This window comes from Hordeum vulgare, chromosome 7H (genome assembly GCF_904849725.1).
Source record: "Hordeum vulgare subsp. vulgare chromosome 7H, MorexV3_pseudomolecules_assembly, whole genome shotgun sequence".
Classification (NCBI taxonomy): domain Eukaryota; kingdom Viridiplantae; phylum Streptophyta; class Magnoliopsida; order Poales; family Poaceae; genus Hordeum; species Hordeum vulgare.
Genome location: NC_058524.1, coordinates 360854842 through 360999020, shown reverse-complemented (window position 1 = coordinate 360999020; position 144179 = coordinate 360854842).

Below are 144179 nucleotides of genomic sequence, written 5' to 3'. Positions count from 1 at the left end.
TCTCAGATGGACCTGCCCATCATCGGAGCATCACCGGCGATGAGATCCAGCGACGGATCTCGTCGGGCTCCGGTGGAACCGGGCGCTAGGGCATGGGATCAAGCGGAAAACAGGGGGAAACCATCCTGAGCTCACAGATATTACAAAGACGACGAGAGCGGGGTCGAGGACGGCCTGGAGAGGGAGAACGACGACGGCGAGCTTCGGGGATCCGAGGAGGAAGACGATGGCGTTAGGGCGATGCAGTGCTCGAGGGCTTGCTTCCTTTTGCAGAGACGATGTGCTCGACGAGGCGGAGCGAACGACGTGCTCAGGGAGGCTAGAAGTGGCCAGGAACGACGGCGAGCTCGAGCTTAGGCTCGACTCTAATGGAGGCCGAGGGAAGAGAGACATGAGAGGGAATGGGGAGATCGAGAGAGCTGGAATGGATCACGGGAGGTTATCCCTTCGCGGCCAGCGCGACGGGGAGGCCAGGCAGGCACACAGGTTCGTGGCCGCGCTGTAGAGAGCGGCGGCCACCTCCTGCTACCTACAGGCACGAGGAAGACGACAGCGAGGGACATGGGCTGGACCAAGGTAAGCGCTAGATAACCCTTTTCTCTTTTCTTTCTTTTCTGATTTCTGGTTTAATCTTTCTGACATTTGTTTCATTTTATTTTTGGTCCAAACTATTTCTAAAATAGGGAAAATAATGTTGGGGTGTTATTTGGAATATTTCCAACCCCACATAAAAGATTCAACATTTTTAATAACCAAATATATTTAAAACCACTTAATTAAATATTATCAGTGGCTTTTGTGGTTTAAATAAAATGCCAAAAGTTTTTTAAAAATAAATCCACCCCAGAATTGTTGTTTCCAATATTTATCAAAAATAATGGACTTTTATGAGGGCCAAATTTGAGTTCATTGATTTATCACAATTTTGAATTGGGTTGAATATGGAGTTGCTAGGGTTTTTCTCTTTCATTTCCGTTTTTACTTTTAAATGCAAGAATAAAGCATGAGCACAATTTTTACTTCGTTTGTGTTGTGTTTTCCCCCGCCCAAGTTTCAAATTTCACAGCAAAAAATTCATTAGGCGCGTTATTTCAATATTTATTCCTCCCACCATATCCCCACCCATCACATTTTCGCGCTATCTACCCCCGCTTCCCGGTAGCTCAAACTACCGCTATCGCCTCAGCCGTGTGGGCACCACAACACATAAGTCGTGATCACCGAATGTACATGTAGACTGATCTCACAGATCAATGCTCAGTGAACACACAAAAACTGAATAGCAAGATTCTTACATCCATTATGTATTGTTTTGCTCAAATATGGCCTTCACGGAAAACCATCATCGATAGCATGAACCCATCCCATCTTCCTTAAACCTAGACACATTTTGACTAGGAAGCATCATATCGTGTTCTCTCATGTCTGGCGAACAAAATAATTGGTGGCAAGCCAATGGGTACTTTGAGTGTACTCGCAAGCAACCCATGTTTCGAGCAAGGTTTAACAATGCATGAAATAGCACTAAATAGGTAAGTTGCAGAAAGCTAGTTTTAAGTGCAATGACATGATCAATAGAACTTGTAAAAGTGTGCATCATGGGGTTGCAGATATCCATCGGAACAAGTCACAGGTATCATTGTAAGCAGGGGTTAAACTTCTCATGCTCAATACTCATGTTATGTCATCTGACTTAGCTCGGGTATAATCTTTTACACACACATACAATTTTGTAATAGTGGACATAGTTTAAGAAGAAGCAACCAACTGTGCTTGACTGTGGACACAACTATATGCATAGTTTTACACTCTATAGATGTTGCACCATTTGCCCACAAGACTCGGGAAACTTCTGTGTCAATCCACAACTCACGGTATTTTCTATCCCCGGGGTAAGTACCCAATCAATGCCTTTCCCATGCCAATACTAACCAAGAGTCCACTCATTGGTGCCATCCCTCGTGATACACATCAGAACTATCATCCACAAGGGCATGCAATAGTGTGCCCGGTGTGTGTGAAAACAGCCCATGGTTGTCCTTTCCGGCAAGACTCCTTATCGAGAGTAACCACGTTACTCCCGCCACTAGTAATGAAGGCTCTTAGCTAGTACCGACCATAGTAATCAACAAATACCCGTCTCATAAGGGTTATCATGATTGTACATGTAAGGTTGCTAACGGTCGAGAAATCTTAAATCTAATCCGTTTTCGAAACCATACACTCACTTGCCTCCGTACACCACTTATTTGTCAAGTGGTTACTGATACGTCTCCAACTTATCTATAAATTTTTATGGTTTCATGCTATTATCTTATCAAACTTTGGACGTTTTGTATGCCTTTTATATCTTTTTTGGGACTAACTTATTAACTCAGTGCCAAGTGCCAGTTCCTGTTTTTTCCATGTTTTTGGCCCTTTTCAGAGGAGGATTTTAAACGGAGTCCAAATGGAATAAAATCTGCGGAATGATTTTTTCCATAACATAAGACACGCGGGAGACTTGAGAACCAAGGCACGGGACCTCGGAGGAGGTCACAAGCCCACCAGGCCCAACCTAGGGGGGCCGGGCCTAGCAGGCTTGTGAGCTCCCCGTGGCTCCCCTGCCCTAGGTCTTTCGCCTATATATTCCCTAAAATCCCTGAAAAAAAATCAGGAGATCATCGAAAATACGCTTCCGCCGCCGCAAGCTTCTGTCTCTGCAAGATCCCATCTAGGGCACGTTCTGGTGCCCTGCCAGAGGGGGATCCGAATACGGAGGGATTCTTCATCAACACCATGACCTCTCTGATGATGCGTGAGTAGTTCACCATTGACCTACGGGTCCATAGCTAGTAGTTAGATGGCTTCTTCTCTCTCCTGGATCTTCAATACAAAGTTCTCCATGATCTTCATGGAGATCTATCCGATGTAATCTTCTTTTGCGGTGTGTTTGTCGAGATCCGATGAATTGTGGATTTATGATCAGATTATCTATGAATCTTATTTGACTTTCTTCTGATCTCTTATATGCATGATTTCATATCCTTGTAATTCTCTTCGAGTTGTGGGTTTTGTTTGGCCAGCTTGATCTATGATTCTTGCAATGGGAGAAGTGCTTGGTTTTGGGTTCATACCATGCGGTGACCTCACCCAGTGACAGAAGGGGTAGCGAGGCACGTATCGTGTTGTTGCCATCAAGGGTAAAAAGATGGGGTTTTCATCATTGATTTGAGATTATCCCTCTACATCATGTCATCTTTCTTAAGGCGTTATTCTGTTCGTCATGACCTCAATACACTAGATGCATGCTGGATAGCGGTCGATGTATGGAGTAATAGTATTAGATGAAGGAAGTATCGGTCTACTTGTCTCGGACGTGATGCCTATATGTATAATCATTGCCTTAGATATTGTCATGACTTTGCGCGGTTCTATCAATTGCTCGACAGTAATTTGTTTACCCACCGTAATATTTGCTACTTTGAGAGAAGCCTCTAGTGAACACTATGGCCCCCGGGTCTACTCCACACTATATTTTCAGCCTTACACTTTTACTTTGTTGCACTTTCCGCCTTCAGATCTCACTTTGCAATCAATCTTGAAGGGATTGACAACCCCTTTATAGCGTTGGGTGCAAGCTCTTTTGTGTTCGCGCAGGTACTCTAGACTTGATGAGATTCTCCTACTGGATTGATACCTTGGTTCTCAAACTGAGGGTAATACTTACTGCTCCTGTGCTGCATCGCCCTTTCCTCTTCAAGGGAAAAACCAACGCAAGCTCAAGAGACGACAGAAGATTTCTGTCACCGTAGCAGTTACCTACCTCAACATCATCTCCCTCGGGAAATACTGGCACTCGATGGGGTTTTCAAAAAGTCTTTGGAAACACCAATGTTGACAACAGCTTGCATAATCCCATCCCATTTGTGTAGCACTACATAGCATCCTCACTACTTCCCATCCGCACAACCCTCATAGGAAGGTAGGATCATGCTTAGTGCAAGTATGAACAAGGAGTTATCGACGACAACCCACCAAGCTGGTCACTGATTTAACATGATAAAAATGCATTGAAGTAAAGTGGCATATGACATGCATTAAAATGGTTTCAAGTCATGGTCAAGGGGCTACTTGCCTAGTTCAGCAAATTCTTCAAGGTCTTCACAAGCTTCTGATCCAACTCCAAGCACTCCATCTACTTCATCAAGTACCGTCGGAAACAACCATAATAATCCACACAACAAGACATCAAGCAAAAGCATTCAAAAATACAAACTTTAGTATTTTAGGATGACAAACGTGATCATAATAAAAACACCTAAAGTTTCTCTAATGGATTTGAATGGTGGAAATGGTGGAACTATTGATCCCACAAGAAGTCAATAGAAAATATTTTCCTAAAAATGGGTGGAGGTACTAACTAAATAGTCCATGATTTTAGAAGTATCTAGAAATTTGTTTCACTGGAATTGGAGTTGTGAGGAATTTCCTATGAATTTTGTAAGATGTCTTTAATGGAAAAAGGAGTTATTTATATGATCCACTAAAATCAATGTATGGTAAAAATGATAACCATGGCTAGGTCAGTAGGTATTGATTTTTAGAGCATGTAGAAATTAGAATCACGCTATTTGGAGTTCATATGTATCCTATACAGATTTTGCAAGTTGGGCATTTCATAGTTTAATTTTTATTATGCATTTGAACAATACTAAAAGGTGTGATGGAAATATGTTGAAGTTGCACTATTAAATAGCTTGGGTTTTGAGAAAAAAATAGGAATTTGAATCACTGAATTCGGATTAATATTCAGTTTTGTGGAATTATTGCAAGGTTCTGATAATTTGAAAAAGAAAAGGAACATTGTTCCATTGGGCCCAAATATCAATAGCACAACTGGCCCAGAGTGGATCCAACCTAGTGCAAGGGGGAACGCCAACCAGTTGGGGTTCAAACCGGCTAGGGAGGCCCCAGCAGTTAGTGAGGGAGAGAGGGGTGGGAGTATGACACTTGACCCTCCTATCATCTCCTTCCTCGAGGCAGAGATCAAAGGGGATCACCGGCGACCTTGTGCTCGACGGCGGTCCAAGCTAGGGATACAGGCGAGCTCCTGAAGGTTCCGCTGTTTCGGTGGTGCAGGAGCTGGTTGCTGGGCTGCTCTCGTTCGCCATCAACGAGCGAGCGCGGTAGAGGGGGTTCGCGAGTGGTGCACCTCGATCATCTCCGGCTGCAAACAATGAGGACTTGGAGGGCAATCACATCATGGTGGCTAGGGGGATCCATTGGAAGGAGAAGGATGATGAGAGAGGGCATGCACATCGAGATTGATGGCCGTCCACGGTGGTCGAGCTCGTGTCCAATCCAAGCGCAGAGGCTCGTGGGGCTGTTGTGGGATTAGCGGGAGCTCAGTTGGGTAATAGAGGAGGTGATCAGAGGGGAGATAGGGTTTCGGGAGTGGTTTTTATAGCAAATCGATGGAACATCATGAGGGGAGCTCACAAGTGCTTGTGGCAATGGCTGTAGTGTCTAAGGGAGGGGTCGGGGCTGCTCTGCGGCGCTCGTGGGGCTTGTCCATGATGCAGGTAAGCGATAAAGAGAGCAGGGCGAGTCCAGAGGCGTCACACGTGTGAAGCCCTGGTTGGCCAAGCCCGCAGTGCTCGAGCACATGTCGGAGGGGGGAGAGAGGAAGAGAGAGGAGGTTCACAGGGCCATGGCATGCTTCGGACATCGAGGGGCCTCGACTAGCGCGAGGGGAGAGCCCGAGGTAGTCACGGAATGGGTAGGCCGCAAAGTAAAACATCTACAACGTGGCTGAGCGCTCCAGTTCTACTTTGGCTGGCATGCCACGGTTTTTGACGCGCTCTAGCATGTCCACTAGTGCCCAGATGGTGCAGATCGCTAGGAGAGAGGGGGAGCTGAGATGGCTAGGAATCATTCTTGTCCAGGGGGTGCAAGTGGGGGTTTCACACTCTCAATGATGGAGCTATCCATTGGGATTGCTAGTGGAGGTGTTGTGGGTCCTTGTGAAGTTGTGGTAAACAATTCGGGGCAACGAAAATAGTATAGGAGGTCAAAAAAATAACTTCTAGATCATGTGTTAAGATGTTTGATAGAGTCTTGACTTAGGTAAATAGCGCTACTTGATATGAAATCTAACATGAGTGAATCATAGATAGGAATGAGGTTTATCACCAATTTTGGGAGTAAATGATGAAAGTTTCAAATGTAAACTTGATAACCCCTAGAAATGGGCAGAAATGGCTTTGTTTATATCTGATCATGCAAATATATTCTTCCTTATGCACCACTTCGTGTTGTGGCATTATTTCCCAAGTGTAGCATGCCCAAAAAGTTTGGCATCAAATTAGGAAACTTAATACTGCAAAATTTCCAAATATTCTAGAAATCAGCAAAGTTGGGTTTGAGTGGATTTTGACAAGTGGATCTGTTCTCCATGATGCACCACTTGGTGTGGATGCATTTTTAGAGTGTTAGAAATTGTCCACAAAGTTTGAGCACAATTTCACATACTGAGCAATGTAGAGTTGCTCAAGTTTGGACCTAGACAAATAGAGTTTTGGAATATTTTGGTGAATCAAATCAATTTGTACGGAGATGAAACTTCTCATGATTATCATGTGTGACTTTCTATAATTTTAATGTAATTATTTGAGAATATTTATTATACGAATATTTCAAATACTTGAAATACACAGAACATGTTTTGAAGGGTTTTGTCCAATCATTTGAACATGTCCATGTGTTGAAACTCTTATACATGGAACATACATGTCCATTGAGTTTCCCTAGATTTTCTCAAATATTTTGGAAGCTTAAAAATAATTTTCCCATATAAAAGACGATTTCTAGCCTCAAAAAAGGTATCTAAATAAACTAGGAAAATAACTTATAAAAACATAATTTTGGGCTTTTGGGAAGTCCTTTTGAGAATAGGATCCAAACAAAATATTTGGCGCAAAATATCTCTACCAATTTGATGACTTCTAGTGCAAACCTCAATTGAGAGGTTTTTGAAAGCTTATATTAAATAAAAGCTTTTTTGCCAAAATAATAATTTGTAAAAATAGTTTTAGGTCCTATACACATGGTATGGTCATTGAAAATGATTTGGATCAAGTATATGAGTCTAGAGAGTAGAAGGGATTTGTGATTTAAAACACAACCAAGCAAACAAGCGAGCAACATTTAATTAAAGCATCACAAGCACACACAACAGTTTTTGTTGGCACTAATTTTTGAGCTATGTTATCTTAGTTAGGAAAGGCAAAACATAGGGTGTGACAGACCTACCCCCCTTACAATAATCTTGTCCTCGAGATTCCGAGGCTAGGTATTAAAAAGATAAAGAGATTTGGGTCTATGGTAGTCTTGACGTTCCCATGTTGCTTCTCCTTCAATGTGAATGCTATAGTGGATCTTGAAGTGCTTGATGATACAGGCTCGTACTTCACATGGATTTGTCTAAGGGTGAACGCGGTCGTCAAAATATGCTAGGCTTGAGTAAAAGTCGAGGCCTTGGTGAACAAGGTTGTAGCAAGGATATGGCTTGCGTGTGTATCTCAAAGTGGGAATACGTGGCAAGTAGTGTTTTTTCGTGCTGGTCCTAGGGTTTCTCAAGTCCTAGGGTTTCTCAAGTTGCCATAGTGGATCTTTATGTCTCGTGTTAGAATAGAAGGGTCAAGTTTTGGTGTGGCTTCCCGTCGAAGGGGAATCCTTGACTTTCATAAAGAGGATGATCTGCAATCACAGGTTCCCTTCAACCTTGAGAGTGTTGAAGCGCGTCAACATAGGCTTCTCGCCGATATCTTCTGCTCGAGTAAGTTTCCCAGGTGTGTTCTTCATTCATCTTTGGCCATCTGTCTTTGTCGTCACAGCCTCACGTTTTCGGCATGTCTTCGAGCATTTGGTCTTGTAGCCACTTCGTCGCTACTTGCGAAAAGGTATGGGTTGAGTCTCGTCCCTAAGAATAAGCTTAGCGACTCAGTGTTTACAATGGGTTCTACCACCTAGAAAAGTTTTTGACTGGGTCCTGGTTAAGCAGACTATCGAATATATAGATCAGCCGTCCAGTACCCATGGTCTCAGGCATGGCAAGTGGGTCGATCCACCTTTGATAGGTGTTTCACCGTGATCTAGTCAAGATCACATTCTTCATGGACCAAAAGGGGGATCTTTAATTTCTCTCGATGTCCAAACGCTTCATCGTTGTTGAACATCAATGCTTCTTTACATAGTCATGCTGATGTAGCCGACTAAGGAGTGGTAGTTGGCATTCCATGCTTCTTCTTCTTTGTCGTGGTTTCCCAACTATAGTGGTTCTTCATATTGATTGGGTAAGAGTGTCCTGTTGTACAGGGAGAGTGCTTCGAGGAGTCCAACTTCCTCAAGGTAAAACCCTATACTTGAGAAGAATGGCAGCTGTTGCTTCTAGGTCTTATCCAAATAGGATTAACATGTTTCTTACTCTCCTTGGGTAAATAGGTATGTCATCAATGAGGACAACAACATATTTCACTAAGCATCACATAAGCACATTGCTCATGGGATATCTGACAGAAGCGGATATTTTCTCCACAATGTCACTTGTCGAGGAGTTTTTGTCCAACATAATCGAGTGCTTCATGTGCACCTTCCTCATGGACATGGTTGGTGGTGCTCTAGGTGGAGTATCGTCCATAGTCTAATGACTTATATCCAAGACCTATGGTCATGATCCGACCATGCTATGGCTCAATAAAGCTTCGAGGTTTTGAGGAACTTACGAAGTGAGTGAATTTCTATCATCTTATGCTTGAGCACAGTCCTTAGATGCCAATAGTCCTACCTATTTCTCCAAAAGAAATCATCCTATATCATTGGAAGTACCATTTTATTTAACTCAACTCCAACATCACTCATGCTATTCAAATCCAAGGTTAGAAGAGAAGGACTAAACCAAAATCTCATAAATATATCATATCCAACTCACATGTATCCCTATGTATAAATCTTCGGGAAGCATACAAACGGATAAATTTCATTATGACACTACAAATCCAAGTGCTCGGCTTAATTATCCAAGGTCTAAGGTACTGCATTTCTATGCTAAAGAAACACGTAGTATGTCAATCCAAGATATTATATCCTTCCTACGAATCCAATCAAGTGGTCCTTAAATGCCATCAATAATTAAAATGTTCATTATTCCTTGGCGGATGATCTTTAATCGCAGGTGCCCTTCAACCTTAAGAGTTTTGGAGCCCGTCAACATAGGCTTCTTGCTGAGATCTTCTGCTTGAGTAAGTTTCCCCGGTATGTTCTTCATACATCTTCGAACATTTATCTTCGTCGTCATGGTCGCACTTCTCCGGCATGTCTTCGATCATTTGGTCTTCTATCATCTTCGTAACTACTTGCGGAAAAGTCCGAGTTTAGTCTCGTCCCTAAAACTAAGCTTAGATACTCAGTGTTTACAACCGGTTCTACCACTTAGGAATGTTTTTGAGGGAGTTCACGATAAGCTGACTATCCAATATATAGATAAGCCGTCCAGTACCCAAGGTCTGAGGCTTGGCAAGTGGGGAGATCCACCTTTGATAGGAGTTTCACCATGATCCAGTCAAGATCACGTCCTTGATTAGACCAAAAATGGGCTCATTAATTTCTCTTGATGTCCAAAGGCTTCATCGTGCCTGAATATCGGTGCTTCTTGACATAGTCTTGCTGATGTAGCCGACTTAGGAGTGGTAGTTGGCATTTCCTTCTTCTTCTTCTTCTTCTTCTTCTTCGTCGCCATTTCCCAACTTTATTGGTTCTTCATCCTGCTTGGGTAAAAGTTTCCTCTTCTAGAGGGAGAGCGATTCGAGGAGTCCAACTTCCTCGAGGTAAAACCCTATACTCGACAAGAATGGCAACTGGTACTTCTGGGTCTTATCCAAATAGGATTAACATGTTTCTTACTCTCCTTGGGGAAATAGGTATGTCATCCATGAGGACAACAACATATTTCTCCAAGCATCACATAAGCACATTGCTCATGGGATATGTGACAGAAGCGGATATTTGCTCCACAATGTCACTTGTCGAGTAGTTTTTGGTCTAACATAATCTAGTGCTTCATGTCCACCTTCCTCATGGACATGGTTGGTGGTGGTCGAGGTGGAGTATTGGCCATAGTCTAATGACTTAGAGCCAAGACCTATGCTCATAATCCGACCATGTTATGGCTCGATAAAGCTTCGAGGTTTTGAGGAGCTTAGGAAGTGAGTGAATGTCTATCATCTTATCTTTGAGCATAGTCCATAGATGCCAATAGTACAACCTATTTCTCCAAAAGTAAATCATCCTATATCATTGGAAGTACCATTTTATTTAAGTCAACTCCAACATCAGTCATGCCATTCAAATTGAAGATTTTGAGAGAAGGACTAAACCAAAATCTCTAAGTATACCATATGCAACTCACATATATCCCAATGTATAAATCCTTAGGAAGCATACAAGCCGCTAAACTTTATTATGACACTAGGAATCCAAGTGCTCGGCTAAATTATCCGAGGTCTCAGGAACTGTATTTCTACGCTAAGGAAACATGTAATATACCAATCCAAGATTTTGTTTCCTTCCTACGAATCTAATCAAGTGGTTCTTAGATGCCATCAATTATTACAATGTTCGTTACTCCTAATAATCCAATGTTGATGGAGTTCTACATCGTTTCCTAGAGTTCCTATAATCCAGAAATCAATGCAAGGACTGTTATCATAGTATATCCACCAGCTCCAAATATCATGAGCAACTAAACTCCAAGGTGAAGCTTATATAGATTCTTAAATCATCCCTCACATCATCCAATTACTTCTACTAACTATCCACCGAGAAACATGGTATCATGATCAAAACCATTGGACTAGATCCAAATTACCCTGAACCGTGTGGTCTCATTTATCATGGACACTCTATTAGGATTATCTATCGAAATCTCAGGCCCAACGAGAATTCCTACTCGTTCCTTAAAGCACTGTTATAGCATCCTCCACTCATGACCACTACTTGTCAGAATCAAGTTATCATATCACCAAGAATTTACAACGTGTGATGCAAAGTTGTCCTACTAAATCAAATTTACTCAAGGGAGAAGTAAGGCATGCTACTTTATCAACCTTGGTCCACCAAGTTCATCTACCAACATAAGGCTCTTATGATCCAGCAAGGGAGCTTAGCTACATCCCCAAGAAACATATTATAGTCACAACAAATTTTTGTCTACAAATCGTATACCCTTAGGAGGATCCTTCCCATGGCATCAAGGTTCTGATGAGGAATTAAGAATGAAATATGTTTGTTTGCTCCGATCACTAGTTCGATAATGAACCCAGTGCTAAACAATGGTGATTATAGCTCAACCGGTTCTTTTGCAAATCCGTGTATTAAAAATGTGGTCAGAGGTTTGAGATGGGGTAACTGGTGAGGTCTATGTTAAATATAGGGATGGGTTTCCAATCATGATGGAAAATCATAACTCTACGTGGTTGCGTTTGGTCGAGTATGTTGTAGTCCAAGTCTTCATAACTGGTTGTGTGTCTAGGAGGAATCCGTGGTGTATCTGGTCTTGCTGGTCTTCAGTTGACGAGATGGGGGAGAGGGGAAAGTATCATAAGGGGGTCTGTCTACGGGGTGGTATAGTGCAAGTGCAATAAAGAAGTGTAGAAAATGCCAAACGCAACATTAAGACTAGATAGGTGATATAGTCGCGTACTTCTTGCTTTGGGAAAAAGTGTGACTTCTATCAATGTACAAACAAGTAAATACAAGCAACACACAACATGGTTCTATTCAAACCATCACGAGGACTCGACTTCGCATAGGGGCTACCTGAATTATCCTACCCTAGGGGTTCTCGGACTAAATAGTCATGCTTGTTTCGTGTCTTGGAAGGATTCTGCTCAGTCTTTTGGGTCTTCTTCAGGTGTCGCTACGAGTCCTGTCGTTGTTCGTCGAAATGATCCGGGTTGTGCGTGAAGAGTCATTGACAACTTCATTTGTGGTGAGTGGACGTCAAAGGTGATTCCTCATGGCTGTCGTCGACAAGGACTCCTATTGCCTTCATAATCCCGTCAATGTCTACTTGTCTTCCAAGGCATCGAGAGTTCCAAGTGGACAATCCTTTATGCAATGTCATCAACAAGGAATGATAGAGTTCCAACGTGTCGGTTATGTTGATGACAATATCGACACCAAGAGCGGGGGATGAAGAGAACCATTTTGCTGCTCACTATGGTGAGGCAGAGAAAATGGCGAGGTTCTTATCCACCCGTGGTTGTCGACACATAATGATGAGGATAGGGTCACTCTATTAGCGATGCATATCATGACCTAGCATATCTTACTCCCTGATCATCGTAGTCTAAGGTTGCATCACTCTGGGACATTGTTGAGGGTGCCACCATCTTTTGAGTCTTGATGTCCTCATTCCTCAAGAAGGTAGCTTCTGTTGGTGTCCTCTTGTCGTGGTGTCATCAAACTTGTATTCAAGAGATGTGGGTGATCGTTTGCCAAGGTCGGTTCCTTTCAAGTTACACCAGGATTTCATGGAATCCAGTGACTGGGGGCATAAGGGTGCTCTCGATTGTTTGCAAGTTTTGGAAAAGCCGATGAGGAAAATTAAGAGAATAAGGTTGGAAGTGCTAAGCCGAAAACCATCACTTCCTTTGAAAACTTAGAAGAGGTGAGAAATATATAGGTTTTGTAAGTGGTTTAAATGGTTTGGAAAAATAGTTCACCCTAACTAATGTCCATGATAACTAAGGGCTTCCTGTAGTCAGGAAGGCTCTCATTCCAACTCTATGGGGACCCCGACTCATAAGTCATGATCACCGAATGTATGTGCACAGTGATCCCAGAGATCAATGATCATTGAACACATAGAAACTGAATAAGAAGTGTGTTACATCCATTACGTATCGTTTTAATAAAATATGACCTTTCTGGCCAAGTATTCATATATTTGTAGCAAAAGATATTAACCGATAGAGTGAACCAATGCCATCTTCTTTAACGCTACTCGCATTCTGACTGGGAAACATCTTAGCTCGCACATATGTCACAAAGGTAATCTTCATAATATCTTCTTCTCTCATGCCTGGCCAATAAAATAACCAGAGGCAAGCCAATGAGTACTTTGAATGTACTCGTAAGAACCCCATGTTTGGAACAAGGTTTAATAGTGCATGAACTAGCATTAAGTAGGTAAGTTGCAGAAAGCTAGTTTTAAGTGCAATGACATGATCAATAGAAGTTATAAAAGCATGCATCATGGGGTTGCAGATATCCATAGGAACATGTCAGACATACCAATATAAGCACGGGTTGAATATCTGATGCTCAATCATCATGTTAAGTCATCTGACTTAGCTCAGGTATCTTATTTTACACACACAAAGTTTTGTCACGGTGGACATAGTTTAAGCAGAACCACCCAAATGTCTTTGACCATGGACACGACTATTTGAATAGTTTTACACTCTGCAGAGGTTGCACACTTCCCACAAGACTCGGTAAACTTCCGTGTCAATCCAAGACTCGTGGTATTTTCCGTACCCAACGAAAGTACCCGAACAGTGCCTTTCACATGATGATAATAACCAAGAATCCACTCATTGGTTCAATCCCTCGTGATGCACGTCACAAGTATCATCCACGAGGGCACGCAACGATCTGCCTGGTGTCTGTGAAAACAGGCCATGGTCGTTCTTTCTGGCACGACCCCGTATCGAGAGTGGCCATGTCACTCCCGCCACTAGTAATGCGGGCTCTCATCTACTATCGACCCAAATAATGAACAAAGCCCCGTACCATAAGGGGTATCGTGGTTGTACATGTAAGATTAGAAACGATCGACAAATCTTATATCTAATCCGTTATCGAAACCACACACTCACTTCCCACGTTACACCACTTCTTCCACAAGTGGTTACCTAGGACAATATCATCTCCCTCGGGTATTTGTGTCACCCGACGGGGTTTTCGAGAAGTGTTTGGAAACACTATTGTTGCCAACACGCTACATAATCCCATCCCATTTGCGTAGCACTACGTAGAAGCCTAACTACTTCCCACCCGCATAACCCTCGTAGGAAGGTAGGCTCACGCTCAGTGCAATTATCAACAAGGGGTTGTCGAAGGCATCCCACCAAGGTGATCACTGACTCGACATGATTCAAATTTAACGAAGTAAAGTGGCATATGATATGCATAAAAATTGTTTCAAGTCATGGTCAAGGGACTACTTGCCTGGTTCAACAAAGTATTCGTGGTCTTCACAAGCTTCTGGTCCAACTCCAAGTACTCTGTCTACTTCCTCAACTACTGTCGGAAACAACCATAATAAGCTACAAAAAAATACATCAACCAAAATTGTTCAAAAATATAAAGTTTAGTTTTCTAGGGTGACAATGGTCATAAGAAATGTACCTAAAGTTGCTCTAATAGATTTGGATCACCACATAATTTTGAAAGTTGGAAATGGAGGTATTATTTATCCCACAAGAAGTCTCCAAAAAATATTTTCCTAAAAAAGAGTGGAGGCCTCATTAAATAAGGCATTATTTTAGAAGTATCTAGGAATTTGATTCACTGGATTTAGAGTTGTGAGGAATTTCCTATGAGATTTATGAGATGTCTTAAATGGAAAAGGGAGCTATTTATTTGCTCTAGAAGAATCAACGTATGGTAAAAGACTTAACCATGGCTTGGTCATTAGTGATTTATTTTTAGAGAATCTACAAATTATAATCACTCCATTTGGAGTTGATTTGACTCCTCCAATGATTTTGCAAGTTGGCCATTTCAAAGTTTAAATTTGATTACGCATTTGAAGAGTACTAAAAGGTGTGATCGAAAAATTTGAAAGTTGCACCATTAAATAGTTGGGTTTTTAGAAAAAATGGGAATTTGAATCATTGAATTTTGATTAGTATTCAATTTTGTGGAATTATTTCAAGGTTCTGATAATTTGCAAAAGAAAACAAACACTATTCCTTTTGGCCCAAATAGTCATAGCTCAGCCGACCTAGAGTGGATCCAACCGAGCGCGAGGGGGCACGTGCGTTTGTTGGGGTTCAAAACTGACAGGGCAATGATAGGTGGACCCCCTGACATCTATTTCCTCGAGGCAGAGAGCAGAGGGGCTCACCGGCGGTGTTATGGTCGACGACGGATCAAGTTGGGGCCAGAGACGACCTCCATAAGGTTCTATCGTTATGTTTGTGTAGGTGTTGGTCAGTGGTTGCTCCGGTTCTCCGTCGACGAGCGAGCACGATAGAGGGGTTTTGGGAGAGGTTAACCTTGGTCATCTCCGGCTGCAATCAACAAGGAGAAGTAGGGGAATCACAATAGGGTGGTGAGGGGGGTCCATTGGATGGAGAAGGAGGGGAATCACAACAGGGTGGTGAGGGGGGGGGGTCCATTGGAAGGAGAAGGAGGATCAGAGAGGGCATGCACCACGAGATTGATGGCCATCCATGGCGACCGAGCTCGGTTCGACCTGAGCTCAAAGGCTCATGGGGCTGGTGTGGGAGCAGCGGGAGCTCGATTGGAGAACATAGGAGATAGTCAAAGGGGAGAGAGGACCGCGGGAGTGGCTTTTATAGTCGACCGATCGTGCACCATGACTGGAGCTCACGAGTGTCCATGGCAATCGCTGCAGTTGGTAAGGGAGGGGTAGGGGCTGCTCCATGTGGCTCATGGGGCTTGTCCATGATGCGGGTAAGCTAGAGAGAGAAAGAGAGAGAGAGCGGGGCGAGTCTAGGGGTGTCGCGCGTGTGAAGCCCTTGGTTGGCCTAGCAGGCGGCGGTTTGGCACGTGCAGGAGGGAGAGAGAGAGAGGAAGATAGAGGAGGGGTCAAGGCCTTGGTGTGCTACGAACGTCGAGGTGGCTCAATTGGCATGAGGGGAGATCCCGAGTTTGTCATGATATGGGAAGGGCACAAAGGCAAACCTTTGGAACCTGGCTGCGTGCTCCACAACGCGACTTTGAGCGGCATGCCAGGGTTTTTGACGCGCTCTGGTGTGTCCACTAGTGCCCACACGATGTTGAGGGAGTAAACAGTGTGGGGTGAGGCATTGGATGCCCTAGGTGCTGGCTAGGAGAGAGGGGGAGCTGAGAGAGAGAGAGAGAGGAATCTTTGTTGTCCACGGGATGCAAGGAGAATAGTGTAGGAGGTCAAAACAGTGGCTTCTAGATCCTGCGTGAAGGTGTTTGCTGGAGATTTGAGTTAGGTAAATATCTCTCCTCGATATGAAATTTAGTAGGAGTGAATTATAGGTAGGAATGACGTTTATCACCAATTTTGGGGTAGATGATGAAAGTTTACAATGTAAACTTGATAAACCTTAGAAATGGGTAGAAATGACAATGTTTAGATCTGATCATGCAAACCTATTCCTTCTAATGCACCACTTGGGGTGGTGGCATTATTTGGCAATTATAGCATGCCCCAAAAGTTTGCTACCAATTGAAGAAACTTGATAATGCAATATTTCCCGATCCAGAAATCGATAGAGATGGGTATGAGGGGAATTGGACTAGTGGATCTATTCTCCTTGATGCACCAATTGTTGTGGATGCATTATTATGGTATTAGAACTTTTTTGGAGGAATACTAGAAGGGAAACCCCCACAGCGAGATTTTTTTCAAATAATAAGAATCCAAATTCGTGCCCATGGGGATTGAACCTCGCTGGCTTGGTTGTACATCCACTCCCTCACCAAGTGATCTAGGCTCACTTCCTATGGTATTAGAAATTGTCCACAAAGTTTGAGCATAGTTGGAGATACTTGGCAATGTAGAGCTGCTCAAGTTTGATTTGTACAGAGAGGGTTTTGGAATTTTTATGTGAACCAAATCAATTTGGATTGAGATGAAACTTAGCAAGATCATCACATATATCATATGTGACTTGCTAGAATTTTATCGAAATTATTTAAGAATATTTCTTATAGAAATATTTCAAATACTTCAAATACACAAAAAATGTTTGGAAGGGTTTTGTGCAGTCTTTTAAACATGACCATGTGATGAAACTCTTATATACGGAAAATACATTTCCATTGACTTTCCCTAAATTTTGTCAAATATTTCTGAAGCATAAAAATAATTTTCCAATATAAAAGACCATTTCTTGACTCAAAAAATATTTTAAAATCAATTAGGAAAGAACTTATAAAATAATAATTTTCTGGTTTTGGGAAGTCCTTTTGATTATAGGATCCAAATATAATATTTGGGGAAAACAACTCTCCCAATTTGAGGACATGTAGTGCAAACCACGATTCATGGAGTTTTGAAAGCTTAAATTAAATAAAATATTTTTGGCCAAAATAATATTTTGTAAAAATAGTTTTAGGTCCCATACACATGATATGGTCATTGGGCAAGGATTTGGATCAAGGAGATGAGTCTAGAGAGTAGGACGGTTTTTGTGATTTAAAACACAAGCAAGCAACATTTAAATCAACCATCAAAACAAGCACATATAAAAGTTTTTGTTGGCCCTAAGTTTTTAGCTATTTTAGCTTAGTCAAGAAACGGAAAACATAGGGTGTGACAAAACACAACTTCAACCACATCCACATTCTGCCCGAGCATCATCGATCCAGACAAGTAACCCACCGATCTCTATTACAGCTACAGGCTAATTGCTTAAATGGAGCGTGCAAAAATTCCTCATGCCTTCAAATCCCCACCGCCCTACCTCTAGAGCATCTCTGCACAAGCCCAACCACATATCACATGGAGCTCGAGGAGCTAATAGCGGTCGATGGCGCGATGGTCGATGTGCATGTCAACCCGGAGGAACACATCACGTACACCACCGCCAACTTAGTGTAGGCACTAGCCCAGATGAAGTGCCCCATGGAGTACTCCCACGACTTACTAAGTATGATCTGACCAGATCAATCTTACCAATAATAGTTGCAATGGCTATGTTTTGTATAGTTCATGTATTAAGCATGTCCGTGTCTTGGTCCTTTCAGTACCGCACACTGTGCGATGTTCAACTATTAACTGTCCAACTCAATCTAACCAATACCATCAACAAACTTACAATACATGACGCGGGATGCTGTTAATCCTGCTTTAGTTAAGAGTTGTATCCATTATTAAATTTGTCCCTTTGCTACGGTGCCACTCTTCGCAATGAAGATGTCACTAGAGATGTTGTTGTTTTATTTCCATTTGCTTTTTGTGGTGGGTGTTAACCCTATTGTACTGAACATGCCTTTCCATGTACTTACACGGGGACATAACAGGTGGTGCCATTGTTAGCCGTCGAGGTTAGCTGCACCCCATGTCTTATAGTATTTCACATCCTTTGTGCAATTGCAGTTTAACTTCTAACATTTACTGGTTGCATACAGTTACACATGTCAGCGGCTCTGATCAAGCTTCGACTTGGAGGAACACTTCATCTCCACCGCCACTGACTTGGGGCGCTCTTTGTCCAACTTGAAGTGCCCCAGCTACTACCCCTCATGACTTACCAAGTATGAACTGTCTAGTTCAATCTTACCAATACCAATTGCAATGGCTATGTTTGTACGTTTGACGTATTTAGCATGTGGTAGTAAATAGTAATAACACGTCTTAGCTATTTTCCCTACCTTTTTATAGAAAAAAGGGCCATTCTCTGCTATGGAATCACTTTCCTTGCGATGTTTAACCCTGTCAATTGCATTTTTATCGGTACGAGTTTCATTGGCTATACTAGGTTGTCTGTAGTTAAATGTGCTGTCAATTCGGTACGAGTTTCATTGGCTATACTAGGTTGCCTGTAGTTAAATGTGCCTTATTATTTTCAGTACTACACACTGTGTGATGCTCAAGTATGAATTGTCCAGCTCAATTTCACCAATAGCAGCTAGAAACTTACAAACAATGACTTAGGATATTCTTAAGCCTGTTCCAATTAAAAGTTGTGTGCATTTTTTAATATGCACCTTTGCTAGCGTTCTACTATGTGCAATGATGATATACCAGAGATGCTGTCGTTTTATTTCCATTTTCTATTTTTGATGTATGCTAACCCTATTTTAGTTAACATACCTTTCCATGTACTTACGTTGGGCCATAATAGGTGATGTTGTTGTTTTCCATCGAGGTTAGCAGCATCCCATGCCTTACAGTATTTTACATCATTTGTCAATAGCAGTTTAGCTTCTAACATTTACCGCCTTCTTGTAGGTACACATGTCAGCGGCATGATCGATGCTTCGACCCAGAGGAACACCTCCCCTACGATGCATCCGACTTGGGTCAGGCTCTTCCCCATATGAAGTTCCCCAGCAGCTACCCCTCGGGACTTACCAAGTATGATCTAACCAGTTGAATCTTACCAATACCAGTTGCAATGGCCATGTTTTGTATGGTTGATGTATTAAGCATGTTATAGTAAACATGCCTAACCCATCTTATCTATTTTTCTTACCTTTTTTATAGATAACAAGGACATTATCTGCTCTAGCAGGACCTGCCTCGTGATGTTTAACTCTGTCATTTTTATTTCTACCAGTAATTTAGTAGCAATTTCAATGGCTATACTAGGTTGTATCTAGTGATACGTTCTTGTTATTGTAAGCAATTATATCCATTTTTTAATCCATCCCTTTGCTACCGTGCTACTCTTTCACAATGAAGACATCATACAGATGTTGTCATTTTATTACCATTTTCTATTTTTGCTGGATGATAACCCTGTTGTACTTAACATTGCCTTTCCATATACTTACGCATGGCTACAATGGGCAAAGTTCTTGTTTGCCGTCGAGGTTAGCTGCATCACATGTCTTATACACCATATGTTCCTAAATGTAAGTATTTTTAGAGTTAAACATATGGAGCACAATGTAAATATAAACTATGTCTATACATTCCTAAATGTAAATATAGACTACATATGGAGAAAAATGAGTGATTTACATTCTAATCATAACTATGTCTATATACATCCGTATGTAGTTCATATTGAAATATCTGAAAATACTTTTCCTTAGGAATATATGTAGTTGTATTTTATACCATTTGTGCAATTGCAAGTTAGCTTCTAACATTTACTTGTTTCCTATAGGTACATATATCATCGGTACCGATCCACGCTTTGATCCCTTTTGTGCATGGGGCAATGAGATATTCATGAACATGCATCAAGTGAGGAAACTAAGAAATATTATTAGGCAACGAAGAGAAGTGATGGGAATTAAGCTCTTTATTTACACTTTCTTCAACACAAGAGTGAAATTTAGGATGGTAAGTAATGTGATTCTTTTTCCCCCTGCCAACAACGAGTCACTCTATTCGACATGAGTATCAAAAAGTTTTCTCTTTTCAGTGGTTTCTGAAGGAGTTTACTGATGATTGCCTTGAAAACTACATGACCGGAGTGGCAGGAACTAAGGTTAAAGTATATAATCCATACTACCATGATAATGGTCAAGAAGTATCCCTTAAGGCGGGCTATAGTCATAAGGGGATGGACAAAAGTTGTTTGTGCATGTGGCATGCAGGAGGGCACATTATGGGCATTCTGCTTATTCGAAACCGTCGGTAGCCAAAATGATTTACATTTGCCTCTTCACCTTTACCACATCTAAATATCATGGTTCATCATAGTTCATTGTTGCCTAAGCCTGTAATTACTGAATATATTGTAGAGAGAATTTTATTTATGGATTGGTTGTTGAGTCATTATGCTGAGAATTTGAATTTCATGTTTCATATTTCAAAATTTCCAATTCTAATAATAAATTTTAGGGAAAAAAAAATTAAACAAGAGCAAATTAAATAATGTACACACTGTTAGAAAGAAAACAATGTGTGTGATGGAAAAGTTGAGAGCAGATGGTTCTTTGATGTGGTCGACGGACGCACACACGGTTTCTTCTCAAATGCGTGTGCGGTTCATAGTCATACAACAAATGTTTCAAACCTATATGCATGTGTAATTTTGTAAAAAAGGAAGGCGGTGCATGTATGGAGCCCATGTGTGATAGGAACACCTATCGCACAAAGTTATGGAAATGGACACGTTGGCGATAGTAGAGACACCGCACAAATTGTACATTTTTTAACTGTGTGCGATAACTTACCTATCGCAAACACATCACTAGATTAAATATTTTTTATATCCACCTTTTCCATAGGACTATAGCTGTGTAATCATTACGGATGTCTCTTAGATCAGAAACGTAAAGTCGAGATGTAACATGTGGGACAAGCGTGACTTCTCATATGTTTATTCTATGGCAATCATCCACACTGAGGAGCGAATGGTTTAATACTCCATCGCGGAAAGGACGTAAAAACCATTTTTATAACACATAATGGCATCAGCGGTGAGTACTCTCTCTAGATACATATTTTCACATATGGTATTTATTTCAAACAGCAAAGAAAACAAGGGACACCCAACGATAACACATATCATGTGAACAAATAGAAACTTAGGATCAACATAGCCTAACGTGGCATCCCAAAGAGTAGATGCTTGAGACTTCTTGTAATATTAACTTGGGGTTCCTTAAGCACCCCAAGCTTGGGATGTTGTGTCTCTTTAATTCCTCTGATATCACGGTTTCCCTAAATCTTAAGAGTTTCATCCACACAAAACTTGACAAGAACTCGTGAGATAGGTTAGTGCACATCAGCTTAAATAAATACTACACGTATTGCCAGGATAAGTTGAATAATCATTTCCACAACTTATATCTACCAATATAATCAATGAAAACTCTAGGATATGTTGATACCAAAACTATAATAGCAATCTGTCCAACAAAACAACCCGTAGCAATTAATTTCCAAACTGTACTTATGGAGCTCAAACAATTCTGAAAATTCAGAACACAATAAACATTTCTATGCAAGTGTTGTCTAAAAATTTCAAAAATGTTCAAAGTTCAATTAATATATGTAAAAAGTCAAACACTACAACTAAAGTTTATGTTTTTGTACAACACACATCCAACATGCAATTAAATCTCCTCAAGGCGATTCTTTGAACTTTTTATTGAAAGATATGATTATAAGTAACAACAAACAAATCAAAACAAAATTGAATGATGCTCCAAGAAAAACACATACTACGCGACAAATAAAAGTATAGCTCCACATAAGATATACAGATAGTGTTGAAGAGGAAGGAGGGTATTCCTTCCGGGGCATCCCAAAGCATAGGCGGTTGAGTCTTCCTCGAATATTACCTTGGGTTGCCTTGGAAATCCCCTAGCATAGGGTGTTTGTGCTTCTTATTTTCGTTATTTCGGTATCTCACCCAAAACTTGAAAACTTCTATCAGACAAAACTTAACGGAACTCATTAGATGGCTTGGTATAATAAAAATTAATTATTCACTTAGGTTGTCTGAATCGATGCTCCGCGGACACACAATGGTTCGAACTCTCGGGTGCGCTCGCTCTTCTGTCCTGTTCTACCTCTCAACTTCACTACGACTCTCCCACGACTCGAGCTAAGGAAGGCGAACAAGAACACACGAGCCGTTTACCAAGGTTCAGGCCACCTTGTGGTGTAAGAACCTACTCCTACTTGTATGGATTGCTTGAGGTGGAAAACGAGTACAAAGGCGGGTTCTTTCCCTAGTGAATGATACGTCTCCAATGTATCTATAATTTTTTATGGTTTCATGCTATTATCTTGTCAAACTTTGGATGTTTTGCATGCCTCTTATATATTTTTTGTTACTAACTTATTAACTCAGTGCCAAGTGCCAATTCCTATTTTTTCCATGTTTTTGACCCCTTTCAGAGGAGGATTCTAAACGGAGTCCAAACGGAATGAAACTGCCAAAAAGATTTTTTCCGAAACAGAAAAAGATCTGAGAGCCGGAGAATCAGGGCAGGGGGCCACCAGGGACCCCACAAGCCCTCATGGCGCGGCCAGGGGGGCCCGCGGCCCCCTGGCTTGTGGGTCCCTGAGGCCCCTTTGCCCTAGGTTTTGTGCCTATATATCCCCAAAAATTCAACAAAAAATCAGGACATCATCGAAAGTACTTTTCCGCCGCCACAAGCTTCTGTCTCCGCAAGATCCCATATGGGGCACGTTTTGGTGCCCTGCCGGAGGGGGGTTTCGGATACGGAGGACTTCTTCATGAACACCAGACCTCTCCGATGATGCGTGAGTAGTTCACCATAGACCTACGGTTCCATAGCTAGTAACTAGATGGCTTCTTCTCTCTCTTGGATCTTCAATACAAAGTTCTCCATGATCTTCATGGAGATCTATCCGATGTAATCTTCTTTTGCGGTGTGTTTGTCGAGATCTGATGAATTGTGGATTTATGATCAGATTTTCTATGAATCTTATTTGAGTTTCTTCTGATCTCTCTTATGCATGATTTCATATCCTTGTAATTCTCTTCGAGTTGTGGGTTTTGTTTGGCCAACTAGATCTATGATTCTTGCATTGGGAGAAGTTCTTGGTTTTGGGTTCATATCGTGCGGTGACCTCACCCATTGACAGAAGGGGCAGCGAGGCACGCATAGTGTTGTTGCCATCAAGGGTAAAATGATGGGGTTTTCATCATTCGTTTGAGATTATCCCTCTACATCACGTCATCTTGCTTAAGGCGTTACTCTATTCGTCATGAACTCAATACACTAGATGCATGCTGGATAGCGGTCGATGTGTGGAGTAATAGTAGTAGATGCAAAAAGTATCGGTCTACTTGTCTCGGACGTGATGCCTATATGTATGATCATTGCCTTAGATATAGTCATGACTTTGCGCGGTTCTATCAATTGCTCGACAGTAATTTGTTCACCCACTCTGATATTTGCTATTTTGAGAGAAGCCTCTAGTGAACACTATGGCCCCAAGGTCTACTCCACACCATATTTTCAACCTTACACTTTTTACTTCGTTGCACTTTCCGCCTTCAGATCTCACTTTGCAAACAATCTTGAAGGGATTGACAACCCCTTTGAAGCGTTGGGTGCAAGCTCGTTTGTGTTTGCGCGGGTACTCTAGACTTGACGAGACCCTCCTACTAGATCGATACCTTGGTTCTCAAACTGAGGGAAATACTTACTGCTCCTTTGTTGCATCACCCTTTCCACTTCAAGGGATAAACCAACGCAAGCAAGTCTCCGTCAATGTGTCAATTTCTGGCACTGTTGTTTGAGAAGTAGCAAGAAGAATTTCTGGCGCCGTTGCCGGGGAGGAAGATCAAGTCAAGAACTCATCCAAGTAGGTGTCGCAAAGTCATCTCTTGCATTTACTTTGTTTGCGAGTTGCCTCTCGTTTACCTCTCGCCCACTTCACCAATTTTCCTTTTTCGTTTGCCTTTTTCGTTTGCCTTTTCGTTCGCCCTTTTTCTCGCTTTCTCTTTGTTCGCTTATGTGCTTGCTTTCTTGCCGAAGTCACCATGAATGAAAACACCAAACTTTGTGACTTCTCGAATACTAATAATAATGATTTTATTAGTACTCCGATTGCTCCCGCCACTAGTGCGGAGTCATACGAAATCAATGCCGCTTTGCTGAATCTTGTTATGAAAGAGCAATTCTCCGGCCTTCCTAGTGAAGATGCCGCATGCCATCTCAATACCTTCATTGAGCTTTGCGATATGCAAAAGATGAAAGATGTGGATAATGACGTGGTTAAATTGAAGCTTTTTCCTTTCTCATTGCGAGATCGCGCAAAAACTTGGTTTTCTTCTTTGCCCAAAAATAGTATCGATTCTTGGGATAAGTGCAAAGATGCTTATATATCCAAGTATTTTCCGCCGGCTAAGATCATCTATCTTCGTAATCATATCATAAATTTCAAGGAACTTGATCATGAACATGTTGCACAGTCTTGGGATAGAATGAAATTAATGATTAGAAATTGTCCTGCTCATGGCTTGAGTCTTTGGATGATTATTCAAATCTTTTACGCTGGCTTGAATTTCGCTACTAGAAATATCTTGGACTCCGCCTCAGGTGGAACATTCATGGAAATCACGTTAGGGGAAGCCACAAAGCTCCTAGACGACATCATGACGAACTACTCTCAGTGGCACACTGAAAGGTCACCTACTAGTAAGAAGGTACACGCTATAGAATAAATTAACTCATTGAGTGCTAAGATGGATGAGTTAATGAATTTGGTTGCTAGTAGAAGTGCTCCTATAGATCTTACTGATATGCCCTTGTCTTCTTTGATTAATAGTAGCAACGCTAGCTTGGACGTTAATTTTGTTGGTAGGAATAACTTTGGCAACAACAATGCTTTTAGAGGAAACTATGTTCCTAGGCCTTTTCCTAGTAACTCCTCTAATAATTTTGGCAACTCCTACAACAATACTCATGGAAATTACAATAGATTACCCTATGATCTAGAGAGTAATATCAGAGAGTTCATCAACTCTCAAAAGATTTTCAATGCGTCCATAGAGGAAAAGCTACTCAAAATTGACGATTTGGCTAAGAGCGCTCATAGAATGTCTAGTGATGTTGATGCTTTGAAAGTTGGATGTGCTCCTCCCAAGATCAACATGGATTGAACTTTGAAAGCTATGCGTGTTTCCATGATTGAGAGCCAAGAAAGAACCGCCCAAATTCGTGCTAGACATGAATGACTTCAAAAGGCGTGTTCTCGTGATAAGAATCATGAAGATCTTAAAGTGCTTGGTGTGACTCCCATTTAATCTTAGTTTTCTTGTGTCAAACCTAATGATTATGGGGCTGGATATGAATCCACTTTGGTTGAAAAGTGCCCCAATGATTCGGAGTCCATCTATCTTGATGCTAAAAGCATTGGAAGTGGAGTAGAAGATATTAAAACTTTGAGTAGTAATGAAATTGCCACTATGGATTTCAAGGAATTCAATTATGATAGTTTCTCCTTGATTGAATGCATTTCCTTGATGCAATCCATATTAAACTCTCCACACGCTTATAGCCAAAACAAGGCCGTTACCGATCATATCGTCGAAGCTATGATAAAATATTTTGAAGAGAAACTTGAATTCGAAGTCTCTATCCCTAGAAAGCTTCATGATGAGTGAGAATCTACTATCAAAATCAAAGTCAAAAACTATGAATGCAATGCTTTGTGTGATTTGTGTGCTTGTGTTTCCGCGATTCCAAAGTCTTTATGTGATGTTCTAGGTTTTAATGAGATTGAAGAGTGTTCTCTTAATTTGCATCTTGCTGATTCTCCTATCAAGAAACCCATGGGAAGGATCAATGATTTTCTTATTATTGCAAATTGGAACTATGTACCCGTGGATTTCATTGTGCTTGACATTGATTGCAATCCTACATGCCCTATTATTCTTGGTAGACCTTTCCTAAGGACTATCGGTGCTGTCATCGATATGATGGAAGGGAATATTAGATTTCAATTTCCTTTAAGGAAGGGCATGGAACACTTTCCTAGAAATAAAATAAGATTGCCTTATGAATCCATGATGAGGGCCACTTATGGTTTGAGCACCAAAGACGACGATATGTGATTCTATCGCTTTTATGCCTAGCTAAGGGCGTTAAACAATAGCGCTTGTTGGGAGGCAACCCAATGAATTTATCTTTTTCCTTCTATTTTTTTGCGTCCACACCATCATAATTCTGTTGTGATTGTGTTTTTGTGTTTCTTTTTGTGTTTGAGCCAAGCAAAACCTTTATGACTAGTCTTGGTAATGGTTGTTTGATCCTCCTGGAAAAAGAAAGAAACTTTTCGCTCACGAGATGATGTTTAATTTTTATTCAGAAAGAGATTTTGAGTTGATTCTTTTTGCTGCTGGTTGGTATGACTTTTTCCCAGGCATTCGTAATTTTTCAGATTTTTGAGGTACCAGAAGTATACGAAGTATACAGATTGCTACAGACTAGTCTGTTTTTGACACATTCTGTTTTTGTTGAGTTGGCTGCTTGTTTTGATGAAACTATGGTTAGTACCTAGGTGTACTAGCCATGGAAAAGTGAGAATACAGTAGCCCAACACCAATATAGATAGAATTCAAGTTTGCTACAGTACCAAAAGAAGTGGTTTTCTTTTCTTGTGCTAATGTTATCAGGAGTTTCTGTTTAAGTTTTGTGTTGTAAAGTTCTCAAGTTTTGTGTGATGTTCTCATGGACAAAGAAATAAGAAGTGGAAAGAGCTCAAGCTTGGGGATGCCCAAGGCATCCCAAGCCAAATTCAAGGACACCAAAAAGCCTAATCTTGGGGATTCCCCGGGAAGGCATCCCCTCTTTCGTCTTCAATCCATCGGTAACATTACTTGGAGCTATATTTTTATTCACCACATGATATGTGTTTTGCTTGGAGCGTCTTGTATCTTAGGAGTCTTTTATTTTTGTTGTGTCACAATCATCCTTGCTGCACACATTTTTGAGAGAGAGAGACATGCACTCATCGTGATTTTGCTAGAATGCTCATAGTGCTTCACTTATATCTTTTGAGCTAGATACTTTTGCTCTATGTGCTTCACGTATATCTTTTAGAGCACGGTGGTGCACGACTTGGTAGTTGGATTATGTTATGAAAGTAGTCCCAAAGGTGATAGGTACCCAAAGAAGATGCAAAGACCTCCATCTTCATGTGCATTGAGTAGAAAGAGAAGTCTTGATTACTCTCAATTAGTTTTGAGACGTGGATTTGGTAATATTAGGAGCTATGTTAGTAGGGTGTTGTGAATCTAGAAATACTTGGGTGGAAGTTAGTGATCCCGTAGCATGCACGTATGGTGAACTGCTATGTTAGGAAGTTGGAGCATAATTGATCTATTGATTGTCATCCTTTGTGTTGAGGTCAGGATCGCGCGATGGTTAACACCTACCAACCCTTCCCCTAGGAGTATGCGTTTAGCACTTTGTTTTGATTACTAATAAAAACTTTCGCAACAAGTATGTGAGTTCTTCATGACTAATGTGAGTCCATGGTATAGATGCACTTTCACCTTCCACCATTGCTAACCTCTCTAGTGCTGCGCAATTCTCGTCGGTACACAAACCCACCATATGCCTTCCTCAAAAAAGCCACCATACCTACCCACTATGGCATTTTCATAGCCATTCCAAGATATATTGCCATGCAACTCCCACCGTTCTGTCTCATGACTTGTGCCATCACTCTCATATTGCCATTGCATGATCGTAAGATAGCTAGCGAGATGTTCCAACATCATACGCCATGCTAGATCATTGCACATCCCGGTACACCGCCGGAGGCATTTCCTATAGAGTCATCATCGTTCTAAGCTTTGAGCTGTGAGTAAATAAAAGTGTAATGGTCATCATTATTAGAGCATTGTCCCATGTGAGGAAATAAAAAAAAGTGGCCAAAGAGCCCAAATAAAAAAAGAGAAAAGAGAGAAAAAGAGGCCCAAGTGCCCAAATAAAAAAAAAAGAGAAAGAGAGAAAAAAAGAGAAGGGACAATGCTACTATTTTTTCCACACTTGTGCTTCATAATAGCACCATGTTCTTCATGATTGAGAGCTTCTTGCTTTGTCACTACCATATGCTAGTGGGAATCTTCATTATATAACTTGGCTTGTATATTCCAATGATGGGCTTCCTCAAAATTGCCCTAGGTCTTCGTGAGCAAGCAAGTTGGATGCACACCCACTAGTTCTCCTTTTGAGCTTTCACATACTTATAGCTCTAGTGCATCTCTTGTATGGAAATCCCTACTCATTCACATTGATATCTATTAATGGGCATCTCCATAGCCTTTTGATACGCCGAGTTAATGTGACCATCTCCTCCTTTTTGTCTCACAACCACCACCACACTCTATTCCACCTATAGTGCTATATCCATGGCTCGCGCTCATGTATAGCATGATAGTTATAAAAAGTTTGAGAAAGTAAGAGTGTGAAAACAATTACTTGGCCAATACCGGGGTTGCGCACGATTTACATTAGTTGTGTGAGGATGATGGAGCATAGCCAGACTATATGATTTTGTAGGGATAACTTTCCTTGGCCTTGTTATTTTCAAAGTTCATAATTACCTTGCTAGTTTGCTTGAAGTATTATTGTTTTCATGTGAATAGAAAACTATTGTTTCGAATCTTACGGATCTGAACATTCATCTCACGTGAAAGAAGTTGCAAAGGACAACTATGCTAGGTAGCATTCCACATCAAAATTCATTCTTTATCACTTCCCTACTCGAGGACGAGCGGGAGTTAAGCTTGGGGATGCTTGATACGTCTCCAACGTATCTATAATTTTTTATGGTTTCATGCTATTATCTTGTCAAACTTCGGATGTTTTGCATGCCTTTTATATATTTTTTGGGACTAACTTATTAACTCAGTGCCAAGTGTCGGTTCCTGTTTTTTCCATGGTTTTGACCCCTTTCAGAGGAGGATTCTGAACGGAGTACAAACGGAATGAAACTGCCAAAAAGATTTTTTCCGGAATAGAAAAAGATCGGAGAGCCGGAGAATCAGGGTAGGGGCTGATTGGCACTCCCCGGCAACGGCGCCAGAAAAATGCTGGTTGGCTCTCTCTGGCAATGGCTAGACGGGTGCTATTCTCGATTGCTCAACAATTAGAAATTGTCTTGCAATTACCCACCAGCGCGTGGGATCGAGGCAGTTTTTGAGGGTAGAGTATTCAACCCAAATTTGTTGGTTCGCCAATAGGAAGTGAGAGGATACTCTCAAGAATTAGCAGCTGAATGTGTCAGATTCAACCACACCTGAAAGATTCATATCTGCAAGCAAAGTATCAACAGCAAAGTAGCAGCAGATGAAGTAACAACAGCAGCAACAGTAGCAAGTAACAGCAGAGCAAGTAACAGTAAGTAACAGCAAGTAGCAACAGTAGCAAGTAATAGCAGCAGCAAGTAGCAACAGTAGCAAGTAACAGCAGAAGTGGGACAAACTCGTAGGCAATGGGTCGGTGATTTGTTTGGATGATATTCATCATGCAACAGTTATAACACGGAGAGATATGTGGCTAGCTCCCGTTCGTCAATGTGATGTAGGCATGCATTCCGTGTGTCGTCATACGTGCTTAGGGAAAAGAACTTGCATGACATCTATTGTCCATCCCTCCCGTGGCAGCGGGTCCAAAAGGAAACTACGGGATATTAAGGTTCTCCTTTTAATAAAGAACCGGACCAACGCATTAGCACTTGGTGCACACATGAACTCCTCAAACTATGGTCATCACCGGGAGTGGTGCCGGTTATTGTCACTCCGGGTTGCCGGATCAGAACACATAGTAGGTAGCTACAACTTGCAAGATCGGATTTAAAACACACATATAGTGGTGACAACATAATAATTTTAGATCTCAAATCATGGCACTCAGGCCCTAGTGACAAGCATTAAGCATGGCAAAGTAGTAGCAACATCAATCTTCCAACATAGTGGATACCAGGGATCAATCCCCGTCAAAACTAACTCGATTACATGATAGATATCATCCTACCCATCACCGCCCAGCGTGCCTACGAATAGATTACTCACGAACAATGAAGAGCTTCATGGAATTGGAGATGGAAGAAGGTTGATGATGACGATGGCGATGATTCCCCCTCTCCGGAGCCCAAAACGGACTCCAGATCTGCCCTCCAGATGAAGAATAGGATGTGGCGGCGCCTCCGTATTGCAAACGCGGCGAAATCTTCTCTCTTTATTTTTTGGGAAGAAATTGAATTTATAGAGCTGAGATTGGGGGCGGCAGTACGACATGGGCGCCACAAGCTTGCTAGCCGCCACCAGGGGGGTGGCGGCTACAGGGCTTGTGGCCCACTGGCCCATCCCCTACGGTGGATCTTTGCGTAGGTATTTTTCATATTTTCCACAAATATTCTCCGTAAATTTTCAGGATGTTGTGAGAACTTTCATTTCTGCACAAAAACAACACCAAGGCAATTCTGCTGAAAATAGCGTCAGTCCAGGTTAGTTCCATTCAAGTCATGCAAATTAGAGTCCAAAACAAGGGCAAAAGAGTTTGGAAAAGTAGATACGATGGAGACGTATCATCTCCCGCAAGCTTAAAACCTTTCTTGTCCTGAAGCAACTCAGTTGACAAACTGAGAGACAAAGAAAAACTTTGACAAACTCTGTTGGATCTTGTTGTTGCAACCATGTCTAACACATCACCAGAATTTCAGCAAGATCACAAGTTAACCACATAAGCAAGTGACACAAAGGTCTCACGGTAAACTAATATCAATGGCATAATCAGCTAACGAGCAAATAATAATGAGTTTCAAATATCAACACTTCAATCAAAACAAGAATGAAGCAATATGAATAGGTGGTATCTCGCTAGCTCTTTCTGAGACCGCAAAACATAAATGCAGAGCACTTTCAAAGATCAAGGGCTGACTAAACATTGTAATTCAAAGCAACAAAGATCCAGTCATAGTCATACTAAATATCAATCAAAACCAAAGCATAAAAATGACAGAGGTGCTCTCTAATTGGTGCTTATATAAGAGGAGGATGACTCAACAGGAAAATAAATAGACAGGCCCTTCGTAGAGGGAAGCATTGATTTGGAGAGGTGCCAGAGCTCAAGCTTTGAAAACAGAAATAATAATTTTGGGTGGCATGCTTTCATTGTCAACGCAATGACGAAGAGTTCTCAATATCTTCCATGCTACTTATGCTATAGGCGGTTCCCAAACAGAAAAGTAAAGTTTTAACTCCCCCACCACCAATCAATCACACTCCACGACTAGCCGAATCCTCGGGTACCGTCCATACTAACATCAATCCGGCGGGAGTCTTGTTTTACAGTTATGTTTTCGATTTAAGCGTGGAACTGGGCATTCCAATTACCGGCCCCTTTCTCGTGAATGACAGTGAATAAACACATGTCGAGGATAACACTCCTAGCATGGAAGATACCAATAGCCCCCTGTCACCACCTGAGCGGTTCGGGCATGCAAAACAGATTATTTCTTGAAGGTTTAGAGAGTGGCACATGCAAATTTACTTGGAACGGCAGGTAGACACCGCAAATAGGTAGGTATGGTGGACTCTCATGGAAAAACTTTCGGGTTTATGGAAGTGGATGCACAAGCAGTATTCCGCTTAGTACAAGTGAAAGCTAGCAAAAGACTGGGAAGCGACCAACTAGAGAGCGACAACAGTCATCAAGATGCAATGAGTTTGACTAACATTGAATGCAAGCATGAACAAGATATAAATCACCATGAACACGAACATCATAGAGGCTATGTTGATTTTGTTTCAACTACATGCATGAACATGCACCAAGTCAAGCCACTTGAATCATTCAAAGGAGAATACCATCCTATCATACTACATCATAGTTATCTCAAAATCTATGTTGGCATTCAAGACAAACCATTATAAGCTCTCAGCTAGTTAAGCATGGCATCAGAAACTATGATCTCTAAGTTGTCATTGCAAACATGGTTCTCTCACAACAAAGTTGAATCTGGGACGACAAGCTAGTCATATTTACAAAAACAAAATAGATAGAGTTCATACCAGCTTTTCCAGTCTCAGTCACTTCATCATATATCATCATTATTGCCTTTCACTTGCACGATCGAATGATGTGAACAATAATAAGGGCGCTCGTGCATTGGACAAAGCTGAAACTGCAGGCAAACACGAAGGAGAAGACAAAGTAATATGGCTCTTTGAAAGCTAAACAGGTATGCATGCAAGAACCACTAAACATTGTAACCAGTATCTTCTACCTTGACCCAAAGAAAAAGAAAACTATTTACACGGGAAAGCTCCCAACAAGCAAAAGAAGAAAGAAAAATCTTTTTGGGTTTTCTCAAAAGGACACAAAACAAGAAAACGAAAATAAACTAGCATGGATAATACAATGGAAAAGTGTAAACACGGACTAACAAAGTGAAAGCATAAGCATGAATGTAAGGTTGGTGAGAACACGTACTCCCCCATGCTTAGGCTTTTGGCCTAGCTTGGTCTACTCCCAAGGATGGTCCTGGCGAAACCCAAAATCATAATGGGTGTTATATTGGAGTTCTGCAGCCACTGCCTGAATACCTGCCTCACGTAGTCGAGCAGCCGTCGCCTCCCTCTCATAGTCCTCTGCCTCTCCTATGGTTATGTAGTATCTTCGTTTTACCTGAAAGTCAAAGAAAGCAGGAGCAGGAAGGGTAATATGGAAAACACGCTGCCGGTTAAATATCAAGCAGTATAGGAGGGATCCATGATCCCTCTCAAGGAACTGGTAGCGTGTTAGAGCGACACGATCAAGGTAGGCTGTACGGAGAGGAGGGTATTCTGAATGGATGGATACTCCAAGAAAATTTGCTAAGCGTGTAGCATAAATTCCACCAAAGAAATCCCCCTCAATGGCATTATTATTCAGCCTCCTTGCTATTATAGTTCCCATATTGAAGCTCCTGTCACCTGTTACTGCGCTCTTAAGTATACTAAGGTCGGAAGCGCATAGGTGACAATGTGCACCCTTGCCGTTAATGCACCTACCTATGAAGAAGGCAAAGTAGTGCAAGGCAGGGAAATGGATGCTTCCTTTGGTGGCTTGCGTTGTATCTCTAGTTTCTCCAACAGTTATACTCGAGACAAAGTCTCTGACCGAAGACTTAGAAGGATCATTAATACTACCCCCATCGGGTATCTTGCAAATCCTATTGAAATCCTCCAAATCCATGGCGTAGGATTTATCATACACATCAAATAGTATGGATGAGTCACGGCCAACTGGAAATTTAAATCTACGCACGAAAGAGGCAGTGAGCATAGCATATTCTTCACATTTATCTGAGAGGAATTCTTCTAACCCGGCATTGTGGACAAGTGTATCAAACTCATCCTTGAAACCTCCTTCGATCATGAACTCCTCGGAAGGCCATTCACATGGTTGAACCGGTGCGTCCCTTAGTTGATAAGGTTCGGGTTCCCGAAAAGAGAGACGGGGACCCTTCTTACTTGAGGAACCACCATGAAACTTCCTCCTGAACATAATTTCCTTATGCTGAAATTTTTGAAGTTCAAGAGAAAAATGAATGAAGACCAACCACACCTTGTAGCAACTACTCCTACTAGTGCCTAGAGACCGTATCACGCGCTAAAACTACTTGGGACCAGCTAAATCAACATTTTTAGCTCAAGAACAAGGTCACCAAGGTAGCAAGAATACGCGAAGGATAAAGCACTAGAGGAAAAACTAATTGGACCAATGGAGGAGTCACTTACCAAGGAGTAATTTCCCCAAAATAGTTCGGAGAATGGTGCTTTGAGCAAGGAGATCGAAACTCACAGCCAAATGTGCAAGAACACAAGTTTGAGCAGCGAAACAATTTTTTCTGGAGGTGGAAGAAGAGGATGGGAGCTGGAATGAGTGGAGGGGGTCCCTGTGGGCCCCACAAGCTTGCTAGCCACCACCAGGGGGCGGCGGCTGCAGGGATTGTGGCTCACTGGTCTGGGCCCCAGGCCAGCTCTCAGGCCCTGTATTTTTCAAATATTCCATAGAAAATCATACTAAATTTTCAGGACCATCGGAGAACTTCAATTTTCGGGGTATTTTTTTCCGGGACGCTGAAACAGAAGATAGGAAAAGCTAAACTAAATCTATCATTTTTCTTCTAAGCAACAGAAAATGAAAGCTCAAAATAGAGGTATGTAACTCTTTGATTCATCTATTTCATGGTCATCGAAAGAAATCCGTCAATCGGGTTGATCAAAACCTCATGACAAAACCTTTTCGAATCGCAAAAGGAAACGGGAATTGTCGATTAGCCACTAAGTCACCTCAATGGGGATATGTATGTCCCCAACAAGCAAATCATACTTCATATTGACACGAGGAATAGGGCATTCAAAGCTCCCAATAAGAATCGATGAAGTCTTTTCGATAGCATTGATGCAATGTACTTGATATCGTTTGTTCGGAAAGTGCAATGTGTGCTCATTACCGTTGACCTGGAAAGTGACATTGCCTTTCTTGCAATCTATAACAGCCCCTGCAGTGTTTAAAAAGGGTCTTTCGTGGATGAAAGCCATGGCATCGTCCTCGAGAATATCCAAGATAACAAAGTTTGTTAAGATAGTGGTGTTAGCAACCACAACAGGCACATCCTCGCAAATGCTGATAGGGAAAGCATTTGATTTGTCAGCCATTTGCAGAGAAATTTCAGTGGGTGTCAACTTATCCAATTCAAGTCTACGATAAAGAGAGAGCGGCATAACACTAACATCGGATCCAAGGTCACATAAGGTAGTTCTTACGTAGGTTCCTTTAATGGAGCAAGGTATAGTGGGCACTCCGAGATCACCAAGTTTCTTAGGAGTTCCACCTTTGAAAGTGTAATTGGCAAGCATGGTGGAGATCTCAAGATCTGGTATCTTCCGTTTATTAGTCACGATATCTTTCATGTACTTGGCATACAGAGACATTTTGAGCATATCAGTTAACCGCATCTGCAGAAAGATGGGTCTTATCATCTCAACGAAGGGCTCAAAATCCTCATCATCCTTTTTCTTGGATGGCTTAGGAGGAAAGGGCATAGATCTCTGAACCCATGGCTCCATTTCTTTACCATGCTTCCTAGCAGTGAAGTCATTCTTATCGTATCTCTTAGGTTGTGGGTTATCAGGATTAACCGTAGGTTCAATCTCCACATCCTCATCATTGTTAGGTTGAGCATTATTATGAACATCACTGTCCATATTGTCACCGGGTTCATGTTCATCACCAGATTGTCTTTCTGCAACAGACGCAGAAATATCATTAGGTTCTTCAGGTGTGACAATATTTGGTGAACTGGCATGTAGGTTTCTATCATCCTACTTCTTCTCCTTAGGATGACTGGGTGTATCAGCATTAATTCCTTGAGAATCTTGATCAATTCTCTTAGGATGACCTTCAGGATACAAAGGTTCCTGAGTCATTTTGCCTCCTCTAGTAATGACTCTGACAGAGTTGGCATTTAATTCATTGAGCAAGTCATTCTAAGCTTGAAGTACTTGTTCTACGTGAGTAGTAATCATAGATGCATGTTTACTCAGAAGCTTGAGATCATTGACATTTCTGTCTACACAAGCACTTAAATGGCTAAGCATACGAGTACTTTGTTCCAAGTGTCTGCTAACATAATCATTGAAACTCTGTTGTTTGGCAACAAAGTTGTCAAATTCATCAAAGCATAGGCTAGCAGGTTTGTCAAAAGGAATATCACTCTCATCAAACCTACGCAGAGAATTCACTTCTACGACTTGTATCGGGTTATCGAGACCATGGATCTCTTCGATAGGTGGTAGATTTTTGACATCTTCAGATTTAATGCCTTTCTCTTGCATAGATTTCTTGGCTTCTTGCATATCTTCGGGACTGAGGAATAGAATACCTCTTTTCTTAGGAGTTGGCTTAGGAGGTGGTTCGGGAATAGTCCAGGCATTATCGTTGATCAAGATGTTATTCAGTAGAGTCTCAGCTTGTTCGATAGTTCTTTCCCTAAAAACACAACCGACACAACTATCTAGGTGGTCCCTAGAGGCATCGGTAAGTCCGTTATAGAAGATATCAAGTATCTCGTTCTTCTTAAGAGGGTGATCAGGCAAAGCATTCTGTAGCTGGACGAGCCTCCCCCAAGCTTGTGGGAGACTCTCTTCTTGGAGTTGAGCAAACTTGTATATCTCCTGCAAGGCAGGTTGCTTCTTATGGACAGGGAAATATTTCTCACATAAGTAATAGACCATATCCTGGGGACTACTCACACATCCAGGAGCAAGAGAGGTGAACCAAGCTTTAGCGTCATCCTTTAAAGAGAAAGGGATCAGCATAAGGATGTAGTAGTGGCAGATCTTCTTCTCCCCAGTGAAAAGGGTGGCTATATCGTGTAGTTTGGTAAGATGGGCTACGACCGTCTCAGACTCATAACCGTGGAAAGGATCAGATTCGACTAGAGAGATTATCTCAGGATCGACAGCGAATTCATAATCCTTATCGGTGATAAAGATAGGTGAAGTGGCAAACTTCGGGTCGTATTTCATCCTAGCTTTCAGAGATTTTTTCCTTACACTTGAGAAGTAACTTCTAAGCGTCGTAGGCATCCTTACACGCAAGAAAATCCTTAGCTATCTCTCCCTCCATAATGTAACCTTCAGGAATATCAGGAAATTCATATCTAGGAGAGCTAGATCTAGCAGGAGCAAAAGCAGGTTCTATCTCAATAGTATCGGCAGTTTCAGAAACATCACGAGCATTGGCAGTAACTCTAGCAATATGAGCATCAAGGAACACCCCTAGTGGAACATCAGGCAAAGTAGTGTCTCTAGCAGTTTCAAGCATAGCATCATCAGGAAAAATAGCATCTCTAGCATCATCAGGCAAAGCAGTATCACGCATAGCATCTCTAGCAGTATCAGGCATAGCATCTCTAGCATCATCAGGCATAGCATCTCTAGCAGTATCAGGCATAGCAACATCATAAGCATCATCAAGCACAAGCGATATATCAAGATTTCTAGCAGGAGGTGATGTCGCAAACTTACTCATAACTGAAGGTGAATCAAGTGCAGAGCTAGATGGAAGTTCCTTACCTCCCCTCGTAGTTGAGACTTTGGTTTTCAGATCCTTCAGATTCTTCATAGTGATCAGCAGATATAAATCCGAGGTGACACAGAGAATATAGCAATACTTCCCTGGCAACGGCGCCAGAAAAATGTTGATTGGCACTCCCCGGCAACGGTGCCAGAAAAATGCTGATTGGCACTCCCCGGCAAAGGCGCCAGAAAAATGTTGGTTGGCACTCTGTGGCAATGGCTAGACGGGTGCTATTCTCGATTGCTCAACAATTAGAAATTGTCTTGCAATTACCAGCCAGTGCGTGGGATCGAGGCAGTTTTCGAGGGTAGAGTATTCAACCCAAATTTGTTCGTTCGTCAATAGGAAGTGAGAGGATACTCTCAAGTATTAGCAGCTGAATGTGTCAGATTCAACCACACTTGAAAGATTAGTATATGCAAACAAAGTATCAACAGCAAAGTAGCAGCAGAGCAAGTAACAGCAGCAACAATAGTAGCAAGTAACAGCACAGCAAGTAACAACAAGTAGCAACAGTAGCAAGTAACAGTAGCAGCAAGTCGCAACAGTAGCAAGTAACAGAAGGAGTGGGACAAACTCGTAGGCAATGGATCGGTGATTTGTTTGGATGATATTCATCATGTAACAGTTATAACACGGAGAGATATGTGGCTAGCTCCCGTTCGTCAATGTGATGTAGGCATGCATTCCGTGTGTCATCATACGTGCTTAGGGAAAAGAACTTGCATCACATCTATTGTCCATCCCTCCCGTGGCAGCGGGGTCCAAAAGGAAACTACGGGATATTAAGGTTCTCCTTTTAATAAAGGACCGGACGAAAGCATTAGCACTTGGTGAAAACATGAACTCCTCAAACTATGGTCATCACCGGGAGTGGTTCCGGTTATTTTCACTGCAGGGTTGCCGGATCATAACACATAGTAGGTAACTACAACTTGCAAGATCGGATCTAAAACACACATATATTGGTGACAACATAATAATTTCAGATCTGAAATCATGGCACTCGGGCCCTAGTGACAAGCATTAAGCATGGCAAAGTAGTAGCAACATCAATCTCAGAACATAGTGGATACTAGGGATCAATCCCCGTCAAAACTAACTCGATTACATGATAGATCTCTTCCTACCCATCACCGCCCAGCGTGCCTACGAATAGATTACTCACGAACAATGAAGAGCTTCATGGAATTGGAGATGGAAGAAGGTTGATGATGACGATGGCGATGATTCCCCCTCTCCGGAGCCCAAAACGGACTCCAGATCTGCCCTCCAGATGAAGAACAGGATGTGGCGGCGCCTCCGTATCGCAAACGCGATGAAATCTTCTCTCTTTATTTTTTCTGGGATGAAAGTGAATTTATAGAGCTGAGGTTGGGGGCAACAAAGCCACGTGGCCCCCACAAGGTTGCTAGCCGCCACCAGGGGGTGGCGGCTACAGGGCTTGTGGCCCACTGGCCCATCCCCTCCGGTGGATTTTTGCGCAGGTATTTTTCAGATTTTCCAGAAATATTCTTCGTAAATTTTCAGGACGTTCTGAGAACTTTCATTTCTGCACAAAAACATCACCAAGGCAATTCTGCTGAAAACAGTGACAGTCCAGGTTAGTTCCATTCTAATCATGCAAATTAGAGTCCAAAACAAGTGCAAAAGAGTTTGGAAAAGTAGATACGATGGAGACGTATCAGGGGCCACCAGGGACCCCACAATCCCTCGTGGCGTGGCCAGGGGGACCCGCGGCCCCCTGGCTTGTGGGCACCCTGAGGCCCCTTTGCCCTAGGTTTTGCGCCTATATATCCCCAAAAATTCCACAAAAAATCAGGAGATCATCGAGAGTACTTTTCCGCCGCCGCAAGCTTCTGTCTCCGCAAGATCCCATCTAGGGCACGTTCTGGTGCCCTGCCGGAGGGGGGATTCGAATACGGAGGGCTTCTTCATCAACACCATGACCTCTCCGATGATGCGTGAGTAGTTCACCATAGACCTACGGGTCCATAGCTAGTAACTAGATGGCTTCTTCTCTCACTTGGATCTTCAATACAAAGTTCTCCATGATCTTCATGGAGATCTATCCGATGTAATCTTCTTTTGCGGTGTGTTTGTCGAGATCCGATGAATTGTGGATTTATGATCAGATTATCTATGAATCTTATTTGAGTTTCTTCTGATCTCTCTTATGCATGATTTCATATCCTTGTAATTCTCTTTGAGTTGTGGCTTTTGTTTGGCCAACTAGATCTATGATTCTTGCATTGGGAGAAGTGCTTGGTTTTGGGTTCATACCGTCCGGTGACCTCACCCAGTGACAGAAGGGGTAGTGAGGCACGCATCGTGTTGTTGCCACCAAGGGTAAAAATATGGGGTTTTCATCATTGGTTTGAGATTATCCCTCTACATCATGTTATCTTGCTTAAGGTGTTACTCTGTCCATCATGAACTCAATACACTAGATGCATGCTGGATAGCGGTCGATGTGTGGAGTAATAGTAGTAGATGTAGAAAGTATCGGTCCACTTGTCTCAGATGTGATGCCTATATGTATGATCATTGCCTTAGATATCGTCATGACTTTGCGCGGTTCTATCAATTGCTCGACAGTAATTTGTTCACCCACCATGATATTTGCTATTTTGAGAGAAGCCTCTAGTGAAAAGTATGGCCCTAGGGTCTACTACACACAATAATTTCAGCCTTACAATTTTTACTTCGTTGCACTTTCCGCCTTCAGATCTCACTTTGCAAACAATATTGAAGGGATCGCCAACCCGTTTGAAGTGTTGGGTGCACGCTCGTTTGTGTTTTGGCAGGTACTCTGGACTTGATGAGACCCTCCTACTCAATCGATACCTTGGTTCTCAAACTGAGGGAAATACTTACTGCTCCTTTGCTGCATCACCCTTTCCTCTTCAAGGGAAAACCAACGCAAGCAAGTCTCCGTCAATGTGTCAATTTCTGTAAACCGTTGTTTAAGAAGTAGCAGTGAGCATGATGGGGGTGTGGCCCTTTCTACAGAGGTCGGGTCTCTCTTCTATATCGGCCTTGGTCCTCTTCCCTCGAAAACACTCTCGGCGGGAAGGGTCACCACAACGCCCATTTTGAAAGGGTGGACGACTGCGGCCTGCCCTGAAAAAGGTGGTCTTCACTTGCAAAAGCCCTTCTCCATGACGCACTCATGGGATCGGGGGTGACCTCCGCCCTGCCGAGCCCCCAACTTTGGATGTCTTGCACCGATCCGGAAACATTTGTGGGTTGCTTTGGGAACCCGCGTCTGGCTCAGCTCGCTTAACACCAAATGGGAAAGCTTCTCTGTCTGTGCCTTCTCGCACCGACCATGGCGCTACGCAGCGTGGCTCACGTCACCCACCTGAGGAGGTTGGACTATGAAACCTCTACATGCCGCCCTTGCTAAATCCTCCCATCATGGGAGGATCATTAGGTGGCGACTTCTTGATGTGAACCTCGTGGGGAGCAGCCTCGGGGGAACTTCATGATCAGTACCCCGCGAGAAGGGGTCCTTGTGAGGGGCGGACCCTTGGGCATTAACGAGGAGTGTCCCAGGCCAACATCATGCACTGGGCCCTGGGCCACACGCAGGCGGGCCTGGGTACCCCTTGTCCCACAGCCGTGACATAGGTAGTCTCAAAAAAAGATTCATAAATGTTATCACCTAATGCATACGGTGTTATGTAATTTCTATAATTTATATCACTAAATATAAGCTATGGAGATACTAAAACAAGCAAACTATGCATGCAAAATAGAATCTATCAAAAATGGAACAATCTATAGAGATCTAAACTAATACCATACTTACCTATCTTTCAAAATTCTGAAAAGTTAGTAATGTATAGAAAATTTAAATAGCAATACTTTGTAAAAAAATAGAATATTTTAATGCTCGAGTAAAGTCATAGAATTCATATACTAGACGCGAAAGTTTTTTTTGCATAAATCAAATCAACAAGTATCCACACTATCACAAAGGCTTTACTTGGTACATTATCAAACTAAAAGACACATAAGATGAATACTATAGTAGCTTAATCATGTGAAAACACAAAAACCGGAAGGATAAATATTGGATTGTCTCCCAACAAGCGCTTTTCTTCAAAGCCCTTTAACTAGGCATGATGATTTTAGTCCTTTAGCTATGCATGATGATTTCAATGATGCCAGCATAAGAATAGTAATTGAAACATGCAAGAGAGCTTCATGAATCTCATGTAAAGAACATTTAATCCTAACCCACTTCATATGCATAGGGATTTTGCGAACAAACAATTTACTATAGCAAGAATCAACTTGCATAGGAAGGAAAAGAAGCATAACTTAAAAATTTGAACACATAGAGAGGAAACTTCATATAATTGCAAAACCTACAAGCATATGTTCCTCCTTAATAATAATTTTCAATAGCATCATGAACAAATTCAACAATATAAGTATCGCATAAAGCATTCTTTTCATGATACATAAGCATAGAATTTTCATTACTCTCCACATAAGCAAATTTCTTCTCATTCATAATAGTTGGACCAAATTCAACAAAATAACTATCATGTGATACTTGATTGACATAACCAAAGTTAAAATTAAAATCATGATGAATTTTTTATTGTTATTATTACTCTTTATAGCATACATGTCATCACCATAATCATCATAGATACCAACTTTGTTGTCATAGTCAATTAGAACCTCTTCCAAAATAGTGGAATCATTACTAAATAAAGTCATGACTGTCGGATTTCGGGCTCCGTAATACCCTAAAGCTTCGAACTCAGCGGCGTGTATGAAGATCTCTGTCGGGCTCGCCTCACATAACTCGCTACTCACTGGGGATGGCAGAGAACTCACTCGATGGTGAGGAAAACACAGAACAATGCAGTTTACCCAGGTTCGGGCCGCTGAGAAGCATAATACCCTACTCCTTCTTTGGTGGATTGCCTCTCGTGGAGGTTAATGGATGAGCTAGTACATTGTTCTTGGTCCTCCGGTGGCTGGGTGGCCTTTGTGGCGGTGCCAATGAACGAATGAATCAATCTCCGTGTATGAAGTAACCTACTCTCTATATATAGAGGTGGCCCCGGTCCTCTTCCCTTATCGTTTTGGCGGGAATGGATCCCACGACGACCTATTTTGAAGGGGAACAGGGGAACATGCTTCCCCTTTCGAAATGTGGCCTTCGCCTGCAAAGTAACTGTTGATACGTCTCCAACGTATCTACTTTTCTGAACTCTTTTGCCCTTGTTTTGTACTCTAACTTGCATGATTTGAATGGAACTAACCCAGACTAACGTTGTTTTCAGCGGAATTGCCATGGTGTTGTTTTTGTGCAGCAATAAAAGTTCTCGGAATATCCTGAAAATATACGGAGAATTTTTCTGGAGTAAAAGAAAAATACCTGCGCAAAGATCCACTCGAGGGGGCGTGCCAGTGGGCCACAAGCCCCTAGGCCGCGGCCACCCCCCTAGGCCGCGCCGTGAGGGCTTGTGGGGCCCACGTGGTACCACCGCCCCCAAACTACGCTCTATATCTTCCGTCTCGCCCGGAAAAAACTCAGAGAGAAGGATTCATCGTGTTTTACGATACGGAGGCGCCGCCACCTCCTGTTCTTCATCTGGAGGGCAGATCTGGAGTCCGTTCCGGGCTCCAGAGAGGGGAAATCGTCGCCATCGTCAACATCAACCTTCCTCCATCGACAATTCCATTATGATCTTCATCGTTCGTGAGTAATCTCATCGTAGGCTTGCTGGACGGTGATTAGTTGGATGAGATCTATCATGTAATCGAGTTAGTTTTGACGAGGATTGATCCCTAGTATCCACTATGTTCTAGATTGATGTTGCTACTACTTGGCTAAGCTTAATGCTTGTCACTAGGGCCGGAGTGCCATGATTTCATATCTGAACCTATTATGTTGTCGCCAATATATGTGTGTTTTAGATCCTATCTTGCAAGTTGTAGTCACCTACTATGTGTTATGACCCGGCAACCCCTGAGTGACAATAGCCGGAACCACTCCCGGAGATGACCATAGTATGAGGAGTTCATGTATTCACCAAGTGTTAATGTGTTGGTCCAGTTCTTTATTAAAAAGGAGAACCTTAATATCCCATAGTTTCCATTAGGACCCCGCTACCATGGGAGGGATGGACAATAGATGTCATGCAAGTTCTTTTCCCTAAGCACGTATGACTACATACGGAATACATGCCTACATTAGATTGACGAACGGGAGCTAGTTACTTATCTCTCCGTGTTATAGCTGTTACATGATGAATCACATAATTCATACGCATCCATCACCGATCCACTGCCTACAAGTCTTTTACTACTGGTCCTTGCTACGTTACTTTGTCCAGGCTTGTCCCTTGCTACAAAAGGGATTGGACCACTTTGCTATTACTGTTGCTACTTCTGTTACTCTGCTGCTACTGCTACTGTTGTTCCTTGCTACTTTGTTGTTACTTGTTGCAAGACTTTTTCGACACCGTTGTCGGGGAAGAATAGTTTCCCGTCCACGTGCAACTTACTGGCTCCATTGATACAACATTTAGGAATAGTCTGCCGTCAACAGATCTGTTTCTGACACCGTTGCTATCATACTACTTTGCTACTGATACTTTCCTTGTAGACACTAATCTTTCAGGTGTGGTTTAATTTGACAAACTCAGCTGCTAATACTTGAGAATATTCTTTTGCTTCCCCTTGTGTCAAATCAACAAATTTGGGTTGAATACCCTACCCTCGAAAACTGTAGCGATCCCCTACACTTGTGGGTTGTCAACTGTCAGCACAGCGGGGACGGGTCCAGGGATGACATCCGTCCTGCTGGCAGGTGATGATGGCCTTGATGCACTAGAAAGGAAACCTTCCTAAGATGCCTTGGAGACCTACGTGCGTCCTCGCCCCCTTTGCACTAAAGGGGGAACTGCATCGTCTTGTTGTCTACTGATTGCATGTCCTCCCCCCTCATCATCCTCGACTTTTGAGGCCGGGTCTCACCTCGGAATATCCACCGCTCCGGAGGAGTCCTGAGGGGGCCCCTGCAGGTCTTTATGTTGTTCCTCCTCGGGAGGCTTAGCCCCACGCGAGGGCCTTGCCTTGATTGGTGCCAGGCCTGTTGGTTTTTGGTCGATGAAGTGGGACAACCGTGGGCCGCGGGCAGGCAGGTCTGGGTACCCCCATTCCCAGAATGCCGACAATGACCTCTCCAAGTCCACTTTTTTTCATTACAATTAGATTCAACACCTTGCAAAATAGTGGGATAATTGCAATCCTTACAAAAAGGAGGCATACTATCATCATCGAAAAATTGATCATTAAAAGTGGGGGCACTAAAAATATCATCTTTATTTATCATATCATCTCGAAGATGGGAATAAACATTATTTGTAGGGAATATATTCTCAAACCTATCATTCTCATAAAACATAGCGCCCCCAAGCTTGTGGTTTTGTATATCATTAGCACAATCACTCTTATCACTAATAGTATGAATAGCACCAATAGTATAAAAATTATTATCACCATAATTTTTAAAGGTGTTGCGGGAATTTGTTGTGGATTTGAAACTATGCTCACAAAACCATGAGATAAACATGGAATAGATTGAATGTATTATTAACAGCCTACAAAAATTAGATGTAAACCAGAGTGTTAAGTGTATAGAATAAAAGTTTGATCAACAATATCCGCATCATAGATTGAATTTTGTAGAAGCATAGAGCACTCGATCTAGAATTATGATTTCTAGTTGGTTGCTTATTCATGATAAAGCTGAATATCCATCTTTCGTAAAGAAGTTGAATATCCATCAATAATAACATTGGCTTGAGATTTTAGAAAGTAAAGGAATCAAGGGTTAGGGAACTGAGATAAATCCTGAATTATGGAATCTTATATACCTTGTCAATGGGACCCTCATGTAAAAGATATAGATGTCCATCTCAATAAATCCAATGATTGTGTGCATGGTTTCATCGGTGTTAGTGATGACTCGATTTGACTAACAGAATTGAAGGGACATGTGCAAAAACTAATGAGATCTCATTCTACTCAGTTTTGTGGAGGAAATAAAGAGTTATTTTATGGGACTTACTTACAAGAACAATCATATGGAATTAGTAAGTCACCATTTATTGCGGTTCAATACAAAATGAAGAGTTCATAAATAGTTGTACTCCACATGTCACATCCCTGGATTCCCTGTTAGGATTTAACATCTTGTGCTCATGCCTTCTTTCATTGCATTCAAGAAATGCAAAGAAACCCAAAAGCAAAGCAAGAAAACCCAAAGAAAAATCCTAGCCACTCTTTATTCAAAAGAAATACAACTATTGCCAAAATCAATGAACCCAAAATGGCCTTCATAAAAGTCCAATATTTCTGGTAAATGTTGAAAACAAAATATCACAGATGAAACTTATTTTCAAACTTTCTTTGGCATTTTAAAATTAAGTTAAATGCTACTGAAATCAATTATATATTTGATTTCAAATAATTGAAAGTTTCCAAAAATGTTGAAAACTTTATGAGTGGTTGGAAATATTCCAACTAACACTCTGGTATTTTTCAAACTATTTTTAGGAATAGTTTGGAGCCAAAAATAAATGAAACAATATCAGAAAGAATAAAACAGAAACGGAAAAGAAAGGAAATGCAAAAAAACTTAACTCACGCTAACTTGAAGCCCAGCCCATTTAGCTCTGTCATCTTCCTCCTGCCAGTCGGAGCAGGAGGTGGTCGCCGCGTTCTCCGGTGTGCCCACGCAGCTCCGGTGTGCCTGGGCCGCTCAACAGCTTCGCCGTGACCCCCTGAAGCTCTCTAGCTAGTCGCTCGACGCCGAGAAGCTCTGAAACGCCGTGAAGCCATCGTCTTCCTCCTCGGGTCACCGGAGCTTCGCCGTCGTCGTTCTCCCTCCTCAGGCCATCCCCGAGCCCACTCTCGACGCCTCTGCACTCACCGTGAGCTCCGGGTTCTTTTCCATAAGTTTTACTCCTCGATCCCTTCCTCTAGGCTTCGATTCCACCGGAACCCGACGAGATCCGCCACGGGACCTCGTCGCCGGTAGCTCTCCGGTGATCGGCTGGTCCATCTGAGGCCACCAATGGCTTTAGTGCGTCGCGTAGATGTTGTAGGAGCCCAACCCTATGCGTGATGCCCTCTGTTTCGATGACCCTGATGATGCCCGAGCTTTGGCCGCCGCCAAGCTAGTCGCCTGCGTCATCTCCGGCCATCTTAGCCTCGGGTCTTTGCAGAAATGGAACCGCGGTTGTGCGCTGGTTCGTCTGGTGCCCTCCGCGTGAAGCTTGTTCATCGAAGATGCATTTCCGAGCCCCTCCGCCGTTCTGGTGGTTGCCGGAAGCTCACCGCCGGTGAGATCGACCTCGCCGCCGGTGGATCTGACCCCCCTGAGCCTATGACAGGTGGGGCCAGCCCCCTGGCTAATTAGGATTAAGTTAATAAAAACAATTAATTAAATAAAAACTTAAACAGACACTGACATGTGGGTCCAACCCTGATAATTAACTAATTAAGTGAAATTTAAACTAAAAACTGGCCAGAGTCACTGACCAGTGGGTCCCACTAGTCAGGTTTGACTTTCAACAGCCAGTTGGACCTGCTAATGTCAGGCTGATGCAATAAAGCTTTTTCTGTTTAAAAATAATTCCAGAATAAGTTCAAAACTTTGGAAATTCATAGAAAATTGAATGTAACTCCAAATTTGACAAATAATATATGTAAATGGATCAGAAAAATTCAAGGAATCCAATGGTGCTATTTTCATGCATGAAAAACAAAGTTATGAAACAGCATCAGGTCAAATCAATTAAAAGAATGTGATAAATTAGAATTCAAATAATATTTGAAATATGATTTCAAATCAAGATCCCCAAAAGGTTCTGTTGGTCTTTTCAAACCATGCTACATTGCATTTCATGCATCATTTTGTTGCACATGTTTGATATTGATTGATGGTTGTTATTTTGGTAGGCTCCGCCCCTCCGGATACATCTTATTATCCGAATGACGGATATCACCCCTCTGTTGAGCAACAAGGCAAGCCACCATTTTGATCATCCCGATAAATACCATGTTCTCGCTCCTCCTCTTATTTATTGCATTAGGTCAAAATGCTTTCACTGCTTTTATCACGTTAGTTGAACCCACTTCCTTTGCATGACATGTCCTTGTCACAGTATATAGGTGAACCTTGCAACCTAGCATATCTAGTAGATGCTTGAGCCATTATGTGCCTTATCCTGCTATGCATCCTATGCTGAGAGTTGTGTATGGTCTATCATCTGGGTGATGAAAAGAATTGTGAGAATGTGTTTAGTAAGTAAAGGTGGTGTGTTGAACCTGATTTGGTAAAGGTACCAGTGAAAGGCTATGTAGGAGTACATGGAGGGTTGTTTCATTGGAACCGTCCTTAGGAACTGAGTTATGTGTATGTAATCCAAGACGAGATACTACCACATGCTCGGCCCTGAAATATGACCCCGCTCGACTTATTAATCGCTTAGTACTCGGTCCAGGAGTTGCAAGTAGTTTCTGGTGTTTATAGTCAAGCTGGAGGCCATGCGTAGCGCTGACCTTAGAGGTGGTCTATGATGCGGTAGGCAGTGGCACGGTGTACCAAATGGCACCCGGACGGTGGGCTTGGGAACCCTGCGCACATCGTTTGGGTCCGTGGCGGAAACCTCGGCCAGACTTCCGTGCGGGTTACCCTCAGATAGGCGATAGACCTGGACTAAGTATTAGCGTGGTTAATGGTCGTGGCCGACTCCCTCGCTGGGCTTCCGCTTGAAGGATGACGAGGTGCATGACGTGCACATGGCGATAAGTGGCTAGAGCGTGTGTGAAGAAGTACACTCCTGTAGGGTTATGATCTATTCGAATAGTCGTGTCCGCGGATATGGACTACTTGGAAACATATGTTGTTCATAGATAATTATAATGGCTACTCATAAATTGTCAAGATAAGCGTGACTGTCGTGGACGGCATTTCCGTAGGGAGACCGAATGATTCCATGATGGAATATTGTTGTGGTGTTAGTGGACTCGTGTGCGAGAAACATAGGTGTCAAAACTATTTAAAAATGCAAGTTGTCTAGCCAAGAGTCAAATGTTGGCTTTCTGCATGAAACCACACAACTCCTTGTTGATACATTGCATGAGTAGATAGTTTGTCCTAAAGTCTTGCTGAGTACTTTTGTACTCACGTTTGCTTAATAAATTTTTGCAGAGGTTGTGAATAACCCTAATGGAGGGTTCTACCTAGACATCAACGACGACGAGTAGCTGGTATCCCAGCTACGATATGGCCCTAGGATGGTTCTGTAGATAGTCAAGCCATGTGCCTTTATCTTTCCATCTATCTGTACTCATACAACTTTACTCTTCCGCTGGCTTGTAAGACTTGTGTGTATGAATTATGATGATGGGTCGTGAGGCCCCTATCTATGTAATATTTTGTGTGAGGCTCTTCCGAGCCTTCTAAATAAAGTTTGTATGTTTATGGTTATGTTGTGATGCCATCGATGTATCTATACATATCGGTATGCCATGCGTACGTGTGTCGTACTTGATATGTATGGGGTTCGAATACCTAGTCGTATGCCTTAGTAGCACTCCTTACGGGGAAATGCCCCTTTGTGATTCCATCGAGCCATGTTAGTTCGCTACTACTCTGGACACATTGGTTGATCGGCATGTGTCCTTCTTAGCTGCTGTGTTTGTCCCTTTGGGAAATGTCACGCGTATGTAATGGAGTCCTTGTAGCTTGCTACGACTCGTCTACATTCGTTGATGACCGACACCTGCTTTGTTGGGTCATGTAGGCCTGTCCCTGTACGGAACTGCCACTTTAGCTTATGACTAGACATGTCGATCCAGGTTCGTTGGCATTGGATTGGTAGCGACACAATTGCATACGCGAGTCAAAAGGCGCAAACTGTCCCGGCTAAGGTAAGGCTGCAGCCATGGGGATAATCGTGCGTGAGACCGCAAAGAGATGCGATGTGTTACAGGCTGGATTCCTATGGCTTAGGATCGGGGTCCCGACCCCACATGTGTTGTTTCTGTAATTTGGGCAGCTAAACAAATAAAGACTGGTGCAAAAGAAACAGAGCATGGATGAATTCTATTATTTTTGCATTGTTGGTGTGTCACCTATGAACATGGTAGAATATACGATTTGCATATCACGATGACTTCAAGCTACCCGCAAAAACCAATGTGAGCATGGCACTACAGATTATTTCGAAACAAAAAATAGCAGATAAGGAAGGCCTTCTGCTCCTTATTACAGTGAAATAACATAATCAAATGGTGCAAGAAAAATTAATTACAAAGCTGGCCAAAATATTCTGAGCGAAATTAACACAACCTCTTTAAAGAAATCAGGTTTGCTTTATTCTTGCAATCATGAACCACATGAAAATAAGGGGTTAATATGGATTACCGCGACAACACTCAAGCACGACGAGTAAACCGCAACTCCTTTTTAAGAGAGATAGAAACTATGGAGATAGAGGAACTCACCATGGTTTAGGTTTGGCAACCGAACATCATGAGCCAAAAAACAGTGGTTGTCCGTTAGTGTCACAACGAAGGTCAAGATCCATATCAGGACCATTCATGCCAAGGAGAGGAAGCGAAAGGAGGATAATTGCTCGGGCATAAAAAGAACGAGGACGATAATTTATTGGATTCAGAATTCAGATATGAATATACTAATTTAGGAAGAAGATGAACAACAACATGGCAGTTGTACGGGGAGCTAGGAGGTGATGGGAAGGAAGATGAGCTGTGAGGCAAAGGTGGGCATGACACCTTTTTTGTCTTCCCCTAGACTTGGAGCATGTGAAGGCGGGCAATTACATCCCAGATCGGGAAGGGATAAATAGTGAGGGGGTCGTCTTGATGTGGCGATGGGGAGCGGATGAGATAGAGGTGGCGAGAAAACTTGGGGCGAGAGGAAGATGAAGCCATATGGAGCAATTCCATGGTCTCACGCCAATTATATGGGCTCACACCACACAATACTTGAAGTGAGAGGAGTAACATTTATTGTACCTCCAAGCCCAATTGTTAGCTTAAATGCTAGTGCATGCACGACGAACCAAAACAAATTCAGTCAAAGCCTACGAGGCACGCAGCGAGAGCGAGAATATGCAAATGAATGAAGCGGTATTTTTCACTTACCGGTGGCAACCTCAGTAATTTTGTTACTTCTGATCAATAATTATTACAAAATCATCATGAAGTCTACCATCATCCACACTACTTTTGGATTAATTCTCAGCAATGATAGGAGCAACATTAGTTGGGAGAGGTACCTTTCGACCAGTGCTTTTACTTCTCTTCTTCTTCTTCACCACATTATGTGTGGGTTTAATTAACTTTCCGAGCTTATTATTAGATAGATTGGTTCAAAAGGGAACTGCTCCTCGCTACCTGATTCACTATGAGAAATAATAGGGGGCATTGGGACACGTTTACCCTTTCATTAGTATTCCTTTTATACTCTATTGATTCGCTTTCTTTATATAATTGGAGATATACACATTCTCATCGAAACTTACCCCACAAAACATATAGATTTCTTGTAGTCTATATTCAATCTCCTTAGTCAAAATGAAAATATCAAATCAATCATTTTAATGTGATTTTTTAATAAAAAATAGACAATTCATTATAAAGCTAAAGGGGGATAAAATTATTACAATATTTGGAAATGGTTTGATCATGAAAAAGCATGCATTGGAAATTAAGATGACCAACTTTATTGCATAACTCACAAGTAATAGGATGCAGAGAGCCTAATTTTGTTGTCAGATCATCTATCACTATAAACAAACATTGTTTTCATCATGCTTGTGCTTCTTACAAAATCTATCATCCCTATATGGCATGTCTTCACAAATTTTATTCACTCCACAAAAGTTGACATGCTAATTGGAAATCATTGTATCATGACTAGTGCAATCATCATTAGTATTACATATATTTTGAGCACACACACTAATAACATTGTTATCATTCTCATCATTCAAGTATTTAATGCCAAACATTTTATTCAATTCTTCTTCAAACACTTTGGCACAATTTTCCAATCCAGCATTTTCAGGAAAGACATTATAAAGATGAAGCATTTGAGGCAACCTAAATTCCACTTTATGGTTTTATTTTATAAACCAAAATAGTGAAAACAACAAACTAAAATATTCAATTGCAAGACCTTAATATATACCTTCAAGCACTCACCTCCCCGACAATGGCGCTAGAAAAGAGCTTGATGTCTACTAGGTAACTCAATTCTGATAAGCTTTGTTGGGCCTCCAAGCGTAGAGTTTGTAGGACAACACCATTTTTTTCCTAAAGTGGATGACCTACGGTTTATCAATCCCTCGGAGGTGTAGGGCGAAGAATTTCTTCCTCAAACAACCCTGCAATCAAATACAAGCAATCTCTTGTACCCCGAACACACCCAATACAATGGTAAATTGTATAGGTGCACTAGTTCGGGGACGATATGGTAATATAAGTGTAGTATGGATGGTGGAAGTAGGTTTTTGTAATATGAAAATATAAAAACAACAAGGTAGCAAGTGGAAAACGATGAGCAAAATGTTATGGAAATGTTTGGAAACAAGGCCTAGGGTTCATACTTTCACTAGTGCAATCTCTCAACAATGCTAACATAATTGAATCATATAACAATCCCTCAATGTGCGACAAAGAATCACTTCGAAATTCCTATATAGTGGAGAACATAAGATGAAATTGTTGTAGGTAGTAAAACCACCTCAAAGTTATGCTCACTGATCAATATATTAAGCCATCCCCATAAGTGTCACAAACATCCCCAGAGTTCATACTAGAATAACACATACGATACGCATCGATCAACTCTAACGTCACCTAGAAAATCCAATGTTACCACAAGTATCTGTGAGCTAATTATTCGACATTCATCAAACAATTTTAGATTCATCATATTCAATCCAACACAAAGAACTTCAAATAGTACCCCAAAGTTTCTATCACAGAAAGTAGGATGAAAACGTGCATCAACCTATGTGCCTACGTTAGCCCCAATGCCAACACCGAAATACGCAAATTGATGACCAAAACATACATCAAGTGAGTCAATAGAATACCCCATTGTCACCTGGTATCAACATGCAGGACATATATCAAGTGTTCTCAAATCCAACGAATTCAATCCAATATAACGAAACCTCAAAGGTGAAGACTCAATTCAACACATCAAGTTAGAGAGGGAACAACACCATAAGATTCAACTATATTGACAAAGCGCGTGATACATCAAGATCATGCCAACTCAAGAACACGAGAGACAGAGAGATCAAACACATAGATACTATTCCATAACCTCGGCCCCGAGGGTGAACTACTCCCCTCCTTGCAACGGAGACTGTCGAGATGATAAAGATGGCCTCAAGTGATGATTTCCCCTTCGGCACGGTGCTAGAAAAGGGATCCTGATGAGATCGCTTCGGAATAGATCTTAAGACTGCTTCTAGGTCAAGTTCTAGTTTTTTTAGAATATATAGGATTTGTCAGGATCAGTTTCATGCTAGGGATGTTCCTGAGGGGCCCACAATCTCGAGGGAGCGCCCTAGGGGGCGCCCAGGCCTGTGGTTCCCTTGGCCACCCCTTGGTCTCTCTCCGACACTCCGTGGGTCTCTTTTATTCCATAAAAATCAGAAAAGTTTCATCCTATTCCGAGAAATTTTATTTTTTTACAAAAAATAACACCATAAAAAATCATATATAAGTGCATAAAAACCATACAAAGTTGTTGTAAACATGGCATCAATACTTCACAAATTATCGATATGTTGGAAACTTTAAGCGCACCGACTCACGGATGATAACCCACTAGTGTAGGGGATCGTTTGTATCCTTTTTTGATAAGTAAAAGTGTCAAACCAAAGGAGGATATAAAGGTAGAATTAATATTCTCTCAAGATCTATCGACCATCGATACAACTCTACGCACGCTAACGCTTACTTTACCTAGTACAAGTATGAAACTATTTTGCAGGAAGGAAACTAGAAGTACTTAGTAGGTGTAATAGATAGGTATGCAAGGTAATAAAGAACGTGCAAATAAAAGTTAGGTTTTGTTTTAATAAATCAACTATAAAGTAAATATAACAAGTGTGGAAAAGTGGTGATAGAATTTCTGAGATTGTCCTAGGCAATTGATATCTAGGCCGGTAATCATTATTGTAGTTTTATATGAGGGAGAGGCATATGCTAACACACCTTCCGTACTTGGATCATATGCACTTACGGTTGGAACTGTAGCAAACATCCGCAACTACTAAAGATCACTAAGGTAAAACTCAACCATAACATTAAACATCAAGTCCCCTTCACTCCCATGCGCAAACAACTCCCTTACTTGGGCGTAAGCTTCTGTCACTCTAGCTACCCACTATTAGTTAATCATGAACATATTGAAAAAACTCTAGCATGAATCTTTCACATGTGCGCCTCACGAAAAGCACCTTAGAACAACACCAATATAAACCATGCAAATCAAATCAATCAAGATCATCAATCAACCCATCGGACAAAAAGGAACTACTCAAACATCATAGGACAGCCACACATCATAGGATAATAATATATAGCATTAAGCACCATGTTTTGGTAGGGGGTACAACAGGATGCAGGAGAGTGGACCATTGTAGATAGATGAGGGAAGGTGATGGTGGTGGTGATGACAACGACGAAGTTGTTGATGTAGATCGTTGTCACGATGGTTGCCTTGGCAGCACTCCGACGCTATCGGGAGAGTGGGGGAGAGAGCCCCCATCCTTCTTCTAAATTGGCCTCCTCCCTAGGTGGGAGGAAGGTTTCCCCTCTAGTCCATGGCCGCCATGGCTCCTGGAGGGCAGCAGTCCCTCCGATATTGGATTTTTCTCTCTGTTTCTTTCCTGTTTTCGTGACTATTTTGTGGCCCTTCACCGTTACTTTAATATCTAGATTTAGGTAACAACGATTGAGCTTAAATTTTGAGGGGATTCTTACCACAAGAATATCTTTCTTCCGGCCAAAGGACATCTCGAACCGACTAAAGGGCTGGCCACAAGCCATCAGGGTGTGACCCCCCAGGTCGTGCCCTGTTGGCTTGTGGGGCCCTCGGGCATTGTCTTGCGTTGATTCCGACTCCCGAAATTCACATATATTCCAAAAACAATCTCCATAAACTTTTATCATGTTTGGACTTTGTTTGATATGGAATTTTTGCGAAACAAAAAACACACAAAAAAAAGGAACTAGCTGATGACCCACAAGTATTGGGGATAAATTGTAGTCCTTTCAATAAGTAAGAGTGTCAACCCAATGAGGAGGACAAGGAAATGATAAGCAGTTTTCAGTAAGTTATTCTCTTCAAATGCTATAAGTAACAGTGATAGATTATTTTGTAGTAAGATAATTTGTACCAAGTGACAAGTAACAATAGTAGCAAAGGTGCAGAAAGATAGCCCAATCCTTTTTATAGCAAACGACACGCCTGAAAGCTCTCTTATATAAAGTAAGTGCTCCCAAGGACACATGGGAATTTTTGTCTAATCATGTCCATCATATTGAGTTGATTCGTGTTCTCTACTTTGATGATTCGATATGTGAGTGGACCGGTGTTGTTGTTAATTGAACTAACAACCTACTTATTATTACCCCCTCTCGCAAGCATCTGCGACGAAGAAAGAAAAATAAAGATAAATCTAACTATAGCATGAAACATGTGGATCCAAATTAGGCCCTTCTGAAGCAACACATAAACTCGAGTTTAAGCTTCTGTCACTCTCGCAACCCATCATCTATTTGTTACTACACAATGACTTCCCTTAGTCCCATAACATGGTGAAGTGTCATGTAGTCGACGTTGACATGACACCACTAAGAGAAGTAACAACATCCATATCATCAAAATATCGAACGAATATTAACTTTATATGATTACATATAACAAGACTTCTCTCATGTCCACAGGAACAATAATTACTACTCACACATCATCAACATGTTCAAGATCATAGGTGTAAAAATAATAATTACGGATCTGAACATAATATATTCTAGCAAGTAAACCAACAAGCAACAACTACAAGATGTAATCAACACAAATAGTAACCCAAAGGTACCAATCAGAGGTTTTGAGACAAAGATTGGATATAAGAGATGAACAAGGGTTGGAGATGAGATGGTCCCGGTGAATATATTGATAAAGATTTGTCCTCCCACGAAGGAGGAAGCATTGGTGATGATAACAACTTTGAATTCCCCATCCAGAAGGGAAGTTTCCCCGGCACAATCTCTTTGCTGGAGATCAAAAGGGACCTTACCCAGGTTTCCGGCTCGAGACAATGGCGCTTCATCTCAGAAGATGACTTATGATTCTTTCTAGGGTAAAAGACACCATATAGGAGAAGATGGTCACCAGAGGGCCACCTGGGCCGCACAAACCATCAAGGCGCGACTTGGGGGCTCCCTATTGGTTTGTGCCCAGTTGGTGGCCCCACTTCGGTATAATTTTTGTCCCACAAATTCACAAATATTACAGAAAAAATCTCCGTAATGTTTCAGATCTTTTGGAGCATGTTGATTTCTGTTCCTTTTTCTCGGTTTCTCCGTCAAGAATTCCAGCGTCCATATACTTCTGTTTGAGTGATGTACCTTGCATATTTAGAGAGAAATAACCTAAGAATTCTATGATAATAAGGGATAATGGATAGGATCAACACAAATATCAATATTAATTCATGATGTAAAATGAGCGTATCAACTCCCCCAAGCTTAGACCTCGCTTATCCTCAAGCGAAAGCCGAGCTCGAAAATAATGACCACATGATTTGAGAGAGAGATGTCAATAAAAACAACATACGAGCATGAGAGCATCATGAATATTAGCAGAGAAGTAAGCATTTTATCATATAACTTCTCATAAACAACTAACAATCCATTCAATACTATTGGAGTATGAAGCATAAACTTTATTGATAATCAACAAACTATGTTCTTAGTCATTGGGACAATCATAATTCATCATAATCCAGAGGAGATTCTATGTAAGAGCTTTCTTTTTGACAAGTTCACATACGCAACTATGATTTAATCTTCTATGATTGCTCACGCTGAAGCCATATTTTTGGTGCTCATGTTTCCATAGGACACATAGGAAGATAGCGGCTTAGATGGCTCGCCACCCAACTTATTTACCTCAAGGATAATGCCAACAATAATAAATCATGATCATCTACATCCACTTGGATATATAAATTAGAATCTTTCCTTAACACATGGTGCTTGACACTATAGAATTAATAGGTTGGAACAGGAATGAACTTTATTGACTCAAGCACAATATTGCACTCTTGAAAGTAAAAGATAGTACCTTCGCAGAGGGAAGCAAAGGTTCTGATGCGCTTTTTGTTTGTTGGATGTTTGAACTCTTAATGCAAAGGAACGTCACTTTATATTGACCCTTATGATAGCAAAACTTTATTATGCACTTTGTCGCTTTTATTTCTTTGCCATCACAAGATCGTACAAAGCTTATTTTCCCTTGCAATAAAAGATCATAAATATTTAGGAGCGATTTTTATTGCTTGGTGCACCGATAACAACTTACTTGAATGATCTTACTCAATCCATTGGTAGGTATGGTGGATTCTCATGGCAAGAAACTTGGTTTCAGGGTTATGGATGCACAAGTAGTGTCTCTAGTTAGTGCAAAATTTTTGGGCTAGGAAAGGAAAAGCAAGCATCACATGTTGAAGGATCCAAGACCATATAACTTCTATGTGAATATAAACTACCATGATCATTACATTGTCTTCCATGTCCAACATCAACACTTGATCATTATACAATATTTAATGAAGGCTCACAATCATAAAAGATGTCCAATATACTGTATTTATATGTGAGTATCCTCTCCTCTATCATAACCTTGCTTACATTTCAACAATGACTAATACTATGTTTGTTTACTATCAACAACTTTTATCTCTTATACCCTTTTGTGGGAAGTCATTACTTATCAAGAGATGACATATGATCTTTATCATTATTTTTATTGCCATGCTATGATGATGGGTCAACACAGGTAAAGTAGAAAATCTCAACTAATCTTTATTATATTACTCGCATACTCGATTACAAGGATAGATGGAACTCAAAACAAAAGTTCTAAGCAAAGCAAATGTGAAATTTAGGTGGTGGTGGTGGTGTGGTATGGGTGTCCTCCGTACTCCAGGGCGTAGGCTCCCCATCAGAGAACAAATTTTTTGTCTTGGGAGTCATGAAACCAGCAACGGATCTCATCCTCTAAAACCTAGATTCATACCCACAGTTTTGGCCTTGGAGTTCATAGATTTGATCTTGGAGGTGATCGATATGATATTGGAGCTTAGAGAGAATATCTCACACGTTCTCTGTGTCTAACTTGTTTCCCCGGATGAATTCTCTGATCATAGAGTGGTTAGCACTCAGACCTTGCTCAACCTTCCCTTGGCACTTGAAGATCTCCTGCTCCACCACTTTAAGCCTGGCCTTCTCGCTTCCCTCCTTCTTGGGACCTTGAACATCCCGGATGTTAAGCACCCCCTCATGCATATCAATGGCTTTAGGGTGCTTCATCAACTTCGGCAGGTACGGGATAATGACCTTCTCGAAGAACTTGTCTTTCGAAGGGCTTGGTGAGGTCATGACGATCTAAGCCTAAGAAAAATAGCTCAAAACTAGAACATAGAAAAATCTCGCGATGCAGTCGTCAAAACACAAGAGAGTATATATAATGAACTTTTCCAGTTAAAAATACGTGCTCGGGAAGAATTCGGAGACCGGGAGGAACACGAGTGTCCCACAAGCCATCACGATGTGGCCAAGCGGGGCGCCCTGTTGGCTTGTGCCTCCCTCATGGGTCTACTAGACTCCTTTTCATTTTTATATTTTTTCTAAAATACCAAAACCAGGAACAATTATTTTTTTGTATTTTTTGGAGTCGGTTTACTTACCATACCATGTAGCTAGCACTTTTCAGGTTTCTCGAGTGTTCTGAAAGGCTTCCTCACTAATGGATGACATTAGTTTCCCCATTAATGGGTGTACGTCAAATATAATGTTTGATTGTTGCCAATTCACCGCTTTCGGGTTTTTTACCTTCTAAATTATTAATTTTTATAGAACCGGGGCAAAAAACCTCCTCGACGACATTAGGTCCTTCCTATTTGGAGAGATATTTCCCTGCAAAAAAAATCTAAAACGAGAATTGTACAAAAGCACTAGGTCTCCTAGATTGAACTCATGTTTTTGAATTTTCTTGTGATGCCATCTTTTAATCTTTTATTTAAATAACTTAGCATTTTCATAAGCTTGTATCCTTCGTTCATGAAGTGAGCTAATATCAAATAACATATTTTCACCGGCAAGTTTAAAATGATAATTAAGTTCTTTAATTGCCCAATAATCTTTATGTTCGAAATCAAGAGGTAGATAAAAAGCCTTTCTATAGACCATATTATATGGGGACATCGCCATGGGATTCTTATAAGTAGTTCTATAGGCCCACAATGCATCATAAAGTTTCTTAGACCAATTCTTTGTGGATCAATTGACAGTCTTTTGCAAGATTAATATTTCACGATTTCTCCATTCAACTTGACCACTAGATTGAGAGAGATAAGGTGATGCAATTCTAAGGTTAACATCATACTTAGCTAAAAGTTTACGGAAAGCACCATGAATAAAATGTGAACCACCATCAGACATTAAATATCTAGGGACTCCAAACCTTGGAAAGATAATGTCTTTAAGCATTTTAATAAAGGTGTTATGATCAGCACTACTAGATGTAATAGCTTCTACCCACTTAGTAACATAATAGACAACAACTAAAATATGAGTATATCCATTAGAGGAAGGAAAAGGTCCCATAAAGTCAAAACCCCACACACCAAATGGTTTAGTAGCAAGTGAATAGTTCATAGGCATCTCCTGACATTTACCAATATTTCCAACTCTTTGGCATTCATCGCAAGAAAGGACATTCTCACGAGCATCTTTAAAATGAGTAGGACAATAGAAGCCGGATTGTAATACCTTTTGTGCAGTTCTATCCCTGGATGGTGTCTTCCGTAGGACTCGGAATGACACTTCCTTAGAATTTGTTCCTACTCATGCTCAGGTATATAATGTCTAATAACACCATCTACTACTTCTTTATAAATATGTGTGTCATCCCAAAAGTAATGTCGTAAGATTTTTTTATTTTGTTGATAGGTAAAGTTAGGCGGAATATATTTAGCAACAACGTAATTAGCATAACCCACATAACATGGATCACTATGTGAAGTGTTTATAATAGCAAGTTGGTCATGAGGAAAATTATCACCAATAGGCAATGGGTTATCAAGAACATTTTCCATTCTAGACAAGTTATCTGCTAGAGGGTTGTCAGCTCCCTTCTTATCAACCATATGCAGATCAAATTCTTGGAGCAATAACACCCATCTAATGAGTCTAGGTTTAGCTTCTTTATTTTCCATAAGGTATTTAATAGCAGCATGATCGGTATGAATAGTCAGTTTAGAACCAACAATTATAAGTTCTAAGCTTATTCGATGCGAAAACAAGTCCTAAAATTCCTTTTCAGTACTAGCATAATTTCTTTGAGCAGTGTATAGGGTCTTACTATCATAATGAATAGCATTCATTTTCTTGTCTCCTCTTTGACCTAGAACAACATCAACAACATAATCACTAGCATCACACATACTTTCAGATGGTACAATCCAATCAGGTGTTTGGACAATAGGTGTAGAAATTAAAGCTTTTTTAAGTATTTCAAAGGCTTCTACACAATCATCATAAAAAAAAGGGAACCTAATTTTGGAGAAGATTAGTTAAAGGCCTATAAATCATTGAGAATTCTTTAATGAACCGCCTATAGAAACCAGCATGACCAAGGAAACTTCTTATACCTTTGATATTTTTTGGGCAAGGCATTTTCTCTTTTACATCAACTTTGGCCTTGTCCACCTCAATACCTCATTCAAAAATTTTATGCCCAAGCACTCTACCTTCATACACCATAAAGTGACACTTCTCCCAATTCAAGGCAAGATTAGTTTCTTCACATCTCTACAAAATTAGATCAAGGTTGCTCAAGCAATCATCAAAGGAAGTTCGTTAAACAAAAAAATTATGAACAAAAACGTCATCAATCATTTTACAAAAGTCGGAGAATATAATAGTCATGCATCTTTGAAAGGTAGCAGTTGCATTGCATAGACCAAAAGGCATATGCCTATAAGCATAAGTTCCAAAAGGGGAATTAAAGGTAGTTTTCTCTTGGTCCTCTTTTGATACAAGTATTTGAGAGATTCCAGAATATCCATCGGTAAGAAAAAGTGTGTGTTCTTAGACAATGTTTCTAACGTTTGACCAATAAAAAGCAAGGAGTAGTGATCTTTTCTGGTAGCCTTATTCAATTTCCTGAAATCAATTACCATCCTATAACCAGTTACTATCCTTTGTGTAATAAGTCATTTTTGTGATTACGAACAACAGTTATACCACCTTTCTTAGGAATACAATGAACATGAGTTACCCATCTACTATCAGCAATAGGATAAATTATACCTCCTTCCAGAAGTTTTACTATTTCAGTTCTTACCACCTCTTTCATTTTAGAGTTAACACGGCATTGATGATCAACAACTGGTTTAGCATTAGGTTCCATATTAATCTTGTGCTAACAGAGAGTGGGCCTTATGACCTTGAGATCATCATGAGTACATCCAACAGCAGGCCTGTGCTTCCTTAAAGTTATAAGTAATCTCGTTTCTTCATGTTCTGAAAGGTTAGCACTAATAATAGCAGGATATATTTTCTTGTCATCAAGATAAGCATAATTCAAACTATGAAGTAAAGCCTTAAGCTCAAATACGAGATCTCCCTTGGGTAGAGGAGGATCACCTATAATTTCAACTAGTAATTTGTGCTTAAGGATAGGTTATTGATCAAGGACTATCCTATCTATTCAAATCATTTCATTCAAACGCATATGATTCTCATCGTCTAGCAAATATTTTTCTAGTGGATTGGTAGGAGATACAACAATAGAATCAAGACCAATTATGTCATCCTTAATAGGAAAATCTTTTTCATGTGGATGTATTCTAAACATGGAGAAATTAAACTCATGAGAAATATCACCAAAGCTCACTTTGACCATCTCTGTAGCATAATTAATTTCAGCATTAACCATATTCAAGAAATGTCTACCAAATATGATGGGACAAAAGTTATCTTGTTCCGAACCAAGTACTAGGAAATTAGTGGGGTACTTGACTTTTCCACACAAGACTTCAGTATCTCTAACAATCACAAGGACTGAAATAGTATCACGGTTCGCAAGCTTGATAGTGACATCAATATCTTCAATTTCAGAGGGTGCTATATCATGCATAATTTCTAGATATAATGTAAAAAGTTATAGCAATAATACTAGCTATAGTATCCCATAGTCCATGATTGCAACGATCTCCAATTTTGTCTGAGATAACAGGTGTGCCTACCACTTGTTTATTTTTCTCTAGTTCATCGTGTTTGTTTCTAACAGTTTTTGCAATTCTAGCAGCTTCATCATAGAGGTGAATAACCTGCCCATCAAGATTATCGACTATAGCAATGTTAGGCTCAACATTTATTTGTTTAGAAGGTGTTGGTGTCTCAACATAACTCTTATTATCCATTTTTGTAGCCTTAGCATGTTCTCTAATCCTAACAGGAAATGGTGGTTTCTCAATGTAAGAAGTAGGAAGAATTAGATCAACATGGTTAACAATTATTTCTTCCTTCTTAATTTTAAAAGGTTCCTCAAGTAATTTTTTGACGGGAGGATGATATTTAAACCATTTTTCCTTGGGAAGGTCAACATAAGAAAGTAGCTACTATATCTAAGTTTCGATGAAAAATTTAACGCAATTAAAATCAAGATTTATACCTGAATCTTTACCTTCATAGAGTTGCAAATCTTCAGAGTTACTTTCCAAAAGATCACATCTGAATTCAATAATCTTCTTCATATAAGAACCAACAACACAAGAATCAAGTAATGTTCGATCATCATGAGAAAGTCGAGCATAAATTTTTTGTATAATCAATTCTCTTGGAAGCTCATGGTAGGGGTAGGTGTTCATCATAAATTTAAGCCTCCCCAAGCTTGACCGATGCTTTCTCCTTCGCGAGGCTAGCAATTATAAATAAAATTATGATCATGATGGATTAGTTGCATAGGATAAAACTTCTCATGAAATTCGAGCTTCAAGCGATTCTAGTCCCATGATCCAATATCATCCAATAGCGTGTACCACATTAATGCCTTTCTCTCCAAAGATAAACGGAAAACTTTCCTCTTCACTTTGTCTTCGGACAGACCTGGAATCTTAGACAAACCACAAATCACATCGACATATATCAAATGGTAATCTTGATGAGTTGAACCATTATAAGGATTAGCCAACAATTTCTCTACCATTCCCGAAGGAATCACATAATAAATATTTTTCGTAGATTCGGTAGGTTGAGGAAGAACATCCCTAACATTTGTTCTAGGTGAAGATGCCCTGACCAAGCCACTCAAATTTCCACTTACGAGAGGCGCTTCACTCCCTGAAAACTGCGTAGATGGTAATAAGGATGAGTCATACCATCATGTGGATTAGATGACAGTTTTTCGAGCACACCCAATGGAATTTCATAATAAATATTTTCAGGAGGTTTAGTAGGTTGAGGAGAAATTTCCTCATCTTCGGTTCGAGGCGAAGATGTCCCGAACAAACCACTCAAAGGGTGGTTGTTGATAGTGACAAGCATCAGTTCATTTCAGCACATGTAGAAAATGTTTGCTTACGAATTCCCACTTACCAGAGGCGTTTCACTCCACCGCAATGGCGCAATAAAATACTATTGATGACCCACAAGTATAGGGGATCATTCATATTCCTTTCAATAAGTAAGAGTGCCGAACCCAACCAGGAGCAGAAGGAAATGATAAGCAGTTCTCAGCAAGGTATTCTCTACAAGTGCTATAAGTAATAGTGATAGATTGTTTTGTAGAAAGATAATTTGTAACAAATGACAAGTAACAATAGTACAAAAGGTGCAGCAAGGTAGCACAATCCTTTTCATAGCAAAGTACATGCCTGAAAGTTCTCTTATATAAAGCCAGTGCTCGCGAGGACACAAGGGAATTTATGTCTAAGAATGTTCATTATACTGAGTAGATTCGCATTTGCTACTTTAATGATTAGATATTTGGTTGGACGAGTGCTAAGGTGTTGTTCTTAATCAAACTAACAACCTACTTATCATTACCCCCTCTCACAAGCATCCACAACTATGAAAGAAGAACTAAGATAGATCTAACCATAGCATGAAACATGCGGATCCAATTGAGCTCCTTATGAAGCAATGCATAAATTGGGGTTTAAGGTTCTGCCACTCTCGCAACCCATCATCTATATGTTACTCCACAATTACCTCCCTTAGGCCCATAACATAGTAAAGTGTCATCAAGTCAACGTTCATATCTCACCACTAAGAGAACTAACAACATCAACATCATCAAAATATCGAACGAATACCAACTTTATATGGGTACTTATAACAAGACTTCTCTCATGTCCTCAGAAACAATAATTACTACTCACACATCATCAACATGTTCAAGATCACAGGTGTAATAATAATAATTAAGGATCGGAACATAATATCTTCCACCAAGTAATCCAACAAGCATCAACTACAAGATATAATCAACACAACTAGTAACCCAAAAGTACCAATGTGTGGTTTTGAGACAAAAATTGAATACAAGAGATGAACTACGGTTGAAGATGTTGATGAAGATTGGTCCTCCCATGAAGGAGGAAGCATTAGTGATCATGATGGCTTCGATTTCCCCCTCCCGGAGGGAAGTTTCCTCGGTAGAATCTCCGTGCCGGAGAGCAATAGGGCCTATACCCAGGTTTCTGCCTTGAGATGGCGGTGCTTCGTTTCAAAAGATGTCTTATGATTTTTCTAGGGTAAAATAGACCATATAGGGGAAGATGGTCACTAGAGGGCAATCTGGGGCCCCACAAGCCATCCGGGTGCGGCCTGGGAGGCACCTTGTTCGATTCTATCCAGTTGGTGGCCCCTCTCTGGTATATTTTTGGCCCGAAATTCTCAAATATTCAAGAAAACATCTGCGTAAAGTTTCACATCATTTGGAGCAAGTTGATTTTTCTACATTTTTCTTGGTTTCCCGGTCGAGCATTCCAATTTCTAGATATTTCCCTCTCGGTGATGTACGTTGCATATTCAGAGAGAAAGAGCATAAGAATTGTATGATAATAAGGGATAATGGATAGGATCAACACAAATATCAATAATAATTCATGATGCAAAATGAGCGTATCACCGGCACTACGCACTTGGTAAGTAAGTTAGTACTAAAAATAATATAAAATGTTGCCAAAAGTATATGAAAGTTGTAGAATATTGGCATGCAGCAATCAAAAATTATAGATATGATGGAAAATTATCAGCATCCCCGTGATTAATACTTGCTCGTCCTCGAGTAGGTCAATGATAAAAACATAATTTTTGATGTGGAATTCTACCTATCATAATATTGAATACATGTCTAATCATGGCATGAATATTAAGATACAAGTGATTCAAGGAAATAGTCTATTATTTGACAAAAAGACATCCATACTCAGGTTTACTAGCAAACAATCATGTCCTTTCAAAGTATTGCTTCAAGAATGATATCCCTACAAAATAATATAGCATATCATGTTTGGTATTCCTATCATAAAGTATAAATCATGATCACCCCTGTGTCAAACCAAGCAATTGGATAATACTTTTTAACGCGCTTCAGAATTTAATTACTCACTCAATACATGAGTGTGAACCATGGATATAGCATAAAGGTGGAATAGAATATGGTGGTAGGTTTAAAAGTGGTAAAAGTGGAGAAGAAAGTCTTTCATCAACTCAGCGTATTAACGGGATATGGAGACGCCTGTCAATAGATATCAATGTGAGGAGTAGGGATTGTCATGCAACATATGCACTAGAGCTATAAGTATTTGCAAGATCGACTGAAGCTAAGTGGGTGTCATCCAACTTGCTCGCTCATGAAGACCTCGGGCATTTGAGGAAGCCCGTAATCGGAATATACAAGCCAAGTTCTATAATGAAAAATCCGCACTAGCATATGGAAGTGACAAAACAATAGACTCTCTATATGAAGAACATGGTGCCACTTTGAGGAACATGGTGCCAAGTTCTATAATGAAAAATCTGCACTAGCATATGGAAGTGACAAAATCATCACACTTTTATTTACTTACAACTCGATATGAAAAGCTGATAAGATGATATGACCCTATATGAATACCTCTCGTAGTGTACCACGATGTGCAATGATCTAGCATAGAAAAATATATTAAAAAACCTACAATCCATGTAAATATCATGCTAGCTATCTTACGATCATGCAAAGCAATATGACAATGAATGATCAAGTCATGTATATGATGATGATGCAAGTTGCATGGCAATATATCTCGGAATGGCTATGGAAATGCCATGATAGGTAGGTATGGTGGCTCTTTTGAATAAGATATAATGAGGCTTATGTGCAACAGAGCGTATCATATCCCGGGGTTTGGTGCACCGGCGAAAGTTGCACAAATCCTCGAAGTGAGAATGGACAATGCATGGTACCGAAGAGGCTAGCAAATATGAGGTGATCAGAGTGTGTTTATCCATGGTTTCACATTAGTGTTAAAGAACTCACATACGTAATGCAAGGTTTTAATAGATCTCTCAAATTAAAGTACTACTGACAAGCTCCGAGCAAGAAGGTTGGGAGGAGTTAACCATCGCGCGACTCCGATTATAACATATCAAAGGATTTTAATCAAGGATAAATTATGCTCCAATCTTCATCGCATAACTAGAGAATATATGTGCATGCTTCTGGAATCAAAAACCTTAACATCAATATTATTACTAATCCACAATCATCAACTAGTGCACCCACATATTACTATCTTAATGTCACAAAACAATTGCAGGGAATCAAACATAGCATATTCAGTGATCAACAAGTTCTATGTAGAATTTCATTACTAACCATGTGAATGAACAAATCCCGTTGACTCTCGAAGTAGGTATAAGTGAAGCATGAGAGTTTAATTCTTTCGACAAAAGAACACACTCTTATAAATATAAGTGAAGCAAAAGAGCATTCTATAAATCAACCATGGAATTTCCCATACCATCATGGCGCATTGCTAAAAGGAAAATAAAAGGCACACGATGATCCAACAATTTCCGCATATCATGTGAACAAAAAAACTAAACCATACAGATAGTTGTTGAAGAAAAAAGATGTGATGCCTTCCATGGCATCCCCAAGCTTAGACGCTTGAGTCTCCTTGAATAAATAGTTGGGGTTCCTTGGGCATCCCCAAGCTTGAGCTCTTCGCTCTCCTTTTTCTTCTCATATCAATACCTCCACGATCTTCAAAGACTTCATCCACACAAAAGTTAACAGAACTTTCATAGAGAGTTTAGTTCATATATCATGATATCTCACCATGTACCGCCATGACATTATTGTATAATTATTAACCAATATTATCTATTGTATGATATCACAATGTATGGCTCCCAATTCAATGTGGCTCAATAAGAATTCAAACGTAAGCAAACAAAGCAACTATAACAACAATCTATGAAAAATAGGACAGTATGGAAAGATACACATGAAACATATACTTCTATAACTCAGAAAATTCTGAAAACTTAGGAAGTGGCAAACAGTTTATATACCAGTACTTCGTAAAAATATCAGATTTTTTGATGTTCCAATAAAATATGAAAAATAAAACACAACAATCAAAGTTTATGTTTTTGCACAGAACATGTCAAACAAGTAATTCAATCATCCTAAAGGTAAATCTTGCCACATTAGTTTCATGATAAAATGAATTCACACAAGGGGATAATTATTTTTGTTCAAAGGTTTCTGTAATCAAGATTCACAAAGGCTAGTCCCCACTTCAACGGTGCTCGTTCTTCTCACTTTCACTTTTCTTTTTGAAAAAGTTTTAGGTTCCCCACTTTATTTTTTTATTTTTAATTATTTTAAAAGAACACAACAGAAATAATTGACTCTCTAAAACTTCCGGGTTGTCTCCTTGGTAGTGCTTTCTTTAAAGCCGTTAATCTAGCAATATAGTGCTCAAGTAATGGATCCACCCGGATCCCAAGGTATAGGAAAGCCAATTTTATTTAACAATGATTAATAACTTAGTAGTGATCACAAATTGATATATATCACGTAGAAACAACGTATAACTCTCTTCCTATGCATTGGCATGCCATAAAAGAACAATTCATTCACACAAAGTAAAGGCCAATACATAGCATATGGTGTTTCTTGCAATTTTATCATATTGGAAACATAGAGAGGTGAAGATTTCGTTCCTATCTCATAATAATTGCAAGTTGGAGCAACAAGCACATGCATACTATATCCATCAAAATCATCATGTGTAATATTAATACGCAACCCATCAATGTCATCCTTAATAAGTGCAAACTTATGGGATACAGTGTAGTTGGGAGAATTCAAAAATATAATAGGACTATCGTGCGTGGGTGCAATAGTAAAAACTTCATGCTTAACATAAGGAACTATAACAAGTTCATCTCCACAAGCATAATTCATATTGGCATCATGCTCACAAGCTTAGCAAGTATCAAGTTCATCAAAAAGGCATATTTCAAATGAATCCAATGAATCATAGCATTCATCCTTCGGTATATGTGAAGGGAAATTAAACAATGTATGAGTTGAAGAGTTACTCTCATTATAAGGTGGGCACGAGTAGCTAATGTGCTCTTCCTCCTTTTTTTATTTGCTCTCCTCCTCATCTTCTTCATCTAATGAGCTCATAGATTCAGCAATTTATTCTTACATGTATTCCTACAACATATTAGTTTCTTCCAAGGAAGCAGTCCTTCTTTCAATAAATTCGTTAATACCCGCACTGTATTCATAATTATCATAGCAATATATAAGTATGGCAAAATTTTCACCTATGTAAGGAATGTCATCATACTTTTCAATCAAAGAAGGAATTTCATATGCACCCTTAAAAGCAACAATTTCTTCTATTTGTTCCACATCATAGTAATCATATATACCATTAGCATAAGAAGCCAAGGTTTTCTAATAATTAAATTCACATGGAAAGGGAAGGTGTAGACCCTTAATCTTAGAGCAACAAGTATAATCACTTCTTACGCATAAATCGCAAGCATACCAACGCAACATTTTAATTTGATCCCATAAGTGTTTCCCTTTTTGAGCAAGTGATAATCCACGAAATACTCTTGTTGATTCAACGATTATCCCATTATCAATTTCAATGGAGAAATCTTACGATTATCAAAGTAGTATTTAATGTTTTCCACATAACCATCATCGAGGGTTTTAGGAGGTTTCCCATCTCTATGATTGGAAATTACAACTAATTGTTTTTGTGTTTCGTGTTCCATATCCATAACAAATGATATGAAACAACTTAGAACAGAAAATAAAATTACTTGGTGATAAAGAAAATAGGGACACACAAGAATATCAATCGCTAAGCTATTGCTCCCCGGCAACGCCACCACGAAAAGGTTTTGATAACACACAACTGTAGGGGGTCGTTTGTACCCTTTTTCGATACGTAAGAGTGTCGAACCCAACAAGGAGTTATAGGTAGAATTAATATTGTCTCAGGTTTTGTTGACCACCAATACAACTCTACATACGCTAACATTACTTTTCTTAGAACAAGTATGAAATTATTTTGGGGGAAGGAAACTAGAAGTACTTAGTAAGTGAAACAGATAGCTTTGCTAGGTAATAAAGGACAGGGAAATAAAAATTTGGTGTTGTTTTAATAAAATAATATGGAAGTAAATATAGCGAGTGTGGAAAACTGGTGATAGCATTTGCGAGATTGTCCTAGGCAATTGATAACTAGACCGGTAATCATTATTGAAGTTTTATATGAGGGAGAAGCATACGCTAACACACTTTCCATACTTGGATCATATGTAGTTATAATTCAAACTCTAGCAAGCATACACAACTTATAAATATCATTAAGGTAAAACCCAACCATAGCATTAAAAATCTAGTCCCCTTTACTCCCATATGCAAAAACGCCCTTACTAGGTTGTAAGTTTCCGTCACTCTAGAGTCTAGACACCCACTATAAGAGAATCATGAACATATTGCAAACCCTCAAGTGTGAATCTTTCAAATGTGCACCTCATGGAAAGCACCTTAGGACATCACCAATATAAACCACGCAACTCAAATCAATCACGATCATCAATCAACTCATAGGACAAAAAAGGAACTACTCAAACATCATATGATAGCCACACACCATAGGATAATAATATAGAGCATTAAGCACCATGTTCGAGTAGGGGGTACAGTGGGATGCATGAGACTGGACCATTATAGATGGTGGTGGTGATGACGATGGCGAAGTTGTTGGTGTGATTACCGTCATGATGGTTGCCCCAGCAGCACTCTAGCGCCACCGTGAGAGAGTAGGAGAGATCCCCCGTGCTACTCCTTCTTCCTTGGCGTCCTCCCTAGGTGGGAGGAGGGTTTTTCCTCTGGTCCATGGCCACCATGGCTCTTGGGGGGCAGAAGCCCCTATGAGATTGGATCTCTTTGTCTGATTCACTCGTGTTTTCGCGACTATTTTCTCGCCCTTCACTATTTCTTAAATATCCGAAGATCCGTAATTACAATCAATCTGAAATTTTGAGGGGATTTTTTTCATGAAAATATCTTTCTTGCGGCCAAAGGAGAGCTCCAAACGACTTAAGGGCTGCCCACAAGACATCAGGTGCGACCCCCAGGACGTGCCGTGTTGGCTTGTGGGGCCCTCGGGCATCTCCATGAGTTGATTCCAACTCCAAAAATGCACATATATTCCAAAAAATAACTTGTAAATATTTATTGCGTTTGCACTTCATTTGATACAGAATTTCCGTGAAACAGAAAATAAACAAAAAACAAGAACTCACACTCGGCATTTGTCACACCGTGTGTTTCGTACCACTTTGTCACATTATGTTTTACAAAATTTGGAACCAATTAAAACTTTTTGAGTACTTATGATAACTGATTTGATTGCAACTTGCTTGTGTGCTTGATTGTGTTTTAGTTCACCCAAACTACCTTTTCTCTACAAACTCCTCTCCTTGGGCCCAAACCCTTGCCCAATACTAATGCCATGTCTATAGGACTAGAAACTATTCCTAATAAGATATTATTTCAACAAAAGGCATTTATTTATTTTTAAAGTTTCAAAACCCATTAATTGGGATTTGCACTACAAGTCCTTAATTCAAGAGATATGTTTTGCCACAAATATTTTTCTTAGATTTTATTATTAAAATAACTTCCCAAAACTACAAAATAATTATTTTAAAAGTTATTTTCCTATTTTATTTAAACACCCTTTTTTGAGGCCAGAAATGGTATTTGTGGGGACCCCGACTTACGAGTCGAGATCGCTGAATTAACGTGCTCAGTGATCCCAAAGATCAATGCTCAACGAACACACAAATACTGAATAATAGAGTCTTACATCCAAGTACCGTATTATTACATCACATAACCAAATGGTCAAGTTCACAAGATAGGGTCTACGGCCATATCATACTGAAACAAGTATTATAAGAAATCATAGGGGCTAAGCGGGTGCCCATGCCCTCAAGCCTTCACCGACAGGCATTCTGACTGGGAACCGTCCTAGTTCGCAGGGACGTCTTCGAAGACGTACTCATCTCAAAACTCCGGTCCTTCCATGTCTAGTCAATAATATAACCAGTGGCAAGCCATTGAGTACTTTTGAATGTACTAGCAAACAACCCATGATATGAACAATGAAAGTGCAGGATAACAACATCATGCATCTGTGGTGGAATTCACCTTGGTGGTAAATGATCATGAATATGCATCAAGTTAAAGAATTAATTTTGTAGAACAGCTTACAGATATCAATATCTGCTGAGGGCTGAACCATCCGGGTTCACCTTGTATGCCAAGTCACCATACTTGCTCATAACATTACTTTCATAATCACTCCTTTCATCACAACTCACACACACACACACTTGGTTTATGCGGAAACAACTGGACATAGTTTAAGTAGGATTACCCAACTGTCCTTGATCGTGGGCATGGCAATTCGAATAGTTTTACACCCTACACAGGTAGTACGCTGGACCCACGAGATCCGGGAAACTTCTGTGTCATCCCCGACTCGCGGTATATAACATACCCGAGGTAAGTACCCGATCAATGCCTCCCCCTGACGATACTAGACAAAGAGGTCCACTCGGTTGGTACTCAGCCCACATGTTGTACATCTTACGAGCACCAACGCTGGACAGTATCAACCATGCGGGGACCAACGGTGTGCTTGGAACACATAAAAACGGCATAGTCGCCCTACCTTGCACGACCCCATCACGAGAGTGACCACATATCACTCCAGCCACTAGTAATGTGGCTCTTTGCTAGCACCGACCAGAGTAATCAACACAGCCCCGTCCCATAAAGGGGTAACGTGGTCGTACATGTAAGGTTGGGATGGTCGACATATCAGAAATCTATTCCCATTTCCGAAACCGGGTGCACCACTTCACCAAAAGTGGCCACCTTGCTCATCATCACCCTCGGGCATTGGTGGCACCCGACGGGGTTTTTATAAATTTTTGATTTATACCAACACATGCTCATGCTATTGTTACTCTCTCTTTACTTGTCATCATGATACAAGCATGACCCTCATAGGTGGTAGGATCAAGCTTAATGCATGTGCTCCGGAGGAGCCATCGGTAACATCACATCATTGATTTACCGGCACTTATGATCATATGCAACGTAAATACTTGCTATAATAACATGCAATATAACATATGCTCAGCCATGGTCAAAGGGATGCTTGCCTTGGTCAGCTAGGTATCTGGGGTCTTTGAGGTGTTCCGCTCTGATTCGCTCTTCACGCGGATTTTCTATCGTCGTCAAAAGAACAAATAAGAAATAGCTCAGTCAAAAACAGATCACAAAGTCATTTTAACAATGTTCTTTATTACTGATAAATCTAAGTTGTTATTTTTAAAAATAATTGCCTTTGATTCCAATGTAGGAACATTTTTAAAACCAACCAAACAGAAGCAAAACTATTCCAATTTAATCCTTTTTATTATTTTAAAATAGAATAGTTGCTGAAAAATTCAACCAATGGCTTTATTAAATACTACATATTTTTAGAAAAATATCATTGGAAAAATTATATTTTTACACTGGTTAAATATTTTTATAAAAATCTTTGAAAAACCAGTTTTAAAACAAAAGAAAAATGGGCAACAATCCCTGGCCTGGATTGGCCTGGAACTGGGTCGGCCCAAAGGCCAACCAACAGCATGCCCAGGCACACGCGCCGTGAGGATTGAACCTAACATGCGGGGCCCTGCGGTCAGTGGCTGCGGGTAGCCAGGGAGAGGGGGTTGGGCCACCGATAGGTGGGGTACACCTGTCGGGGTCATCTCCTACCTCTCGCCAAAGAGGAGGAGGAGCACGCCGGCAAGGCTACCGATGTCCTCGGGCCCCAACGAATATAGAAATGGGTCCGGCTCGTCGTCACCTACCTGTTGGTGGTCGAAACAACGACGGAGAGGCTCAGGTTCACCAGCGAAGAGGAGGCCGTGGCGGAGGAGTTTCCGGAGGTGGTCGAGAGGGTATCTAGGGGCACGGAAATGCTTGGGAAAGTTGGGGGAAAGCTTCCTGAGGTCGAGGGGAGTGGTTTGGTGGGTCGAGGGACGCAGGAGCCGTCGTGTAGCCGAAGATTGACCAGAGGTCCGAGGCGGAGGGGCCTCGGTCGATCTCGAGCACCGGGGCTTGGCTGGCTTGCTGGGGTGGCTAGGGAGGTGCTAGTGGTCATGGTGAAGCTGTCTGAGGGGTGCTGGAGCGAGGGGGAGGGCTATAAATAGGTCCGCGACGATGAGCCAATTTGGGAGCGCCGGTGATGCGCGCAGAGAGGAGCTGGAGTCGAAACCACGGTCTCAGGACGTGGTTTTTGACTACCAGAACCATCTGCAACAGAAAGAGAGAGAGGGGAGTCGAGCATCAGTGGCCGCGCAACTTTGGCCGGTACTGGTGCATGCGGGCACGCGTCGCAGAAGCTCTAGCGCGGGAGAGGAGGGGCCCTAATGGTCGCTCGATGCAGAGGGGTTGTCGGGGAAGAGGTTGGACACCTCGGGGGAGGCTCGAACTGGCTGAGGGTGTCGCCCCCACCTTGGTGGCTTCCTGAAGCGCGCCCAAAGCGCAGTTTTGGCATGCCACGACATGCCGGTGCTCTCTGAGGTTCTTTGGACGTATCTAGCATATCCTTGGCACTGGCTAGGATAAGGCTAGCCGTTGAAGTCCCGTGGGAGCTTCTGCTGGTCAAGGGAGACAAGATAAACATGTGTTGTCATCTTTGAGCTGAAGCTTAGATTGGGTTTTTTGGCATTTCTACTTTGAACTAGAGAGGGGACAGTTAACTGGGGCTGGGCGTTGATACTGGCCACCTAATCTGAGAGTTTGGAGCAAAGGGGGTTGGGTTTAGCTATGGCTAAGGGGGCTTTTACCCATCTGTCAGAAGGTGCTCGACAGTGGTTTGGGGTGGTTGCACCCCACCACTGGTGCTGCAACTTAACAGGTTTGGTTTTGGTGCTAAAACAAGGGCTTTCACCAAGTTTGAGCCCCATTGGACAAGTTTAGCTTGGTAAACTTGAAAACTTCACCATTTGACCAGATTTGTCCCTTCCAAAGAGAGTGTGGGCAAATTTAATCCCACAAATCCCTTTTTTGGTGTGGAACCTCATTTGATGTATTAGGCACTCTTGCAAAGTTTCAACATCATTGGACATACTTTGATATGTAGAGTTGCTCTAACTTCATTCTGGACAAAAGGGGGTTTTGGGTTATTTGCGGTCCTTAATCACCGTGGATTAAAGTGAAACTTTATGTGGACACCAAATATGGCTTAGGGATACCACTGGAATTTTCTAGGATTTTATTGAGAATATTTACTTTGGAAATATTTCAAAAGGTCAAAACAGACATAAATGGTTTTCAGGGTTTTACTTAAACAATTATAATATAAATAGAGGGTTAAAATCTTATGTACGGAAAATATATGTCCTTCTGATCATCTCCAAATTTAATCAGATTTTTCTAAGGTAGAGAGGTGTTTTTCCATTTAGGAATACCATTTCTGGCCTCAGAAATGGACATGGAAATAAATTAAGAAAACAATTCACGAAATAATTATTTTGTGGTTTTGGAGCACTAAAATATAGTTAAAATCAAATCACCAACTTTGGGTAGGAACACTCCTTGCCATCAAGGGCATCTAGTGCAACTCAAAGTAGGGTTTTACCTTAATCAAAATCAAGTAAGGTTTTTGGAAATAATTCAATATTGTGAAATGGGTTTTTTATCATCACATGATCAAACACACAAGCATACAATGACAACCATGGCACTCACAACTTTCGTTTTGAAAAAGTTTTAACAAGCTCAGATTTTTGCTTCATAGACAAAGTGGTAGTGAAAACAGGGTGTGACAGACCTATCCCCCTTACAAGAATCTCGTCCCCGAGATTCCTAAGCTAGGTGCTAAAAGGTCTGGAAACTCAGATCGGAGATAGTTTTCACGCTCCCATGTTGCTTCGGCTTCGGTGTGGTTTCTCCAATGAACCTTGAAATACTTGATGGTGCGGCTTCTGGTGCAACGCTCTGCTTCATCGAGGATGCGGATCGGCCTCTCGCGATAGGTGAGATCCGGCTGAAGGTCGATGGCCTGATAGTCAATGTCCTTGTAAGGATCGGAACGGTTTGGCGCTTGAAGACACTTCCGAAGTTGTGACACGTGGAAGACGTTGTGCACACCCGAAAGTTCCGAAGGTAGCTCCAACTGGTAAGCGACTTCTCCACGCCTTGCTGTGATCTTAAAATGTCCAATGAACCTTGGAGCAAGTTTCCCTTTAACATGGAAACGCTTGGTTCCCTTGAGAGGTGTGACACGGAGGTACAACTGGTCTTCAAGGTTAAACTCCAATTCTTTGCGGTGAAAATCCGCATAGCTCTTTTGTTGGACTTGGCTGCTTTTAGATTTTCTCGGACAAGCTGTACCTTCTCTTCTGTCTTGTGCAAAACTTATGGCCCAAAAATCAACCCTTCACTAGTTTTGGACCAGTTGAGAAGGGTGCGACACTTCTGTCCGTATAATGCTTCCAATGGGGCCATCTGGAGACTCGATTGGTAGTTGTTGTTGTATGAGAACTCAGCGGACGGCAGACAGTCTTCCCATTTGGCACCATGTGCCATGACGCAAGCGCGGAGCATGTCTTTGAGTATCTGATTTACGCTCTCCGTTTGTCCGCCCGTTTGTGGGTGGAAAGTGGTGCTAAAAGAAAGCTTGGTTGCGAGTGCTTCTTGGAACTTCTTCCAAAATCTTGAAGTGAACTGCGTGCCTTAGTCAGATACAATCTCCTTGGGAACTCCATGAAGGCTCGCAATACGCTCAATATAGATACTAGCCAACTTGTTCCCATCATAAGTGGTGTGGACTCGAATGAAATGGGCCACCTTCGTCAGATGGTCTACCATGACCCATATAGAGTCATGGCCTCTGCTAGACCTTGGTAAGCCGGTAAGAAAGTCCATGCCTATGTTGTCCCACTTCCATTCTGGCACCTGGAGAGTTGTAGCAATCCAGCAGGTCGCTCATGCTCAACCTTGACTCGCTGGCACACGTCGCACTTGGCAACATAAAACACTATTTCCCTCTTCATGCCATGCCACCAGAATCTTTCTCGGAGATCTTGATACATCTTGGTACCACCGGGATGAATAGACTAGGGTGTATCATGAGCTTCATGTAGGATCGAATCCTTGAGTTCAGCCTTGTTGGGTACGCATGAACGTTTCCCAAACCACACCACTCCTTGTTCATCCACTTGAAATCATGGGGCCTTGCCTTCTAGAATCTTCTTCTTGATGCCTTCAACGCTCTTATGACCCTTCTGGGCCTCCTTGATATCATCAACTAGCGTTGGTTTGACTTCGAGGTTAGCTAGGAATCCCGATTCCACTAGCTCCAATCCGAAGTTCTCCATTTCTTCATATAAGGCGGGTTGCCTTTCCTTGAGCATGAAGTTCAAGGTGCTGGTCTTCCTGTTTAGGGCATCAGCCACTACATTGGCCTCACCGGGGTGATATTGAATGCTGAGGTCGTAGTCTTTGATTAACTCCAACCACCTTCGTTGCCTCATATTCAATTCCGTTTGAGTGAAGATATACTTCAGACTTTTGTGGTTGGTGTATATTTCACATTGTTTTCCCAGAAGGTAATGTCGCCATGTCTTCCTGACATGCACTACTGCTGCCAACTCGAGGTCTTGTGTGGCATAATTCTCCTCATGCGGGCGCAGTTGTCGTGACAGATACGCTACAACTGTGCCGTCCTACATTAGAACCCCACCGAGCCCGGTTCAGGAGGCATCACAATATATCACAAACTCCTTGCTGATATCTGGAGTGGCCAATACCTAGGCGGTAGTTAATCTCTTCTTCAACTCTTGGAAGCTTGCTTCACACTCCGGCGTCCATTTGAACTTCTTGACCTTCTTCAAGAGATGAGTCATGGGTTGGGCGATGCGGGAGAATCCTTCTACAAACTTGCGGTAATATCCCGCGAGTCCGAGGAAGCTCCTGACTTTCTTCACATCAATTCGTGATTCCTAGTTGGTCACCATAGTAATCTTGGAGGGATCAACTGCCAATCCACTTGCCGTGATGGTATGACCCAAGAATCCAACTTCGTTCAGCCAGAATTGGCACTTGCTGAATTTAGCATAAAGTTGGTGCTCTCGATGCTTTTCCAGTACTAATCTCAAGTGTTCCTCGTGCTCTTGTTTGGACTTGGAAAAGATTAAGATGTCATCAATAAATACCACGACAAACTTATCCAGGTATTCCATGAAGACCTTGTTCATGAGGTACATGAAGTAAGCTGGGGCATTAGTCAATCCGAAAGACATGACAGTGCATTCTATAGACCGTACCGGGTCACGAACGCAGTCTTGGGTATGTCTTCAGGTCGGATCTTCAATTGGTAATATCCAGATCAGAGATCGACCTTGGAGAATACCTTAGCTCCATTTAGCTGATCAAACAAGTCTTCAATCTTGGGGAGTGGATACTTGTTCTTGATCGTGACCTCATTGAGAGAACGCTAATTGATACAGAGTTTGATAGTCCCATCCTTCTTGGACACGAACAGAACAGGTGATCCCCAAGGTGATGCACTCAGACGAATGAACCCTTTTCTGAGTTGCTCATCCAGCTGCTTATTTAGCTTTGCTAGCTCTTCGGATCCCATCCTGTAAGGCTTCTTATAGATAGGCCTTGATCCGGGCATGAGCTCAATGATGAACTCGATGTCTCGGTCGGGCGGCATCCTTGGTAGATCATCAGGAAAGACGTCCGGGTACTCACAGACTATTGGCACTCGATCGAGTCCTACCTCTGACAAGCTGTTAACTCATGGTACTCGAGTGGTTACTGGCTCGAAGACATACTTGACTTTGACCCCTTGGTCGCTTGTCATGGTAGTAGCCCTGTTGGCACAGTCCAAGATGCTCTGATGTTTGGCCAGCCAATCCATGCGGAGAATTACTTCTAGGCCTTGCGACTTAAGTACAATGAGATCCACTGAGAAGCTTAACCCATTGATAACAATCCCGACCTTCCTACATCCTAGGTTGGTCCTCAAATCTGTTGCCTGGGTTTGGATTGCCATATGCCGACGAAGCAGAGTAGGCTTTAAACCACATTTTTCCGCAAATCTTTGTGTAACAAAAGAATGCAAAGCACCACAATCAAACAATAATGTTGTTGGGGTGGAATTGACAAGGAACGTACCCAGAATGCAGTGTGGGACTTCCTATGCCTGTTCTGCGGAGATATGATTAATCCGCCCCCTAATGTGATACTGCTGATTGCGGGGAGCTTGGTTCCTGCCTGGTGCTCCTTGGCCTTGATTTGGCGCATTGGGGCGCGGTGTGTCGGGCTTCGTGTTGGGACACTGCCTGGAATAGTGCCCCGTTTGTCCACATCCGAAACAGGTAACTTGTGCTAGAAGATTGGTCTTCACTCCACTGTTGTTTGGTGAATTGATTGCGGGATTGGTGTTGACTTGCTACTGAGGCTGGTAGTTCTGGCGAAACGTTGGAGTCTTGTACTGGTATTATTGATAGTTGGGCCTTGCTGGAGCTGACTGCCATGGGAGTGGCTTCGGGTTATTCGGTCCTCTACTACCCATTAGCTTGCGCTTACGGGTGTTGTCCATAGCACGATGCTTACCTTCCAACATAAGGGCCTTATTAACCAGATCGATGAAGGTCTGGCATTCACGAACGACCAGCTGATACTTGAGTGACTGTTGTAGTCCTTCCATAAAGCGTTCCACTTCGGTGGCCTCGGTGTTGACATCTTCCGGTGCATATCTTGACAGGAGGTTGAACTTCTGCAAATATTCGTTGACGGATCCACTGCCTTGCCTTAAGGCTCGGAATTCCCGCTTCTTAATGGTCATCATTCCTGCAGGAATGTGAGCAGCGCGGAATCCATCTTTGAACACAACCCACATGATGACTTGCCCTGCTCGCATGATCTGAAATCCATAACACCGAGCTCTGGTTGTGCCTGAGATAGTGAGAAGCATAGAGGACTTTATCACGATCGTCGGTGCATTTGACTAGCGCGAGGAGGTCTTCGTTAGTACGGATCCAGTCATCGGCATCCAATGGTTCACTCGTCTCCATGAATATGGGTGGCGTAGTTTGCTTGAACTCAGAGAGAGTAGAGCAACCATTGCCATTCCTGTTCTGCGGCGGGTTGTTCACCAAGGCTTGAGCCAGCTGCTGAATAACGACATTATTGGCTTGACGTTCCTCTCGGAGAGCTTGAAGGAACTGAGCCATTGTCAAGCTTTCAGGAGGAGGCGGTGGCGGTGGAACATCGTCTTGCTGCTCGTGGTAGTCTCCAGCTTGAGCTTCCCCTCCGGTTCCCTGTTGTTGACGTGAAGAGGCAGAGCTGGGATTGCCGAAGGTGCGGTTGCGAGTTGCATTCACCATCCTGTTAGGGGAGTAGATAGGTCAATTTTCTGAACCGGCCGAAATCATAAGGGATGATGCTCTAGTAAAGGGGGTCTGGTGCTGTGCTAGTGTGTAATTTTTAAGCCAAAGGTTTTTTGAAAAAGCTAATGCACTAGATTAAAACAAGTGATGTAGTCGCTCACAAGCTACCTAAGGCAGAATGCGACTTGCATTCAACATGCTGACACAACACTCATGGTTCACTGAACCGATACATGAACTCCTACGCTCGGGGAGTAACTCCTAATTGCGTACATCACTAATACTACGCGGCAGACTGCGCGGTCTCATAGGCGGGTTCTGCGGGATCTTCATCTTCATCAGTACTTCCCTCCTTTAAAGGAGCAAGAGAAAGAAGCGGTCCATCACGGCGTCTCTTGGTTGGCGAGGTAGTGAAGAGTTCGGTGAACTCTTATGCAGTCAGGCGGCGACTTTGAAGAGGAGTGGCCTGAAGCGGTGGTATTCCTCCTCGGAAGGCGATGCCAAATCGTCCATCGGGTGCTCCTTCCTTCTTCTCCTTGCGGTTCTTCATCTTCTCCATGCGAAGTAGATCCTTAACTTGGTGCAGATCTTGGTGAATCTTTGTTGACTCCTTGATAAAAAAGTGCGTCAAAGTGTCGGAGGAGAGACTGAATTAGGTCTGAAACCTTAGTGGCATCCCGTCCTCAGAAGATGGGTTGAGTGTCCAACTCCCGTCTATCCCATCCTTAATGAATGGTAGGTGACGAGTAGCTTGCTCGTTAGCCATCTTGGGAAGGATGTCGCGGAGTCCCACGAGCGCCTCTCATGCTGTTGTCTTCACTGCCAACATCAGATCCTACATCTGTGGTCCTTCAAAGAACCAGCTAGTCGGGGAGTCGTTAGCCTTCACTATCACGTCCACTTGATGCTCCTAAGTGTTGGCGTGGTAGAGGAAGATGGGCGTGCGGCGTACTTGGCAATTCTCGAGGCTATCACTCAAAAATAGAGGAAAACCCATCTCCACAAGCGTCTCAGGTACGGCGGCCATCTACAAGATGTAGAGGAGAGGATTAGAAACTTTTTAGTGGGTGCCGAATCTCAGGTTATGCTCTATGTGCACTAGTCTTCTCGGCTATGGTCCAAGCTACCTAAGGCTTCCTACAGTCTGGATGGCTCTGATACCAGCTCTGTGGGGACCCTGACTTACGAGTCGAGATCGCTGAATGAACGTGCTCAGTGATCCCAGAGATCAATGCTCACCGAACTCACATATACTGAATAATAGAGTCTTACATACAAGTACCGAATTATTACATCACATGACCGAATGGTCAAGTTCACAAGATAGGGCCTAAGGCCAGATCATAATGATACAACTAACAACGGAAATCATAGGGGCTAAGCTTGTGCCCATGCCCTAAAGCCTTTACCGATAGGCATTCTCACTGGGAAGCGTCCTAGTTTTCACAGGGCCGTCTCCTAAGACGTACTCATCTCCAAACTCCGGTCCTTCCATGTCTGTTCAATAATATAACCAGTGGCAATCCAATGAGTACTTTTGAATGTACTCGCAAATAGTCCATGATATGAACAATGAAAGTGAAGGATAACAACATCATGCATCTGTGGTGGAATTCACCTTGGTGGTAAATGATCATGAATATGCATCAAGTTAAAGAATTACTTTTGAAGAACAGGTTACAGATATCAATATCTCCTGAGGTCTGAACCATCCGGGTTCACCCTGTATGCCAAGTCACCAAACTTGGTCATAACAGTACTTTCATAATCACTCCTTTCATCACAACTCACACACACACTTGGTTTATGTGGAAACCACTGGGCGTAGTTTAAGCAGGATTACCCAACTGTCCTTGACCGTGGACACGGCTATTCGAATAGTTTTACACTATGCAGAGGCAGTACGCTGGACCGACGAGAGCGGGGAAACTTCTGTGTCATCCACAACTCGCGATACATAACATACCCGAGGTAAGTACCCAATCAATGCCTTTCCCCTGACGATACTAGACAAAGAGCTCCACTCGATTGGTACCCAGCCCACATGTTGTACGTCTTACGAGCACCAACTCTGGATAGTATCAACCATGCAGGGAGCAATGGTGTGCCTGGAACACGTAAAAATGACATAGTCGCCCTACCTGGCACGACCCCATCACAAGAGTGACCAGACATCACTCCCGCCACTATTAATGTGGCTCTTTGCTAGCACCGACCAGAGAAATCAACACAGCCCCGTCCCATAAAGGGGTAACGTGGTCGTACATGTAAGGTTGGGACGGTCGACATAACATAAATCTATTCCCATTTCGGAAACCATATTCACGCAAATACCCGGTGCACCACTTCACCAAAAGTGGCCACCTTGCTCATCATCACCCTCAGGCATTAGTGGCACCCGACGGGGTTTTCACAAAACTTTGATTTATACCAACACATGCTCACGCTGCTGTTACTCTAGTTGTACTTGTCATCATGATACAAGCATGACCCCCATATGTGGTAGGATCAAGTTTAATGCATGTGCTCCGGAGGAACCAACGGTAACATCACATCATTGATTTACCGACACTTATGATCATATATAATGGAAATACTTGCTATACTAACATGCAACATAACATATGCTCAGTCATGGACAAAGGACTGCTTGCCTTGGTCAGCTAGGTATCCGGGGTTTTCGAGGTCTTCCGCTCCGATTCCCTCGTCACACTGATTTTCTATCATCGTCAAAAGAATAAATAAGAAATAGCTCACTAAAAAACTAGATCACAAAGTCATTTTAAAAATGTTATTTATTACTTGTAAATCTAAGTTGTTATTTTTAAAAATAATTGCCTCTGATTCCAATGTAGGAACATTTTTAAAACCAACCAAACAGAAGCAAAACTATTCCAATTTAATCCTTTTTATTATTGTAAAACAGAATAGTTGCTGAAAAATTCAACCAATGGTTTTATTAAATACTACATATTTTTATAGAAACCTCACTGGAAAAAATATATTTTTACATTGGTTAAATATTTTTATAAAAATCTTTGAAAAACTAGTTTTAAAACAAAAGAAAAATGGGCAACAGTCCTTGGCCTGGCTCGGCCTGGAACTGGCCGGCACAAAGGCCAGCCAAAGGCTTGCCCAGGCGCGCGCGCCGTCAGGTTTGAACCTGACGTGTGGGGCCCTACGGTCAGTGGCTACAGGCAGCGAGCAAGAGTGGGTTGGGCCAACGACAGTTGGGCCACACTTCTCGGGGTCGTCTCCTACCTTTGGCCAGAGAGGAGGAGGAGCATAACGGTGAGGCTATCGATGTCCTCGGGCCCCAACGAAGATAGAAATGGGTCCGGCTCGTCGTCGCCTACCTACTAATGGTCGGAACAACGACGGAGAGGCTCAGGTTCACCGGCGATGAGGAGGCCGCGGCGGTGGAGTTTCGGGAGGTGGTCGAGAGGGTAGCTAGGGGCACGGAAATGCTTGGGAAAGTTGGGGAAAGCTTCCTGAGGTCGAGGGGAGTGGTTTGCTGGGTCGAGGGACGCATGAGCCGTTGTGTAGCCGGAGATCGATCGGAGATCCAAAGCGGAGGGGCCTCGTTTGATCTCGAGCACCGAGAGTCTGCTGGCTTGCTGGGGTGGCTAGGGAGGTGCTAGTGGTCGTGGCGAAGCTGTCTGAGAGGTGATGGAGTGAGGGGGAGTGCTATAAATAGGCTCGCGATGGTGAGCCGATTCAGGAGCGTCGGTGACTCACCATGGCGCGTATGGGCATGCAGAGAGGATTTGGGGTTGAAACCACGGTCTGTGGATGTGGTTTCGGACTGCGAGAACCATCTGCAAGAGAGGGAGAGAGAGGGGAGTCGAGCATTAGTGGCCACGCAATTTTGGCCGATACTGGTGCACGCGGGCACACGTCGCACAAGCTCTAGCGTGGGAGAGCAGGGGCCCTGATGGTCGCTTGATGCAGAGGGGTTGTCGGGGAAGAGGTTGGACACCTCGGGGGAGGCCGGAACTGGCCGAGGCCGTCGCCCCCATGTTGGTGGCTTCATGTACCGTGCCCATAGCGCAGTTTTGGCATGCCACGACATGCTGGTGCGCTCTGAAGTGCTTTGGATGTGTCTAGCATGTCCTGGGCACTGGCTGGGATAAGGCTAGCCGCTGAAGTCCCGTGGGAGCTTCGGCTGGTCAAGGGAGACTAGAGAAACAGGTGCTGTCAGCTTCGAGTTGTAGCTTAGATTGGGTTTTTTGGCATTTCTACTTTGAACCAGAGAGGGGCCAGTTGACTCGGGCTGGGCATTGATACTGGCCACCTAATCTACGAGTTTGGAGCAAAGGGGGTTGGGTTTAGCTATGGCTAAGGGGGCTTTTATCCATCTGTCAAAAGGTGCTCGACAGTGGTTTGGGGTGGTTGCACCCCACCGCTAGTGCTGCAACTTAAGAGGTTTGGGTTTGGTGCTAAAACATGGGGTTTCACCAAGTTTGAGCCCCATTGGACAAGTTTAGCTTTGTGAACTTGAAAACTTCATCATTTGACCAGATTTGTCCCTTCCAAAGAGAGTGTGCGCAACTTTAATCCCACAAATCTCATTTTTTGGTGTGGAACCCTCATTTGAGGTATTAGGCACTCCTGCTAAGTTTCAAGATCATTGGACATACTTTGATATGTAGAGTTGCTCTAAGTTCATTCTGGACAGAAGGGGTTTTGCAGTTATTTGGGGTCCTTAATCACCTTGGATTAAAGTGAAACTTTATGTGGACACCAAATATGGCTAAGGGATACCACTGGAATTTCTAGGATTTTGTCGAGAATATTTCCCTTGGAAATATTTCAAAAGGTCAAAACAGACATAAATGGTTTTAATGGTTTTACTCAAATAATTATAATATAAATAGGGGTTTAAAATCTTATGTATGGAAAATATATGTCCTTCTAATCATCTCCAAATTTAATCAGATTTTTCATGTAGGAATACCATTTATGGCCTCAGAAATGGACATGCAAATAAATGAAGAAAACAATTCACAAAATAATTATTTTGTGGTTTTGGAGCACTAAAATATAGTGAAAATAACATCACCATCTTTGGGTAGGAACACTCCTTACCATCAAGGGCATGTAGTGCAACTCAAAGTATGGTTTTTCCTTCATCAAAATCAAGTAATGGTTTTTGGAAATAATTCAATATTGTGAAATGGATTTTTTATCATCACATGATCAAACACACAAGCATACAATGAAAACCATGACACTGACAACATTAGTTTTGAAAAAGTTTTAACAAGCTCAGATTTTTGCTTTACACATAAAGTGGTAGTGAAAATAGGGTGTCATAGTATTTCATACGAAAAAATTATTTTCCTACCTTAAAAATATTTAAGAAAATTTAGGGAAACTTAGAGGACTTATATTTTCCATATATGTCAATTTAAACACATGGTCATGTTCAAAATATTGGGCAAAACCCCTCAAAACCCTTTTTGCCTATTCTATGTTTCTGAAATATTTCCAAAGGAAATATTCTCAATAAACCCCATGAAAATTCTAGCATGCCCCTCATGTTATATGAGGTGACCCTACAAAGTTTAATCCCCATCAAAGTTGGTTTGGTTCACCCAATAAACCCAAAACCATTCGTGTCCACAACCAAGTTGGAGCAGCTCTACATTGCCAGGTTTACTCTATTGTTCTCAAACTTTGCAAGAGTGATCCAGCCCCCAATTAAGGGAGCCACACCAATTTGTTGACTTGTGGGAGTTGGTTTGCTCACCTTAGTTCACACAAATCTGATTCTGTCCATATCTAGGGTTTCCCATGTCTACATTGTCAACCTTGCTCAAATGAGCTCAAACTTGGTGAATCCTACTATTTTTACGCATCATATAATCCTGTTAATTCTCACTACATTTGGTGAGTTTTATCTTGCTCAAACCAGTATTAAATACCTTGTGGTGATTTAGTAAAACAACTAATTTCACCCCTTCTACTTTCTTCCTTCACTACAAACTTTCATCACACGTCCGTTGTTTAGCCCAAGATCTGTACCCGAGAGCCCGAGCTCTAATTCAATGGGAGAAAGACAAAATTCCCAAATCCTTTTTTGGTTCATCACTAGAATAGACTGCCTCTCAGTTTTTCGATGACCCCCACTTATCTCCTTGGCTCCAAATTATCCGACGGGCATCTCCAAATCCCATACACTAGTAGATACGGTGGGGGTGCGCAAAAGTGCGCCAGCATGCCGTGGCATGCCAAAACTATGCTATGGACGCGCCACAGTGCACGCCTGGACCAAGAGGGGCCAGCCCCGGCTAGGCCTCGCCCCCACAAGCTGTTTAGCTTTGACTACCTCGACGACTGGTGGCAGCGCCGCGGTGGGCCCCTCCTCTCTCCCTTTATCCAGCCCCTGGCGACTCATGCCCGCACCCTCCAAAATAAGTGAGGTGGCGTTTGCCACCGCGACATGCAAGGAGCCAACCCCACTCCCCCTCAACCCCTCCTTAGGGCGTAAATCTCACCCATGAATACCATGGGCTCATTCCCGAGCCTCCTCTCCTCCTCTTGCCGTTGCTATGGCCTCGCCGGCGCACCACCTTTCGGTGGACCGCGCCCCGCCTATATAAAGTCCACCCTGGCCTCTATCTCCCCCCTCTGGAATCAATCACTCGCCTTAAATCGACCACCCAATCACCCCACTTGAGCTTCCAGAGAACTAGTGCTCGAGATCGACTAAGGCGCCACCGCGTCGGGGCTTCGTCGATCTCGGGACACATGCCCGCTCCGGCCTCCATTCCACCTTCACATCTTCCCCACTCCATTCCCTTCGCTGAATGCCGTCACTAACCACCTCCTGACGCCCTCCGCCACGGCCTCCTCGTCATCGGCGACCCCGTCCACCTTAGTGAGTGCACCGAGCCTCATCCGAACGGGGGGAGTGCGAGGAATGCATACCTACACTCGCCTTCCCTCGCCATCAATAGAGCTAACGCCGGTTATCTCTTCCCCTTTCTGCCACGGGGTAGAAGACAACCCCGACAGGGGGACCCCATCTGTCGGCCTCAGTCTCTCTCTCTGTCTCTGTCGATCACTAGCCACACGGCCCCGCGCATTAGGTTCAAACCTAACAGCGCGCGTGCCTAGGCTGGCTGGCTGGCTGGGCCGGCACAGCCGCTAGCTGAGTCTCGCGCAGGGTACTGAGCCCTTTTTATTTTTCTATTTTCTGGAATTTGCCAAAAATTCCATAAGGAGAAATAATCTTCCAATTCCAATTATTTTTCCACCATAAATCTTGTAAAAATACGTAGTATTTAATAACACTACTTGTGTACTTTTTACAAAAACTTCTCTACACAGTTTTATTTCGAAACCTAGTTTTAAGTATTTTTAGCCTCTGTTAAAATAGATTCGAAAACCTTTTTCACTCCAAAACTAGAAACAAGTATTTTTAGATGTGAAGTAAGTATTTTACAGAATAGGGTAACATTTTAGGAGTGATTTTTGTGATCTTTTTGTTGTTGTGATTCTTATTATTGCTATTGCTATCGCGCCGATAGATCACATGATTCATGAAGGAGTTGGACCCGAAGACTTGAAGACCCCGGTGACTTTGCTGACCAAGGCAAGCAGCCCTTTCAGCATGCCTAAGAAACTTTTACTTGCATGTTATATGGAACCTTACTTATGCATATATTCATGTTGGATCAAAGACCCCTTTGTTGGTTTGTCCCTGAGGAACACCTCGTTGAAACCAGCATTTGGGCATGACCCGACCACTTATGAGGGTTGTGCATGTGGGATGTAGTTAGTTGCTAGTAGTTGCTACGCAAACAGTGATGGGAATATGCATGGTGACGATGAAGGGAGTGTTTACAAAGGCTTTTCAAAAAACCCAGCCGGGTGCCACTAATGCTCGAGGGTGATGGTGTTGAGATGGATGACCACTTGAGAAAGAAGTGGTGTACCAAGAAAGCTTTTGTGTGTCTAGTTTCAGAAACGGGGTTAGATTTAAGATTTGTTGACCATCCCAACCTTACATGTGCGACCATGGTACCCCTTATGGGACGGGGCTTTGTTGATTACTTTGGTCGATGCTAGCAAAGAGCGTGCATTACTAGTGATGGGAGTGATGTGGTCACTCTCGAGACGGGGTCATGCCAGGTAGAACAAATGCTATTTTTATCAGTTCCGGGCACAATGTGGGTCCCTACATGGATGATACGATCTAGAGCGAGGCTCGTATGATGTATGTCATGTGGGTTATGTACCAAATGAGTGGACTTTTTGTTTAGTGTCGCCGAGGGAAATACATTGTTTGGGTGCTTACCTCGGGTATGTTATATACCGTGGGTCGTGGATTGACACGGAAGTTCCCTGAGTCTTGTGGGAACAATACACAACCTCTGCAGAGTGTAAAACTATTCGAATATCCATGTCCACACTCAAGGAAAGTTGGGTAATGCTGCTTAAACTACGTCCAGTTGTTTCCGCATAAACCAAGTGTGTCTGTGTGTGGTGGAGTATGAGGAAAAGATGGTGACATGGGGAAACATGATGCAAAGAGCTATGTATGGTGACTTGGCATGATGGGTGGACATGGTATGTCCGACCCTCAGTTGATATTGATATCAGTAACCTGTTCATTGTGTTACCGCTATGTCATGTGGTGTTTGTCGCCCAAGAATTCGATCATATTGTTGCACTAGGAAAAACCTCCTTTCCGCAAAAATCAGCCTACTAGAATTATGTCATACTTCGTTATTACCTTGATCCACATCATGGGTTGCTTGCGAGTACATTCAAAGTACTCATTGGCTTGGCATTGATAATTTAATTGGCCAGGCATGGAAGAACCGGAGTTTGGAAAAGAGTTCGTCGGGGACGAACATGCGATCTAGGATGCATCCTAGTAAGAATTCTTGTAGGTTAAGGCAGATGGCATGGGTTCATGCTATCAACCAACTTATCGCAATCAGTAGTGTGTTGGTGTGTCGGCCTTAGAGGTCATATTTATGTAAGGACTTGGCCCTAGTGGCCCTATTTGTATCAGACGTTATGCATGGATGTAAGTCTCTTGTTATTCAGTATCTATGTGTTCAGTGAGCATTGATCTCTGGGGTCACTATACACATGCACTCGGTGATCTCGACCTACAAGTCGGGATCCCCACAACAGTAGGTAAGAAAGTTAGTCCCAAAAATAATATAAAATGTTGCCAAAAGTATATGTAAGTTGTAGCATATTGGCGTGAAGTAATAGAAAATTATAGATACGATGGAGACGTATCAACGGAGGGAAATACCATCAGATCCCTTGGTAGGGGTCCGAGCGCAGCTGAAAGTCTTGGATTGGAGTACTCATGAGGGATTTATCCAGGTTCGGGCCTACAAAGAGTAATACCCTACGTGCTCCTAGTTTTGTCAATTCATAATGGGCCGATTCCTCATGTGAGGGGTTATAATGGTGGATGAGATTGCTACCGAGAATTTTCCTATCCGTGGATAGACGCTAATGGGTCTCGTAGACCGCCCATTATATAGCAAATATAATCTGGTTGTTGCCACACTCTATTTCTGCCATCTTGGAGACCACAAAGATGTTCCGCCTCCTACGTTTTCCTCCTTGCCCCGGGGCTGATGGGCCCCAAGTCTTGTACTAGACAGGGGTCCTCTTCATGAGTCACCTCGGATACAAGAACCCGTTAGCCTCCTCTTATTCTCCACATCCTTTACCTATCCTTCTCCACCTTGCCATCGTTAGTGCATCTCCCCATTGTTCCTCGCTGCCCAATCTCCTCCCAATGGCCAGACCCCATCATCGTCGCTCCCCATCGCTAATCCACATTGAGGATCCACGCCGCCATGCCCTTGGTTCTCCTTCAAGTAGTGCATCTTTGAGCCAGCTCCCATGGACGACGCACTGACCTCCGCTTCCTTGCCAACTTCTCGAACTTTCCTTCACCATGGGAGCTGTAGAGGAAATACCTCGGCGTCCGCCAGCTAGCATGGGGGACATGGGTCGCATAGATAACCAATTGGGAGACCCACATGACGAACTGGATCAGGTTGGTCCACATGGCAGAGCTCACCGTACTTGAATACAACTGGTTGCAGGTCCACTTACATGACACGGAGGACACCTATGCACCTCATCCCATCGGGGGCAGTTGTGGTGAGTGCGGTGATACCTCGGGAGGACCCCGATAGGTCTCCAACGTATCTATAATTTTTTATTGTTCCATTGTGATATATTACCATTCTAGAGTACTTTTGGCGTATTTATTTACCAATTTATATTATTTTTTAGCACAGACCCATTGACCCAGTGCTGGTTGTTATTTTATGCATGTTTTTCAATTTTCAGGTTTTCCATACCAAACGAAGTCCAATTGACCTAAAAAAATTGCAGTTTTTTATCAACCAAAAGAAAACAAACAAGCATGGGAGGAAGGCTGGAGGGCACACGAGGGCCCCACACACCAACCCGGTGCGGCCTGGGGGCGCCCCCTATTGGCTTCTGGGCCCCTCGAGTCCCTCCCGGATGTGTTCTCCCGCTTATAAATTCTCACATACCCTAAAAAACCCAGAAGAAGTCCCGACACACATTATACGCCGCCTCAAGTCTTTGTTCCGATGAGAGGCCATCTGGAGCTACGTTCCGGCACCCTTCGAGAGGCGGGTTGATCACAAAGGGCCGCTTCATCACCCTCATGACGATGTGTGAGTTGTTCACCACAGACCTACATGTCCATATCTAGTACCTAGATTGGAATCTCTCTCTCTTGATTTTCAATACAATTGTAATCGCATCTTCGCTTTGATACACATGATGCAAATCCTTTTGTGCGGCGAGTTTGTTGGGATCCTATGAATTGTGGATTTATGTTCAGATTATTCATGCTAAATATTTGAATCTTCTTTGAATACTTATATGTATCACAACCCTAGATTATAGGTTGTAGTTAGTTGCATCAGTGAGCATTCATGCATGCATTCAAATCAATTTAATTGAAATGGCGATGATCTACAAATGGGGATGACCAAACCCTAGCACCAAATCAAATCCAAATAGGTTCAACAAGTATTATTTTAATGAACTCAAATGGTCTTAAAAATGTTAAACCTTTTTGGTAAATGTTGGAAACAACATACCAGAGGTGATGACCTTTTTTACAACACTTTTGTCATTTTAAGTTAATCATAAATGCCTCTGAAAATCATAACTAAAGTGATATAAATATTTTAGTCTCTTAAAAAATGATGAATCTTTTTGTGGAGCCAGGAAATAACCCAAAACAAACACTAAAAATGATTTCAATATTTTTCACATAGGCCTAAGGACAAAACAAAATAAAAGACATGTCAGAAATATCAAACAGAAAGAATAAAAAAAAGGGAGAAGAACCTTACGTGCTTACCTGGCGCTCACCTATGGCCGAGCACACCAGGGGCGAAGGGATCTTCTTCCACCTCTCGCCATTAGGCACAGTCGTGGCGAGCTCCCGCAAGCCCACAGCCACCTCCTCCTTCCACCTCCTGCTCGCCTCCCCCCATGCTTATCCTCTCGGTTGGAGTCACCGTCATCTTCTCTATCCATTCCCACTGCTCTCTTCTCCTATATCGCTCTCTTTCCTTCTTTGATCTCTCCTCCCCGGAATCAAAGCCGTCGTCAATTGCTGCCATAGGGCCTCCCCGACCTCGTCGCTTCCTCCGAGAGAACCGCAGTGAGCCCCTCGTCCGGTTCCCCTTCTTTCCATCGCGTTCCCCCTCCTCTATCTCCTCCTACTGCTGGAGCCGGTGAACGCCTCGCCGCCGGCCATGGCTTCCGTGGCCAGGGCCCCTTCCTCGCCCTACCGAGCGCCTCGGCGTGCTTAGTGAGCTCTCTTGGAGCCGCAGCCGTCCCAAACTCCTCCTCCCGTGCCTCCTAGCACCAGCCTCACCGTGGCCGAGCTCCGGCCACCGCCTGTGCCGTCGTTGTCGCCAGCTCCGGCCACCCCAGCGCCCCAAACCAGTTGGAATGGATGCAGGTGAGTCCCAGCTTTATCTAGGTGGCCTCCCTGTAGGTAAACTTCGCGGCCTCGGACCTCGCCGGCGTCAAGCCGGCGGCGGGTCTGACCCCTTTAACCAGGGGTTTGACATCCCAGGGTCATAGACAGGTGGGGCCTAGCCCCTGTTAATTCTAGCTAAACACAAAATTTAATTAATTAGATTAACTAACCTAATGACTCACTGACTAGTGGGCCTAGACCCTGTTAATTATTAGGTAGTATAAAATTAATCTTATTTATTACCCTGAGTCACTAACGTGTGGCCCCACACGTCAGGTTTGACCTAACCCAAGCCAGTTGACTTGCTGACGCAAAGCTGACGCAATAAGTAATTTTCTGTTATAAAATAATTCCAAAATAATAGCAAAACTTCAAAAATTCATAGAAAATAAAATATAAATCAGATGAAAATAATTGATATATGGAAAATGATTAGAAAAATTCAAGGAATCTCATTATGGCATTTCCATGAATGTTTGAGAAATTCAAGGAATCTGATTAGGGTCGTTGTAGCTTTTCATGCTCTTCCAACCACTTTTAGTAGATGTCTGTACCCAGACATGTTGTTCTTCCCCTTGATGTTTGTATGACTTGAGTGACGGGTCACGAGACCCCTGTTTGTAATATCATACTATGTTGACTCTTATGAGTCTTTAATAAAAGCTTGAGTCATAGAGTTATGTTGTGATGCCATGTTGTATCAACACATATTCTGCATATTGTGTGTATGTTATGAAATGCATTATATGTGTGGGATTCGACACCTAGTTGTGTTCCTTTAGTAGTACTCTTTATGGGGAAATGCCTCTTTGTGCTTCCACTGAGATTTGGTAGCATGCTACTGCTCCGGACACATTGATTGACCAGCAAGTATCCTTCTTTGTTGTTATGTCTGTCTCTTCGGGGAAATGTCACGCGGTGTAACAGAGTCCTTGTAGCTTGCTACGACTCGTCTACACACGCTGATGACTGACACCTGCTTTGCTGGGTTATGTATGCCTGTCCCTATACGGATGTACCAGCTGGGTTTATAACTAGTCATGTCAACCCGGGTTCTTTGTCGTTTGAATGCTAACGACACATTCATATACGCGAGCCAAAAGACGCAAACGGTCCCGGCCAAGGTAAGGTGGCAGCCGTGGAGTTTACCGTGCGAGAGGCCGCAAAGTGATGTGATGTGTTATAGGCTGGGTTCTTTTGACTCAGGATCGGGGTACCGACAATATGATTCTTGTGTGCATGATTATGATATTTCTTCATTGAGAGAGGTGCGTTGTACTAGGTTCAACCTTGATGGAAGTCTGCAAGATGCATATCTGTGTGGATGCTTCTAAGGATAAAATGATGGCGTTTATTAATATTGCTTGATTTTACTTTATCTACATCATGTCATTGTTCTCCATGCATTAGTCAGTTTTGCTTATACTCTAGATGCATGTTGGATAGCCTTCGATGAGTGGAGTAATAGTAATCGATGCAGGCAGGAGTCATACTATTTGTTTATGGATGTGATTCCTATAAACACATGATCATTGTTGTGGATATCGCATAACTATCCGTTTTTTGTCAATTGCCCAACAAAAATTTGTTTATCCACTGTATGTTATTTTCCATGAGAGATGCCATTAGGGAAAACTATGGCCCGTGGGTCTATTCACAACATATTTACAAAACCTTCAATACCTTGCTGCCAGTTACTTGTTTTTATTTTATTTTTCTATCTACAATTATGTGCACACCTCAATCAGTTGAACTAACAAGTACAAGGGGATTGACAACCTCTTGCCTGCATTGGGTGCAAGTTGTTTGTTCTATTGTATGTTGTCGCTGAAGAGAGTTGTGGTTGATATTACTATTGGTTCGATAAACCGTGCTTTCATAACTGAGGGAAGTATTTGCCCACATTGTGCTGCGATAACCCGTTCCTCTTCACGGAAAACCCAATGCAGATCAAAAGTATTAGGATGTATTTCTCGCACCGTTGATAGGGATTATCATCACCAACTACGAACTAACTCCACACAAATTTTCATTCACTTGTTCTCCCTTTTATTTTTTGGTATATTTAGTCATCTCATAAAAAATGAAAATAAAAATATATTTACCTTTGCTTGCTTAGCTTGTCACTATATTGCATCTTCGCTCTCTAGTTTGTTTTTCTTGCTTGTTGCTTTGTTTGTTCGGTCACCATGGCTCAAGGTACTACTAATTTGTGTGATTCCTCAAGTACTAATAAAAATATTTTATTAGTAATCCTATACCAGCCGCCACTAGTGCGAAGGCTTTTTATATTAATGCTACATTACTGAATCTTGACATGAAAGAGCAATTTTCGGTAAGTCCTAATGAGGATCCCGATTCATATCTCAATACCTTTGTTGAACATTGTGATATGCAAAAGAAAAAGGATATCGATTATGATATTTTGAAATTAAAAATGTTTCCTTTTTCACTAAGAGATAAATCTAAAGCTTGGTTTTTATCTTTACCATGTAATAGTATGGGAACATGGGATAAGTGTAAAGATGCTTTCATTGCCAAGTATTTTCCTCGTGCTAAGATCATCTCCCTTAGAAATCAAATAATGAATTTTAAACATCATGATCAAGAACATGTTCCACAAGCATGGGAAAGAATACAATTGCTGATAAGAAATTTCCCAACTCATGGTTTAAACTTGTGGAGGATTATGCAAAACTTATATGCTGGACTAAATTTTGTGTCTAGAAATATTCTAGATTCTGATGCTGGTGGTACCTTTATTGATGTGACTTGGGAGTGGCCACAAAACTTCTGGACAACATCATGACCAATTATCCACAATTGGCATACCAAGAGAGCTCCAACCGGTAAGAATGTAAATTCTATTGAGGAAATCACTATGTAAAGTAAAAAGTGGAAGCTCTTATGAATTTGGCTGCCAATAAAAATAATCATGCTGATCCCAATGATATGCTCTTTTTCTACCATGATTGAGAAAAATAATGATGCTATTGATGTCAACTTTGTCTCACGAAATAATTTTAATAACAATGTTTATAGGGGTAATTTCAATGCTAGGCCATATCCCGGTAATGTTCCTAGTGGTTATAGAAATTCTTATAGTAATTCTTATGGAAATTATTCTGCAAATTCTAATGGTATACCTGTGATCTTGATAACGCAATTAAGGAATTCATAAATTCTTGAAAACTTTTCAATACTATGGTAGAAGAAAAATTGGATGTTGTTGACACTTTTAAAATGTATAGAATTGCTCTCGATGTAGAAAACATGCATAGAATTTCTCTTGATGTAGAAACTTTTAAAAAAGCTTTGCCTCCTAAGAATGATTTTAATTAGACTATTAAACCTATCCAAGTTTCTATTAATGAGAGTAAGTAGGGGACCTCTAAGTTGAAAGCTAATCGGGAATTCCTAGGAAAAGCTCTTCCACCCGGTTTTTACCGGAATCATGATCAAGATCTTAAAATGATTGGTACTTGTCCTATTGAATCTTTGTTTAATTTTGTGAATATTAATGATAAAGGGACTGAACATGACTCAACTCTAGTTAAGGAGCATCCCATTTGCTTGGAGGTTGACGATTTAAATGTTAAAACTAAAAAAGTGGGTTTGGAGAGGTCAAAACTTTATCTAGTGATGTGCCCACTATTTTGGATTACAAGGACCTTAATTATGGTAATTTCTATTTAGTAGAATGTATTTCCTTGCTGCAATCCATTACTAGCTCGCCCAATAACAAAACAAAGCTTTTACTCAACATATAGTAGAAGCTATGGAAAAAGCTTATGATAAGAAACTTGAGCCCAAAATTTCTATTCCCACAAAAATGCAGGATGAGTGGGAACCTACTATCAATATTAAGATAAATAAATATTAATGCAACGCTTTGTGTGACCTTGGTGCTAGTGTTTCAACTATGCCTAAATCTTTATGTGATGTGTTTAGTCTCACTAATATTGAAGAATGTTCCCTAAACATGCATCTTGTGGATTCTACCATTTAGAAACCCTTGGGTAGAAAAAATTTGTGTTGATAATTTAAAATAAAAATTATGTGCCTGCAGATTTCATTGTGCTTGATATTGATCGCGATCCTACTTGTCCAATTTATACATGGAAGACCCTTCCTACAAACTATAGGTGCAACCATTGACATGAAAGAGGGAAACATGAGGTTCCAATTTCCATTAAAGAGAGGAATGGAACACTTACCTAGAAAGAAAATTATACTACCTTACAAATTAATCATGAGATCCCTTACGGGTGGAGTGTCAAAGATGAGAACACTTGAAACTATGCAATATGCCTAGCTAGGGGTGTAAAACAATAGCGCTTGTTGGGAGGCAACCCAATAGTTATCTTTATTTTTTCTTCTACTTTCTTTTTGTTTGTGGTAACACTATTATTGCCTCTGTAGTGATTCTATTTTTATGTTTTAATTATTTTTTGTGCCAAGTAAATCCTTTGGGATGATTTGTATGATGAGTGGAATTGATATGGTTCAAAAACAGAAACTTTGACGTTCTCTGCAGAATTTCTATGATTTTAATTGAACGGATTTTAAGCTGAATTCTTTACACAGTATTTTTATACAAATTTACGAGTTATTCCTAAGTTTTCATAATGTTTAGAGTTGTAGAAGTATAGGTTCATTACATATTACTATAGACTATTCTGTTTCAGTCAGATTCTATTTTTGCTTGCATAGTTTCCTTGTTTTGATGATGCTATGGTTGTACCGTGGGGTATAAGCAATGGAGAAGTTAGAGTACAATACCTTATGCTAAAATAAAATAAAAGTATACTTATAACAGTACCTAGAATTATTTGATATGTTTCTTATACTAACGGATCTCACGATGTTTTGTTGAGTTTTTTGTGATTGAAGTTTTCAAGTTTTGGGAATTATCCCGATCGACGAAGAAATGAGGAGAAACAAAAGCCTAAGCTTGGGGATGCCCAAGGAACCCCAAGGTAATATTATAGGAATACTCAAGCATCTAAGATTGAGGATTCCCCGGAAAGCATCCCCTTTTTCATCTCAATCCATCGGTATGTCACTTGGAGCTATATTTTTATTCATCACATGATATGAGTTTTCCTTGGAGTGTCATTTGTTTTACTTTCAATGTGCCAAAATCACCATTTTCTGGGCACATCTATTTGAGAGAGATGCCACCTCATCATAATTTGTTAGAATACTCTACGTTCTTGATATGTCTCCATCGTATCTACTTTTTTGACAGGGAACTGTAGGGAACCCCCCCCCCCCCCCCCACAACAAACTTAGTTTTTATTGCAAGGAAAAGGTAATGATAGGTGTTACAAGGGGTAACAAGAGAAAGAGAATAAAAATTACATGTTTCTACAGATCAAAAATCAAGAAGGTAGGTATGAGATTATCGCAAGAGGTCATGTTTGAAGGCTGACTTGATTCTGTGTTGCATGAGAGAGATATCATTCCTAAATGATGCTCTCCATCTGTTAAAACTTGGTCTTTCATGGTTGAAGACTCTTGCATTTCGAATAACCCAAATATTCCAACAAGCAAGGAATACCACTTTAGAGAAGAAACACCTTGCAAAATATCTCCTTGCATTGATGGTGACTTCATCCATAGTATTTCCTCGAGACTAATCAATCTGCAAGTAGTTTCATACTCCGGTAGAGAAAATGCACTGGAGAAAAGATCGTCTCTTGTTTCTCTTTTACTCAATGGACAGAGAACACATTGTACACCATCTTCCATGTGCCAATGCCTCCTTTGAACCATATCTTTGGTATTCATGCTATCCATGATCAACATCCATGAAAAGACCTTGATTTTCATGGTGCAACAAGATCTCCAAATCCAGGATAACAAAGGATTGCTAGTAAGGCTGGAGTGCATGCTCTTATAGAATAACTTGGGCTTATATTGTTTGGAAGAATCCTGGCACCACCAAGAATCCTTGAGGTCTGCATGCCTTTCATGGTATCACGAGAGGTTCTTGTGAGACCCTCTCATGATAGTAGGTCTTCCATATCGGTGACTCCACCACTAAAAGTTTTAAGAATTGAACGAAACTTCTTGGGGATTTTTTATGTAATAAAATAAAAATAATGGAACCAAGACCTACCGGATGGGAGGCCCCAGACGCCCACTAGGCACAAGGGTGTGCCACCCCCCCTGGCGTGACCTGGTGGTTAGTGGGTCCCACGGGGCTCGGCTGACCCTAACTCCATCACCATAAAATCCTATTTTCGGAGAAAATTAAGACAGGAAGTTTCATCATGTTTCACGATACGGAGCCATCGGTGCCTCTTGTTCTTCATCGCGAGGCCAAATCGGGAGTCCGTTTGGGGCTCTAGAGAGGGGAATCTTTGGTCTTCGTCATCAGCAACCCTACTTCATCGCCAATTCCATGATGCTCTCCACTGGGAGTGAGTAATTCCTTCGTGGGCTTGCTTGTCGGTGAGGAGTTGGATGAGAATCATCATGTAATTGAGTTAGTTTTGTTAGGTATTGACCCCTAGTATCCACTATGTACAGAGATTGATGTTGATATGACTTTGACATGCTTAATGCTTGTCACTAGTGCCCCAGTGCCATGATTTCATATCTGAACCGTTTATATTTTCACCATTATGCCTATGTTCTTGAAACGATCTTGCAAGTGATATGCACCTACTACGAGTTAGGATCCGCATACCCAAAGTGACAATAATTGGGATTCTTTCCAGTTATTATGGTAGTATGAGGAGTTCATAGATTCACTATGTGTTAATGCTTTGTTCCAATTCTCTATTAAAAGGAGGACTTAATATTCCTTAGTTTCCTTACGGACCCTCGTGCCACGGGAGGGTAGGACAAAATATGGCATGCAAGTTCTTTTCCACAAGCACGTATAACAATTTACGGAATACATGCCTACATTATATCGATGAACGGGAGCTAGTTCTGTGTCGCCCTATGTTATGATTGATACATGATGAATATCATCTAGCAATACCACTGATCCAGTGCCTACGAGTTTTCCACATATTATTCTTGCTAAGTTACTACTATTACTAGTGTTACAACTGCTACAAAACAGCTATCACTGTTACCTTTACTGCTGCGACTATTACCACTACTATCAAAACTATCATATTACTCTGCTACGGATCAATGTGTTGTCGATACGAGATCTCCAAGTGTGGTCGAATTGACAACTCAGCTACTAATACCTGCAAATATTCTTTGCCTACCATTGTGTCGAATATATAAATTTGGGTTGAATACTCTACCCTCGAAAACTATTGTGATCCCATATACTTGTGGGTTATCAAGAACATTTTTTGGCGTTCTTGCCCGGGAGAATAGTTTTATTTTTTCAGTCACTTGGGATATCTATTTATTGATCTCTATGAAGAATCTCAAAGATACAAAAACCAAGATTTTTCCCTCCAAGACGAGGGGAGGTAAGGAGTTGCTATCTAGCTATGCACTTGATTCACCTTCTGTTTTGAATAGACTTGCAACACCACCACCACATGCTATTAATCCTGATATGTCGCAAGTTGTTAATGATGCTACCTCTACAATGAATGATGCTAATGATGATGTTAGTACCTTGCTTGATGATATTGAGCGACTAGGTGAATTTCTTGATGAACAACTTGCTAGAGCTAAATAAATTGAGCATGCTGAAACTGATGAAATCTTTGAAACTGAAAATATTGAAACAAAATTTAGACATGACTATCCTAGAATTCAAATGTGTGAAGTACCTGAAGGTTATATTATGGATGAATAACTAGTAGATACTTTCTTGCTTCTAAGGATAGATAAGATCTTAAGAAAGTATTATGCAAGTTCAAAGAAAAATAGTTGAATGCTAGAATGAAATATGATCCTATGTTTGCTACTTCACCTATCTTTTTCATTGATAAGGATTATGAATTATTTTTCGACCCAAAGATAATTACTTTGGTGGAATCTGATCCTTTTTATGGCTATGAAAATGAAACCATTGTGGCACATCACACTAAGTTAAATGATATTGCCACCCCATTTACTCATGAGGAGAAAATTCTCTACTACTATATTCTCAAATTATTTACATTCTCATTAAATGGTGATGCTAAGATTTGGTACAAACTCTTGCTCCTGGTTGTGTGCGTAGTCCCCAGGATATGATTTCTTACTTCTTCGAAAAATATTTTCCTCCTCATATGAAACAAGTTACCTTACAGGAAATATTTCACTTTGTGCAAAATGAAGAAGAGTCTCCCACAAGCTTGGGGGAGGCTTCTCCAATTACTTAATGATTTACTTGATCATCCTCCTAAGAAGTATCAAATATTGTATATATTTTATAATGGACTAATCTTTGCTTCTAAGACCACCTAGATAGTTGTACTAGTTGTGTTTTCAGGGAACAAACTGTGGAACAAGATGAGGAGTTATTGACTAATATATTGAAGAACTATGGTGAATGGACACTTCCTGAACCACCGCCTAAACCTACTCCAAAGCACATGAGTATCTTATGCCTTAGTCCCGAAACTATGCAAGAGACAAAGGAATGTATGAAGGAAAACGACATTAAAACTGAAGATGTTAAGAATTTGCCACCTATTGAAGAAATACATGGTCTCAACACACCACCACAGGTGGTGGATGTAAATTCTTTTTTAAAGTTTGATGAAGGTGACATCCCTTACAATAAACATCCTAGTTAATACTTATATGAGTTTGATAATTATACTAGAAAGCAAGATCATTTCAACTCCTATGTTATGAAACAATTGAAACAAAACTCTGATATGATTGCTCACTTAAGTGACTTTTTATTTAAGAATCACCAATGATGTAAGAGGTGCAGGAAAACATGCTTCTGCGGTTCAAACCCAACTAGAACAAGTTGCTAAATATCAAAGTGAGCTAATTCATTAAATGAATAATAATATGAATGATCATCATGTTAGAGTAATGACTAGAGGAGGAACAATGACTCAAGATCCACTATATCTAGAAGTACATCCTAAAAGAACTGAACAAGATTCACAAAGAATTAATGCGGATGCACCTAGTCCTTCTAGGAAGAAAAATAAAAAGGATAGGACCTTCCATACTTCTACTGAACTTGAAATAGAAATACAGTGTGATAATGCTAATGATAACTCTATCTCTGATGCTGAAACTCAAACTGGTAGTGAGCATTCACCTAGTGATAATGAAAATGATAATGACGATTCTCATGTAGATGCTCAACCTAACAATGATAAAGAACCAGATAATGATGTTGAGATAGAACCTCTTGTTGATCTTGATAACCCACAAACTAAGCATAAACATTATGATAAAGGAGTTTTTGTTGCTAGAAAGCATATCAAAGAAAGAGAGCCATGGGTTCAAACAACCGTGCCTTATCCACCCAAACCAACTAAGAAAAAAGATGATGAAGAATTTGAACGTTTTGGTGGAATGCTTAGGCTAGTCTTTTGCGTACTCGTTTAACTGATCTTTTAAAGATGGCCCCTTATGATGAGTACTTATCATCACTAATAAAAAAAATACCTGAAGCTAAAATCTCCACCATGCTTGCTAATTATTCTTTTAAGGATGGAGTACCTAAAAACTAGGAGATCCAGGAATACCAACTATACCATGCTCCATCAACGTAAACTATTTGAAAACTGCTTTATGTGATCTTGGAGCTTGTGTCAATGTTATGCCTTTCTTTTTATATAAGACTTGACTTGAATAAACTCACACCTACTTAAATTTCATTGCAAATGGCTGACAAACTAACTTCCATACCTATCGTATTTGTGAGGATGTACCTGTTGTTGCTGCAAAAGTTACTATCTTGACAGACTTTGTTATAATTGCTATGCCCGAGGACGACAACATGTCAATTATCCTTGGTATACCTTTCTCAAATAATACATGAGATGTTATTGATTGCAATAAAGTCAAAGTCACTTTTCATTTCAATGGTAAAGAACAAACGGTGCATTTTTTGAGGAAACAATTCCAAGTGAATGGTGTTAATGTTATTGAAAAATCTACGGCTATCACCAATGGATGTTTTCAACTACCTCTACCTACTGCCAAAAATAAATATGAGATACTTATTGTTAGGGATATGCACATACCCATTGAGGTAACTTAGTGTTCTACAAAAATTCTTCGGGTTCATGCTAATTGGAAGTGGCTGTTAATAAGACTTGATCAACCTTGTTAAGGAATCATTTTCAAGAGGCATGAGGTCCATGAATTTTGTAGGCACAACTTTGTGTACCCACTTTGGTTTTTGTGTTATTTTTAGTTACATACAATAAATACCATGTTTATCCTGTTTTCTAAATTCTTACTGCAATAAAAAACTGCCCAAAAATAAAATTTCTCCAAATGACCTGAAAGTTTCACACGATTTTTTGTGAATATTTGTGAATATATGGCGCCGAAAACATCATAGGGGTGTCCCGGGTGTCCGCTAGGCACCAGGGCGCACCACCCCGACTAGGCGTGCCCTGGTGGGTAGTGGGCCCTCAGGGGGGTCCCCTCACTTATACCTTTAGCTCACTTCATCAATTACCTCAAGAAAAAAAGTCCTATATCTGTGTCCCTTTCGTGTTCTAGCTCTCAAACCCGCTAATTTCAATCAAATTGCTCGAAACTCCATTTGTGAAACAGTTTTGTGGAATTGCTCCTTGGTACGTAACTCCCCACTCCTCCAATTAGTTTTTGCTTTAGTGATTTACCTTAGAAGTAATAAGCTACTCTTGGTGCTAATTTAGGCTGTGACCCAAAATTTTCAGAAATTTGTACGTAGGAATAATGAGCTGGTTTAAGAGGAGTTCTTTGAGGAGGAACTCCTGGGAGGCATGATTGAGTGAGACTCTGATACGACGGTCTTACGCCGGGCCAAATGAAATCTCGATGAGAGAATCCCACACCAAATAGTGCCTTTGGCCAAGTGATGACTTCATGTTGGATCCAAGGATTAATGAAGAGTTTGAGAAATACATTCATAATATTGAGCTTGCACCCTTCATCGATGATAAGTCCGGGCAGCATTATCATCTTCTGAAAACTTTCAGTAAGGGGTTTAAAAATTTATCCTTGAGAATTTTGAGTCTCCTCAAACCTTTATGATAATGCCTTCACCCTGTCTCTAGATGATTTCTCCGGTGCATGTAAAATTGCATGTTGGGTTTTGCTAGACGAACCATCAAAATCTAAATACGAGGCATTTTTAACTACTCTTTGCATCGGTGAAGATAAGGGAGTGACTCAAGGTAGAATAAATAGCAAACACTTTCCTTCAATGCGTTACCTAGCACTCTTTAATGAAAAATGCATAGTGGGCAAGCAGGATTGTAGTACCTTATGTGCCCTAGATTTGAGTCTCCTGCATACTGCGTTAACTAGAATTAAATGATATAATCATGGAGCAATCGTGGCACACTGGTTGTAATGTAACTCTGACAGCGACCATTTTTATGGAGGGATTTATGCCTCCCGTTTAGCTAAGAAGTGTAGTGTGCCATCGTGGTCTAGTGATCCTATTATTTCTACTTAGTACTTAGATTTTGAGGACATGAAGCATGACAAGCTTAGAAAGGCCACATGCAGTGATTATAATTACAACCTAATATTTAATAAGAAATCTATTGTGCCTATTATTTTTCATGCACCTTCCCTCTTTGATTATGAGGGAAAAGGAAGATATTACGTCTATGAGCTGGACACGCATGAGTACAACGCGGTAGTGGACGGTGCTCGCCACGCCGCGGAGGCTGCACCCAGGGCTTCCTCAAGTTACCATACTAACTATTATCAAGGCCACAACTAGTGGTGATTACCAAGCTAGGCCAAAAGCCTAAGCTTGGGGGAGTACATGTTTCCACCGACTGTACATTCATGCTCACATATTCTAATTGTCGGTGTTCACAATCTTGCATTGTATTATCCATGTTAGATATATTTTCTTGACTTCTTCTAGTGTGTTTGAAAAACTTTGAAAAAACCCAAAAAAAATCTCTTCCCTTCTTTTGCTTGTTGGTAGCTTTCCCATGTAAATATTTTCTCTTGTTTTAGTTTTCCCATCTTTAATTTGTTTTCTTCTAGAAAAACTAAAAAATCCAAAAATATTTTAGAGTGTTTCTCTGAATTTCTTTTCCCTTTATTGAGTTGTACCCAAAGGGTAGACTATGACGAAAATGTTGAGTGGCTCTCATATGCATTGTTATTGATCTAAAAAAGAACCCACATTAATTTTTCTTCTCCTCTCGAATAAAATGTTGCAGTTTCCATCTTAGTCCATGGCCCTCTTACACTATTATTATTTCCATATCGTTCGGTCATGAAGTGAAAGTCAATAATGACAATATTTGATGAAGTGACTATGGCAGAGAGAAGAGGGTATGAACCCAACTTGTTTTTGTTTTTGTAAATATGTTTAGAACAATATACATGAGTTAGCATATTATGATCAAACATGTTTGCAATGACAATTAGAGATTATAGTTATTCATGCCATGCTTAAGTACCTAGGAGTGAATAATGATTTATCTTGGATGTCAACATGCATTAAAATGATTGTGATGTAGTATCATGATATGGTATTCTCCTCTGAATGTTTGAATGGCGTGACTTGGCACATGTTCATGCATGTAGTTGAATCAAAAAAAATATAGCCTCCACGATATTTATGTTCATGGTGTTTATATCCTACTCATGCTAGTATGCACTGATAATTATTCATAAGAATGTTCATGACCATCTTCGCTCTCTAGCTCGTCGCTTCCCAATATATTTGATAAACTTCACCTATACTAAGCGGGAATATTGCTTGTGCATCAAAATCCTTGAAACAAAGTTATTCCATATGAGTCAACTATATCTACCTATATGCAATATTACCCTGCCGTTCCAAGTAAATTTGCACATGCCACATTTAATATTTTGAATGAACTTCTGGTTTGTGTGCCTGGACCCCTCATGGAGCTACAGGGGGTGGTCAATATCTTCCATGCTAAGCGTGTTATTCTCTTGATGATTCTTTATTCACTCGTCCTTGCACGAGAGCGCTGGTAAAAAGGGGCTCCCAATCCCGAAATCATAAATCGCAAATAATTAAACAAAACACTCCTGGATTGTTGTTGGTATGGACGGCACCCGTGGATTCGTCTAGCCCTGGAGTGCGTTTGTTAGTGGAGGGGAAGTAAACCTTTACTTTTACCACTTGGGAACCGCCGCTAATTTGTTTAGGAAGGTATCGATAACTCTTCGTCGTAACGTTGACAGGATGTGTGTACCTCCCAAAATAAATTATCTTTGACTTTCGGTATGAGCTTTCGCACCACTGTGAATCCTTGCTTATCTTTAGGAAGGGACTTTCTATTTACTTTCATGTTATTTTATTTCTATTTTGAGTCATCACCTTCTCAAATAAGTACCAGACCTCAGAGCATTGCTATCATCCTCATGCTTTGTGTCTAGTTAAACGTTGTTTGCAGCATGACTAGATCTCCTCAACCATGAATTACAATATCTAGTCGCTACTTAAATTTGGAGGTGCTCTACACTTATGTTTTGTGGTCTCGGAAATGGCTAGCGAGATACCATTGTTGTCGTATTATATCATGATTATTTCAACAAATAGTTGGCGTTTGTGTCAGAGCCCTAGACTTGTTTGACATTGCATTCATGCATGCTTTTAAATTCTTTTGAAATTGAAAGGAGGAATGATGAAGCCTCAAAATGAAATTTCTGTTAAATAGGGAATATAAACAATTGTCTCAAAGAGTTCCATGAAAATGTTCCTCCTGTTTTAAGAAAATATTGGCATGAGGTAAAATTCAAATAAGTATTTTTGGAATCATAAAAATATTTCATCTTGGGCTTTTGAGTCAATCTAACAACTATTTTCCATGGATTTATATTCATTATATATAAAATATAAGTCCATTTATTCTAAAGCATTTTGTAGTGCCATGAATAAATCCCTTGGCCTCACCTGCAAATTATCAAAAATTTATAAAATGGTCTGGTGTATTTTTAAAATCCAAAACAAATGACAGAAAAATAGAAAACATGAATAAAAAAGGAAAGAATCTTACCTCGCCCAGAAGCCGGCCCAGCCCACCAGGGGCGAGGAGGTCTTCTTCCTCCTTTGCCAAGAGGACGAGGGCGTGTCGCCAGCGCGCGCACCCGACGGCCAGCTCATGCTTGCCACGGAGCTGCTCGTCCCTGTCCTCATATCCTCGTGTGAAGATGCCCAGAGCCCTCTCTCTCTTCTCCACCCCTCTCTAGCTCCCCTCACTCACTCCCTCGCCCTCTCCCGGCCATGGCCGAGCGCTGCTGTCGTCGCTGCTCGCAACTACCGCGGCCACCGGTCCCCTCTAGCCGAGCCACCGTGTCCCCCATCTCCGTCGAACTCCTCCCAGTCTCCTAAAAGAAGGAATCGAGGCCAGAGGCCCCCTACCGTCACCATCAACCACATCATCAAGCTCTGGCCCCGGCGCTCCTCTCCGATGATTCACGGCCATCTATGCCTCTCCAAGCCAGCCGACCGTCTCATCCGACTAGTTGTGAGCTCCTGCGTCGAAGCCCCCTAACCCCGTGGCTTGTCCCTCGCCGTAGCTGTCGCTCCCTTGCTGATCGAGCGCCGCCACCGCTAGACCTCGCACCAGCGATGCTCCGGTCCACCCTAGCCCTGAGATGCCTCTCTTCCGACTCGCGGGTGAGGAGTCGATCCATTCCTGCCCTCCGCTGGTCCAACCACCACCTGCAACGCCCTCCGGCGATCCTCTGCCGCGTTGGATGGTCGCCGATGACCACCCTCTAGTGGGGGTTGAAGTGGCCTAAAGTTAAATTAACCATGTTAATTAAACTATGACACTAGCGTGTGGACCCCACATGCTAGGTTTGATTTGACCATGGTAGCTGACCTGCTGACCTCACCCTTATGTCATGCTGACGCATTAATGAGTTTCTGGATAAATAAAAAATCAGGAAATTTCAAAAAATGTTATAAACTTGAAAAATTCATACAAATTCAACCATAGCTCAGATTGAAATAATTTATATATGAAAAATTATCAAAAAAATAAAAAGAATCGGATTATGGCATTTTAATGCATGTTAGAACAACATATGTCCTATGTTTTGGGCAAATCAACTAAATGCCATTTAAATAACCACATATGAAGTTTGATTTTGAACCTTGGTTCAACCCAACTTCATTTAATGTTCTTGCTAGATGCATTAGCTAAATCAACTGCATATTGCCATGTCATGATCATGCATCATAGTGTTGCATTTCTATGAAGTAAATATTATTCTTTTTCTCTTCTCGGTGTTGTTCCTCTATGTAGACGATGGTTCCGATGATATGACCGTTCACATTGATGAAGACTCATTGCTATCTTTAGAACTGTCAGGCAAGAAAACCCCCCTTGAACATTCTGATAAAATCCTACTCTCTCACTCCTGCTCTCTTTTACTGCATTAGGACAATAGCAATTCAACTATTATTTATTCTCGGTAGTTGAACCCATTCCTCTGCATGACCTGATTTTGCCACAGTAAATAGTTGAAACCACTTAGAATGAGTAGCAACTTTCTGAGGCTTGATGTACTACTCATCCATGATTGCTTACTGTGCCTTCTATGCTTAGAGTTGCGTCGGGTCTGATCCATCTGGATGATGAATTGGAATGGTTGTGTTCATGTACTATAGTGTGAGAGTAAAGGTGTGAATCCGATTTGGTAAAGATAGCAATGAGAGGCCATGTGGGAGTACATGGTGGGTAGTCTCATTGGGACCATCCTTAAGAACTGAGTTATGTGTATGTTATCCAAGACAATACACTACCACGCATTGGAATGCTTAAGTGCCACTCTCCGCTTATTAATCGCCTAGATCTCTGTCCAGGAGTTGCAACTAGTTTCTGGTGTCTGTAGGAAAAGTGTTGGCGGCCGTGTTTAGCTCTTCTCGATGGGGTAGGCTTCAGTGCGGTAGATACACAGTGGCACGGTGTACCAAGGGGCACCCGGATGGTGGGCTTGGGAACCCTGCACACATCGTTTGGGGCCGTTAAGGAAGCTTCGGTCGGACTTCCTTGCGGGTTCAGTCTCAAATAGGCGAAAATACTGGACTAGGGTCTTGTGTGGTTAATGGTCGTGGCCAACACCCATGCCAGTGCTTCCGCTTGAAGGTTGCCGAGATGCATGACATGCATATGGTGATAAGTGGTGAGAGCATGTCTGAAGAAGTATACCCCTGTAGGGTGAATTAATCTGTTCGAATAGCCGCATCCTCGGATATGGACTACTTGGAAACATTACATGGTACCTAGACAACTTGGAATGGATACTCTGAAATATGCAAGATAAGTGTGAGTGCTATGGATGGCCTTCTCGTAGGGAGACGAGAGTGGGTCCATAGTGGTGTATTGATTGGTGAATATGTGGACTCGTGTGCGCTATCCCACCTCAAAGAAAGAACTTGTAGTCATAGTACAGTTTAGCCAATAGTCAAAGCTGGCATGTTGCAATTAAACACCACAACCCCCGTTGTTGAAAATGATGCATATATAGCTAGTTCGGATGTATGTCTTGTTGAGTACTTTTGTACTCATGGTTGCTTAATTATAAGTTTGCAGAGGAGACCTTAGTCTCATTAAAGGTTTCTACGTGATCCGTTTGACGTTGACCGGGATAGCTTTGGAATCCCAGACAGAGGTCTGGCTCCTTTGATAGGGTCGTTGTAGATTTTCAGGCTCCTCCGGCCACTTTTAGTAGATGTCTGTACCCAGACATAATATACTTCCGCTTGATGGCTGTATGACTTGAGTGTTGGATCATGTGACCCCTGTTTGTAATAGCACACTATGTTGACTCTTATGAGTCTTTAATAAAGACTTGAGTCATAGAGTTATGTTGTGATGCCATGTTGTATCTACACATATTGTGCATATTGTGTGTATGTTTTGAAAAGCATTGTATGTGTGGGATTCGACACCTAGTTATGTGCCTTTAGTAGTACTCTTTACAGGGAAATGCCTCTTTGTGCTTCCATCAAGCCTTGATAGCTTGCTACTGCTCCGGACACATTGATTGACCAGCATATATCCTTCTTTGTTGTTGTTTCTGTCCCCTCGGGAAAATGTCACACGGTGTAACAGAGTCCATGTAGCTTTCTACGACTCGTCTACACACATTGTTGACCGACACCTGCTTTGTTGGGTTATGTATGCCTGTCCCTGTATGGATGTGCCACTTGGGTTTATAACTAGTCATGTCGACCCGGGTTCTTTGTCGTTTGAACGCTAGCAACACATTAACATATGTGAGCCAAAAGATGCAAATGGTCCCGGCAAAGGTAAGGTGGCAACCGTGGAGTTTAACGTGCATAAGGCCGCGAAGTGATCTGATGTGTTACAGGCTGGGTTTTTATGATTAGGATTGGGGTCCCGACATCTTTGGTATTAGAGCTTGACTACCTGTAAGATAACCAAGCCAAACTGTTCGATGTAGAGTCTAGCAACTCTTTAGGTATGTAAGGGAATTGTTTGTGGAAGGGAACTTAACGTTCTTTTTACTCCTTTACTTGACACCGAGATATCCATATAAATGAATTTCCACAACTATGTGAGCAATATAATAGCATTGGTCAGATCAAAGAATATAATGGTGTATGCTCAAGGAAATCCACGAGTAAAACACCGTTATGAAAATCTTTGGTTCTAAGTTTTATTTGACACTAGCCCATACTCAAATCAAAAATTGGACAAGATAATATATACAACAATTGATCATACGAATCAAGCGATGAAATATCATTTACCTTCAACACTCACACACACGCCACAAAGATATCCCTTTAAAATGAACTAAGTTAGGCAAAGCTTTTATCTTCGAACTATCCAAGTTGTTGTTTAGCGTAACCAACTAGTTCAGGGCATCCAACACAGATTCTTGGAGAAGGTTGGCTTATAGGAAAACCAACTTGATCACACGCTCACCATGACGGTCAAGGGACAACTTGGTAATACTTTCTAGAAGATATTCGGAATATCACGAACCACCGATATGTTATTAAACCGGGAACAATCTCGCTTTTCAGGGCAAGATGATATGATCAAAGAGCGAAGGATTAACACAATCCTAACTCATTGATTGAAGAGTGCACCATGAGAGATGGACTAGGTAGCACGGTCAATCTTAGTATGACGATTCAATCACCATCAACATAAGAGTGAAATTATTGTCCATTAACTACCAAGCAATGGCATTGCTAGGAGTATTGATTTCACACATCATGGTTCATTTGTCAATATTCTAGTGACAACCAACACGGAAACCGAGGGATGAACAATGATAGCGAGAAGTACCACTCTATCAAGAGTTCATAAGAGAGGTGCAATTTTCATGACATTCTTGATAAAAGAGAGTAATACTCCAAGATAGAACAGAACAATAGCTGGATTGGTGTTCTGATCTGCGGAATACAACTACTTTGACCCAATCCAAGAAAGGGATGAGGTAGTGGAGTTTTATTCTCCCAGTCATTCTAAAACAGAATGGCTCGACAAACCACAAGAATAATAGGCATCGATAACACGAATGCATAATTACTTTTGACTATCCACTTATAGATAAAGGTCAGAACTCAATTGAAGTGGGCAACTCAAGAGGACATGATTTTTCTGAGTTGTAGATGCATAGATTAGCATGTCGAACGAGTTCAACATAATTCTTCCAGATAACCCATGCAGAAAGGCGGAGTTGGCAGAGACGGAATATGGAGTAGAGAACTCATCACGAGCACTCTTGTTGTCATCTGTAGTTCACGAAGAACATCTGCCAGAGATGGTCCATGGTGTTGGAAGAATGATATACCACGAACCTCGGAAACTACAACAAGGTTACTATTCATTCTTAAGAAACTAGCAACACTATCAACAGAAGTGAGCAGAATGATCCTTGGGTTCAAGAACCCGGAAATAGAGTACCTACTAGCTAAATAAAATCACGGGATGTTTTCCAAAATGATGGCTAGAATTATCACACTGGAAGCACAAAACACCATCTAGACTATTGGGTGGTTTTCCGAGGTAACATGGTTTCCTAATGCTTTAACAATATGCCGAGGTAATATGGTACCTCAACACAATAATTAGTGTGCTTTGTCTGGCCAAAAAGACATTGGGAATACAAGGAAGGAATTTCCAATTGCATCAGATTATTTAGAAACCTTGGAAAACTCGAACAACATATTGGCTGTACGGGCATGAAATATGAGGCAACCTGCATGGAACTGACAACATAACAATAAATTCCTATGGCGACATCGATCCAGGAAGACAACAACGTTCCTATAAGTCTTCAGCAGATTAACTCGTTATCCTAATAGATAGATGAGAAACACTAATTCTTAAACCCTGTAGAATAAAGAAGAGGGTGACTCAGAATTATTTTTGTTGAGTCCATCAGCAACATTTTCATTTGTTGCAAGATTTATGTTGGACATTAAGCTAGTGTTGGAAACTTTTCTAGACATTATCTTTATGTCTTGTACATGAAGTTATGTTAGGTGTAAGAAGTTATTTTCTTTAAATTCATGTGCATTTGGTGCAAGTTACCGCCATTAATTTGAGGAGGTCGTTTTGTTTCCTTCAGAATCATCCCAAATCAGTCATGCATGTGCGAAGTATACTATGGTTTGATAGATTTGCAATCTCCTCTCCATATGTATTTCCTAGGACACCAAGCCACTGATTGATTTGTATAAGGAAAAGAGGTTCCTTCATAAGAGCTAGTCATATGACTTATGCAAGGACTTTGGTATCTTTAATGATGGTTCCCACCAAGGACTCGGTAGTGTTTTGTTGTAAGACTTTTCATGTGCTCATCATTGTCTTGGACAGTGTGTTAACGTGGGTCTTGCAATCCAGTTCATGTTTTCAAGTTGTCCTCCGTAGTTCATTTCCTGAGAATCTCGCAACGTTATCTCATCGATTTGTGTTGCAAACTTTCTTTTCAGACATGTTGAGTATGAAACATCATGTCACCAATCAGAGCTGAACCTCACGCGGCTATAATGGTTGGAACATTTCCCAAGAATTATAAGATTGGTCCCTTTGTAACCCTGTAAAGTGATGTCGTGGCTAACAAACCTAGCCCGAAGACTTAATATTATAATATCTTCCATCACCAACCTTAGCCATCTCCCCGTGAGGACTTTGTTATGACTTATTTGGGAAGTTGTTCCTCATGGACCCCATTTGAGCCCCATAGTCGGACCTTTACTTGATGTTCTAGATACCAAGAAGTTGAGTTACCCTATTACATCAAGGAGAACATTAGAAGTCGAGTGCTAAATGTCTCTCGGTCGATCATCCAGATTTCTTTCCCTTGGCATAGCTAAGGTGAAATCTGATAAAGTGTTGTCTTCCTTTGCATCTGCATCCTCCACCATTATTCATCACGGTAGTATGATGTGTGACCAAGATCTTGGCATGGATATTGGGAAAACTTTGATGAATATGGAATTTCTCAAGTTCTTGAGAGCACGCTTAGACACTAGGTTATACCCTCGGTACCAATTGGAATGTGCCTTCCGTTTGCCGAGATGTTCTATAACTCTAGTTTCTTTCCAAACTGAGTATGTCATTCTTTTGAATTCTTTCAAACGATCAATTGTGAATTGCCTTACCCTGGTATGAAGAGTTTCAATCATCTTTTTTTATCAAAATTAATTATTTTCTCCACTTAAGGTAATAACTCTAGGAGTCACCTTTCTAAGGTGCCCCGTTATGGTATGAAGGGCAACATAATCCTTGCTACGTTGAAACCTCGTCCCCATCTATTTTAAGCATGGAATTGTTTCCTACCAATTGAACATGTATCATATGCCACATTTCCTCATTCCTGTTATGTGTTTTGTGTCTCAGCTCAAGGGACGTTCCCACGTCTCATTCTATGAGATGATCATGAGTTGTTTGATCTTCATTAAGATTGAATTTCGTATAGCTTTCTATTTTCTTTTGTCGTGGTGCTTAGATGAAGCTCCCGAAGGCAAAGATGTCAAGATCAACATGATGAAATGAATCAACATCTCCAAGGAGGGCAATTGGATCATGAAGATTGTGATGGTCTAGTGTCCCCTCTTCCTGTTACCCTATGTGTGAATCTCGGGACGAGATTCTTGTTTAGTGTGGGTGAGTTGTCACAACCCTAGATTTAGACTTGTTTGACATTGCATTCATGCATGCATTTAAATCCTTTTGAAATTGTAATGAGGAATGATGGAGCCTCAAAATGAAATTTCTGTTAAATAGGGAATATAAAAAATCGTCTCGAAGAGTTCGAAGAAAATGTTCCTGTTGTTTTAAGAAAATATTGGCAGGAAGTAAAATTCAAATCAATATTTTTGGAATCACAAAAACATGTTATCTCGGGCTTTTGAGTTAATCTAACAAATATTTTCCATGGATTTATATTTATTATATACAAAATATAAGTCCATTAATTCTGAAGCATTTTGTAGTGCCATGAATAAATCCCTTGGACTCACCTGCAAATTATCAGATATTTATAAAATGGTATGGTATATTTTTAAAATCCGAAACAAATGATAGAAAAATGGAAAACATAAATAAAAAAATAGGAAAGAATCTTACCTTGCCCAGAAGCCGGCCCAGCCCACCAGGGGCGAGGACGTCTACTTCCTCCTTTGCCTCGAGGAAGAGGGCGTGTCGCACCGACAGCCAGCTCGTGCTTGCCACGGAGTTGCTTGTCCTCGTCCTCATCTCCTCGCCTGGAGATACCCAGAGCCCCCTCTCTCTTCTCCACCCCTCTCTGGCTCCCCTCCCTTGCTCTCTCGCCCTCTCCCGGCCATGGCCTAGCTCTGCTGTAGCCGCCGCTCGCAACTACCGCGGCCACCGGTCCCCTCTAGCCCAGCCATCGTGTCCCCCATCTCCGCCGAGATCCTCCCAGTGTGCTATAAGAAGGAATCGAGGCCGGAGGCCCCCTACCATCGCCATCGACCACATCATCAAGCTCCTGTGACGGTGCCCCTCTTCGATGATTCGCGGCCATCTGCGCCACTCCAAGCCAGCCAAGAGTCTCATCCGACTCGTTGTGAGCTCCTCCGTCGAACCCCCCTAACCACATGGCCTGTCCCTCGCTGTAGCTATCACCCCCTTGCTGACCGAGCGCCGCCGCCACTATACTTCGCCGCCGGCGATGTTCCGGTCCACCCCAGCCCCTGAGATGCCTCTCTTCGCACTCGCGGGTGAGATGTCCATCCATTCCTGCCCACCGCTGGTCCAACCGCCACCTGTAACACCCTCCGACGATCCTCCACCGCGTCGGATGGTCGACTGCGACCACCCTCTGGTGGGGTTGATGTGGCCAGCTTAATTAACCCATTAATAACCCCCTAGCCACTGACGGTGGGCCCCAACGACTCTAAATTCAGAATTAAAGTTAAATTAACCATGTTAATTAAATTGTGACACTGATGTGTGGACCCCAGGTTTGACTAAAATTAAGCCAGGTTCGACTTTGATCACGGGAGTTGACCTGCTGACCTCACCGTGATGTCATGCTGACGCATTAATGATTTTCCGGATTAATAAAAACTCACGAAATTTCAGAAAATGTTCTAAATTTCAAAAAATCATAGAAATTCAACCATAGCTCAGATTAAATAATTTATATATTAAAATTTATCACAAAAATTTAAATAAAATAGATTATGGCATTTTCGTGCAAGTTAGAACAACAAATGTCCTTTGTTTTGGACAAATCAACTAAATGCCATTTAAATAACCACATATGAAGTTTTATTTTGAACCTTGGTTCAAACCAACTTCATTTAATGTTGTTGTTAGATGCATTAGCTAAATCAACTGCATATTGCCATGTCATGATCATGCATCATAGTGTTGAATTTCTATGAAGTAAATATTATTCTTTTTCTGTTGCCGGTGTTGTTCCTCTCGGTCGATGATGGTTCCGACGATGTGATCCTTGACATTGATGAAGACTCATTGCTATCTTCAGAACTTCCATGCAAGCAAGCCCCCCATGAACATTCCGATAGAATCCTACTCTCTCGCTCCTGCTCTCTTTTACTGCATTAGGACAACAGCGATTCAACTGTTATGTATCCTCGGTAGTTGAACCCATTCCGTTGCATGACCTGATTTTGCCGTAGTAAATAGTTGAAACCAATTAGAATGAGTAGCAACTTCTTGAGTGTTGATGTGCTACTCATCCATGATTGCTTACTGTTCCTGCGATGCTTAGAGTTGCATCGGGTCTGATCCATCTGGACGATGAATCGGAATGGTTGTATTCATGTCCTACAGTGTGAGAGTAAAGATGTGAATCCAATTTGGTAAAGGTAGCGATGTGAGGTCATGTAGGAGTACATGGTGGGTTGTCTCATTGGGACAGTCCTTAAGAACTGAGTTATGTGTATGTTATCCAAGACAAGATAATACCACACATTGGAATGCTTAAGTGCCCCTCTCGGCTTATTAATCTCCTAGATCTCTATCCCGGAGTTGAACTAGTTTCTGGTGTTTGTAGGAAGAGTGTTGGCGGCCGTGTTTTGCTCTTGCCGACGGGGTAGGATTTAGTGCAGTAGATACACAGTGGCACAGTGTACCAAGTGGCACCCGAATGGTGGGCTTGGGAACCCTGCGCACATCATTCGGGGCCGTTAAGGAAACTTCGTCCGAGCTTCCTTGCGGTTTCAGTCTCAAATAGGCGATAAACCTGGACTAGGGTCTTTTGTGGTTAACTGTCGAGGCTGACACCCACACCAGTGCTTCTGCTTGAAGGTTGCCGAGATGCATGACGTGCATATGGTGATAAGTGCTGAGAGCATGTGTGAAGAAGTATACCCCTTGAGGGTGAGTTAATCTGTTCGAATAGCCGCGTCCTCGGATATGGACTACTTGGAAACCTTACGTGGTACATAGACAACTTGGAATGGATACTCTAAAATATGCAAGATAAGTGTGAGTGCTATGGATGGCCTTCTCGTAGGGAGACGAGAGTGGATCCATATTGGTGTATTGATTGGTGAATATATGGACTCGTGTGCGCTATCCCACCTCAAAGAAAGAACTTGTAGTCGTAGTACAGGTTAGCCAAGAGTCGAAGGTGGCTTGCTGCAATTAAACACCACAACCCCCGTTGTTGAAAATGATGCATGTGTAGACAGTTCTGATGTAAGTCTTGCTGAGCACTTATGTACTCACGGTTGCTTAATTATGTTTTTGTAGAGGAGACCTTAGTTTCATTAAAGGTTTGTATGCGATGAGTTTGACTTTGACTGGGATAGCTTGGGAATCCCACACAGAGGTCTGCCTCCTTTGATAGGTTCGTTGTAGATTTTCAGGCTCCTCGAGCCACTTTTAGTAGATGTCTCTACCCAGACATAATATGCTTCCGGTTGATGCATGTATGACTTGAGTGTTGGGTCATGTGACCCCACTTTGTAATATCATACTATGTTGACTCTTATGAGTCTTTAATAAATACTTGAGACATAGAGTTATGTTGTGATGCCATGTTGTATCTACACATATCGTGCACATTGTGTGTATGTTTTGAAATGCCTTGTATGTGTGGGATTCAACACCTAGTTGTGTGCCTTTAGAAGTACTCTTTACACGGAAATGCCTCTTTGTGCTTCCATCGAGCTCTCGTAGCTTGCTACTGCTCCGGACACATTGATTGACCGGCATATATCCATCTGTGTTGTTGTGTTTGTCCCTTCGGGGAAATGTCACGCGGTGTAATGGAGTCCATGTAGCTTGCTACGACTCGTCTACACACAGTGTTGACCGAAACCTGCTTTGCTGGGTTATGTATGCCTGTCCCTGTACGGATGTGCCACTTGGGTTTATAACTAGTCATGTCGACCCAGGTTCTTTGTCGTTCGAATGCTAGCAACACATTCACATACGTGAGCCAAAAGATGCAAATAATCCCGGCCAAGGCAAGGTGGCAGCCGTGGAGTTTTTCGTGCATGAGGACGCAAAGTGATGTGATGTGTTACAGGCTGGGTTCTTATGACTTAGGATCGGGGTCCCGACAGTTTGAGTTACCTTATTATTGATTGTGAGTTGATCATGACATTGATATGTGCTAATATAGTTTCTAAGGGTTATTGCCAATATGATTAGTCACGATTTATGCTGAAAACCTGAATACTATCTAAGCATGTATATGTAAACAAGAACAAAAGTGTTCATAAAAGTTTTTCAATTCCACTTTCAGTTTGTGAACTGAATTACTTGAGGACAAGCTTGGGGGAGTTGATTCGTCTACATCGGATCTACTTTTCCTAATGCTTTTGCCCTTTTTTGGACTCTAATTTGCATGATTTGAATGAAACTAATGTGGGTTGACGTTGTTTTGAGTAGAACTACCATCGTGTTGTTTTGTGCAGAAATAAAAGGTCTCGAAACTGAACGAAACTTTCTAGAGATTTTTTATGGAATAAAAGAAAATACTGGAACCAAGACCCACAGGAGGGGAGACCCCAGGCGCCCACTATGCACTAGTGTGCGCCACGCCCCTCCCTCCTAGCGCGACCTGCTAGGTAGTGGGGCCCACGGGGTTCAACTAACCCTAACTCCAGCACTATAAAATCCTATTTTTAGCGAAAACAATAAGAGATGAACTTTCATCGTGTTTCATAATACGGAGTTGTTGCCACCTCCTTTTCTTCACCGAGATGCCAAATCTGGAGTCTGTTTGGGGCTCTAGATTGGGAATCTTCGCTCTTCGTCATCACCAACCCTCCTTCATCGCCAATTCCATGATGCTCCCGAACGGGAGTGAGTAATTCCTTCTTAGGCTTGCTAGTCGGTGAGGAGATGGATGATATTCATCATTTAATCGGGTTAGTTTTGTTAGGGCTTGATCCCTGGTATCCACTATGTTCATAGATTGGTGTTGCTATGACTTTGCCATGCTTAATGCTTGTCACTAGGGCCCGAGAACCATGATTTCAGATCTGAACCGTTTATTTTTTCACCATTATATCTGTGTTCTTGATTAGATCTTACAAGTCATGTGCACCTACTATGAGTTAGGATCCGCATACCCCAAAGTGACAATAATTGTGATGCTTTCCGTTGATTAATATAGTATGAGGAATTCATGTATTCAGTATGTGTTAATGGTTTGTTCCAATTCACTATTATAAGGAGACCTTAATATCCCTTAGCTTCCTTACGGACCCCTCTGCCATGGGAGGGTAGGGCAAAAGATGTCATGTACGTTCTTTCTACAAGCATGTATGATTATTTATGGAATACATGCCTATATATATCGATGGACGTGAGCTAGTTCTGTGTCGCCCTATGTTATGACTGACACATGATGAATATCGTCTAACAATACTACTAATCCAGTGCATATGAGTTTTCCACATATTGTTCTTGCTAAGTTACTACTATTTCTACTGTTGTTACAACTTCTACAAAACTGCCGTCACTGTTACTCTTACTACTGCTATTGTTACGACTGTTATCAAAACTATCATATTACTCTGCTACAGATCATTGTGTTGCAGATACTAAATCTATAAATGTGGTTGAATTGACAACTCTGCTGCTAATACATGCAAATATTTCTCGGCTCCCTTGTGTCAAATCTCTAAATTTGGGTTGAATACTCTACCCTCGAAAGCTATTGTGATCCCATATACTTGTGGGTTATCAGCGCTTCACTTATACCTTTTGAGCTTTGCAGTTGCTCTAGTACTTCACTTGTAACTTTTTGAGCACGGCGGCATGCAGATTTTATAAAAATATTATACTCTCCTTCTTCACTTATATTTATTCGAGAGTTAAGGAAATAGTGACGTTAATTGGCGTGGGTCATAACACTAGATCAAAAATAATAGGTCTTCAATGAATGATATTTAAAACCATCATGTAGCACATATAGAAAAATTGTGGGATGAAGATATTGATGTGGTGATATGAAAAAGGTGTTCGTGCATCATTATTAATTCATAGAGGTTTCGATATTAAGAGATGTTAAGCTTCGTGTTCAACTAGAAAATTAAAAGGGCATGGTGATGATGTGTGAGTAGTTATATTCCTCGTTGAAATCCTAGCTTTATTTTGAGGCGGAGTCGCGCAATGGTTAATTGCTACCAACCCTCTCCCTTGGGGCATGTGAGTAGTACATTGATTTGTGATAAAACTAATAAAACTTTTGCAATAAGTACATGATTTATTCATGACTAATGTGATGCCCTGGCCATACAAGATCTCACCTCCTCATATTTGCTAGCCTGTTCGGTACCGTGCATCCCGCGTTCTCACCTCCACATATTTGCCATGGCCATTAACTTGCCGGTTTTTAGCAGTAACTTTTTAAAGTGTCAATTGTTGTTTTCTGCATGTTTTTCACTTTTCATGTTTTCAATACCAAACGAAGTCCAATTTACCTGAAACTTTTTTAGATTTCGTTTGGACCAAAAGAAGACCAATGAGTATCAGAATAAAGCTCGGGCCACCTAAGGGCCCCATAAGCCAACACGATGCGGCATGGGGGCGTCCTTATGGGTTGTGGCCCCCTCTAGGCTCTCCCGACTCCGTTCTTTGTCTTATAAATTCTCATATATCCCAAAATCCTAGAGGCAGTCCTCGAACACTTTTCACGCTGCCGCAAGTATATGTTCTGATGAGAGGCCATCTGAAGCTCCGTTCCGGCACCCTGTCAGAGGGGGTGGGTCGATCATGATTGGCCTCTTCATCAACCTTGATGCCCTCATGATGATGTGTGAGTATGTCACCATCGACCTACACGTTCGTGGTTAGTACCTAGATGGAAATCTCTCTCTCTTGATCTTCAATGCAATGATCATCGCATGTTCGACTTGATCCATATGATACAATCCTTTTGTGCAGTGAGTTTGTAGGGATCCCATGAATTGTGGGTTTATGTTTATATTGTTCATGATAAATATTTGAGTCGTCTCTAAATTCAAATATGATTATTATGTTCATGATTATGATAGCTTCATAATTCCCTCCGATCTATTGGAATATTTTGGCCAACTAGATTGATATTTCTTCGGTGAGAGAGGTGCGTTGTCGTAGGTTCAACCTGGTGAGTTTCTATATCCGAGTGACAGAAGGGAACAAGATGTATCCTTGTGTTTCTGGTACTAAGGATAACATGATGGGTTTTATTCATATTCCTTGAGTTTACTTTGTCTACATCATGTCATCGTTCTCCATGCATTACTATGTTTTATTTAATACTCTAGATGCATGTTGTATAGCCGTCGGTGAATGGGGTAACAGTAATAGGTGCAAGGCGGAGTTGGCCTAATTGTTTATGGATGTGATGCCTATATACACATGATCATTTCCGTGAATATCGTATATCTATCCACTTTTCTATCAATTGCCAACAGTAATTTGTTTACCCATCGTATGTTGTTTTCATGAGACATGCCCATAGGGAATACTATGCCCCCGGGTCTATTCACCATATATTTACAAAACCTTCAATACCTTGCTTCCATTTACTTTTTTTCATTTTATTTTATAATTTAAAATTATCTACAATTAACTAGACCACTTCCTTACAAATAACGAGACCAAGGGGATTGACAACCCTCTTGCTCGCGGTGGGTGCAAGTTGTTTGTTCTTTTGTGTGCAGCCGCTGAAGATAGTTGTTGGTGACATTTTTATAGGTTAATAAACCTTGTTTTTATAAATTAAGGAAATACATACCCACAAGTATCAGGAAGGATTGCTGGCGCTATTGTCGTAGATTATCATCTCCAACTACCAAGTAACTTCACACAAATTTTCATTCACTTGTTCCTATTTTTTCGTGGTGTATTTAGTTTGTCTCATAAAAAATAAAAATACAAAAATATTTATATTTTCTTCTCAATAGTTTACTTCTTTGCTTGATTTACTCTCTAGTTTACTTGTCCTACTTATTACATTGCTTGGTCGGTCACCGTGTCTCAAGATACAACTAAGTTGTGTGACTTCTCAAATACTAATAAAAATGATTTTATTAGTACTCCTATACCACCTGCCACAAGTGTAGAGGCTTTTCATATTAAGACTGCATTGTTGAATCTTGTCATGGAAGATCAATTTTCGGGAAGTCCTAATGAGTATACCGCTTCACATCTTAATACCTTTGTTCAACTTTGTGATATCAAAAATAAAAAGGATATGGATAATGATATTTTGTGGAATTATTATTTTTTCCTTTTTCACTAAGAGTTAAAGCTAAAGCTTGGTTTTCATCTTTACCACGTAATAGTATCAGAACATGGGATAAGTGTAAAGATGCTATTACTGCCAAGTATTTTCCTCCTGCTAAGATCATTTCTCTTAGAAATAAAATAACTAATTTTAAACAACATGATCAAGAACATGTTGTAGAAGCTTGGGAGAGAACTAAATTGATGATAATGAATTGCCCCACTCATGGTTTAAACTTGTGGACGATAATCCAAAACTTCTATGCTGGACTAAACTTTGTGTCTAGAAATCTTCAAGATTGTGCTACTCGTGGTACATTTATGGATGTGACATTAGGAGAGTCGACAAAACTTCTGGACAACATCACGACTAATTATTCTCAATGGCATACCGAGAGAACTCCAACTGGTAAGAAGGTATTTTTTGTTGAGGAAATAGCTACTTTGAGCAAAAAAGTGGATGCTCTCATGAATTTGGTTGCTAATAAAAATACTCATGTTGATCCCAATGATATGTCCCTATATACATTGATTGAGAAAATAATGATTCTATTTATGTGAAATTTGTCTCGCGAAATAATTTCAACAACAATGCTTATAGAGGTAATTTCAGTTATAGGTCGTATCTCGATAATTCCACTAACAACTATGGAAATTCTTCTACAAGTTGTAATAGGATACCCTATGATCTTGAGAACACGATTAAGCAATTCATTAATTGTCAAAAGGTTTTCAATACTCTGGTAGAAGAAAAATTGCATGATGTTGACACTTTGGCTAAAAACATGAATAGATTTTCTCTTGATCTAGATACTCATAAAGCTTTGACTCCTAAGCATCATTTTCGTGAGACTATTAGATCTATCGAAGTTTCTATTAATTAAAGTAAGGGGAGAACTACTAAGTTGATACCTAAGCGGGAATTCCTAGAAAAAGCTTTTCCACATGGTTGTTATCGGAGTCATGATGAAGATCTTAAAATGATTGGTACTTATCCTATTGAATATTTGTCTACTTCTCTGAATATTAATGATAAATGGACTGGAATGAGTCAATTTTAGATAAGTAGTGTCCCATTTTCTTGGAGGGTGATGATTCTGATGCTAAAACTAAAAAAGTGGTCCGGAGAGGTCAAAACTTTAACTAGTGATGTGCCCACTATCTTGGATTACAAGGACTTTAATTTCGAGAATTTCTATTTAGTAGCATGTATTTCCTTGATGCAATCAATTATTATCTCACCTAATGCTTGTGAACAAAATAAAGCTTTTACGCAATGTATAGTAGAAGCTATGGTAAAAGCTTATGATGAGAAAATTGAGCTTGAAGTTTATATTCCTAGAAAGTTGCATTGGAACCTACTATGAAAATTAAGACAAATAAATATGAATTGAATGCTTTGTATGACCTTGGTGCTAGTGTCTCAACTATACCTAAATTGTGCTTGGTCTCACTAACAATGAAGAGTGTTCCATACACTTGCATCTTGTGGATTCTACCATTAAGGAATCCTTAGGTAGAACTAATGATGTGATTATCATTCCAAATAAAAATTATGTGCCCTTAGATTTCATTGTGCTTGATAGTGATTGGAATCCTACTTGTCCGATTATACTTGGAAAACCCTTCCTAAGAACTATAGGTGGAATCATTGACATGAAAGAGGGAAACATAAGGTTCCAATTCCCATTAAAGAAAAGAATGGAACACTTACCTAGAATTGCGACTATGGGTGGAGTGTAAAGATAACAACACTTGAAACTATGCAATATGCGTAGCTAGGGGCATAAAAGAATGGCGCTTGTTGGGAGGCAACCAAATAGTTATCTTTTTTCTTTTAATTTCTGTTTATAACATGACTATTGATACTATAATGATTTTATTTTTTGTTTTAATTAGTGTTTGTGCCATGTAAAGCATTTGGGATGATTTGTCTGATGAGTAGAATTGATACGATGCAGAAACACAAAATTTGGCGTCCAGTGCAAAATTTCTCTGATTTTACGGGAAAGTATTTTTAAGCTGCATTGTTTACACAATACTGATATACAAATTCTTCAGTTTGTCCTAATTTTTCAGAATTGTTTGAGTTACATATGTATGGTAATTAAATATATCTTTAGAGACTGATCTATTTTAGGCACATTCTGTTTTTGCTTGCATAGTTTGCTTGTTTTGATTATTATATGGATTGTACAGGGGGTTATAAGCCATGGAGAAGTTAGAATAAATTACCTTGTGCTAAAATAAAATGATAATCAAGTTATAACAGTACCTAAAGTATTTTATATGTTGCTTATACTAACGGTCTCACGAAGTTTTGTTGAGTTTTATGTGATTGAAGTTTTCAAGTTTTGGGTATTATCCCGATGGACAAAGAAATGAGGAGGAGCAAAAGCCTAAGCTTGGGGATGCCCAAGGCACCCAAGGTATTATTCTAGGAAGACTCAAGTGTCTAAGCTTGGGGATGCCCCGGAAGGCATCCCCTCTTTCATCTCACTCCATCGGTATGTCACTTCAAGCTACATTTTTATTCATCACATGATATGAGTTTTGATTGGAGCACCATTTGCTTTTGTTTATTTTTACTTTCAGTTTTCTACAATCATCGTTTTCTGGACACACCTATTTAAGAGACACACACCATCATCATAATATGTTAGAATACTCTATGTGCTTCACTTATATCTTTTGACCTTAGAAGTTGCTCTAGTACTTCACTGATATCTTTTTGTGTATGGTGGCGTGTAGGTATTATAGAAATATTATACTCTCATTCTTCATTTATATTTCTTTGAGAGTTAAATAAATAGTGATGGTAATTTGCATGGGTCATAAGACTAGACCAAGAATATTATGTGTTCAATGAGTGATAATTAAAACCATAATGTCGCACATATAGAGAAATTATGGGTTAATGATATTGATGTGTTGATATGAAAAAGGTGTGAGTGCATTATTATTAATTCATAAAGGTGTCGAAATTAAGATATTTTAAATTCTTGTCCGTCTAAGAATTTAAGAGGCATGGTGACGATGTGTGAGCATTTCTATTCCTCATTTAAATCCTAGTGTTGTTTCGGGTCGGGGGAATGCGATAGTTAACTCCTACCATCCCCCTCCCTTGGGGCATGTGAGTAGTACTTTGATTTGTGATAAACTAATAAAAGTTTGCAATAAGTATATGAGTTCTTTATGACTAATGTGATATCACGGACATACGCAATCTCACCTCCTCATATCGGCTAGCCTCTTCGGTAGAGTGCATTGCCCATTATCACCTTGAGGATCGGTGCAACTTTCGCCGGTGCGTCCCAAACCTATGACAGACACGCTCTTTTGCACATAAGCCTCATTATATATTATTCAAAACAGCCATCGTACCTACCTATCATGGCATTTCCATAGCCATTCCGAGATATATTGCCATGCAAATTCCATCATCACTTCACATGACTAGTTTGTTCATCATCATATTACATTGCATAATCATATAGAGTTGACATCATATTTGTGGAAAAGACACCATTCGTCATATTTTGTATACATGTCACACTAGATCTTTGCACATCCTGGTACACTGCATAGGCATTCATACAGAGACATACCGTCCTATTAGTCTTCATATTGAGTTGTAAGTAAATAAAATTGTGATGATCATAATTAGTAGAGCATTGTCACAGTGAGGAAATAAAAAGGGGGAGGCCAAATGAGCCCACCATAATAAAAAATGAATTAGAGAAAAAGAGATAAAGGACTTTGCTACTATACTTTACCTCACTTGTAACTCAAAGTGGCACCTTGTTCTTCATATAGAGAGTCTCATGTTATAACATTCATATTCTATTGGGAATCACTTTTTAATAAACTTGGCTTGTATATTCCGATGACGGGCTTCCTAAAATGTTGGATGTATTCATGGGCAAGCAAGTTGGATACATACCCCACTTAGCTTCAGTCGAGCTTTCATACACTTATAGCTCTAGTGCATCATTTGCATGGCAATCCTTACTCCTTCTATCGATATGTGTCGACGGGCATGTGCATAGCACCTTGGTATGCCTAGTTGGTGTGAGACTATCTTCTCCACATTTTACCCCTTTGATACCTACCGCCATATACTAATCCACGTATATGTTACGTCCAATGGTTCACACTCATGTATTGCGTGAAGAATAAAAATTTGATGCATATTGAAAAAGTATGATCCAATTGCCATACTTGAGCACCGTGGGGCTTGAAATTTGTATTAATGTGGTGCATATGGAGCCATGCCTTGCTAATTAAATAAGATGAATGGGGAAAAAGTATCTTTGAGGATTGTATACTTTGAAAGACTACTAAGTTTGTTGCTTATACTTATAAGTAGTGCTATGTTATTTTTTGTTAATTCATCGTTTCTGAATGAGCATACATGCATAAGGTTACATAGTGGGTAGCATATCACATACAAAATTCTATTTTTATCATTTACCTAATCGAGGACGAGCAGCAATTAAGCTTGGGGATGCTTGATATGTCTCCAACGTATCTATATTTTTTAATTGTTGCATGCTGATATATTATCATTCTAGGATAAGTTTTGGGTATTTATTGACCAATTTATATTATTTTTGAGCACTAACCTAATGACCCAATGTCGAGTGACAATTGTTGGTTCCTGCATGTTTTTAACTTTTCAGGTTTTCAATACCAAATGAAGTCCAATTGTCCTCAAACTTTTTGGAGATTTTTTGGACCAAAAGAAGACCAATGAGTATCGGAAGAAGGTTGCGGGCCACCCCGAGGGCACCAGAAGCCAAAACGGCACGGCCCGGGGGGCGCCCTGATCGCTTGTGGCCCCCTCGAGGCTTTCCCAAGTCCGTTCTTTGGCTTATAAATTCTCAGATATCCGAAAAAACTTAGAGGCAATCCTGAAACACTTTTTATGTTGCCACAAGGCTCCGTTCTGATGGAGCCATCGGGAGCTCTGTTTCGACACCCTGTCAGAGCGAGGGTCGATCACGGAGGTCCTCCTTATCAAGATGCTTGGCCTCATGATGATGTCTTAGTAGTTCAACATAGACCTATGGGTCCGTGGCTACTAGCTAGATGGCAATCTCTCTCTCTCTCTCTCTCTCTTGATCTTCAATACAACGATCATTGCATCTTCTCTTTGATACATATGATGTAATCCTTTTGTGCGGTGCATTTGCTGGGATCCGATGAATTGTGGGTTTATGCTCAGATTATTCCTGATAAATATTTTAGTCTTCTCAGAATTCTAATGTGGATCTTATGTGCATGATTATCATAGCTTTGTAATTCTCTCTGATCTATTGAAATAGTTTGGCCAACTAGATTGATATTTCTTAGGTGAGAGAGGTGCGTTGTAGTAGGTTCAACCTAGCGAGTTTCTATATCCCGTTGACAGAAGGGGACAAGATGCATCTTTGTGTTTCTGCTACTAACGATAACACGATAGGGTTTATTCATATTCCTTGAGTTTACTTTATCTACATCATGTCAATGTTCTCCACGCATTACTCTGTTTTAATTAATACTCTAGATGCATGCTGGAGAGCGGTCAATGAGTGGAGTAGTAGTAATAGGTGCAACCAGGAGTTGGCCTATTTGATTATGAATGTGAAGCCTGTATACACATGATCATTGTCGTGAATGTCACATAACTAACCGCTTTTCTATCAATTGCCCAAGAGTAATTTGTTTACCCACCGTATGTATTTCTCATGAGACATGCCACTAGGGAAAACTATGGCCCCCGGGTCTATTCGCCATATATTTACCAAACCTTCAATACCTTGATGTCGTTTACTTGTTTTCATTTTATTTTTCAATTTACAATTATCTACACATCTCACTTGCTTACAAATAACGAGACCAAGGGGATTTACCACCCTCTTCCCCGCATTGGGTGCAAGTTCTTGCTCTTTTGTGTGCAGCCACTGAAGAAGGTTGTTGTAGATATTTTTATTGGTTCGATAAACCTTGGTTTCATAACTGAGGGAAATACTTACCCACACTGTGTTTCGTTAACTCATTCCTATTGACAGAAAACCCAACGCAGATCACAAGTATCAGGGTCGCACGGTGTCGTGGTTTTGTCACAGCAGATGTCCTCGTGAAAGGACTTAGAGATGGAGCCATCACACCTTGGGGGAGACTCAAAGGGGGTGAGCAGAAGCGAGACTCGGGTTTACCCAGGTTCGGCCCCTCAGCCAGCGGAAGGCAGTCTACGTCCTGCTTTGTGTATATTAATGGTGAAATCGATTACAAGGGTCACTAGTGGAATTCAGTTTTTTGTCGTCTGCCAAGTCTTTGCCATCAGCCACCGGACGGCAGAGAGTGTCTTTGCCGTCATATGCCACAAAGCGGACGGCAAAGAAATGGTTGATGGCATAGATTGTCTTTGCCATCAGACACATCTTTGCTGTCACCCACGGATGGCAAAGAGCCGCAAAGCAGACGGCGAATATACAGGTGTGGCCCACCTGACCGCGGGGACGTTAGGTCTAAACTCTTTGCCGTCCGTCGGCAGACAGCAAAGAGTTAACTCCATAACGGCTCTTCGCTCCCACCCCGCCCCTCTCTCTCTCACTCATTGTGTAACGGCTCCACTCTCTTCCACGCCTCTCCCCGATGCCAGCCGCCGCCACCACCGTCGCGTCGGCGCCCCTGATGTCGCTCCGGTGCCCCCACAGCCCTGCCGCCACCGCCCCACCGCCCTCGGTGCCCCACAGCCCACCGACGTCGCTGCCCCACCGCCCCAGACGCCACCACGCAGCCCCAACACCCCCGGCTCCGCCGCCCACGACGCTACAGCCGCCCCTGCTGGTGAGCCCCCACACACATTCCACCCCACGGGAAAATTATTTATTTGTTATTTAGATTTTTGGAATTAGATTATAACTACAAAGTTGATTTTTTTTATTCTTGTTGTAGTAGTTGTTCTTGTTATTGTAGTTGTTGTAGTAGTTGTTGTTGTAGTAGTTGTTGTATATAGTTAGCTTAATAGAAAGAAGAGGACGAAGAAGAAGAAGAGGAGGAGGAGAAGAGGAGAAGAAGAGGAGGAGGAGGAGGATGAGGAGAAGAAGAAGAAGAATAAGAAGAGGAGAAGAAAAAAATAAGAAGGCGAAGAAGAAGAATAGGAGAAGGAAAAAATAAGAAGGAGAAGAAGAAGAGAAGAAGAGAAGAAGAAGATAATAAGAGAAGAAGAGAAGAAGAAAAAAATAAGAAGGAGATAAAGAGAAAAAAGAAGAAAAGAAGAATAAGTAGAACAAGAGGATAAAGAAAAATAGGAATAGAAATAATAGGAAGAAGAAGAAGAAGAGGAGGAAGAAGAGGAGAAGAGGAGGAGGAGAAGGAGAAGAAGAAGAAGAGGAGGAGGAGAAGAGGAGAAGAAAGAGGAAAAACGAAAAGAAGGAAGAAGAAGAAGAGAAGAAGAAGGAGAAGGGGGAGGAGGAGAAGGAGCCCTCCTTATTATCCTTCTTCTCCTTCTTCTCTCCTCCTTCTTCTTCTCCCTCCTTCTTCTCCTTCTTCTTATCCGTATTCTCTCCTCCTTCATCTCCTTCTTCTCCTTCTTCTTCTCTTCTTCTTCTCCTCCCACTCCTTCTCATTCTCCTCCTCCTCCTTCTCCTTCTCGTCCTTCTCCTTCTTCTTGTCTTCTTGCTTCTTCTCTTTCTTCTTCTACGTAGCTTATTTTCCCCAATAAAGACATACTTAGCTAATTATCCTCCAAAATGACATAATTATCTTAGTTAGGGTAAAAACATCATAAGAACCTTGGTTAGCTCACAACTTAGCTAATTATCCTCCAAAATGACATAATAAACTCAAAATGGCATAAAAACCTTGGTTAGCTCATGAATATTATATTCTTAGCTTGTTTTCCTCTAAAATGACATAATTAGCCCATATAGCTCCAAAAAGACATAATTAAAATATTTTTGTTGATCGGGTGGATTTACATGTGATAGTTGTCTCGTCACTATGAGGACTGTTGTGCGAAGACCTCCCCGTGCATTGTACGAGCTCCGCCCCTGCATTCATGGGTCAGTAAAATGTCATCTCCTCCTTGCCCCTTCATTTACTGTGGGTCGGTTTTCGGATGAAACTTGCTAGATTTAGGTAATTAAATTAATTTATTAGTATGTGTGACCAGTATGCGTCTCCCATTCGAAAGTGTTACAGTTATAAATATGCATACATTTGCATTTATAACCGTGATTCTTTCAAATTGTCCAACATTATCCATGGACAGCCCGAGTATGTGTAGATTGGGTTCGTTTTCCCATATGCTTTGTTCCGGATCCAATGCATAATATCATCAGTGCCTCCCTGTTGTTCTCCAGATACACATCCTCTCTATTTATTGCGGAGACGTGTATCACGAGAACAGCAGGGAGGTGCTGCCGAAATTTTGCGTTGATCCGGAGCACAACATGGGAAAACGAACCCAATCTACACATACTCGGGTGGGATTAGGACCTATCTTTACCTATTAGCGTGTAGGTTGTATGGACGTAATAAAAATGGCGAACTTGATTAACTGATGAATATATATGCTAAATTATATATAAATATATTTCTTGTGTTATTAGTAGCTAGGCAAGATGAGTGATCGTGCGTGGATGTATACCGGTTTCTAAAAACCAAGGAATTTGTGAAAGCCGCATTTGCAAATGGCTAGGAAAGAAACTATTGCCCTTGTCCTAGATGCGACAACTATAAAAAGACGACAGAGGATGTAATGATTAAACACCTGTAGAGGAGGGGTTTTAAGCCTAATTATACGGTGTGGACATTTCATGGTGAGTCTATACAACGCACCAGAGCTGAGGTGGTCCGTCGTCGCACCGACGAGCATGGTACCGGTATCGAAGACATGGTGCAAGACTTTGACGATGCTCGGGATTCAGAAGATGAGATGGAGGAATCTGCAAAGGCCTTCTACGAAATGTTGGTCTTCAAAACGTCTTCTCCATGAGCACACTGAGCTTTATCAGCTGGATGCAATTGCACAAGTAATGGCTCTGAAGGCTCAATTCAACTTGGGAAGAGAATGCTACGACGCGATGATGACACTATTTGGATGCTTCCTACCCAAAGGCCATGTCATGCGTGCAAACCTGTACCAGTCGGACAAAATACTTCGTGTACTTAAGATGCCCTATGAGAAGATAGATGCATGTGAGAAAGGATGTGTCTTATTTATGAAGGAGTATGCACACTTGGACTATTGTCCAAATTCCTAGTCTTGCAGGTATCTTTTGGTAGGCTACGGTATGGGTGAGAAGAGGCAGACCAAAATCGTAGTTAGTGTTCTTCGGTATATGCCAATCATACCAAGGCTTCAACATATTTTCATGGTTGAAGAGACAGCTAGACAGATGACATGGCACAAATTGGGCAAAAGAACCAAACTAGATGCGGATGGGAATAAGATGGCGGTACACACATTGGATAGGCGAGCGTGGAAACATTTCGATGGATTGCATCACGATAAAGTGGCAGATCCAAGGAATCCTCGAGTCTGCGTCGCCACAGATGGTTTTAATCCCTTCGGCATGATGCAACCCAATACAGTTGTTGGCCTGTATTTGTCATTCCACTCAATCTCCCCCTGGTAGATTATGCAAAGAAAGAACATATTTCTGAAGTTCATAATTCCAGGGCCCAATTATCCAGGGAAGAATATGAATGTGTACGTGCAGCCGCTTAAGGATGAATTGGAAGAAGCTTGGGATAATGAGGTCAAGACATACGATGCCGCTAGAAAACAAAACTTCAAAATGCATGTGTGGTAGATGTACTCTATGCATGACTTGCCGCCGTATGTGCTATTCTCTGGATGGTGTGTGCATGGAAGGTTCCAGTGCCCCCCAATGCAAGGCCGCTCTTCAGTTTCATTGGTTGCAGGAGGGTCCAAAGTACTCTTGCTTTGACTTGCATAGACAGTTCCTGGATCCTGAGCATCAATTCAGAAAAGACAAGAAGAACTTTATCAAAGGTAAAGTTGTCAAAAACTTGGCACCGCCTGCTTTGACAGGCCAACGGATCCTGGATCAGTTAAACGCCCTTGTGTCTGATCCAGAGCGTCCAGGGTATTTCAAGGGGTATAATTCAAAGCACGCCTGGACTCACAAGCCATGCTTCTGGGATATGCCTTACTTCAAAGACCTCCCTCTTCCACACAATATCGACATGATGCACACTGAAATGAATATCAGACAAGCTATTTTTGGTACATTGCTCGACATAGATGGGATGACAAAGGACAATACTAAGGCTAGAGTCGATCAAGAGACACTATGGCATAGACCGTTACAAAACAAGCGAGAAGGCAAAGGAAAGCAGAAGTGGTCGAAGCAAAAGGCCTGTTTCAATCTTGGAAGGCCAGCTATGAGGGAAATTATCTTGTGGGTCAAAATGCAGTTGATGTTCCCCGATCGTTATGCAGTGAATCTAAAGAGCGGAGCGAGTCTTGAAAAAATAAAAATCTTTGGTCTCAAGAGTCATAATTGGTACATATGGCTAGAGTGGGTAATGTCGGTGATGTTATGTGGCTTTATTCCTGAGGATAAATAGCTAGTACTGGCGGAGCTGAGCTATTTCTTATGTGTTCTTTGTGCGAAAGAATTGTCGCATGGCGTGGTAGATGACATGGAGGAGTTTGCACCGGAGTTGTTGTGCAAGTTAGAGAAGATCTTTCCGCCGGGATTCTGTAATCCAATGCAGCATTTGATATTACATCTACCGACCGAGGCAAGATTGGATGGTCCCGTGCAAAATCGTTGGTGCTATGCAACTGAGAGGATGCAGAAGATGCTTCGAGCTAAATGTAAAAATAAGAGTAGAATTCAAGCATCGATGGCTGAGGCATTCATTACAAAGGAGGTGGCCAAGTTTGTGACATCACACTATGAAGCCAAAAATCATCATTTGCATAATCCGAAGCCTCGGCACAATGATGCAGACCCTAAAAAAGGTGGGTCCAACCTCAGCCTATTCAAAGGGAAGCTCGCACCAGCCGGTTCTTCGAAACCAATAACATTGGATGTTGAAGAATGGCGGAACATTTCATTGTATATCTTCAACAACCTAACAGAAGTGCGGCCATACATCGAGTAAGTTATCGGCACATTTTCCCGTAACTTCTAATTCCTTTGAACTGCTCTTATTCCCTGATATTTCCTACAACCGATACGTCGCCAAATTCTCGGATGGAGCGGTGATCGAAAATGATTCTGTCAAAGAGTATGAGCTTCTGGCAAAGACCGCACGCGGCTATCCCGGTTTCATATCTTGGTTCAAACAAATAGTAATTATCAATACTGGACCATTTCATTTCTTGGTCTAACTTGCGGCTAATGCAAGAATCGTTTTGTATTGAACTTGTAGGCTAATTCGGAGTCTATGGACGCCGAATTGAGACAAGCCGCTAATGTGTTTGACTATAAGGTCCATTCATTTGAGAAATACAATATCAACGGGTATCTCTTTCGTACCTTTGGCAAAGAGCTATCTATGCCCGACCGGAAATCTACAAATTGTGGTGTCTCTTCTATCGGCGAAGGTGTTATCGAGTATTATGGAAGAGTTGAAGCTATTTATGAACTTCAATTCTATGTTGAAAACCCACCGAACGTCGTATTCTTCAAATGTTATTGGTTCCATTCGAAGGAGACTAGAAGGACTCATGAACATATAGGACTGGTCGAAATCAATCCAAACACCCATTTAGATGTTCCCGATGTCTATATTACGGCTCAACACGCCACCCAAGTTTTCTATCTATCGTGGGTATGCCAAACTGATAAGAATCTGGAAGGTTGGTATGTTGTTTATGAAGTGTCGCCACATGTTAGACCACCTCTCCGAAATGAACAGGATTATGAATCTCACATTAACCCAGACACATATGATGGAGAATTCTTCCAAGAAACACGTCTATCCAAGAAACATTTCGAGAACCGTCGTGCTTCACACCAGAACACGGAAGTAGACAGCGACAATGAATCCGACTTCACCCGTGAGCCGGAACCAGCAGAGCTGGAACTAGAATAGGTTAGTGATGCGGATGACCTGTCAATGCTTGACCGATTACAGAAAGGCCTTTCACAACTTCACTCCGTTGAACCCGATGAGCACGTCATTCATGAAGACATGCGTGATAGTGATGATGATGATGCATTTATTGATGATGATTATTAGTTTGTAAGATTCCCAACTTCAATTATATATATTTTAATCTTTATTATTCATGTACATATTATTATTCATGTCAGTTATTAATTTTTTTTGTGTTATACTAATTTATTTTAATCTTTATCATGGCAGATCAGCAGGTGTTGACAGATGGTGCGCGCGGGTCCAGATCGCCCGACGGGTTCTGCTTCGACGGGCCACACGAGGGGTGGTACTTCCATTACACCCCTATCTCTCCGTAGAGCCTTGGCAGACAGTCTGATGACACCACCCGCGGGTTCTTCTTCGTCGGCGGCATTGCCCACTGGGAGAGGTGCTAGTCGGGTAGGGAAGAATGGGAAGGGTACACGGAGAGGTGGTGGCCGTGGAAGATCTAGGAGGAATGTTGAACCGTCCTCTCCACCACCACCAGCTCATTCACCCGAGCACACGACTACTATGGTGGACCCGTTTATGGAGGAGGCTACGAGGACTCCGGTCCAAGAGCCTCGGGTCGACGGGCATTAGGCCCATGAGACTTCGGTCCAAGATCAACCTCGGGTCGACGGGCATTCGGCCCATGAGACTTCGGTCCAGGATCAGCCTCGGGTCAAGGTGCATTCGATCCATGAGACTCCGGTCCAGGATCAGCCTCGGGTCGAGGTGCGTTCGGCCCATGAGACTCCGGTTCCTGAGGCTTCGGCCGACGTGGAGACGCCCGGATGGGGTGCCTGGCCGGAGCGGACCGAGGTGCCGGATTGGACCGAGCGTCCGGGTGGCTCAGGGGGCGGGGATGACGGGAATGAGACTACAGATAGTGAGGGCGGCATGCAGGTGGACGGGGCCACCGTGTACAAGCGTGGTAGTACACGTCTCCTGGTCGTGCCAGCTACCCGCGAGTAGAGGCCGATTATTAAGCCTGAAGGGGATAGGTAAGTAAATTTGCTCCTTTTTTAGCTTTTATCTTCAAGTTTCTTGAAATATCTAATGCGTTGACCTTATCGTACTGTAGGGGATGGGCACACCCTCGTGGAGTCCGCAAGTCTAATAGCGTCCTTGGTGTGCTTTAACGGACAAAATTTCCGGGGTTTGTCACGTTCCCTGGTGAGGGTCAGGTTCCTACACTAGGATTTTCCTAGGAGCACTACCAGGCTGTGCAGGCGCCGCCGGAGGAGATTATAGATGGTGTCTTGTAACACACGAGGGCCGAGATGGTGATCAAGAGCTTTTGGGTAAATCATCCTTTTACAGAATCTAAAATTAACAATATAGCTAATTATTGTACTAATCGGTGTTGTCTCGTTTGATTGCAGACCTTCTATAGGTGTGAGGAGGGATATGAGGAGGAGGCGGCCAATGTTCTTGAGGCCGAGTGTAGGCGGTCATTACAGAACTTATGCCACGAGGCTCGGCCGCAGGCTATTTGAGACTACTACGCCACATGTGGTATTAAGAAGCGGAAGAAGGAGTGACGCGGAAAGTATCTGAAGAAGGAGCAGTACATGAAGGTAATTACCTATTCTTAAGGCCTTCTACGTAGTTTTCTTGATTTGATTCATAGGCGTAGCACTCAAAATTCTTTCTAGTAACTTATAGGTGCCCTCGAGATGGTGTGCGGATAAGATGGATTGTTGGGAGGCGTTGGTTGATGAGTGGTGCACAAGCCACTAGCGAGCCGTCCACGACAATGAGAAGGATCGGCGTAGCCAAATGGTTGGTGTGCCACACCATGAAGGCAGCGCCAACTTACTTCTGTTCGGACGAAACTAGGTATGTGGTTTTCTTCATGATTCATGCAATTCATTCTTCATGCTAGCTTGAGCCCCTTACTAATACTTTGTTCCTCTCTTTTAGGCGCATCACAATAAGACGGAGATGCCACACTTGTACTACCTTTATGGCATGGCCCATAGTGCCTCCTACAAGAAGGCGAAGGCATTATCTGAGTCTGACCTAGATGATCCAAATAACTTCACCAACATATCATCCCACCACAAGCTCGTAACATACAGGGACACGTGGAAGGCTAGGAAAGGGGAGGACTTTAACCCGAGCCAGGAACCTTTGGATCCAGAGCTGGTGATGATATCTAGTGGCGGGAGGCCCCATGGCTCGATAGCCATTGGAGATGGGATAATACTTGTCCACTCACTCTCCCGGAGAGCACGCGCGCCAGTCGAGCTCCTGTCCTGAAATAATGCCTTGTCCACGACCAGTCAATCTTGCCATCGAGGTTTGTTGTACGGACTCAGAAAACTTTCAACCATTTCATTCTGTGTGTGACCATTGATCATTACTGTGGTAACGAGGAATGGTGTTGCAGGCTGCTCTTCAGAAAGAGAGAGCGGCAAACCAGGCTGATCTTGAGAAAGAGAGATTGGCAAGCCAGGCAGCTCTTCAGGCTGCTTTTGAGGAGAGGGACCATACCATGACACGATTGATTGAGGAGCAGAGGGCCCGAAATGATGTCGCTCAACCCGTGTATGAGATTTTTGTGGTAAATTTTTTTTCACATTAGCCAAATCATGTGTGTAATGTCTATTTTGTTACTAACTAATACGACCCACTCTTCAGGGTTTGTGAGAGAAGAGCGGTCTAGTCCCTCCGTCGATACCCATCTTCTGTGTGATTGGCACGGCGAGTTTCATTTCAATGGTCATTATAATCTAGTACTCACAATTGAGTGTCATCATGTGAACTGAGACATTGCAAAATATCTTTTCTACAGAATAACTCCCGAGAAGCATCGCACGCCACTTCTCCAGGGCAACCGTCTCCAAACGAAGCCACTGCGAGCAACCCTGGTGTTTCTCCTCCTTGATGACCATGATGGTAAGTTTTTCTCTAGTTCATTTTTGACATAATTATAAGAAATAAGATAAGAAGGAGAACAAGGAGGAGGAGATGAAGGAGAAGGAGGAGGAGGAGAAGAACGATAAGGAGGAGAAGGTCCTTCTCCTCCTTCTCCTCCTTATCCACCTCTCCTTCTCCTCCTTCTCCTTCTTCTTCTTCTTCTCCTTCTTGATTTCTTCTTCTTCTTCTCCACCTCCTCTTTCTTCTCCTCTTTCTTATTCACCTTATCTTATATTCCCAACAATGACATAATTAGCCCATTTAGCTCCAAAATGACATAATAAGCTCAAAATGGCATAAATACCTTGGTTAGCTCATGAATATTATATTGTTAGCTTTTTTCCTCTAAAATGACATAATTAGCCCATATAGCTCCAAAAACACATAATTAGATAATTTAGCTCCAACAAGATAGAGGAAGAGGAGAATACGAAAAGAAGAGGAGGAGGAGAAGGAAAAAATAAGAAGGAGAAGAAGGAGGGAGCCCTCCTTCTTCTCCTTCTTCTCTGCTCCTTCTTCTTCTCCCTCATTCTTCTCCTTCTTCTTCTCCTTCTTCTCTCCTCCTTCTTCTCCTTCTCCTTCTTCTTCTCCGTCTTTTCTTCTTCTCCTCCTCCTCCTCCTTCTCATTCTCCTCCTCCTCCTTCTCCTTCTCCTCCTTTGCCTTCTTCTTCTTTTCTTGCTTCTTCTCTTTCTTCTTCTACGTAGCTTATTTTCCCCAACAAAGACATACTTAGCTAATTATCCTCCAAAATGACATAATTAGCTTAGTTAGGGTAAAAACATCATAAGAACCTTGATTAGCTCACAACTTAGCTAATTATCCTCCAAAATTACATAATAAGCTCAAAATGGCATAAAAACCTTGGTTAGCTCATGAATATTATATTCTTACCTTGTTTTCCTCTAAAATGATATAATTAGCCCATATAGCTCCAAAAAGACATAATTAGATAATTCAGATCCAACAAGAAAGAGGAAGAGGATAAGAAGAAAAGAAGAAGAGGAGGAGGAGGAGGAGAAGGAGGAGAAGGAGAGAAGAAGAAGAAAATAAGAAGCAGAAGAAGGAGAAGGAGCCCTAATTCTTCTCCTTCTTCTCTCCTCCTTCTTATTCTCCCTCCTTCTTATCCTTCTTCTTCTCCTTCTTCTCTCTTCCTTCTTCTCCTTCTTCTTCTCCTTCTTCTTCTCTTCTTCTTCTCGTCCTCCTCCTTCTCATTCTCCTCCTCCTCCTTCTCCTTCTCCTCCTTCTCCTTCTTCTTCTCTTCTTGCTTCTTCTCTTTCTTCTTCTACGTAGCTTATTTTCCCCAACAAAGACATACTTAGCGAATTATCCACCAAAATGACATAATTAGCTTAGTTAGGGTAAAAACATCATAAGAACGTTGGTTAGCTCACAACTTAGCTAATTATCCACCAAAATGACATAATAAGCTCAAAATGGCATAAAAATGTTTGTTAGCTCATGAATATTATATTATTAGCTTGTTTTCCTCTAAAATGACATAATTAGCCCATATAGCTCCAAAAAGACGTAATTAGATAATTTAGCTCCAAGAAGAAAAATGAAAAGAAGGAAGAAGAAGAAGAAGAAGAGAAGAAGGAGAAGGAGGAGGAGGAGACAGAGGAGGAGAAGAAGGAGAAGGAGGAGAAGATCGTATCCTCCTTCTCCTCCTTATCCTTCTTCTTCTTCTCCTTCTTCTTGATTTCTTCTTCTTCTCCTCCTCCTCCTCTTTCTTCTCCTCTTTCATATTCTCGTTACCTTATTTTCCCCAACAATGACATTATTAGCCCATTTAGCTCGAAAATGACATAATAAGCTCAAAATCCATAAGAACCTTGATTAGCCAATGAATATTTTATTCTTAGCTTGTTCTCCTCTCAAATATCATATGTTGTTCTTCTTTTGACTTTCTTATTCACATTTTTGCTGATCGGCTGTACTACATGCATGGAAGCTGGCCTTTATGGAGTGCCTTATTAGTTCTAGTTTTCATTTGAGTTGATGAACAATGTCGAACTATATGTATATATATCTATGGATGAACAGTGTGAAACTTTGTATGTTGGTTCTTTCGATATTTGGATGTACATTGATGAACTTTATATGTATATCATATATGTGTGTTGAACTATATATATGTGTTGTGAAATATATGTCATATATGTGCTGTGAAATATATATATATATATATATATGTGTGTGTGTGTGTGTGTGTGTGTGTGTGTGTTGTGAAATAATAAAAAACAAACAAAACAGAAGCTATATGGGCTCTTTGCCCTCTGCGAGCTGATGGCAAAGAGCTCTGCCATCAGTTGGCCAACGGCAAAGTTGACACATGGCACCAGGCTGTGCACCGTGGGGGCAGCAGCAACGGGCCATATAGCTTCTTTGTCGTCTGTTGCCCGGGGAGGCTGACGGCAAAGAGAAGAAAAAACGGCTGGGCTGTTATGGGGGAAGCAGATGACAAAGACTAGGGGGAAGCAGAAGGCAAAGGCTACGGGGGACGCAGACAGCAAAGGCTACGGGGCAAGCAGTAGACAAAGCCTCTGTTAGCCCTAACGGAGTTGTGGCCTGTCGGCTGCCGTCTCAAAATCTTTGCCAACTTCTCGCTGCTAGATACTGACGGCAAAGAGCTTTGTCATCCGCTTAGGGAAGGCTGACGACAAAGAAGCTACAATGCCGTCGTAAGCTGACGCGGAATCTTTGCCGATAGGAGGGTGACGACAAAGAGCTTTGTCGTCGGTGGGGTCCTCTTTGTCGTCCGTTATGGCAGAAATCAAAGAAGCTAATTCCTGTAGTGGGTGTCTAACTCGCCTGACCTAGCTCTCGATGGATTGAAACTTAATCTTTCTACCCTAGAGACTCGCCTTTATATACAGGTCGAGGCCCTAGGTTTACAAGAGTCTAGGTCACATCATAAACCGTGACCTGGCATATCTCTAAACCGCCGTGTCCCCCAAGCAAGGAAACCTTCTGGCGAGTCTCCCTCTTCATGGGCCTTGAGTCGCCATCCAGGCTCTTGGGCTTGGTCGGCTCTCTGCTGGAGATCACCTCACCCCTTCTGGGTCCGGGGTCTAAGCCCACCTTGATCACGATTGAAGAGTCACCATGAACCTGACCTGGCCCAATAAGGCGGGTCATACAGCGGGTAATATACCCAACATTAGGCCCCATATTGACTTGAATTTATTCACGCCAATGAACCTTTATTTTTTCACCATGGCGACTCACATGGAATATCTGACTCGGATTCTTAAAAACGACACGCCGCCAATCTTCATGCTTCGACCAAATTACCAGATTACTCACGAATGACATCATCTCCCCCATCATTTGAGGGACCTCAGCGACATCATCTCAAGGGATCTTTCTGACTTTATCCTGTCACCCTGAGAATCCACGCGCCATCATTTCCAATTTTTAATGTGTCTCCTCGATTCCCGTGCTTTCCGTTTCCGTTCCAGCCTGTGGTCTTTAAATATCCGCATGGGGCCCCTTTCCTTCATCTGCATTATTGCTCTACTTCTTCTTCTTCCTCGAGCTTGTGCTGCGAATGCTCCGCCGCCAGACAACTTCCTCTGCGGATATACTACCCCCGAATTGGTCGGGTGTGGTACTCGGCGTAGATCTCAGTGGGGCCGCCTCCGCCAATTTTTGCATTCATCAGGTAAGCTTCTTCTCCATCGTAGATCAGGTTCAAAAATCATCTTTTGTTCTTAGGGAAGCGCTGGAGTTCTTCAAGCATCTATAGATCATGCCATTAACCTCATAAGTATTATTTGAATCCAGTAGTTCAGTAAAAAAACCAAGGTAGATACGTTAATAGTTGCAGCAGATCTGTTGCCCTTTTTGATGGCTTCGCCAGATCACCTCATGGATTCTATAGTGCTACTGTATCCTTAGTGTTCTTTAGGATTTGCAGATTATTTTCCATTTTAGGGAACCCATAGATCCATAATTTCAGGCACCCTGTTGAAAACGTGTTTGCCTCGGATCCAGGAAACTTCCTAAGGAAAACATAAAACGTAATATGTCCTTAGGCTGCGGCGAGTCGTAATTTCTGTTTAGATGTCTCCCCAGCCACTTGTTGGCTAGTTAATACTTCTATAGATCCATACGACCCGCCAATCTCCTTTATGTAGATCTCCGTCCCTGTGTTTTGCGGCCATGGGTAACATCTCCAATTGTAATTGGTTGCCACCAGAGGTCAGCGACATCGTCCTTGAAGATTTTGTAAAAGTGGGGACTCTAGCTCTGCACGAAACAATCGGTAGGCGAGCTTCCTTAGGAGAACGATATCCACAACCCGCCGATGGGGAGGTGGTCGTCTTTACTGATCATATTGAGCGGGGCTTCACATCGCCCGGCTCAAAATTCTTCAGAGACGCACTCCACTTTTTTAACCTTCATCCCCAAGACTTACGCCCAAACTCGATCACAAACCTCTATCAATTCCAAGTATTCTGTGAAGCTTACTTGCAGATAGAGCCTACCATCCTCCTGTTCAAGAAATTCTTCTACTTGAACCGCCAAACTAAATTCGCCGACAGCCCCTGCCTAGAACTTGGTGGCGTAAACAATCAGAGACAACGGGAATGCGGGTTCCTGGCTGCTGCTCTACCTTGTCACCCCAAAGGTTGGGGGAAGGCTTGGTTTTATTGCCGCAACACCGCTCCAACCACTGAGAACCCTCTACCAGGTTTTAGGCAGGAACATCTTCCTATGGATATTAAGCTCCCAGAAAAGTTGACTGATGACGAGGAAGCTTCACTCGCACCTGTCTTCGCAAAGCTCAGGGCCTTGACCGCCAATGGCCTTACTGGAATCGATTTGATTCGTTGCTGGGTGCAATGACGGATAATGCCTCTAAACCACCGTGGCGGCTTAATGTGCAAATACGATGGCAACTTAAACCATCCGCAATGCTTCTACAACGTCATGCTTGAAGAGGAATATATTGTCAATATTGTGAAGAAACAGTGTGGCGAACCACTTGAGAATGGCTCTAAGATTGGCTTAAAACCATTCTGCCTCTCCAAACCGGCTTTAGAGGTGAAATAACTTAACTCGCGTGTCTTGTTTTTTATAACTTTGAGCTTGTTTCTGACCCGGATTCCAATTATGATAATCAGGAGAACTCGCCTCCCTGGAAGCGAAGATCAAAAACCGCCGTCAAGAAGATGACGACGGAAGTTGCCCCAAAGAAGAAAACCAAGGGCAAAGCCGCCACAATAGAGTCATCCATTGTGGGAGAGTCTCGGGCCGAAGAGAGGCACTCAGAGGTAAATGCCTTTTGTCCTTCTTATTCTACCATCGTCCGTACTCAAGCATTGTCGTTTCCATTTATAGGATGATGACATGGAGAGCCAAGATGAAGATATCAAGGTAATTTCTATTTCTTCCGACTCAAATTCTTCTCCTGCCATGCCGCCAAGGAAAGTCTGTAGAAAAGTTCGCCTGTCTCACCAAGATGCTCATCTGGATCCCAATTTCGTTTTGAAGAAGGCGACTTTCACACCAAAACGTGACACTCGAAGCCATTCTGGTGATGTCTTGTCTGGGTTGCCCAAGAAAATGGCTGGTCGCGAGCGACATAGGGAGGTATGTGTTGTATTAAATGTCATTCTTTTCTGTGCGGCCAATTCTCACGACTTACACAATCTTTTGAGTCTTATGTCCAACAGGTTTCACCTCCTTCATCTGGCGACTCAGCTGCTTCGGCTGTTCCCCCTTTAATCCGCCAATCATTCCATTTTAACATGTTCTTTGAACGCCAATCATTCCATTTTAACATAATTACCACCCTTTGTAAGGCTCATGCCAAAAAGAGGAAAACCGGCAAGTCATCATCCATTCCCAAAGCGGCTGAGACAATAGGAATAAGAACTTCCATCCCAGAAGCTCACGATGAGCCGGCTGAGACTCATGTTGAAGCTCCTGGCGATTTCCTTGATATCCAGGATGAGCTACCGAGCCCACAGAAGGAAACGGTTGAGAATCTCAATCCGCCAATGAAAGTGCATGCTATGCCCCTAATCGACTTTTGGTGTTAATGACAACACATACATAGGAAACCAATCCTATTTGTTGAGTGTATCTCAGGATGGCAAGTACTTTAGTAGATTGAGAATTATGTGCCAAAGGTGGTCTGAGAAGATTGGGATTTATATGTCAAGAAGGCTCGGGATTGAGAAAAGATGATGTAGACTATCCTTTTGAGTTTACTATTCTTGACTATAGGGATCCCGCACTATTAAGAGGGGATCACGGGTTTTGCGATGAACTTGCTCATACCACATCTTCACTATTCTGCTCAATACCACATATTCTCTACTCTGCTCCTATCTCAAAACAGGTATATTGCCTCGGACTTCCGGCTCCCTGCGGACGTCCGAGGGCCGGACGTCCGTCCCCTATCGGAAATCCGGAACCTTGCACCAGAAGAAGTTGAGTCGTATAACTCGGATTTCCGGCCTTCTCCGGACGTCCGGTCACTGTGCAACTCATAGTGTTTCCAGACATATCTACAGCTCTCGGACGACCGACCCCTTGCGGACGCCCGGACTTCCGTAAGCTGCCGGACGTCCGAGCCCTGTGTGACTTAAAGTGTCCCCAACGGCTGTTTTACACTCCCCACTATATATACCCCTCTCCCACTTCGTGAGAGGGTGTCCAACACAGCTAGAACACATCCAAGAACACCTTTCTTCTCACTCACTCTTGTCTACACCAAATCTTAGATCCCAAGAGCATTTGTGAGTCCCTTTGAGTGTTGTTCCAATCAAAAGATAGATCGTATCCTTCTCCTCCTTCCCACCAAAGTGATTTGTGATTTGAGCAAGTTTTGAGCAATCCCCGTGATGTTGTTACTCTTGGAGGTTGGAGACTCCTAGGCGGTAGGAGTCTTCGGAGAGGAATCAAACCATTGTGATTTCCCCTAGAAAGTTTGTGAAGGTTTGGAAGGCACCTCAAGGCTTACCAGTAGTGGTTGAGGAACGCCTTCGTGGAGTTATCTCAAAGGGAGAATAGGGTGAGCCTTCGTGGCGTTGCTGTGCCTTCGTGGTAACATCCGCCCCTCTAACGGTGACGTAGCTTCCCTCCAAGTAAGTGAACATCGGGATACATCCTTGTCTCTCTTGGAGTTTCGGTTATTCCTAACCCTAACTCTCTACTTGTGTTAATCCTTATTACGTACTTGTATTTGATTATTGTTTACCGCTTGCCTTACTTCACTCTAAATAGCTTACTCCTTGTCGTAGCAATTATTAGGCCTACACTCATATTCCGCACTTTTGCCTAAAATTGCTAAGTATTTATTAAAATTTGGAACTGTACCTATTCATCCCCCCTCTAGGTTCATCTCGATCCTTTTCAGCCAAGACCTCAAAATACGGCTAAAGACATGACACCCAATCAAGATCCAGTCTTCATTGTCGGAACATTCTATTCTGAACCTGCATCCGTAGTGTTGACCAAGCATGCGCCCAAGGATGCCCCAATCCTTATAGAAAAGGGCATGACCAAGTTGAAGCTTCCCAATATTGAGAAGCTAGAGTTTGGTGAACTACATTCTGGCTATTTGGGTCGCCTCGAGATGAGTCACGAAATGGAAAAAAGCCTGGTTAATATGATGAAGGGTAAACATGAGGTATGATACCTGTTATCTTCCTTCACATGTACTCCTATTAACCCTCCAAAAGGAGAGTCATCTTTGATGAGTCGAAGTTTTGTGACGAGTTTGTAGAAATATTTAACCTATAGCCCCCAAGGGCTGGCTCATTGTCACGCCCAAGATGTGATCCTATCCTCAATTTGGCACGGGGGCCTAGTCAAGGATAGAAGCGCATCTCGACGTTTCTCAAGAATGGATATCGTTACAAGTACATGTACTGAAAAGATGAGATATATGTAGAATTGGCTT